Source organism: Pongo abelii, chromosome 20, assembly GCF_028885655.2.
Source record: "Pongo abelii isolate AG06213 chromosome 20, NHGRI_mPonAbe1-v2.0_pri, whole genome shotgun sequence".
NCBI classification, from domain to species: domain Eukaryota; kingdom Metazoa; phylum Chordata; class Mammalia; order Primates; family Hominidae; genus Pongo; species Pongo abelii.
Window position 1 is genome coordinate 52728545 of NC_072005.2, and position 138016 is coordinate 52866560.

Sequence of the window (138016 nt, forward strand, 5' to 3'; positions counted from 1 at the left end):
ATGTATGTTGAGTTAATGAATATAAAGGAGGCTGAAGAAGGGAGGCATTAGATGCCCCAAGTTGGAGGTGTAAGCACGACAGAAACGCTTTTTTTTTTTTTTTTTTTAGATGAAGTCTCGCTCTGTCGCCCAGGCTGGAGTGCAGTGGCATGATCTCGGCTCACTGCAACCTCTGCCTCCCGGGTTCAAGCGATTCTCCTGCCTCAGCCTCCCAAGTAGCTGGGAATCCAGGTGCCCGCCACCACGCCCAGCTAATTTTTGTATTTTTAGTAGAGATGGGATTTCACCATATTGGCCAGGTTGGTCTCAAACTCCTGACCTTGTGATCCGCCTGCATCAGCCTCCCAAAGTGCTGGGATTACAGGCATGAGCCACCGCACCTGGCCAGAAACCCTTCTCTTAACTTGGTTCCCTTTCTTCTAAACCTCAGGTCCCCGCTCAGCCATCCCCTCCTCCCAGAAGCCCTCCTGCCTAGACACCCTTCCACCCTGCTTCAGGCCCATTCTGAGGACAGGGCTGTCTCCCCCCGAACTGAGCTACGAGAGGGCAGGGCCAGGTCTATCTCTATCACTGCCATGTCACCAGCATCACAGGGACAAGCCCTGACATACAGTAGTCCCTCAACAAGACCCTGTGGAGCGGGTGAGCAGACACACGTCCTTGCCATGGCAGGCTGCAGCCAGTGCCATCGTGCAGCCGAAAAAGTGCTGAGGGCCCGTCGAGGGAGGAGTGGTTGCGTCTTCAAGGAGGAAAAATGTAAGAAAGAATTTGAAGGGCAAGGGTGTTTTTGACAGATGGAAAAGGGAAAAAACTGTTCCAGGAAGAGTGAGCTCAATAAGCAAAGATGTGGGGGCCCAAAATGTCACGGCCTCTTTGGGGAAACCGCAGCCCTCTGATGCGGCCTCAGCCAAGGCCTGCCGGGGAGTGGGAGCGCGGGGGCTGGCCAGGAGCCTCCAGGTGGCGCCTGAGCCCTGGGAGCTTTCCAAGGCTGGCAGTGACTGCCAGATAGAGCTCTCTGGACAGGACCCGGGCAGCTGGCAGAGAGGATGAACTTGGGCAGTCAGTGACCAGGATCCCAGCTAGGAGGAGTTTCCAAATCACCCCTGAGGGGCAAAGGGTGGATGGGGGGCATTGTCTGAAAACTTCTGCCTGTTAGACAGTGTAGACACCCAGGTCAGAGGTGGGGTGAGGGGAGGGGGTCTGCAGCAAACAGTGAGATGTCAGGCCTTGGATGGGGGTAAGAGCCCACAGAACCCCAGCTTCTATGTTGTATCCTCACTTCCCCTTAATCCTCATCTGAAAAATGGAAATGAGAGCAGCACCCACCGCAGGCAAGGATGCTGTGGTTCCAATGCTCAGCTCTACCTGGTACATAGTGAGCCCTCAGAGGTCAGACGGGCAGAACTGACCCACCTTCTGGGGTGACACAGAGAGAGGAGGTGAGCCTTCAATGCCCCTCTCCAGAACCCCCCATCCCTTCCTCACCATCCTCTGTTGGGGACAGGAGGGTTGGCCAAGGTTTGGCCAGGCTTGGTGACAAAGGCAGGTCCCAATCTGATGTTTGTCAACCTGTTGTGCTTTTGCTTTTAACAAGTGGCTTTTTTTTTTTTTTTTTCCTTTGAGGCAGAGTCTTGCTCTGTCACCCAGACTGGAGTAAACATCTCGGCTCACTGCAACCTCCGCCTCCCAGGTTCAAGCAATTCTCGTGCCTCAGCCGCCCGAGTAGCTGGGACTACATGTGTGTGCCACCACACGTGGCTAATTTTTGTATTTTTAGTAGAGATGGGGTTTCACCATGTTGGCCAGGCTGGTCTCAAACTCCTGACCTCAAGTGATCCTCCTGCCTCGGCCTCCCAAAGTGTTGGGATTACAGGTGTTAGCCACCACGACAGGCCAGCACCCAGCTAATTTTTTTTATTATTATTTGTAGAAACGGGGTCTTGATATGTTGCCCAGGCTGGTCTTGAACTCCTGGGCTCAGGGGATCCTCCCACCTCAGCCTCCCAAAATGCAGGGATTACAGATGGGAATCACCTTGCCCTGCCTACTTACTTTATTTTTTTAATTTATTTTTTAATCGCAGTAAGATACACATAACATAAAAGTTGCTATTTTAACCATTCAAAGTTACAATTCAGTGGCATTCAGTGCATTCACACTGTTGAGCAGCCCTCACTACTATCCAATTCCAGAACATTTTCATCACCCCAAAGGGGAACCCCAAGCTCATTCATGGGTGACCTTGACCTGTTTTTAACTCTCCCAGACACTCCTTGTTCTGCTTTATTGTGATTTGAAACATGGTTACCTGGTGGGGGGGAAAAGTCAAAACACCCGAGCCAGAGCCGGGAGGTGCTTTGCTTTTAAATTGTATCTGTCCAAATAACAATAGCAACAGCTACAGCAATGGCAATCATAGTGACATTTCTTACGGGCTTTATTCCAAGCCCTGAACTAACTTGCTTTTCAGAGGGAATTGCTTAATCCCCAAAGCCGCCATGTAAGCTAAGTGCTAGATTATGATCAAAAGGAAACCAAGGTGTCCCGGAGTGGATAGAGGGGTCTGCTCCACGCCCACACCCACTCGCTGTGTGAGCCGGGACAGGTGGATTATCATACCTGGACTCCATCGTCTGTAGAAAGGACTTATTGCTGGGCTCAGAGGCTCCCGCCTGTAATCCAAGCATTTTGGGAGGCTGAGGCGGGAGGATCACTTGAGGTCAGGAGTTCAAGACCAGCCTGGCCAACGTGATGAAACCCCGTCTCTACTAAAAATACAAAAAAATTAGCCAGAGGTGGTGGTGCACGCCTGTAATCCCAGCTACTCGGGAGGCTGAGGCAGGGGAATCACTTGAACCCGGGAGGCAGAGTTTGCAGCGAGCCAAGATGGTGCTATTGCACTCCAGCCTGGGCGACAGAGCGAGATTCCGTCTCAATAAAGAAAGAAAGAAAGAAAGGATTTATAATAGGTTGCCCTGTGGATGGAGTGGGAGGAAGCGCTGCCTACCCCTCGAGGAGTTGGTTGCTGTTGTCCTCATGGGAGCGCTCAGGCCTCACGTACCGCGCCTCTCCCCAAGCGTGGATTTTTTGTTTTAACAGAGGGGGAGAGTAGGAAAGGGGAACTGGGACTGGCAGTGCAATGGGGCTGGGTGGGGGGAGTTCCCACTCACCCTCCCCCACCATAAACGCCTACTCACTTCCTTCCACGCTCATCAGCTCACTCCTGAGCACCCTCCATCCTGGGCCTCTCTGAGGCAGGGAGTGGTCACGAGAAGCCGGTGGGGATGGCAGGCTGGAAATCACCCCGGCAGGGCCCAGGGTGGAGCAGAGGCTTGTCTGTGTCCTTAACACCAGGCAATCAGCACTGCTGAATTTCAGTGGAAGGTTGAGGGTTTTTTGGGTTTTGTTTTTGAGACAGTGTCACTCCGTCACCCAGTGGCACGATCTCAGCTCACTGCAGCCTCAACCTCCCACGCTCAGGTGATCCTCTTGTCTCAACCTTCCTAGGAGATAGGACTACAGGTGTGCACCACCACGCCCAGCTAATTTTTAAAATTTTTTTGTAGAGACAAGTTATCGATATATTGCCCGGGCTGGTCTCAAACTCCTGGGCTCAAGTGATCCTCCCACTTAAACCTCCCAAAGTGCTGGGATTACAGGCACGTGCTATGGTGCCCAGCCAAGTATCAGTTGAATGAATGAATGAATGAAATCTTGGTGAGGGCTCTAAGGACACATAACATGAGGTCAGGCTCTTCAAGGAGGCTTTTATTTATTCAGGACCCTGGGGACAGGCACAGGACTTAGGTTTGTGTTCTGGGGCAGTCCCTGGGATCCGCAGCCCCCACCCTTCATCTGCCAGCTTCTCCATCTGTCTCCCTGCCACCTGCACCCCCCCAGTTCTCATCTCGCAGCCAGTCAAGCTAGATGGAATATCTCAGGCCCTTTTTGTACCAAGCACATGTCCTGCGTTGTCACCCACGATGCAGCAGCCTCCCCTTCCTCCCATTGCCCCTTTGGGATGCCAGGGCTCCCAAGCCTGATGGGGGACCAGCGGCAAGGGAAGGCAGGGAGCTTTTCCAATAACCCTGGTTTTTGTGGAGCAGAGAGGGGCTGGCTCTGGAGTGGCTTGGTAGAGGGGAGGGCCATCCCCTGGGGACTTGGGGTGGGCAGCTGGGCCCCCTAAGTGGACGCAGATTGGAGCCAGCACCCAGACCAGAGCAGACCTGAGTGTACAGAAGCCGCTGGGAACTTCTCCGCCTTCTAAATATTTAGACAGTGAGATGGATGGGGAATCCAGGGCCAGAGCAGGTCGGCCAGGCCACTGGTTATTTTGAGAGAACCATTCTTTCTGCGCTCCAGGATAAACGTTTCCTCTGTCCCTCACTCTCTTCCCAGAGCCAGCAGCGACCGCCCTGCTGCAGGAGAAACAGCAGCCGATCGGCCCCAGAGTTTGGGGCCCAAGGTTCCAGCATCCGCAGCCATCAGCCATGTCCCTGATTTTCTGGCTCCTGTCACCCGAAGACAGGGCAGAGATCACAGGGTCAGCTCCAAATGTCAGCAGAGGGAACAGGCGACGCTGGCTTCTGCTTTGGACGACGTTCCCACGGCGCTGCCTCTGGACTGCTGTGTGAGAGGCAAGGGCGCCACCTGCCCCTCGCCCCAAGCCGACAAAGGCACCCAGCTCCCCTCTTTTCCCACAGGAGCAGAGGGGGCCCTTGGGTCCCTTCTCCCTGAGGCGAGCTGGGAAAGGGGTGTCTGCGAGTCGCCGTGGGCAGGCCCGAGGCACAGGCAGCAGACCCAGAGCTTGAGTCGCTGGAAGACAGCCTTGCGGAAAAGGATGAAGACCCAGGGGTCCAGGATGGGGTTGAAGGCGTAGAAGCGGAAGGCAAGGAGGTCCCCCATCTCACTGCTGCTGTCAGGGGCGACGGCCTGGGTGAAGCAGCGGATCTGAGGGCAGGGTGAGGGCGTCAAGGAGCACCCAGGAGTCCTCAGCCTCCCCACGCTGGCTCCCTCCTCCCACTTGCTTACCAGGGATGAGGTAGGGGTGACATGTCAGAGGGGAAGGAGATAAGATAAAAACTAAGTAACAAATGTATCTGGGGAACACAGGGAAAGAAAGCCCCAGGAAATTGCCAGGGATGCCTAAGGGGAGACGGATGGGGGTGAGGTAAGTGGGTCCCCCCACCCTTAGAAGCTGGGAGGACCCTTGAGCTCCACAGATTTTTGAGTATAACGTCCCTGCAAGAAGGTGGCGCCGCCCGGCTGGGCTCCCTGAAACTGCTGCAGAGCTGTGATGGTGCCTGCCTGTGTGTGTCTGTCCACAGCAACTGAGTAACTGAGTCAGAGTAACCCCCAAAAAAGATTTAAGGACCCCCCAATCCAGCCTGGCCTCTTGCATTTTACAGAAACAGAAACTGAGGCTCAGAAGGAAGGTGGCACAACCAGGTGTCACAGACACTGAGTAGGTACCGGGGTCTGTGCCACTCCCATTGGGGAGGGGCAGGACGGGAGTCCCCGCAGGAAACCGAGGTGCGGAGGCAAGGGTGGGGCCTGCTCTGAGGCAGAGGGGATCCAGGTAGGTGGGAGATCAGGCTCTACAATCGAAGGACCCAGGACCAGGACCTGGCTCTGTGTGACTGTGGGCGAGTGACACTGCCCCTCATGTGTAAAAACAGGGACGGGAGAGAATGTTCTCTTGGTTTCCTGCCAAATAGTGTGGAATGGGTGGCTATGATCATTTTGAAAATTATCTTAGGAAGTATCTGTAAGCCACTAAGCATGGGGCGGGCATAGAGAAGCGGTCAATGAGTGGTGGTCTTGTCATTACAGGGGTGGGGAAGGATGGGGGATGCATTTCATTATGGGGGGCTCAGGATGCCTAAGCTGGGAGACAAGGTATCAGAAGAAGTCAGATGCAGAAAGACTCCTCCAGAAAGCCAGGAGCTGTCTGACTGAGGACCAAGCCTCTGTCTGATTTGTTTTTGTTTTCTTTGTTTTTGTTTTGAGACAAGGTCTTGCTCTGTCAGCTAGGCTGGGATGCAGTGGTGTAATCACAGCTCACTGCAGCCTCAACCTCCCAGGCCGGAGCAATCCTGCCACTTCAGCCTCACAAGTAGCTGAGACCACAGGCACAGGCCATCATGCCGGGCTAATTTTTATGTTTCATAGAGATGGGGTTTCACCATGTTGCCCAGGCTGGTCTCAAACCTCTGGGCTCAAGTGATCCTCCCGCCTCACCTTTCTTTTCCTTTTTTTCTTTTCTTTTTTTTTTTTTTTTTGAGACGGAGTCTCACTCTGTCACCCAGGCTGTAGTGCAGTGGCGCGATCTCAGCTCACTGCAACCTCCGCCTCCCGGGTTCAAGAGATTCTCCTGCCTCAGCCTCCAAAGTAGCTGGGACTTCAGGCATGTGCCAGTACGTCCAGCTACTTTTTGTTTATTTATTTGTTGTATTTTTAGTAGAGACAAGGTTTCATCATGTTGGCCAGACTGGTCTCGAACTCCCGACCTCAAGTGATCCGCCTGCCTCGGCCTCCCAAAGTGCTGGGATTACAGGTGTGAGCCATCACATCTGGTCCTGCCTCGGTCTTTCTACATGCTGGGATTACAGGCGTCAGCCACCATGCCCACGATGTCTGACCTCTTTTGAGCCTCAGTTTCCCCATCTGTGACATGGGCACAACCCACAGAGCTGCCCTCCTCCTCTCCCCACTCCCCCCAGCTCCGGAAGGGACTCACCGTGAGAGGCAGGGAGCACACGGCCATGACCCCCGTCATGAGGGCCAGCAGGATCAGGTGGTCCACCTCGTCCTCTCCGGTGCGCGGGCGTGGACCCAGAGAGCCCTGGTGGCGCTTCTGCTGGCGGTACATGCGGCAGAGGCTGAGGGTGACCGAGCCGTTGCACAGGAAGATGGCAGCCACCAGCAGGGCCACCAGGCCAGCGTAGGCCAGAGAGAAGGCAGCGCCGCCCGGCTGGGCCCAGCGCATGCGGAGGAAGCACCAGCTGCCGGGGCAGTACTGCTGGTGTTGGCCCAGGCCCAGCAGGGGCAGCGCGCAGAAGAGGACGCAGAAGGCGTAGATGGCTGGCAGGGCCAGGCGGGCGCAGCGGGGCCCATCCAGTTGCGCGTAGAGGTAGGGGTGGCTCAGCGCCAGGCAGCGCTCCACGGCCATGGCGAAGAGGATGAGCATGGACGCCAGGCCGAAGAAGGTCATGGCGAAGGCGAAGGCATCGCACAGCGCGGGGCCGCCTCGGGCCAGGCCCAGCAGGGAGCTGTTGCGCGCATAGGCCACGAACACGGCCGGGCTCAGGAAGCTGGTGCCCAGCAGGTCGGTGGCCGCCAGCCCGGTGACCAGCACCGCGAAGGCCGAGGGACGTGCCGGTCGCCGCGCGCTCAGGATGCCCAGGGCCAGCCCGTTGCCCACCACGCCGGCCACGAACATCAGGGTGCTGGTGGCCGGCCCCACCGAGCCCCGCACGTAGGTGAGGTTCCTGCACGAATCCGCCATCCCAGGTCTAGGCTGGAGGGTTCCCAAGGTGGGGGGTCAGAGGGAGCCAGGGCTACCCCCACCACCCAGCCCACTCAGATGTCCCTGCTGGCCAGTCCTTGTGGCAGCTGGGGCCTCCCAGCCAACCCCCAGTTCTCCTGTGTATGCGGGTATGCAGTCCTCTCCCCTCTGGCTTCTCCAGTATCTCTCTCTCTCTGTCTCTCCCCACCTTCCTATTTCTCTTTCTCTCTTTCTTTTCTTTTGAGACAGAGTCTCACTCTGTTGTCCAGGATGGAGTGCAATGGCATGATCTCGGCTCACTGCAACCTCCACCTCCTGGGTTCCAGCTGGGTTTGAGCGATTTTCCTGCCCCAGCCTCTGGAGTAGATGAGATTATAGGCGTCCACTACCACGCCCAGCTAATTTTTGTATATTTAGTAGAGACGGGGTTCCACCATGTTGGTCAGGCTGGTCTCGAACTCCTGACCTCAGGTGATCCATCCACCTTGGCTTCCCAAAGTGCTGAGATTACAGGTGTGAGCCACCATGCCTGACACCCACCCGCCCCCCCCACCTCCTATTTCTTTCCTTCTCTAGCTGTTTCTGCCATTAAAGAGACAGAGAACATCCGGGCATTGCCAGTTCTTTCCCTCCTCGTCTCTCGGTCTCTTGCTGATATCTCCTGTCTCTGTCCCCTCCCTTGTCCTTGTCCTCCCCGTACCTTTCTTCCTCTAACCCCACCCCCTCCACCTGCTCCTGCTGTGTGTTGCTGCTTCCCCAGCCCCTCACCGCACCTCTCCAGTCTCGCCCAGGCTCTCCTGTCCCGCGCGTCTGTGCCTTCACTTGCTTTGCTCTGTGTGTCTCTCGCTGCCTGTGTCGGTCTGTGTGTCAGCTTCTCCTTCCCTCCTCCCTCCGTCCCTCCCTCCCTCCCACCCTCCTCAGCTTGCCTGCTCACCCCAGCTTTTTCATTTCCTCTCTCTGCCCCGCCCTCCCTCACTGTTCTCCAGAGGCCCCCCTGGCACACTCCCCACTCCCCGTCCACCCGCCCAATCCAGGACATCCATCTCCCATCGCTGCCTCCACTCTCCTCCCCACATCCTCTCTTGGTTCCCATCACTGAGCCACCTGCCACCTCCCCACACATAGGTCTCCTCCCTCCCCCAGTGTCTCCCTCTCTGGGCTGGGTGGGGAATTCCTGAGTCACCATCACTTAGTCTTGGAGCCTCCTGGGGTAGTAAGGGGCCTCTAGGAGGGACCTGAAGGGCACAGTTGACCAGGCTTCAATGGGGTGGTCTTGGCCTGGGCTGTCTCAGGTTGGCCTCTGGGATCTATTCTGGGCTCCCGGCCCCGGGGCTGAGGACATTGCCCAGGGATTGAGAAATGACCAGGAAATTCCTCTCTGATGTAGTGTTTTCCAGACACCACTGAGAGTTCTGGTCCCTGGACACAATTCACTCCTTCCAGAAAGCTGAGGAAGGAGGCTTGGCCAGAGAAAGACATGCCAGTCCCTCAAGCCTGTCCCTGGGCACCCAGCTCACCCTGCAGAGACCAGAGAAGGAAGCATGAAGGGGTGTATTTGGTGTGCAGTTGTCAGGGACAGGCTTGGGAGACTTCCACGGCCCATCATTGGAAAGGTAGCACTGGGCTACCGTCCGACTTCTCGCACAGCACCCCTAGGCCCCAGGCCAAGCTCTAGTGACCTTGACTTTCAGGAATCATATTTTGATCACAGGAAGCTGTCCACAGCTCTAACATCGCTGCCATGTGTCCCCCACCCTCCCCAAACACAGCCAAGCCACCGCCGCTGCAGCCTCGGGCCAGTGTGACAGACCCACACGTTCCTGCTGCCCACACAGCGTTCACAGGTCTCCCTTCCCACGGAGTCCGTGGCTTCCCAGGCAGCCTCCCAGCCCAAAAGGGCCAGATAAAAACCTCAGAGACCCTCTCTGAGCCCCACTGTTTCTCAGGGGGACGGTCTCAAATCCATTCGACTTGGCTTCCTGTTTCCATCTGACCACCTTTTTTCTTGCTGCGAGATGGTCCCAGGCGAGGAGAGGGAGCTGGTAGACTTCAGCCTCCTCCTCTGTGCGTGGGGTAACATGGGCCTCAGGGGCCTGGTAGCCAGCCTCGGCCTGCAGCGCATCCCAGATTGGTCTTTGTAACAAGGAGAGAGGCTGTGCGGATGTCTCTTGTCCAAGGCCAGGAGGGATGTGATGTGTCCAACCCAAGGACTGGACTGCAGGCAGCTGCCGTCTTGCCCTCTCTATACCCTGGTATGTGACCACAACCCCTTTGCCCCTTCCCCCCATCTCCCTATCACCCTTGCCCAGCTGGCATCCGCAGCTTCCAGCAGGATGGTCGCCCAAGTTCCAGCCCCACCATGGCTCCCTAAGGGACCCCACAGCCCTGCTCTGGGGGTGCCTGTACATGTGAGCTCCAGGTCCTGCCACGTTGTCCCGCCTCATGCTGTGTGGTCCCCAGACAGACCAGAGGGAACTCAGGAAGTTATATCATATTAATGAAGGATGATGCCTGGCAGGCGTGCGTCTTGTTTCGGCATCGGGGGGGCCTCTGGTTCCCGGAGACTCCCTCTCTCTCACTTCCTGTTACAAGGACGGTTAACATTCAGGAAGTCCCCTCTGCTCCCGTGCCCAGTGGGACCACAGTCAAACCCTCGTCCCTTCCAGGCCTCAGTTTCTTTTTTGTTGTTGTTTTTCTTTTTGCTTGTTTGTTTTTGTTTTGAGATGGAGTCTTGTTCTGTCACCCAGACTGGAGTACAGTGGCATGATCTCAGCTCACTGCAACCTCCACCTCCCGGGTTCAAGCGACTCTCGTGCCTCAGCCTCCCGAATAGCTGGGATTACAGGCATGTGCCACTGCGCCCAGTTTTTATATTTTTAGTAGAAGTGGGGTTTCACCATGTTGGCCAGTCTGGTTTTGAACTCCTGACCTCAGGGGATCCGCCCGCCTCGGCCTCCCATAGTGCTGGGATTACAGGCATGAACCACCACGCCTGGCTGTTCGTTTGTTTTTGAGACAGGGTCTTGCTCTGTCACCCAGGCTGGAGTGTAGTGCTGCAATCTCGGTTCACTGCAACCTCCACCTCTGGGGTTCAAGCGATCCTCCCACCTCAGCCTCCTGAGTAGCTGGGACTACAGGTACCCACTGCCATGCTAGCTAATTTTTGTATTTTTGTAAAGACAGGGTTTCACTATGTCACCCAGGCTTGTCTCAAACTCCTGGACTCAAGTGATCTGCCTACCTCGGCTTCCCAAAGTGCTGGGATTATGGGCCACCACGCCTGGCCTCAGGCCTCAGTTTCCCCACGATGCCACTAGGAGCCACGAGTCCTGGCAACCACTAGGAGCCACGAGCCCTGGCAACCCCAGCATCGGTTCTGTGTTCCTGCATCAGGAGCAGGTAGGGGTGGCAGTGACTGTGACTCCCTCCTAATGAGGGGACTGAGTTCCCCAGAGTCCATACTGGCGCCAGACATGCCTCAATCACCTTGCCCTGAAACCCAGCCTCCTGCTTGGCCATGGCCCCAGCTAGCCAGGCCAAGCCCACAGTGGGGTCCACATGGGGGTTCCACTCCCCAGCCAGGTGCCTTGGGGTGAGGAATCACCCACTGTGCGTTGTGCCAGGGGCAGCTTCCAGGGTGGGCGGAGCTATGGAAGGAACTGCCCTGGGGGCGTGAGTCAGTAGCCCTCCTCTCACACTCTCTCCACCCATGGCGAGGAACAGGACCAGGCCTCCCTGAGGGGGACCCCGAAGCAGCAGGGAAAAAGAGGAAGGACAGCTCTGAGACCACTGAGATTAGGGACGGACCTAAGGGACACACAGCACCCGGGAGGTGAGAGAGATCGAGGCTGGTGTGCTGGGGACTGTGGGTATATAACCCGATTGTGACTCTGTGTAGAGTTAGTGCGGCCCACGCGACCTAAGTGAGCATTTTTCTCAGCATTGTGATTGTGTTTGTGTGTGTGTGTATGTGTGTACTGTGAGCTCACAGGATTCTGTGTGTGCACATGGGCACACAGCTATGTTGTAGTTTTGTTTTGTTTTTGAGATGGAGTCTCGCTCTGCTGCCCAGGCTGGAGTGCAGTGGTGCGATCTTGGCTCACCACAACCTCCACTTCCCAGGTTCAAGTGATTCTCCTGCCTCAGCCTCCTGAGTAGCTGGGATTACAGGCACCCACCACCATGCCCAGCTAATTTTTATATTTTAGTAGAGATGGGATTTCACCATGTTGGCCAGGCTGGTCTCAAACTTCTGATCTCAGGTGATCCACTGGCCTCAGCCTCCCAAAGTTCTGGGATTACAGGTGTGAGCCACCATGCGCCACCTAGTTTTTGTGAGACAGGGTTTCACTCTGTCACCCAGGCTGGAGTGCAGTGGCACGATCTCAGCTCACTGTAACCTCTACCTCCCAGGCTTAAGCAATCTTCCCACCTCAGCCTCCCAAATAGCTGGGACCACAAGTGCTCACCACCATGCCCAGCTAATATTTTTATTGTTTTGTAGAGATAGGATCCTACTATGTTGTCCAGGCTGGTCTCAAACTCATGGGCTCAAGTGATCCTCTCACCTTGGCCTCCCAATGCGCTGGGATTACTGGCATGAGCTATGGCACCTGGCCGAGAATGGTTTTTGTTTTTTTTTTGTTTATTTGTTTGAAATGAAGTCTCGCTCTGTTGCCCAGGCTAGAGTGCAGTGGTGCCATCTCGGCTCACTGTAACCTCCGCCTCCCAGGTTCAAGTGATTCTCCTGCCTCAGTCTCCCAAGTTGCTGGGACTACAGGCGCAAGCCACCACGCTCGGCTAATTTTTGTATTTTTAGTAGAGATGGGATTTCGCCATGTTGGCCAAGCTGGTCTTGAACTCCTGACCTCAAGTGATCTGCCTGCCTTGGCCTCCCAAAGTGCTGAGATTACAGGCGTGAGCCACCGCGCCTGGCTGAGGATGGGTTTTGAAGTTCATCTCCACCACTCACCAGTCAGTCACCATGTGACCTGAGAAAATGACTTCCCCTAGCAAAGCTTTGATGTTCTTCGTCAAATGGCTGCCTTGACCTTGTTGGGGAGTTATGTGAAGATAAGAGACAATTCACCCTGCCTGCCTCTCAGGAAGCCCTCAAATAGCTGTTGATATTATTCATTCAACAAACCATAACCAGCAGTTTACTGTGTGCTAAGAGCTGGGGACACAGAGGGGCTCAGAGGGCACAACCCAGGAAGAGTGTTCTCAAACAGGTTTGTCCACCCAGTGTGGGGAGCCTGAGCAGGGGTGCCTGCATGTGGTTTTTGTTGTTGTTGTTGTTGTTGTTTTGAGATGGAATCTTGCTCTGTCGCCCAGGCTGGAGTGCAGTGGTGAGATCTCAGCTCACTGCAACCTCCACCTCCCGAGCTCAAGCGATGCTCCTGCCTCAGCCTCCTGAGTAGCTGGGACTTCAGGTGCCCGCCACCATGCCTGACTAATTTTTGTGTTTTTAATAGAGGTGGGATTTCGCCATGTTGGTCAGGCTGGTCTCGAACTCATGACCTCAAGTGATCCGCCCACCTCGTCCTCACAAAGTGCAGGGATTACAGGCTTGACCCATCACACCCAGCCCAGGCCTACATCTGGAAGTGCGGCAGACCTAAGATCCTGGCTTGCCCTGGGCCTGACCCTCTCCGGACTCCCTGGTTTCCGTCCTCCTGGCGCTGGCCCTGGGAGGAAGCGGGCGTTATCTCATGTTCTGCACACACGCACCACCAGCAGCTCGTGCCTGCCAGGCCTGCCGTCGGCCTGCTGTGCCCTCTCACTGCTTTGAGAAACTGCTATGTATGTCCCAGACCTGTCTCGCCTTGGCTGGTTCCAGCATCTAGAGCCAGAGGCCTCCTTTCTCTATCCACTCACTGCCCTCTACCGCAAATGGGCCCTGGCCTACCTTCTGGTGGCTGCACCTCACCTTGCTCCAGGGGGCATAACCCAGTCTCCTGCTTACCCTGCCTCTGAATGGGCCGTGCTCCTCACCTGGGGATCCCCTCATTTCCTAGCCTTCAAGGCCTCTTGGTCACCCACTGAGCCTCTCCTGAGTGGTCGTCCATCAGATCCTCCCACCAGTCTCAAACCCCAGCTGGTTACCTCTCCATGCCCATTTTTCTCTCTCTCTTTTTTTGAGACGGAGTCTTGCTCTGTCCTCAGGCTGGAGTGCACTGGTGCGATCTTGGCTCACTGCAACCTCTGCCTCCTGGGTTCAAGCGATTCTCGTGCCTCAGCCTCCCGAGTAGCTGAGATTACAGGTACACGCCACCATACCCAGCTAATTTTTGTATTTTTAGTAGAGACGGGGTTTCACCATGTTGTCCAGGCTGTCTTGAACTCCTGACCTCAAATGATCCGCCTGCCTTGGCCTTCCAAAGTGCTGGGATTACAGGCATGAGCTACTGCGCCTGGCCCCATGCCTGTTTTCCTTGTCTGTAAGATGGGGATAAACAGAGTCGCCTTGAGGGCTATCGTGAGCATTGAGCAAGACGGGACTGTTGAACCGTTCGCCTAAGGAAGTGATGGCCAAGATTGCAGCTCCTGCTGGCTCTAGGCTTTCCCTCCCCCGCTGTACCTCTTCGGCCAAGCCAAGCGCTGCTCTGAGCTCCTGGGTTGGGGTGCAGTGTGTGATGTGGGTGCAGAGGGAAGACAGCCTGAAATAGGGCAGCTGAGAGCCCTTGGGGTCTGGAGGAACAAGCACCTCGCCCTGCAGCCACCTCTACCTCTTGGCCTGTCTCTGACCCCAGCCTGGGCCTGGCCCCAGAGCTGACTTCACCCCTGGGGGGTGGCAGGAAGCAGCAGCTGGTGACCAGAATCTAATAAGATTATTCAGATCTGTTCTCATGGAGGCTGGGCACGCAGGGACCTGCCCTGTCCCTCCTGGATTATGACTCTTGGCTTCTCCTTTCCCCTAGCCTCAGTTCCCCATCCTCCTCCTCCTCCTCCAGAAAGACACCTCCTTCTGGTCCCCTCTGTGCCCCACTCCCACCAGCCCTCCCTTCCCCCAACCCAGGTCCCATTCAGCCGCTTACATCTCCATAGTTTCTGTCCCCCAAGACCAGGGATGTGAAGGAGGAAGGGTTTGCACTACGCAGCTTGAAGATTCCAGGGCTCGAAGGATCTAGCTCCCAAGAGCCTAGGCTCAGGAACTCCTTACACTTCTGAGATGCCGAGCTCTGGAATCGTAGGGTGCAGGACCCCAGGATCTTGGCCCCATAGGACTGAGAGATGCTGGAATTCCAGCCCTCAGAGGTCCTGGGATCCTAGATTCCTTTGCATTTCAGGTTCTGAGCTGTAAGGATGCAGGATCTGTGAATTCTGGAATCCTTCTAGCTCCTTCCTGCCCAGCTTCTCTCCCTGCTCCTCCTCCACACCCTAGCTCATCTCTGGCTCACTCCCTGTCCCCCATCTCCCCCGGGGCTCCCACAGACATGATGCAACCAGGCCGGAGCCAAGCCGGCTCAGAGGTGGGAAGCAGGAGGGAGATGTAATTACAGACGCTCCTGCCTGGATCCTACAGGAAACTCAGAGTAGGGGCCCGGGGGACCCTAATCCAATGTGAATAATGGAGCAGATCTGTGCACATTCCCCCTGTGGAGGGGAGGCCCAGCAAGCCACCTCCAGCCCGACTCAGGGTCCAGCCTCCACCAGTCCCAAGCTGGGGAGCCTGAGTATTAGACGAGATAAGAAGAGATGAGGGAGAGGAGAGGGAGTGATCCTCAGGCCCTTGGGCCAACCAGGTAAAATAATTGGCCAAACCCACAGCTTCCCTGGCCTGCATTCTTCCCATTTTCAATGGAGACACAGAACATTTCATTTTTCTTTTCTTTTCTTTTTTTTCTTTTGAAAGGGAGTCTTGCTCTATTGCCCAGGCTGCAGTGCAGTGGCGTGATCTTGGCTCACTGCAACCTCCACCTCCCAGGTTCAAGCGATTCTCCTGCCTCAGCCTCCTGAGTAGCTGAGTAGCACGTTCGTGCCACCATGCCCAGCTAATTTTTGTCGTCTTAGTAGAGGCGCGGTTTCACCATGTTGGCCAGGCTGATGTTGAACTCCTGACCTCAAGTGATTTGCCCACCTCAGCCTCTCAAAGTGCTGGATTTACAGGCGTGACCCACCATGCCCAGCCATTTTATTTCTCATTCCTCCATAAGAAGCCCCTGACACAGGCTTCAGGTTAAATGGCAACTGGTCCCCAGCTTCCTTGACCGGGAGACAATAGGGCATGGTGGGGACTTTGGTGAGCTGGAAAGCCCAGGCCCTGTCTCACAGCCTATGAGTCACCAGACCTTACAATTTCAAAGAAGACTTTGCAATTCCAGAGAAATATGGACTTTGATGTGAAATATCTGTGTTTTTCAATTTAAAGATGTTCAAGAACATCTTTAAACATCATGTAAAGCCACAAAAATATAACTGCGGCCGGGCGGGTGGGTCACGCTTCTAATCCCAGCACTTGGGAGGCCGAGGTGGGCGGATCACTTGAGGTCAGGAGTTCAAGACCAGCCTGGCCAACATGGTGAAACCCCATCTCTACTAAAAATACAAAAACTAGCTGGGCGTGATGGTGCATGCCTGTAATCCCAGCTACTTGGGAGGCTGAGGCAGGAGAATTCCTTGAACCTGGGAGGCGAAGGTTGCAGTGAGCCAAGACCATGCTGCTGCACTCCAGCCTGGGTGACAGAGCGAGATTCTGTCTCTCTCTCTCTCTTTCTCTCTCTCTCTCTCTAGATATAGATATAGATCTGCAAGCTACGTATGTCCTGCAGGCCAGCAGTATGTGAACTGGAAAACAGAGGGCAGGAACCAGAACTGTCAAAGTCATCCCTTTGTCTCCAGAAAAATGACAAAATAAAAGAAGAATGAAGGAATGTACTCATTATTTTCTTTCCTCTCCCTCCCTCTAGCCATGTTTCTCTCTTCTCTGGGTCCCCAAATTTTATTACCACCATGTTCCAGCTTAGGTGTCACCTCCTCCAGGAAGCCCTCCCTTACCTCCAAGCTGAGTCGGGAGTTCCCTCTTGCACTCCCCCACCCAGCACTGCACTCTTTGGGTTTTTACCATTTGGAGACAGGTCTTTCTCTCCCACTGGACTCTGAGCCCCAAGGGGGCAGGGCACAGCCAGGGCTGTCTTGGTCACAGCCATGTCCCTAGCATTGCCCAGCGCTGGTCAGAGAGTAGGTACTCAGGGAGTGTTTGGAAGAATGAATGAATGAATGAACAAGTGAGCAGAGAAAAAGTGCAGGGCTTTAGGACAGAAGCGGGCTTGCGGTAGAGGGGAACCAAGTGTGAAAACAGGACTCATTAAGGGGGTGAGAAGTGTGGGATGGGGACTGGGGACCCTAAGAATGTCCAAGCCAGTGGGGAGGAGAGGAGAGAGGATAGCGGAGGGGTTCAGGGAGCACTGGAGTATCCCCGTCAGCACCCTGTTACCTCCTAGCTTTGTGACTCTGAATAAAGGACTTCCTTTGGCTCAGTTTCCTCATGGGCATCATACAAGTAGTCAGCTGCCTTCTGGGGCTGTCGGGACCATTAAGTTCAGGATCGATCGTGGAGGAGAGAGCACCGAATCCTCATCTCCTCCGAGGCTTTGGTGGAGTCGTACTCCCTCCACGTCCACCCCTACCCCCAACACACACACTCAGAAGGAATGAGAACGGACACGGCTTCCCCTACGGTGGCCCCAAGCTCTGTGCGTGCCTCAGTCTCCCTGAAAGCACAGGCACCACCACAGTTACCAAGTTTATTGGATCCATACTTTGGCAGGGGAGGGTAAGCTGTCCGGAGGGCTCAGAGCAGAACACAAAAGAGGCGCTTGTCGCGGAAGGGGTTCTCCGCGGCGGGTACTGGCGTCACCAGCGGGTCATCTTTGGCATGCGTCTCGCAGAAAGCCAGGAGTTCGGCTGCTGCCTGCGACACCTGAGAGCACCCGGGTGGAGATGTCACCGCCCTGCCCGGCTCCTCGGAGCCGCCCACTTAAGCCCCGCCTCTTGCCCTGTCCCCTCCTCTCACCCTGCTCCTCCCCATACAGGCCCCTCCCCTTGTCCTACTCCGCCCCCTCGTCCTAGCCCCTCCCCTGTCCTACCCCTCCCCTCGTCCTAGCCCCTCCCCTGTCCTGCCCCGCCCCTCGTCCTAGCCCCTCCCCTGTCCTGCCCCGCCCCTCGTCCTAGCCCCTCCCCTGTCCTGCCCCCCCCTCGTCCTAGCCCCTCCCCTGTCCTACCCCGCCCCTCGTCCTAGCCCCTCCCCTGTCCTACCCCTCCCCTCGTCCTAGCCCCTCCCCTGTCCTGCCCCGCCCCTCGTCCTAGCCCCTCCCCTGTCCTACCCCTCCCCTCGTCTTGGCCCCTCCTCCTGCCCTGCCCCGCCCCTTGCCCAGCCCCTCCCCTGTCCTACCCCTCCCCTCGCCGTAGCCCCTCCCCTGTCCTACCCCTCCCCTCGTCCTAGCCCCTCCCCTGTCCTACCCCACCCCTCGTCCTGGCCCCTCCCCTGTCCTACCCCTCCCCTCCTCCTAGCCCCTCCCCTGTCCTACCCCGCCCCTCGTCCTAGCCCCTCCCCTGTCCTACCCCTCCCCTCACCGTAGCCCCTCCCCTGTCCTACCCCTCCCCTCGTCCTAGCCCCTCCCCTGTCCTACCCCGCCCCTCGTCCTGGCCCCTCCTCCTGCCCTGCCCCGCCCCTTGCCCAGCCCTGTTTCCAGGGGCATCCTTGCACTATGGCTCCGGGCCGACACAGCTCCGGACAGACCGCAGGCCCAGAACCCCCGCCCTATTCCCCACCCGACCCAGCACCTTCATGCGGTCGATGTTCACCTCCAGCTTCAGCTGTTCCACCGTCTTGCGGGCCTCGGCAATCTTGGCCATGTTGTTGGACATGGTTGCGGCGGGGAAGGGGTTAAAGACACGCGGGAGTGGGGGCTGTAGGGGTAGGTTAGGATACGTCTGGGTCCCGAAGTGGGGGCGAGGGAGCGAGCCCCGGTAACAGGTGCGAGGGTGGAAGGGCGCGTGAATGGGGTGGCCAGGGGCTGGTGGAGGGAGCGACAGATGAAGGGGACAGGAACAAGAGGAGCGATGGAGGGGTGCACGGATGGAGGTACCTAAGGCAGGTGGGGAGAGAGCAGGGAGGGGCAAGGGAGGGAAGGAGGGGCGCACAGATGGGAGGCTGAGACAGAAGGACAGGGCCACAGGTGCTGGATCAGAATCCAGGTGTCCTCACCCCCCGGGGGCAGAGCGAGAGCCAGGAAGGGGGCCCCTCCCCAGGCCAATTAGCGGTGGCTCCAGGGAGAACGGGGAATTAAGATCGCTGCGGGAGGGGCACAGAGGGGGCCTCATTAGAGCCTTGGCAGCAGCTGTCCCCTCCGCCACCCTCAGGGAGCCCCCCCACCCTAGCCCTGGCCACCTCAAAGGCTCCTCTGCTCATTAGCAGCCAGGGGAGAAGGTTGGGGGATCCCAACTCGGGCACCCGAGGAGAGGCCTACTGGATGGACAGAGGGACAACGGGACGCGCAGAGGCAGAGACAGAGAAGTGGAGGGAGAGACTGAGGCACGGGAGAAATGAAGAGACGGGGAGGAATAGAGAAAGGGAGAGACTGGGGGAGGAATGAAGTGATGGAGGAGAAAATAGAGGGACAGATGAAGGGGGGAGCAAGGAACAGGGTGATACAAGGAGACAGGCACCGAGGGGACAAAGGGACAGAGGGGACAGAGCAGGCGAGATGGAGGGAGGGGGTGTGGGGTGGGAGAGGATGGGGAGATGGAGGGAGGGGGTGTGGGGTGGGAGAGGATGGAGGAGATGGACGGATGGGATGGGAGAGGATGGGGTGATGGAGGGTGGGAGAAAGGAGACAGAAGGGGAAATGGAGGAAGGGGGGATGGAGGAACGAGCAGAGACACCAAGGGGATAAAGGGACAGAGACGGGGAGATAGAGGGACAGAGGAAAGAAGGGAAGGACAGAGAGAGAGATGGAGGGGTTGGGGAGAGATGGAAACAGAAAGTGGGAGAGAGGAACAAAGCGAGAGACAGGCCGATGGAGACGCAGAAGAATTCATTCACTCACTCATTCACTCATTCACTCATTCATTCCCAGGCGGAGAGACGGTGGCCACGGAGTAGGCAAAGGGACCAGCTGTGGGGCCGGGACCGGAGCTTCCTACCTGTTGCTGCTCTGGGCCGGACTGGCGGCGGTGACAGAGGCTGGGAGGCAGTGTCTAGGTCCCTCCGGCCCGCCCCGCCCCCTCCCCTGGGGCGCAGCCCCTACGGACCCGCCTCCTCCCGGAGCCACCGTCCCCGCAGCCCCGCCGCCCCGCCACCCCCGCCACCTTGGGGCTTCCTCTCTGGGCCCTATCTCTTGTCTGTCAGTCCTATCTTTGTCCCTCTCCCTGTGTCTCTGCCGCTGCTGTCCTCTTGTGTGACTCTCTCTGTGCCTCTCTCACACTCACTAGAAAACACAGTCTCTCTAGGTGGGCCCCGGGCTTCGCTACATTTAATCCACAGTCACAACAAACCTCTCCAGTGTGTCCCACAGAGCCTCTCACTCAGCCACACTCGCCACCTCAGTGTCACCCCCCCCCCCAGCCTCATGCTCACTGTCCCTCACACAAACTATCTTTCCCTGTCACACGGTAGCACCACACAACTTCACGAATGACCTTGCTCAACACATCCTCACACGGTCGCCCCAAATGCCACACACAGCCGCCACCAATGGCAGCTCCAAGGGCTACACAGTCAGATAAATTATCTCAGAGCACCAAACGTACCACAGTGTCACATATAATGTCTCCAAATGTCACACACATTTGCATGCCTTTTTTTCTTTTTTTTTTTGGAGACGGAATCTCGCTCTGTTGCCCAGGTTGGAGTGCAGTGGCCCAATCTCGGCTCACTGCAACCTCCACCTCCTGGGTCCAAGCCATTCTCCTGCCTCAGCCTCCTGAGTAGCTGGGATTACAGGTGCCTGATACCACGACCGTCTGATTTTTGTATTTTTCGTAGAGACAGGATCTCACAATGTTGGCCAGGCTGGTCTCGAACTCCTGACCTCAGGTCATCCACCCACCTCGGCCTCCCAAAGTGCTGGGATTACAGGCGTGAGCCACCGCGCCTGGCCTTGTATGCCATTTAAACTTCTCTTTCAATCTCACACCCAGTCCCAGTCTCACACTTTCTGTGTCTCACGGTGGCATGCAATCACCCAATACAACCTGTCAAGTACACAGTTTTATAGTACTTCATAGTAACACCCAGTCACCTGTCCAGTGACAACCATGGAAGGTCACATACATTCTCACACAGTCTCCTGGTGTCACACGCATCTGACACATTCCCTCCATCCACAGTCTGTCCCTGTCACACACACGCACGCACCCCATCTCTTGGTGTCATACCTAGCTACCCACGATGGCTCAGTGTCTCACAGAGTCCCACACAATCTCACAGTGTTTCACACACTCACTCCCGCCTCTCCATCATCTCTTGCCTTCTATACAAAAGGCCTCCCTCACACTCTCGCTTCCGAATGCCCTGCACAGCCGCACACTCTCCCATGCACTGTCACAACGCTGCCATCTCTCAGCAGCTCAGTGTCACACATAGTCACACAGTTTTGTTTTGTTTTTCGAGACAAGGTCTCTCTCTGTCACCCAGGCTGAAGTACAGTGGCGCGATCTTAGCTCACTGCAGCCTCCACCTCCCAGGTTCAAGCAATCCTCCCACCTCAGCCTCCGAGTAGCTGGGACCACAGAGGTACATAACTACACCTGGCTAATTTCTTTTACTTTTATTTTGGTAGAGACGGCGGCGGCGGGGAGGGGTCTCCCTATGTTGCCCAGGCTGGTCTCAAACTCCTGGCCCCAAGGGATCCTCCCGCCTCAGCCACCCAAAGTGCTGGGATTACAGCAATGTGCCCGGATCACGCACTTTCACAAGCCATACACAGTGTGGCCAACACAGACTGTCTGACACTCACTCCGTCTGTCCCACCCAGGCCCCCTATGTGTCTCTCATGACACCTGCCCACACCACCTCTCAGTATACATCAGTCATCAGTCTCACTCTCTCTCACACAGAATCTGCTTGTGTGACACACACAGCACCGTATGCTCACCATGTTGCACACAGCCACACACACTGCTCCCTCAAACGCACCGTCACACACGGTCTCTCACTCCCACATACGGTCTCTCAATGTCCCATACAAAGCCCCAAAGAGTGTCTCTCCCACACCCGATCACACACAACCTTTCATCAGCACACACAGTCACCCACAATCTCTCAGCATCACCAGTAATCTCAGTGTCACACACAGTCAGCGACTTGTCATCTCTGACATACGCAGTCCCACTCAGTTTCTCCTTGTCGCACATAATCTCACATCAATCAGTCACACACAGACTCCCAGCACCACACACCATCTCACCAGTACACCATCACGGCAGTACACACTCATGGTGTCCTGGTCCTGGCATCACACACCATCTCACAGCAGTACACACTCACGGATCTCCTGGAGTCACACACCATCACGGCAGTACACACTCACACACTCTCCAGACGTCGCACGCCGTCTCCCGGCAGTACACACTCACACAGCCTCCAGGTGTCACACGCCATTTCCCGGTGTCACCGCGAACACCAGCGTCCCCCGCTCCCCAGCACTCCCCTTTTGGCGCTCACACGCAGCGTCTGCCGGCCACATGAGGGCGCGCGCAGCACGCCCAGGCGCCCACCCTGCCCCGAGAGGCCACAGGGAGGAGGGCCCGGCGGGAGATGAAGGGGAGACTCGGGACCAGAGGAAGCACGGCAGGGAGCCAGGGACCGGAGGGAGAGGAGAGAAAATGGACGCAGAGAAATTCACAGACAGGGGAGGAAGATGCAGGGAGAGTCAGAGAGACGCAGGGGGCTATAGGGACACAGATTTAGAGAAGGAGCGAGCTAGGGACTCAGAGAGACAGAGACGGGGAGGGCGCTGCGGAGAGAGGGACATGAGAGGCAGAGACAGACGGGACACAGAGAGACGGGGGTAGGAGAGAGACACCCAAGCCGAAACGCAGAGTCAGAGACAGGGACGAAGACGCAGACACACAGAGATGGAGGCAGAGGCGGCCAGAGAGACAAAGAGATGCACAGAGGGCGCCTTCCAGTGGGGACCCGACGACGGAGGCGGGGCCTGCAGAGGGGCTACCGAAGGGGAGGGGTCCAGGGCGGGGTTTCTAAAGGGGGCGTGTCCCTCGGTGTACCTGGGGGCGTGTCCCGATGGACGGGGCTTGGGGTTCTTTCTGGACCTGGAGAAGGCGGGAGCCCTAGGAAGAGGCGGAGGTGGGGAGGAGCGTCTTTACCGCAGTCAGCCCACCCTAACTCGGTTTTCACCGCCTGGACAGGGAAGGGAGACCGGCGGGGAGGGGACCCCGACCCGAGTCCCTGGTGGAGATTTGGGTCTCGGATCCTGGCTCCCCTCCCCCCTCCCCTTGCGGGCTCAACGGGGCCAGATAAAGGAGGGAAACCAAGCCCACATCTGGAAAGCATCAGGCGCGCCGGACGTGCCAGGGCCCCAGGCCCGGCTGCGAAAGAGGGGAGGGGAGCCAAGGCTCTCCTCGCGCCCCCCCATCGGGGTCCGCCGGCGCCGAGGAGGGGCCTGGGCGTGTGCCGAGCCTCCGCGCCTCTCGCAGCTGGTTTCTATCAGCAGTCTGGCCTGGGCAGCCCCCGAGGAGGAAACTAGCTCAGAGAGGGGGAAGACAGGGTGACGATCCAGTCTTCCCTCCCGCTCCTCCACCGCGGCCAGAAGCTGGGGGATGGGGGAGACGGACAGACAGACACTGCCTGCCGCGAGCGCAGCCTCCGTTCCTCTCCGGAGCTGCAGACCGCAGCAGATGACCTCAGTTCCTGTCCTGTGCCCCAGCGTCATGACAGCCTAGCGCTGGAAGGCACTACAGTCCCCATTTTTTGGAAGAGGAAACTGAGGCCCTAGATTCGGATTCCGTTCTGACGTTAATTATTCAAGAAATCATCAACAAACGGCAAGAGTGAATTCCAGGATCAAATACCCAACCGCCTGGGTGTTTAGTGGGTCTCTCAAACTCAACGCATTCAATACTGAGCTGATTCCATCGACCAAATTCGCTCTTACTTCAGGTTTACCTATCTCAAGTGATGGTAAATCTTTGAGTTTTTGTTGTTGTTTTGAAACAGGGTCTTGCCTGTCGCCCAGGCTGGAGTGCAGTGGTGCAATCATAGTTCACTGCAGCCTGAACTCCTGGGCTCAAGTGATCCTCCTGCCTTAGCCTCCCCAGCAACTGGGACTACAGGCATGCACAACCATGAACAGGTTTTTTTTGTTTTGTTTTGTTTTTTTCACAGAATCTCACTCTGTCACCCATGCTGGTGTACAGTGGCACAATCTCGGCTTACTGCAACCTCCGCCTTCCAAGCTCAAGCAATTCTCATGCCTCAGCCTCCTGAGTAGCTGGGATTACAGGCATGCGCCACCAAACCCGGTTACTTTTTTTGTATTTTTAGTAGAGATGGGATTTCACCATGATGGCCAGGCTGGTCTCAAACTTTGGCCTCAAGTGATCCACCTGCCTCAGCCTCCCAAAGTACTGGGATTACAGGCGTGAGCCACTGTAACCAGCCTAACTTTTTATTTTTTTTTAGAGGCAGGGTCTGGCTATGTTGCTTAGGCTGGTCCTGAACTGTGAGCCACCACACCTGGGCTGGGGTCATCCTTGACTCCCCGCCTTCTCTCACACTCCACAGGTCACCCAGTAAGACATCCAGTAAGACAACCTGGCAGGCCGGGCGTGGAGGCTCATGCCTGTAATCCCAGCACTTTGGGAGGCTGAGGTGGGCAGATCACTTGAGGTCAGGAGTTCAAGAGCAGCCTGGGCAACATGGTGAAACCCCGTCTCTACTAAAAATACAAAAATTAGCCGAGCGTGGTGGTGCACGCCTGTAATCCCAGCTACTTGGGAGGCTGAGGCAGGAGAATCGCTTGAACCTGGCAGGTGAAGGTTGCAGTGAGCCAAGATCGCACCACTGCACTCCAGCCTGGGTAACAGAGTGAGACTCTATCTCAAAAAAAAAAAAAAAAACAAAAACCTGGCAGTTCCTCAAAAGGTTAAACATACAGTTAACATATGACCCAGCAATTCCACTCCTAGGTGTATATCCAAGAGCAATAAAAACATACAAACACATATATAAAAATGTTCACAGAGGAAATATTCATAATAGGCCAAAGTGGAAACAACACACGTTCATTAACTGATGGACAAATGAAATGTGGTCTATCCAGACAATGGACTATCAATCATTTGTCAATAAAAGGAAATGAAGTACTAATACCTGCTACAACATGGATGAAAGTTGAAAACAGTATGATGCTGGCTGGGCACGGTGGCTCACGCCTGTAACCCCAGCACTTTGGGAGGCCGAGGCAGGCAAGTTGCTTGAGCCCAGAAGTTCAAGACCAGCCTGAATAACATGCCAAGACCCTGTCTCTACAAAAAAATATTAAAAAATCAGCCAGGCATGGTGGCATGTACCTGCAGTCTCAGATTCCCAGGAGGCTGAGGTGGGAGGATCACCTGAACCCAGGAGGTAGAGGCTGCAGGAAGCCGTGATTGCACCACTACTCTCCAACCTGGGCTAAGTGAAAGAAATCAGTCACTAAAGGCCTATATTTTATGATTCCATTTATATTATATGTCCAGAACTAGCAAATCTATAGAAGGCAAAAGTAGATTACTGGTTGCCAGGGGCTGGGAAGGTTGGAGGATGGCAGCTGTGGTGCAGGGTTTCTTCAGGTGGTGATGGAAATGTTTTAGAATTCATTGTGGTGATATTTGCACAACTCTGTGAATATACTAAAATACTGTTTTTTTCTTTTTTTTGAGACTGAGTCTTGCTCTGTCGCCCAGGCTGAAGTTCAGTGGCGTGATCTCGGCTCACTGCAAGCTGCGCCTCTCAAGTTCAAGTGATTCTCCCACCTCAGCCTCCTGAGTAGCTGGGACTACAGGCATGCACCACCACACCCAGCTAATTTTTTTGTATTTTTAGTAGAGATGGGGTTTCACCATGTTGGCCAGGCTGGTCTTGAACTCCTGACCTCAGGTGATCTGCCCACCTCAGCCTCCTAAAGTGCTGGGATTACAGGCATGAGCCACCATGCCTGGCCACTAAAATACTGAATGTCTTTTATATTCAATATATTTAAAGCCATTGAACTGTATACTTTACATGGGTAAATTTTTTGGTAGGTGAATATATCTCAGTACAGCTATTAACCCTCCCCCCGACCAAAAAAAAAAAAAACTTTAAAAACTAAGTCTCTTTTATATGCTCAGAATTCTCCCATGGGTGCCAGGAAGTAAAAACCAAAATCCCCACCATAGCCCACGAGGCCCCCACGATGTGACAGTCCTTACCTCCCCTCCCTCTCACCTCCCCACTCCAGCTGGCCTCCTTGCTGTTTTGCCAACATGCCAGGCAGAGTTTTGCCTCAGGGCCTTTGCACTGGCTGTTTCCTCTGCCCGGGATATTCTTCCCCAAGATATTCATAAGTCTCACTCCTCCACCTCCTTCAGGTCTCTGTTCAAATGTCATCTTCTCAATTAGACCATTCTTTTTTTTTTTTAGATGGAGTCTTGCTCTGTCACCCAGGCTGGAGTGCAATGGTGCGATCTCGGTTCACTGCAACCTCTGCATCCCGGGTACAAGCGATTCTCCTGCCTCAGCCTCCTGAGTAGCTGGGACAATAGGCACATGCTACCACGCCTGGCTAACTTTTGTATTTTTAGTAGAGACGAGGTTTCACCATGTTGGCCAGGGTGGTCTCAAACTCCTGACCTCAGGTGATCCACCTGCCTCGGCCTCCCAAAGTGGGTGGGATTACAGGCATGAGCCACCATCTTCTCAATTAGACCATTCTTGATCACTCTACTTAAAATTACACACTCCCTTGGCCAGGCACACTGGCTCATGCCTGTAATCCCAACATTTTGGGAGGCTTAGGCAGGAGGATCACTTGAGACTAGGAGTTGGAGACCAGCCTGGGCAACATGGTGAGACCCTGTCTCTACAAAAAAAAAAAAAAATTAGCCATGCGTGGTGGTGTGTGCCTGTAGTCCAAGCTGCTGGGGAGGCTGAAGCAGAAGGATCCCTTTAGCCCAGGAGGCCAAGGTTGTAGTGATCCATGGTTAGGCCACTGCACTCCAGCCTGGGTGACAAAGTGAGACCCTATCTCAAAAAATAATAGATAAAATTACAAACTCCCCGCTTCACCACCCCACCCAATCCCCTCATATCTCTGGTCAGTTTTTCCCTATAGTCATCACCTTTAACAAGCTATAGAATGTATTTTTTATGGTACCACCACCACCACCCCCAGCTTCCCTCCCTGGGACCCATTCCTGGTATATCCTTTTTAAGATCATGGATCCAGCAAATAGACTGCGTAGGGCACTGACTAAGGCCATGAACTCTGAAAATAGTGTCTCTGAATTTGAATCCTGGCTTTGCCACCTATGAGCTTCAGATACATTTTTGTTTGTTTGTTGGTTTGTTTTTGAGATGGAGTCTCGCTCTGTCACCCAGGCTGGAGTTCAGTTGCGCGATCTCGGCTCACTACAACCTCCGCCTCCCAGGTTCAAGCAATTCTCCTGCCTCAGCCTCCCAAGTAGCTGCAATTACAGGCGCCTACCACCACACCCGGCTAATTTTTTTTTTTTTTTTTTTTGAGATGGAGTCTTGCTGTGTCGCCCAGGCTGGAGTGCAGTGGCTCGATCTCAGCTCACTGCAAGCTCCGCCTCCTGGGTTCACACCATTCTCCTGCCTCAGCCTCCCAAGTAGCTGGGACTACAGGTGCCCGCCACCACACCCGGCTAATTTTTGTATTTTTAGTAGAGATAGGGTTTCACTGTGTTAGCCAGGATGGTCTTGATCTCCTGACCTCATGATCCGCCCACCTCAGCCCCCCAAATTGCTGGGATTACAGGCGTGAGCCACTGCGCCCGGCCTCCACACCGGGCTAATTTTTAAATTATTAGTGGGGACGGGGTTTCACCATGTTGGCCAGGCTGGTCTCGAACTCCTGACCTCGTGAGACGTGCCTTTCACCTTCCACCATGATTGTGAGGCCCCCCAGCCACGTGGAACTGTGAGTCTATGAAAACTCTTTTTCTTTAAAAATTACCCAGTCTCAGGTTATGTCTTTATCAGCAGCATGAAAACAGACTAATACAGGTGGAGAGGATTAAATGGGTCAATATGTGTAAAGTGGTGAGAATAGAGTCGAGTATGTCATAAGTGCTCGAATAAGTGTTAGCTGTTATTTTTTGTAAGCACTAAAATCTTAAAAGAGAGACCCTTAAATATCCATCCATATTTACTTCAACCATTTTGGCCACTAAGTGACCTATGTAGCCCTAGATAAACAAATCTCTTCTCCTTTCTGACTTCAGTTGCCCCTTTTATGGAATGAAGTTGGAGTAATTGTTCCCAAGGGCCTGCCAAGCAATAGCTTTTCCTGGAAAACTTTTAAAAATAACTTTTATTCATTATTACTCTAAGTGAAACATAGGTTTATCTCTCACCCTACCCCCACCATAGAAACTCCGTAGGGCAGGGTTTTTTTTTTCCTGTTTTGTCCCCTGCTCTAATCCCAGTGCCTGGCTGGGCGCTGAAGACACAAGTGAACACAGCAGGCCTGGACCCTGCTCTTTCCGAGCTCAAAGGGAGGTAGATCTACCCATGCAGATTCAAAGGTCAAAGCAGCAACACACACCCATCCTTCTGACTGTGGATTCAGGTGGGGGCTGGGTCCTTGCCCTGGATCCCCCTTGCTATGTGACCAGGGCAAGTAATGGCTCCTCTCTAAGCCTCCATTTACCCACCTGAGAACTGAGCATAATTTTACATACCCAAAAGAAAAACAGGACGAGCACGGTGGTTCACGCCTGAAATCCTAACACTTTGGGTGGCCAAGGTGCAAGGATTGCTTTAGGCCAAGAATTCAAGGCCAGCCTGGGCAATATAGTGACAGTTCATCTCTACGAAAAATTGGAAAATTAGCCAGGCGTTGTGGTGCATGCCTGTTAGTCCCAGCTGCTCGGGGGGTTGAAGTGGGGGGACTGCTGAAGCCCAGGAGTTTGAGGCTGCAGTGAGCTATACCACTGCACTCCAGGCTGGGTGACAGAGCAACACCCTGTCTCAAAAGAAATAACAAAAAATAAGAAGGAAGGAAAGAAAGAAGGAAGGAAGGAAGGAAGGAAGGAAAAGAGTAAAAAGGCAATTCACATAAGAGGAAATACAAGAGCCAATAAGCATCCAAAACTATGTGTTACCTCAAGGAAAAGGGAGGAAACCTGCTAATTAAAACAAAACACAGTTTCTCCCCATAGGATTTGCAAAATGAAAATGATCAATAGCATCTATCGTTTGGTGAAGGGGTAGAAAACAGACATCTGAAAAACTGCTGTTAGAAATGTCAGCTGGGGGCAGTGCTAATGGATGGAAGTGTGGCAGTGTCCATTAAAAGTTCTTAAATTGGCATACTATTAATGACCAAGCAACTCTATTTCTAGGAATGGGTCCTACAAAAATACACACAGACATGCACAAAGAGGCAAATACAAGGACATTACTGTAGCAAGATTCATAATAGCAAAAGAATTGGAGGGCTGATAATAGGGTTAGATTATGAGAATACCCATAATGGAGTCTTTTTTTTTCTTTTTTGAGATGGAGTCTCACTTTGTTACCCAGGCTGGAGTGCAGTGCCACGATCTTGGCTCACTACAACCTACACCTCCCAGGTTCGAGTGATTCTCCTGCCTCAGCCTCCCGAGTAGCTGGGACTATAGGCACACGCCAGCATGCCTGGTTAATTTTTGTATTTTTAGTAGAGACAGGGTTTTGCCATATTGGCCAGGCTGGTCTCGAACTCCTGACCTCAGGTGATTCACCTGCCTCGGCCTCCCAGAGTGCTGGGATTACAGGTGTGAGCCACCTCACCTGGCCATAATGGAGTCTTATATGCACCTATCAATAATAATATAGTGATAGGAAAATATGTTACCTAAATTTAGATGAAATGGGCCAGACATGGTGGCTTACATCTGTAATCCTAACACTTTGGGAGGCCAAGGCAGGAGGATCACTTCAGCCTACGAGTTCAAGACCAGCCTGGGCAACATAAGGAGATCCCATCTCTACAAAAAGTTTAAAAATAGCTGGGCAGGGTGACGTGCACCTGTGGTCCCAGCTACTCAGGAGGCTGAAGTGGGAGGATTGTTGGAGCCTGAGGGGTTGATGCTGCAGTGAGTCATGATCACACCACTGCTCTCCAGCCTGGGTAATAGGGCAAGACCCCATCTCAAAAAATAAAAGAAAAAATAAGTAGATTTAGACGAAATGGACAAATTCTTAGATGAATAGGGCCTAGCAAAACTGACACAAGAAAAAATAGAAAACTTAAATAGTACTATAACTATCAAAGAAATCAATCCTTAATTTAAACCCTCCCCATAAAGAAATCTCCAGACACAGATGATTTCACACAAAAAAGTGATAAATACTGCATACATATAGTTCAATTTATGTAAATATATAATTTCACACATATATTACATATATAACTATATGTATATTCATACATATATATTTATATAGATATTTAGATTCATATATATATGCAAACACATAAAGAAACATGGGAGGATGCACATCGAACTGCTGATTATGATGACCATCAGAGAGGGGATTTAGGGACTGTCTGTTTCCTATGCTGTTCCCATTTTTGTGAAACCATATTTTTTGTTTGTTTTTTGAGACAGGGTCTTGCTTGTCATCCAGGCTGGTGTGCAGTGGCACAGTCATGGCTCACTGCAGCCTGGGCCTCCCAGACTCACGTGATTCTCCCACCTCAGCCTCCTGAGCAGCTGATAGTTCAGGAATGACCTACCATGCCCAGCTAATTTTTGTATTTTCTGTAGAGATGGGGTTTTACCATGTTGCCCAAGCTGGTCTTGAACTCCTGGGCTCAAGATATCCCCCTACCTCTGCCTCCCAAAGTGCTAGGATTACAGGCATGAGCCATCACATCCCGCCTGAAATCGTATTTATGACCAAACATAACCCAATCAAAGGTTAGATTCCTTGATGTAAAATAGCCAATGGTAGGAAGATGATGTTGAGATTCACCCTGGGACCTCCCTGGAAACTGCCATATCCACAGCAAACAGAAGTTGCTCAATAAATGTTAGTCCAAAGGAAAAAGAGCATTTCTCCCATTTAACCATTCAGTGAGAGTCTACCACGTATGTTACACTGTGCATTTATTTACAAAGAGGTTAGAGAAACACACAGAATCTGGCCCCCTTTGCACTGGGGAGTCACCATCGTCATAATAAATACAGTAATTTAAAAAAAGAAAAAAATACTAGATTGGAACAGCTGAGGGTCACCAGGCTTCCCCCATTCCCTCTCACAGTGAGTGGCGGGCATGAGATAGAAACCATCTTCCTTCCCCTCTTCTACCTCCGAATCCTCCATAATTGTCCAGGGATCGAGGTGAAAGAGTCCTTCTTTCCAGGTGTTACCAACCCCTACTTGACCCTCAAAACCCCCAAATCAGTGCTCCTTCCCTTCCCAGGGCACTCTGCAGGAACTACCTGAGTCAGACACAGAGTCTCTGACCAGGGTGCCAAGGGGATATCTTAAGGGTCCAGGGACATGGAGGGGGCACTTTGTGAATGAGAGGGGGCCACAGTTGGGCAAGGAAAGGAGAAATGAGAGGGCTCATCAGGAATGAGAGGGACAGCAGTGAAGGGGAACAAACAGACTAGGCTTCTAAACGAAAACGGGGAAATTCAAACCGAATTACCCCTTGTGCATACATGGACACTTACTGTACAGAGGAGGAAAGTGACGCCCAGAGAAGGGGAACTGTCCTGCCCAAGGGCTTCCAAGCTAGAAGCTGAACTGGGTCAAACAGGGCTCCTCCCCATTCCTCTAGGTGGCGGTGGGGGAGCCTTTTCAACCAAGACTGTTAGGAGTGGCGAGAGTGAGGGGGGTCTTTGGAAGCAGAGAAAACGATGGTCTTTGGAAGGTAGATGTGGAAGGGTCAGTGGTTGGGAGTGTGGAGGTGCAGAGGCCATGAAGGGGGAGCCCAAGCAAATCCCCAAACTCACACTGTAGTCATGACCTTGAGAGAACCCGAACGGAAACGCAGTATCTTTTTCTTGAGCGCGTGGGAAGCTTTGATCTTCACGAAGACTTTGGCGGGGCCCGCGGGCGCCCCTGCACCTGCTCCGCCCCCAGAGGCCGCGGTGGCCGCCACCAGCTGCTGCGGCCACACGAGGCCACCGCTGCCGTCTGAGTCGCTGGAGGCAGAGCTGAAGGCAGGCGATTCTCCCTCGCTGGCGCTCGATTCGCTCTCCCCGTAACCCCCGCCGACGCCTCCCGCAGGCCCCCGGCGTCCCAGGGGCCCCAGGCGCCCGGCCGAGCACTCGGAGTCGCTGCCCGCGCAGCCGTAGAGCAGACGACGCTGGGGAGCTGACGGGGACGGGCCGGGGCCGGGAACACGCGCCGCAGGGGCTCGGGGCCGCACGCGGCGCCCATCGGCAGCGTCGATCTCCGCAGTGGAGCGCCAGCGACGGCAGGACCCTGCGGCCTGGGCCGCCAGCGTGGGCGCTGGGCCGCGGCGTGGCCGTGGCGGCCGAGGCTCTTCCCGCTCCGCCGTGGGGTACTTGGGGGGCCCCGAAGGGACCGCGGAGGCGCGGCCCAGCAGGCTGGTCTCGGACTGGGAGCGCGAGGCCTTGCGGGCCCTGGGCGAGCCGCGGCGGCCCGAGGCCTCGGCCATGCGTCCACGGCGGCCGGCGGCCCGGGGACGCTCCCGGGGCGGTGACTGCTCCACGCTGCGGCCGCGGGTCAGTGGCGGCGGTTTGCGGCGGGCGGCGCGGCCAGGGAGGCCTCGGGTGGCCGCCTGCGCGCCCGGGATGTACTGCGCCTTCACCAAGCGGCCCTCGGCCGGGCTGTCGGGGGGCGAGGGGGCGGCGGGCGGCGCAGCGGGCTCGGGTGCCGCCTCCGACTCCCACGACGACGCCCAGGCGCGGCTCAAGGCGGCAGGGCTGGTGGGGTGGCCCCCGACGCGCTCCAACGAGGGCTCCCGCGCGGGCCGCGCGCTGCCGGGGGACGGAGACGCGTCGGGCGGCCGCTGGCGCACGCTGTTCTGGCGCCGCGGGCCGCCGTCCGCGCCCCCGGGACTGGTCCGGGGCTGGCCCGCCCCCCGGCGGCGGCGCCTGCGCAGGAGCGCCGAGATGTAGCCGTCCAGGGGCCGCCCTGCGCCCCCCGCGTCGGGCGAGTCGGTGGGAGGGCGGCCGCAGAGCCGCGGGCTGCGCATCGCCACAGCGTGCAGGGGGCTGGGCGTCAGAAAGGGCCCGGCGCGCGCCCGCCGCTCCGCCGAGGAGCAGGCCTCCGGGCCGGCGGACCCCCCTGCCGTCGGGTAGGGCGCTGAGAAGGACCGCGGCACCGCTGCCCGCGCGCCCACCACCTCCGGAGCGCTGGCACTGGCGTCTCCTAGGGAAGGAAGGCCAAAAAAAAAAAAAAAAAAGGAGAGGAGAGTGGAGGGGCTCTCAAAGTCCTTTCCCATTTCCCATCCAGCCTGGAAGGGTCGGGTTGCCTCCCTCCCTTTCATCCTCATCTCAGCAAAAACCCTGCTCTCACACCTTCCTTCTTGTAAAATTCATAATAAAATCTTTACAGGGTCCTACAAAACCCTGCGTGACTTGTCCTGCTTCTGCCTCTCCAACGCTCACAACATCTTACCCCCCACCTTCTTTTTTTTTTTTTTTTTTTGAGACGGAGTCTCGCTGTGTCGTCCAGGCTGGAGTGCAGTAGCCCGATCTCGGCTCACTGCAAGCTCCGCCTCCCGGGTTCATGCCATTCTCCTCCCGAGTAGCTGGGACTACAGGCGCCCGCCACCACGCCCGGCTAATTTTTTTGTATTTTTAGTAGAGACGGTGTTTCACCGTGTTCGCCAGGATGGTTTCAATCTCCTGACCTCGTGATCCTCCCGCCTCGGCCTCCCAAAGTGCTGGGATTACAGGTGTGAGCCACTGCGCCTGGCCTTTTTTTTTTTTTTTTAGACAGGTTCTTGCTTGCTCTGTCACCCAGGCTGGAGTGCAGTGGCACAATCATAGCTCACTGCAGTTTCCAGCTCCTGGGCTCAAGGGATCCTCTCGCCTTATCTTCCTGAACGGCTAGGACTACAGGAACACATCACCATGCCCTGCTGATTTTTTTATTTTTTGTAGGTATGGGGTCTCACTCTGTTGCCCAGTCTGGTCTCCAACTCCCAGGCTCAAATAATCCTCCCACCTCAGCCTCCTAAAGTGCTGGGATTACAGGCATGAACCACTGGGCTGACCCTTCTCCTCTATTTAGAGGACTCCAGCCACACTGGCCTCCTGAAAGCAGGCGCCAGTCACATTCTGACCTCAGAGCCTTTGTGCTTCCCATTCCAGATTCCAGATTCCCGGAATGCTCTTCCTCCTGGATATCTGCTAGGTCCACTCCCCCACTTAGTTCAGGGCACAACTCAAATGTTACAGTCTCAGTGAAGCCCTCCCTGGCCATATTTTCTAAAATTGCACTTCTCTCCCCAAACTCAAAGGGACACTTCTGAGTCCCTTTCCCCAGCTTATTTCTTGTCATAGCACATGGCATTATTTCGTACCCTAGATATTTTACTTATTTATCCTGGTTTGTTTATTTACTTATTTATTTATTTTTTAGATGAAGTCTCGCTCTGTCACCCAGGCTGGAGTGCAGTGGCATGATCTCAGCTCACTGCAATCTCTGCCACCCGGGTTCAAGCGATTCTCCTGCCTCAGCCTCCTGAGTAGCTGGGATTACAGGCATGTGCCACCACGCCCAGCTAATTTTTGTATTTTTTGTAGAGACGGGGTTTCACCATGTTGGTCAGGCTGGTCTGGAACTCCTGACCTCGTGATCTGCCCGCCTCGGCCTCCCAAAGTGCTGGGATTACAGGCATGAGCCACCGCGCCCGGCCATTTATACTGTATTTTATCTATTCCTCCAACTAGGCTGGCAGTTTCCTGAGGGCAGGGATTTGCCTGTTTTGTTCATTACTGTTCATTTGGTTCATTGCTCCCAGGTTACTGCTAGATAGCACATAGTGGGGGCTCAGAAATTTACTTGTATGAATGAATGACAGCAGTTCCTGTTTACCAGTGACTGCCATGCACCAAGTCCAATGCCTTAGAGCAGAGGCTCACTGAATATTCAAAAATATCCCCTTGGGGCGGGCACTGTTTGTGTGTGTGTGTGTGTGTGTGTGTGTGTGTGTGTGTGTGTGTGTGTGTGGTTGGTTTTTTCTTTTTATTTTTTTGAGGCAGAGTCTCACTCTGTCACGCATGCTGGAGTGCAGTGACACAATCTCAGCTTACTGCAACCTCTGCCTCCCAGGTTCAAGCAATTCTCCTGCCTCAGCCTCCCAAGTAGCTGGGATATAGGCATGCGCCACAATGCCTGGCTGTTGAGGCACTGTTATTATCCCATTTTATTTATTTATTTATTTATTTATTTATTTATTTATTTATTTATTGAGATGGAGTCTCGCTCTGTCACCCTGGCTAGAGTGCAGTGGCTCCATCTTGGCTCACTGCAACCTCCATCTCCAGGGTTCAAGCAAGTCTCCTGTTTCAGTCTTCAGAGTAGCTGGGTCTACAGGCACACGCCACCATGCCCAGCTAAGTTTTGTATTTTTAGTAGAGACAGGGTTTTACCACATTGGTCAGGCTGGTCTCAAACTCCTGATCTCAGGTGATCCACCTGCTTTGGCCTCCCAAAGTGTTGGGATTACAGGCATGAGCCACTGTGCCCAGCCTGTTTATTTATTTATTTTGAGACAGAGCCTTGCTCTGTCACCCAGACTGGAGGGCAGTGGCACAATCTTGGCTCACTGCAACCTCCACCTCCCAGGTTCAAGCAATCCTCCCACCTCAGCCTCCCGAGTAGCTGGAATTACAGGTGTTCGCTACCATGCCCAACTGATTTTTGTATAGACGGGGTTTCTCTATGTTGGCCAGGCTGGTCTCGATCTCCTGGCCTCAAGTGATCCACCCACCTCCCAAAGTGCTGGGATTACAGGCATGAGCCACTGCACCCAGCCATATTTCATTTCAACAGATGGAAAAACAGAGGCCCAGAAATAAGAGACCTATTCATAATCACGTGAAAAGGAAATGTCACAGCTGGAATTGGAATCAAGGCCCGATTCAGAAGTCTGTGCCCACAACCATCCTCTTACTGTCCTTTCCCTGGCCCCAGGGCCCCACCCTCACCCACCTTACCTAGGGACTTGGGCCTCTCACTGGCATAGATGCCCCGGGGCTCAGAGGGACCCAGGCGACCATAGGAGCTGGATCCAGAGAAGCCACTGTCCCCACAGAAGGTTGAGGGTGGTGAATCTGGACCTCCTGTAGAGCTGGGATCTTCATAGAAGCCTGAATTTCCGGGAGAAGCAGAGAGACTTCAGGATGTTTGGGTGGGAAAACCAGAGCTGGGGAAAGGAGGAGATGGCGTGGGGAGAGACATGGGGGTCTGAGAAATAGGGATACGGGGAACATGGAGGCGTCCCAGGCAAACCCTACCCCTCCATCCATGCTCACCCGAGCTACGCCCGCTCTCCTGTTCCAGGCCCCCAGACTCCAGGCTCAGGTCTCCCAGCTGCTGGCCCAGGTCCCAGACGAGACCAGGCAGGGCCTCCTGAAGGCATAGGGAGAGAAGGATGGTCAGAAGGCCCCCAGTCCTCTGCCGACTGGTCCCCTATTCCACAAGCTCATGGGCAGAGTTTCACTTTGACAATGAGCTCTCGATTCAAAGGATAAAAGCAGTAGCTGAGTCCCACGACCCCCTCAAGATCTGTGTCCCTTCATCCCCATTAGAAAGTCCTTCTGACATTCTAACTCCAGTCCTTCATGCTGCAGCCCCATCTCATTCCCTCTTAGGTGTGATGAGGCCTCAGAAAACCCCCATCTCTTGCCCCGCCTTTATCAGTTGCTACCCCAAATCTGTGCTCAGAGCCCCTCAACCCTGATTAGAATGTCCCTCCTTGAGTCTAACTTCAGGGATTGCTGTAAGGACAGTTTACTGCTAAAAGGTGGTGTCCAGGACCCCCAGATCCCTTAGTCATAGGTCTGCCTTCTCCAAGTTTTTCTTTTTTAATTTTTATTTATTTATTTATTTATTTTGAGACAGGGTCTCACTCTGTCACCTAGGCTGGAGAGCAGTGGTGTGATCCCAGCTCACCGCAGCCTCTACCTCTCGGGATCAGGCAATTCACCCACCTCAGCCTCCTGAGTAGCTGGGATTACAGGCGCCCGCCACCACGCCCAGATAATTTTTGTGTTTTCAGTAGAGGCAGGGTTTCACCATGTTGCCCAGGCTGATCTTGAACTCCTGACCTCAGGTGATCCACCTGCCTCGGCCTCCCAAAGTGCTGGGATTACAGGCATGAGCCACTGCGCCCAGCCTCTCCCCGTCTTTGACCTTCTTTCTCAGATACGCCCATTGCCCCTTATCACCAACAGAAGGTCTTTTGTGAGTCTTCCTTAAGTTCTTCCTGCTGCAGATTGCCTCTTTCCCCCATATGGGTAAAATAGGCTGACCACGACTGGTATACTTCTTTGCTCTCCCTTCAGAAAGAACCTCCCAAGCCTCCTAGACAGTCCTGTGAGTCTAGACAGTCCTGTGAGTCTAGCCTTACTGGTGCTGCAGCAGCCATCCCAGCAGGTTCCTTTGCCCTAGAGACCACATCCTCCTTCTGCCTTTGGTCCACTCCCACCAGGAAGCTCCAGTGGGTCTACCGTTCCTCATTGCCATAAGAAATTTCCGGGAGTCAGGCCGGGCGCAGTGGCTCACGCCTGTAATCCCAGCACTTTGGGAGGCCGAGGAGGGTGGATCACATGAGGTCAGGAGTTGGAACCAGCCTGGCCAATATGGTGAAACCTCTTCTCCATTAAAAATACAAAAACTAGCGGGGCGTGGTGGTTTGTGCCTGTAGTCCCAGCTACTAGAGAGGCTGAGGCGGGAGGATTGCTTGAGCCCAGGAGGCAGAGGTTGCAGTGAGCCGAGATCACACCATTGCACTCCAGCCTAGGCAACACAGCAAGACTCTGTCAAAAAAAAAAAAAAGGAAAAAAGAAAAAAATTTCCTGAGTCTACCCTGGATCCTTCTTGCTGCAGGAAAAGAGCACTTCTCACAGATGGGGTCTGCAAGACATTAGGACTTAATCTCATTTTAGAAAAGACAGGGTCAGAGCCAGAAAAAGTCTCACATGGGTCTGAGTGAGGCCGGGTAGCAGCAGGCAGCCTTGGGCTGACGGTTGACCCTCAGACAAAAGCGACTTGTCTGGACGGCAGGAGGGAGGGAAGTGGGGAGGAGGGTTTGGGAGGGCAGGCACCCAGCCCTGCCTATTTAGGGCAGAAGGACTGGCTGGCTCTCCGGCAGCCACAACCGCCCCCCACCCCCCCCATCCTAGTCTCTCCAGGGCCCAGTCTCTCCCATCCCCCTAGAACAGAAGCCCCCATCCGGGCCTGTTTATTCGAGGAAGGTCAACAAATCCTTCCACTCTGGGCTCCTGCCCTGGGTATATTGAGATGCTCACAGTGAAGTCATCTTTGAGCAGAACTCAAAAAAGCAGCTGAATTGTGCAGCATCAGGAAGTAGCTAAAAAAATCTCTCGGACCTACCATGTACCCCATGTCATGTCCCCCACAAATCACTGACATGCTCACTCCCCTCTAGCCACACCTGGCCTTGCCAGCGTCCCTCGAACATACCATGTATGCTCCTACCTCGGGAGAATGTTTCCCCCACATACCTTCCTTGCTTCATTCAGATCTTTGGTGACCTGATCTCTTCTCTGGCACCTTTCCAAAATAGCTCCCCTGTCATTGTGCACCCCGTTGCCCTGCTTTTCGGTTTTTTTCTACATATCAGTAATGACCTCTTGATTTAAAATTATACATCAGGCCGGGCTCGGTGGCTCACGCCTGTAATCCCAGCGCCTTGGGAGGCCAAGGCAGTGAGGATCACTTGAGGTCAGGAGTTCAAGATCAGCCTGGCCAACATGGTGAAACCCCGTCTCTACTAGAAATACAAAAAGTAGCCAGGTGTGGTGGTGCGTCCCTGTAATCCCAGCTACCCAAGAGGCTGAAGCAGGAGAATTGCTTGAACCAGGGAGGCGGAGTTGCAGTAAGCCGAGATCACGCCACTGCACTCCAGCCTGGGCAACAGTAAGATTTCGTCTCCAAAAACAACTAAAATAAAATAAAATTATACATGAAGGTGTCATTTGTTTGTTGAATCTCTCACTAGAATGTCAGCCCTAGGAACGCAGAGATTTCTGTCTGTTTATCTCACAGGTGCTCCCCCACCCAGTGCCTAGAACAGTGCCTGGCACAAAGTGGGTGCTCAGGAAATATTTAATGGGCTGGGTGTAGTGGCTTATGCCTATCATCCCAGCACTCTGGAAGTGCCAAGGCGGGAGGATCGCTTGAGGCTGAGAGTTCAAGACCAGCCTAGGCGACATAGTGAGACCCAGTCTCTCTCTCTCTCTCTCTCTCTCTCTCTATATATATATATACACAAACATATATATGTATATATATGAAATTTGTTTATTTATTTATTTGTTTGTTTGTTTGTTTTTGAGATGGAATCTAGCTCTGCCGCTCAGCCTGGAGTGCAGTGGTGCAGCCTCCACCTCCCAGGTTCAAGTGATTTCTTTTTGCCTCAGCCTCCCAAGCAGCTGGGATTACAAGCATGTCCCACCACACTTGGCTGATTTTTGTGTTTTTAGTAGAGACAGGGTTTCATCATGTTGGCCAGGTTGGTCTCGAACTCCTGACCACAAGTCATCCGCCCACCTCAGCCTCCCAAAGTGCTGGGATTACATGCGTGAGCCACGGTGCCTGGTCTTTTTTATTTTATTTTTGAGACAAGGTCTCACTGTCTCACCAGGCTGGACTGCAGTGGCATAATCACGGCTCACTGCAGCCTTCACCTCCTGGGCTCAGGTGATCCTACCACCTCAGCCTCCCAAGTAGCTGGGACTACAGGCGCATGCCACCACGCCCCGCTAATTTTTGTATTTTTTTGTAGAGACAGGGTCTCCCTGTGTTGCATAGGCTTGTCTCGAACTCCTAGGCTCGAGCAGCCCTCCTGCCTCGGTCTCTTAAAGTGCTAGGATTGCAAGCATGAGCCACTGCACCCAGCTGTCTATTTTTTAAAAAGAAATATTAGATGAAGGGATGAATGTATACAATGGAATACTATACAGCTGTTAAAATGGAATGGGTCAAATTTCTATATAGAATCATTACCAAGATATAGCATTGAGCAGAAAGAGAAAAGTACAGAATATATATAGTATGAGTGACTCAGAATTACCTGGAGGGCTTGTGAAAGCCCAAATGACTGAGTCCCATTCCCAGGGCTTTTGATTCCAGCCTGCAGTCGGGCCCAAGTAGTTGTATGGCTAACAAGTTCCATGTGATGTGGTGCTGCTGGCTAGGAGGCCACACTTTGACTGGCATAGTCTCTAGGACCTCACCCAAGAAACTAGAATTTGTAAAAAGCAAAGCTTTGACAAAAGCTCTACGTTTTTTGGTACATAAACAGTTTCTGTTAGGAGATATGTTGGAAGAGGTCTGGGAGGTGACACTAAGGTGACAATGATGGTGACCTCAGGGGATAGGTTGGATTTAGGGGCTCCAGGGAGGAATGAGGGGACTGGATGGTGGAAGGAAGTGTTTAAGGAGGCATGACTTGGCATCACATTAAGCTCTGCTGCTCCCCAGCTGTGTGACCTTGGGTGGGTGACTTTACCTCTCTGGGCTTCAGTTTCCTTATCTATAACTGGGCATCATAGGACACCATCTCCTGGAGGTTATTGTGAGGATTAAATGAGTTTCTTTTTTTTTTTTTTTTTTGAGACGGAGTCTCGCTCTGTCGCCCAGGCCAGTGTGCAGTGGCACAATCTCAGCTCACTGCAAGTTCCGCCTCCCAGGTTCACGCCATTCTCCTGCCTCAGCCTCCCGAGTAGCTGGGACTACAGGCACCCGCCACCACGCCTAGCTAATTTTTTGTATTTTTAGTAGAGACGGGGTTTCACCACGTTAGCCAGGATGGTCTCGATCTCCTGACCTCATGATCCGCCTGCCTCGGCCTCCCAAAGTGCTGGAATTACAGGCGTGAGCCACCGCGCCCGGCCAATGAGTTTCTTTTGACACATAATAAATGCCAGTCTGTATGATTACAGGAAAGCTATGAATTTCTTACAAGGAAAATAGAAAATGTTTCCATTGTTTAATTAAAAATAAATGTAGGTGTCGGGCACAGTGGCTCACACCTGTAATCCCAACAACTTTGGGAGGCCGAGGCAGGAGGATCACTTGAGGCCAGGAATTCAAGACCAGCCTGGCCAACATGGTGAAAGCTCATCTCTACTAAAAATATAAAAATTAGGCAGGGGTGATGGTGCATGCCTGTAATTCCAGCTACTCAGGAGGCTGAGGCAGGAGAATCGCTTGAATCCAGGAGGTGGAGGTTGCAGTGAGCCGAGAATCACTTGAACCTAGGAGGTGGAGGTTGCAGTGAGCAGAGATTGTGCCATTGCACTCCGGCCTGGGTGACAGAGCAAGATTCTGTCTCAGTGAGTAAATAAATAAAGGCCAGGTACAGTAGCCCACACCTGCAATCCCAGTGCTTTGAGAGGCTGAGGCAGAAGGATTGCTTGAGCCCAGGAGTTGGAGACCAACCTGAACAACATAGCAAGACCTCATATCTTTAAAAAAAAAAAAAAAATTAGCCAAGTGTGGTGGCATGCACCTGTAGTCCTAGCTTCTTGGGAGGCTGAGGCAGGAGGATTGCTTGAGGCCAAGTTAGAGGCTGCAGTGAGCTATGATCACGCCACTGCACTTCAGCCTGAGAGACTTTGTCTCCAAAAATAAATGAATAAATAAATATATCATTTAAAAATACATAAATAAACGTGAAAGGAGGGACTTTTTGGTAAGTTCTGCCAAGTCTAATTCCGGTTCTTCCATTACAAGGAAGAGCAGAAATTAAGGAGACAGACAGGAGATGCCTCCTCCTCTCCAGCGCCTAGATGCCTCCCAAAAATATTCCAAGTCTACACCCCTCTATTTGCAAGTCTGGCCTCATTCCTTCCAGTTGCAAAAGGGTGAATCTTTAAAAGATTAGAAAGTCCTTGGCCTGAGTCTGGCTCCCTGCCTCCTCATGGTGCCCCTCATCCTTTCTCTGCAGGCTTAATAAGAGTGTGGTTAGGACCCCTGGAGACCCCTTTGCCCAAACTTCCCTTACCTTGGTTTCTTCCCTCACATGCCCCTCGTTGGTATCCAATGCCCATTTATCTCTATTAGGAAGTCCTTCTGCAAGTCTAACTTAAGTTCTTCTTGCTGAAAGGAACCTTTTTCCTTCTTGAGAGCAAGCAGGACCCAGGGAGCTCCTGCCCTCACCCAGGATTCCTGCCTCTCTTCTCTGTAACACCCCTGATCTTTACCTGGTATCCCCATCATTCCTATTAGGAAGTAATCAAGTCTGGCTTCAGTCTTTCTTGCCTTGAAGGAAGTGTATTCCTGGCAGGGGCTGGGGTTGGGGGGATAAGTCATAAGACAAGGGCTGCGGGATCAGAGGAAGCCCTCACCCGCTCTTCAGAGGGACCCAGGAACCCCCAGCACTAGAGAAGTTTATATTTAGCGCTTCTCTGCTCCTCCTCCTCCCCCCGCCTGCCACCGCCTCCTCCCTGATGCTGGGACAAGCTTTGCCTAGAGACTGGGGGGTGGGGGGGACAGGCCTCTCCACTATCAGCTCATGCCGGGAGGACAGAGGGCTGGCGGGGAGGAGGGGACAGAGGGACCGAGGAGAGGGAGACTGAAGGGCAGAGATGGGGAAGGTGAAGGGTGAAAAGGGGAGAGACCGAGGGCAGAGGGGGAGAGGACACAGCTATCCACAGCTACTCCATCCTCATGCCTAGCCTTCTCCTTGTCAGGATGGAAGGCGCCTTCCAAGCCGAGCCAGCTTGGGGTGGGGGGAGCTAGCGAAGGCCCCCACAATCCGTCTCTAACTTTGGGAGGGGGTGGGGCCTCCCACAGCTGTTTCTGTTTCCAGAAAAGAATGTGCAGGGGGGGGTCCCACTCCTGAGAGGGGGAGGGGCCAGGCGTGCAGCCCCTGGAGTCTGGCTTCAGTCTTCCTCCCCAGTCCCCATCTGGGGAGGGGGCGGTCGAGGTCAGCGGCGGGGAGAGCCCCCTCCACTGCCACCTCGGCTCAGGTTTCCCGAAACGGGAAGCTCTGGCCACACACAGGCTTGGGGATGGGGATCTGCCGTGGAGCCAGGGTGTGCGGGCTGGGGGGAGGGGAAGACAGACTGAGCCTGGGACGTCGGGCAAGAAGAAGAGAGCGAGGTGCAGACAGGCAGGAAGAGAAGGCCAAGGAGGCAGATGCAGAGGGACACAGAGACAGAGAGACAGACAGGATGAAGAAAAGGAAGCAGACACAGAAAGTCACAGGGATGTGGCAGGACAGAGAGAGTGACAGAACCCCAGGACGAGATCGGGAGACTCAAGGAATGACATAGAAAGGGGAGAGGCATGGGGCCTCCTCAAGTCATTCCGGAGACCTCTGCCCATCTTCCACCATGAGAACACCCAGAGTCCAGAAGTCTCCCCCAGGCGCTGCCTCGACCTGCCTCCCCTTGGGTGAAGGAGAGCTGGGGCCAGGTAGGAAGCAGGGGAAGTGTCACCAAAGGGTCAAGATCCCAGTGGGGGGTCCTCAGGCACTGTGAGCTCCCTCTCGGCAGTGGTCCCTCCCTCTGGAGGCCCTGAGATTCCCGTCCTTCCACCCCGCCCCCTCCAGAGATCTCCAAGCACACCAGGACTTAGGGAAGATGGAGCCCTGGTGGCGGGGCCCAGAGAAGGGCATGTTTGGAGCCTGGCTGTGTGACCTTGGGTGAGTCGCTTGCTCTCTCTGAGCCTCAATTTGTCTCTCTGTTAAATGGGGACTATCACCCCCTGTTTCCCAAGCCGCAAGAAGACAACGCCTGCAAAGTACCCGGTCTCAGGTTTGACACATACTTGGCGCCCACAGGGATTTTCTTTGGGGAAGGGGTGTAAGAGATAGGGCCTGTGTTTCTCACGAAGCCCCAGTGGGGGCGATGCAGTTCCCCCTCCCCCGATTTGGGGGCGGGGAGGCCAGGTCCGGCCCGCCGCCGGAACTCCGGGGTCGCCAGCCCCACCCCCTGTCCTTTCTCACTCCCTGACTACCCGGGTCCCCAACCCCCGCCCGGGTGTCTGAGCATCCAACCGAGACAGACAGACACAGACGGGGGTGGAGGGACGGACGGACAGGCAGCCCCTTACCAGCTGCTCCTCCAGGGCCGCTGCGGCCCGGCGCGCCGCCGCCGCATCTTCATCCTCATCGGCGTCCTCCTCGTCCTCGGCCTCGGCGCCCCCCATTCCGGGCTGGGCCAGCCGCAGCGCCTGCTGCACGCGGTACTCCTGCCTCTCCCGGAGCCAGTGTAACTCGCAGAGCCCGGCCAGGCTACCCTCCAGCCAGCCCCGCAGCCGGCCCCGCTCAGGGCTCACCGGGAACGAGAAGGCCCGGATCATGGCTGCGGCCCCCCGCCCCAGCCCGGCCGGGCCCCGCGGCCACCCCTCTCCCGGTCCCACCTCCCCGCCCCAGCAGCCTGCCCGCCCGCCCGCTGGCCGGGCTGTCACCGTCTCATCTGCATAGGCGCCCGCCCATTGGGCCGCCCACCCGCGCCTTATCTGCATGGCCACGCCCCCGGCGACAGAGCAACAGCCGCCTATTGGCGAATAACCTTCCTGACGAAGACTCTCGGCCGTGCAACCGCACCGCCCAACACGACGCATGCTCGCAACTGCCTACTCGCTCCGCTCGCCACGCCCCCTCCGTGCAACTGCCTCGGGGCCCTGGCCTCGCCCCCCACGCGTCACAATGAAACAAGTCCGCCCTTGCTTCAATGCCATTGGTCTGTGCCTGGGCGGTCCTGCAGCAGGTTCCACCCTCTTGCGGGCGAGCTCTGGCTACCATTGGACTGTCCGGCGCGAGGGGAAGGGTGATCTATAAATAGGGAATGGGTCCACGTGACAGTTTGGCAGCTGCTCCTACCCCTCCACCCCGCCCAACCTTCAGCTTCTGAGGCTGCGCAGGGGGAGAAAAGGGTTAGGGGGTCGAGCCCTGACTTCGCCTCCTCTTCCAAGAAGCCTTCCCACTCAGCTGTAAAACCAGACGGACGTCCTCCGATAAAATTGTTTCTACGTAGGGCCGGCTTCACCGGCTTGGAATCCACTTAGAAGGGTCTTCGCGCTTGGTTGAATGTTCTGCAATTTCTGTCTTGAAATTTTTAGTTTTTGAGCAAGGGGCCCCTTATTTTCACTTTGCACTAGGCCAAATATGTAGCCGGTCTTGCTGCTAAGAGTGTAAGATCGATTGCATTCCAAATTCTGGAATTATAAGACCCTGGGTGGAAGATTCTATGGTTTGACCAGAAGAGAGTCTAAGCAGCTTTTGTCTCCCAGGTACTAGGAGGCTGTGTGCTCATCATTCTTGCATTCCAGGGGCCTTTGTTCTACGTTCTAAGGGGCTTTGTTCTCTGTCTTCTATGATGCTCTATTCTCAACGTTCTCTGGTCCTAGGAGTCTGAGCCTGACATTCGTTTCCAAGGCTTCCTGCTGTCTCTCCAGGCTCCGCAAGCAGGGCTGGGGCACCCTCAGGTGGCCAACCTGTGTCACTACGCCGAGCCGGCCTCTACCGACTTCCAAGACCTAGCTCTAATATTCATACTCATCTCTCAGACAGACGTTGGCTCCCTAAAAGCCAAGGCCCAGAAGATCATACGAGAAATTCCCTCTTTTATGATTCCCCGTGCACGAAGTGACCTTCTGGTGGTGAGATGGAGAGAAATTGATAGTGGCGATAGACAGCAAAGTCTCCAGGAGCCAGACTTCCTCGGGGTGAGTCACAGAACTGTCACTTTCCAGCTGTGTGACCTTGGAAAACTTACTTAACCTCTCTGTGCCACCGTTTCTTCATCTGATCACAGGATCATAATACTGGCTGCCTCATAGAGTTGTTCTGAGGATTCAATGAAATGTATCAGGTACTTGGAGCAGTGTCTTCCATGGATCAAGAGCCACAGAAGGGTTTGATAAATAAGTTTAAAAACTAATCTAGTAAGTTTCAGAGGGGAAATGTCTTGAAATTTATTAGAGACAACCTTCATTCAGTCTTTCTCTTGTTCAAAATAGACTTAGAAAATTAGTCGGGTGTGGTGGTGCACACCTGTAGCCCCAGCTACTTGGGAGGCTGAGGCGGGAGGATCACTTGATTTCCTTTTTGACTTCTTGATGCTTTTATTAATGATGATGCCAAAAGATTTCTGGAGAATCAGCCAGGCATGGTGGCTCACCTCTGTAATCCCAGCACTTTGGGAGGCTGAGGCGGGCAGATCAGCTGAGGTCAGGAGTTGAGATCAGCCTGGCCAACATGGCGAAACCCCATCTGTACTAAAAATACAAAAATTAGCTGGGCATGATGGCACACACCGAGATTGTGCCACTGCACTCCAGCCTAGGTGACAGAGGGAGACTCCATCTCAAAAAAAAAAAAAAAAAAGAAAGAAAAAGAAAAGAAAGAAAGAAATATCTCTGGAGAATCAACAAGGAACAGTTGCTTCCAAACATGGCACACAAACTGGATATGGTGGCATGTACCTGTAGTGCGAGCTACTCAGGAGGCTGAGGCAGGAGGATCACTTGAGCCTGCGAGGCTGAGGCTGCAGTGAGCCATGATTGCACCATTGCACTCCAGCCTGGGTGACAGAGCAAGACCCAATCTTTAAAAAAAAAAAAAAGTTGTGATTACAGAGACTGAGTCCCATGCAGGGGCTGTTAATGAAGTTGCAGAAGCTCATAGACCTTGATTTATAGATGGTAGGGATAGGAAGAGGTTCCCATAAAAATCGAGTGGTGCGTTGGGAGAGGCCTTTGAGGAAGGCATGTAGGGCACAGTGCTCCATCCAAAGGCTTTGGTGATGCGAGTGAAGGGGATGGGGCCCTGGGAGTAGTGATTTGTGTTGAGAAAGGGGAACGAAACTGACAATCCTAATTGCAGTTGTAAGACTGAGTAAACACTTTTGCAAAAGTAAGCCAGGGGCATTGTGGATCTTGCAGGCTGGAAGGTAGAATAGGGAGGGGAGATGTGTCATTTGGGAAGAGACAGAAGTTAAAGCTGGAGAATTGTGATCTGAGAAGCATGTAATCAAAGATCAGTTAAAGAGAATGCAAATGAGGCCGGGTGGGGTGGCTCATGCCTGTAATCCCAGCACTTTGGGATGCAGAGCCAGGCAGATCATTTGAGGTCAGGAGTTCAAGACCAGCCTGGCCAACATGGCGAAACCCCGTCTCTACTAAAAATATAAAAATTAGCTGGGTGTGGTGGTGTATGCCTGTAATCCCAGCTACTTGGGAGGCTGAGGCAGGAGAATCGCTTGAACCTGGGAGGTGGAGGTTGCAGTGAGCCGAGATCACGCCACTGCACTCCAACCTGGGCAACAGAGGGAGGCTCTGTCTCAAAATAAATAAATAAATAAAGAGAGAGAGAATGCAAATGAAAGGCAAAAGTCACATGATGAGAAGCAGGCACGGGAGGACCAGAGTGGGTATTAAAATGGGGAATCCTAGCCAGGCTCTGTGACATGCACCTGTAGTACCAGCTACCCAGAAGACAGAGGCAGGAGGATTGTGTGAGCTCAGGAGTTCAAGGCCAACCTGGGCAACATGGTGAGACCCTGTCTCTAAAATTGTGTGTGTGGGAGGGAATCCTGGATTTTCTGATTCCAGGAGCAGGCTGTCTCATGATGTCATCTGCTTGACCCAAGGTTCTTGGGAGAGCTGTCTACAATTGCAACCTCGTCTGCTTCCAGGGCTCTTGAAAGAGCCTCCCTCTGAGGTCTCCAACGGGAGTGGATTCCCATTCAGCACAGGTCTTATATCTCTTCATCTCTGAGATATGAACCCAAGGCAGGACAGTCTGGTGTTTGCAATAGTGTAGGGTCCATCCCATCTGAGTTCAAGGTTAGTCTTCCTGCGATGTCTTTTCCAGAGGACTAAATTCCCTGTTTGGAAATTATGAAGAGGCTGTGATGGAGTATTTGGAGGGAAGGCAGCTTGCACCTGTTAGTGACAAGCATGAGTGTACTTAGTCCTTGATAATATCTGAGAATGTCGATTGTAATAGAATCCTCAAGGGCCCAATAGGAGTAGAATCCTTGTGAGTCTTTGAGTGATTATTTCATAAGAAGATTATTGATGTGTGCTCTGGTAGGAAGAGTAATGGCCCCCCCTAAGATGTCTACCTCTTTATCCCTGGAACCTGTGAATATAGCACCTTTTATGGAAAAAGGAACTTTTTGTGATTAAGAATCTTGAGATAGGGAGATTTATCTTGGATTATCCCGGTGGATCCAATATCATCACAAGATTCCTTATAAGATGGAGGCAGGAACGTTAGAGTCAGAGAAATATGTAAATATAGAAGCAGAGGCCGGGCCAGGCACAGTGGCTCACACCTGTAATCCCAAAGCTTTGGGAGGCCGAGGCGGGGAGGATTGCTTGAGGCCAGGACTTTGAGACCAGCCTGGGCAACACGTTTCTACCAAAAAAAAAAAAATCAAAATATTAGCCAGCCGTCATGGCGCACATCTGTGGCCCCAGTTATCTAGGAGGAGGATTGCTTGAGGCCACCAGTCTGATGCTGCAGTGAGCTGTGATTGTGCCAGTGCATTCCAGCCTGGGGCGACAGGGAAAGACCTTGTCTCAAAAAATAAAATAAAATAAATCTGTGTTGTTTTAAGCCACCACATTCACGGTGATTTGTTCCAGCAGTGTATTTGTTTGCTAAGGTGGCCATAACAAAACACTACAGACATAGCTTAAACGACGGAAATTTATTTTCTCACCATTCTAGAAGCCAAGAAGTCCAAGATCAAGGCGTCAGCAGGGCTGGTTTCCTCCGAGACCTCTCTCCTCGGCTTGCACATGGTCACCTTCTCACTGTGTCCACACATGGTTTCCTGTCTGTGTGCACACATCCCTTTGCCTCTCTCCTTGTCTCTCTTTTTTTTTTTTCCAAGACAGAATCTTGCTCTGTCGCCCAGACTGGAGTGCAGTGGCGTGATCTCGGCTCACTGCAACCTCGGCTTCTCAGATTACAGTGATTCTCCTGCCTCAGCCTCCCAAGTAGCTGGGATTACAGGCATGAGTCAACTCACCCAGCTAATTTTTGTATTTTTAGTAAAGACGGGATCTCACCATGTTGGTCACGCTGGTCTCAAACTTCTGACCTCAAGTGATCTGCCTGCCTTGGCCTCCCAAAGTGCTGGAATTATAGGTGTGAGCCACCGCACTCGGCCCGAAAAACTTTTTAATTAGCTGGGCGTGGTGGTGCATGCCTGTAGTCCTGGCTACTGGGGAGGCTGGGGAGGAAGGATCACTTGAGCCCAGGTGGTTGAGGCTGCAGTGAGCCACGATTGCACCACTGTGCTCCAGCCTGGGCGACAGAGCAAGACTCTGTCTCAAAAAAAAAAAAAAAAAAAGAAAAGAAAAAGGAAAATAAGCTAATGTTTGTGGTTATGGGGAAGTCAAGGGACAACAGTGGGCAAGGGTAAGTTCAATTCTTCAGTTAGTTTGGCAAGTTTAAGTTTGACAAGACTGAATCGGCGTGTTCAATTTGTCCTGATGATCATGGGCCATAGGGCTGAGGGATTTCTGTGAAATGGGAGTACCCACTGTTGTCTGGATTACCCTGCTTGATATGGGTAGGCTTTGTGACTCCACCCAAATCTCATCTTGAACTGTAATCCCCAGGTGTTTAAGGAAAGACCTGGTGGGAAATGATTGGATCATGGGGGATCATGGATCATTGTTTGAGTTCTCACGAGATCTGATGGTTTTATAAATGGTAGTTTTTCCTGCATTTACACACACGCACTGTCTTGCCTACTGCCATGCGAGACGTGCCTCTTCACCTTCCGCCATGATTGTAAGTTTCCTGAGGCCTCCCCAGCCATGTGGAACTGACAGTCAATTAAACCTCTTTGCTTTATAAATTACCCAGTCTCGGCCAGGCGCAGCGGCTCAAACCTGTAATCCCAGCACTTTGGGAGGCCGAGGTGGGCAGATTACTTGAGGTCAGGAGTTCAAGACCAGCCTGGCCAACATGGTGAAACCCCATCTCTACTGAAATACAAAAAATCAGCCGGGTGTGGTGGAGTGCACCTATAATCCCAGCTACTCAGGAGGCTGAGGCAGGAGAATCGCTTGAATCCAGGAGGCGGAGGTTGCAGTGAACCGAGATTGCACCACTGCACTCCAGCCTGGGTGAGAGAAAAAGACCCTGTCTCAATTATTAACTGTGGTCACTGTGCAGTGCAATGGGCCGCTAAAATGTATTCCTCCAGTCTGGCTGAAACTTTGTACCTTTGATCAACATCTTTCCTGGGCCAGGCGCAGTGGCTCATGCCTGTAATCCCAGCACTTTGGGAGGCCGAGGTGGGAGGATCGCTTGAGCCCGAGAGTTCAAGACCAGCCTAGGCAACACAGTGAAACCCTGTCTCTACAAAAAAAATTGAAATATTCCTTTACCTCATCCCCTCTCTGGCCCTGAGTGTGCTGTTTGGGCTGACTTGGGTTCAGGGAGGCATGGAAACACTATGAGCTTGTTGAAAGTCAGAAGACAGCCTACTGCTTAGAAATTTCCTGCTGAGTGTTTAAGGTGAAGGGCCATCCACAAAGAGGGTGACACAAGATTGTCACATGGAGGCTCTGCAAGGTCAGGACAAGAAAGAATAAGAATCTGGGGCTGGGGGGCCGGGCGCGGTGGCTCACGCCTGTAATCCCAGCACTTTGGGAGACCCAGGCGAGTGGATCACAAGGTCAGGAGATCGAGACCATCCTGACTAACACGGTGAAACCCTGCCTCTACTTAAAATACAAAAAATTAGCCAGGCATGGTGGCGGGCGCCTGTAGTCCCAGCTACTCAGGACGCTGAGGCAGGAGAATAGCGTGAACCCGGGAGGCAGAGGTTGCAGTGAGCTGAGATCATGCCACTGCACTCCAGCCTGGGCAACAGAGCGAGACTCCATCTCAAAAAAAAAAAAAAAAAAGAAGAATCTGGGTCTGGGCCCGGTGGCTCATGCCTGTAAATCCCAGCACTTTGGGAGGCCGAGGTGCAAGGATCGCTTGAGGCCAGGAGTTGGGAACCAGCCTGGGCCACATAGTGAGACCCCATCTCCAAAAAATTTAAAAACTTAGCCAGGTGTAGTGGTGCATGCCTGTAGTTCCAGCTAGTAGGGAGGCTGAAGCGAGAGGATTGTTTGAGCCTGGGAGTTTGAGGCTGCAGTGAGCTATGATCGTGCTACTACACTCCAGCCTGAGTGAGAGAGCAAGATCCTGTCTCAAAAAAAAAAAAAAAAAAAAAAAATATGTTAGGGAGCTCCAATTCCCCAGGCAATCCTTCCTTGCCTCTTCCCAGCTTCTGGTGGCTCATGGCAATCTCTAACATTATTTGGCTTGTGGCTGCGTCATTCCAAGCTCTGCCTTCATCCTCACATGCTTCTCCCTGTGTCTTACTCAGCCACCTTCTCATAAAGACACCACTCGGCCAGGCGCGGTGGCTCACACCTGTAATCCCAGCACTTTGGGAGGCCGAGGTGAGCGGATCACCTGAGGTCGGGAGTTTGAGACCAGCCTGACCAACATGGAGAAAACCCCACCTCTACTAAAAATACAAAATTAGCCAGGCGTGGTGGCGCATGCCTGTAACCCAGCTACTCGGGAGCCTGAGGCAGGAGAATCGCTTGAACCCGGGAGGCAGGGTTTGCGGTGAGCCGAGATCGCGCCATTGCACTCCAGCCTGGGCAACAAGAGCGAAACTCCATCTCAAAAAACAACAAAAAAAGACACCAGTCATGTTGCATTAGGGGCCCACCCTACTCCAGTATGACCTCCTTTTAACTGATTACATCTGCAATGACCCTATTTCCAAGTAGGGTCATATTCTGAGGTACTAGGGAGACAAAATTCAACCCATGACCAGCCCAGAAACCATTAGAGTTGCCTTTTAATTTTGGATAAAACCAAATTAATAATGGTATAAATGCATGCTGTATGGATAAGGTTTTGCCTTCAAGGGCAAGGTCATGCCCTAATCTTGTACTTATGAATTACATAGTTATAATTTGTCCTAGACACCCTTTTTTTTTTTTTTTTTTTGAGACAGGGTCTTGCTCTGTTGCCCAGGTGGAGTGCTGTGGTGCAATCTCGGCTCACTGCAGCCTCAACCTGTCAGGCTCAAGCAATCCTCCCACCTCAGCCTCCTGAGTAGCTGGGACTAGAAGCATGCATCACCACACTCAGCTAATTTTTTTATTTTTTATTTTTGTAGAAATGGGGTCTCCCTATGTTACCCAGGTTAGTCTCGAACTCCTGGGCTCAAGTGATCCTCCCACCTTGGCCTCCCAAAGTGCTGGGATTACAGACATGAGCCTATCCTTTATGAGCAAGGGCTTGGGGCAGATTTTTATTTGTTTCTCCTACTTCCTATATAATTGCAGAAACTTGGGGCACGTGTGGAGTGTGAGTGAGTGAGTGAGCTGCTGGAATGAACTGACCAGACAGGACATCATCTGTGTATGGGATTAGAATGGAATTACAGGAGAAAACCAAATCCCTCAAATTAGCGTTCAGGATTGGGAAAAAAAGTAAGTAGGGGTTTCAACGAACCACTGAGGCATAGCAGTCTATGTATGTTTACTGTTGACTTTCCAGGGGAAAGGGAAACGGGGCTGTGGATCATCAGGTGTGTGAAAGAAGGCAGAGGGAGTGTTAGTACAATCAAGTGGGTGGTGTTGGCTGGTCTAGAATAGAGGCCAGTATAATGTTTGGATTGGAAATAGCAGGAACTATTTTTACAGCCTTGAGGTCTTGGACTTGCTGGTATCCTTTATCATTGAGACTCTTACTGGGATTTTTTTTTCTTTCTTTTTTTTTTTTTTTTTTTGATACAGAGTCTCGCTCTGTCACCCAGGCTGGAGTGCAATGGCGCGATCTCGGCTCAGTGCAACTTCTGCCTCTTGGGTCCAAGCAATTCTTTTACCTTAGCCTCCTGAGTAGCTGGGATTACAGGTACCTGCCACCATGGCTGGCTAATTTTTTTATTTTTATTTTTTAGTAGAGACAGGGTTTCACCATGTTGGCCAGGCTAGTCTAGAACTCCTGACCTCAGGTGATCTGCCCTCCTCAGCCTCCCAAATTACAGGTGTTATCATTGAGATTCTTGGCAGACAAGAGTGTTGTAGGGAATGGAAGTGGATAGTAGGAGGCTCTGAATAATGGGTTAGGGGCCCTAGTGCTCTGGTGTCAGAGCACATTAAGGCAGCTTCAAGAAGGGCATGAAAAGATCTAATTCTATTCCACAACTTGGGGTAATTGGTTAAAAAAAAAAAAAAAGGAGCCAGGTGCAGTGGCTCACACCTGTAATCTCAACACTCTGGGAAACCGAGGCAGGAGGATCGCTTGAGGCCAGGACTTTGAGACCAGCCTGGACGACATAGCAAGACCTTGTCTCTATTTAAACAAAATTTTTTTTAATTCTAAAAAAGAAAGGGTCTACTTCTACCTTAAGAGGTTCAGCCTCCCAGATGCACCCTATGTTTGTTGAGTTGGGGGCTCAAAGAGAATCAGGAATGCAAGTCACAGATCTTGGATATGTGGGTCTGAGGGAGAGGTGGATGTTTCGGGAAGGGGGGTGGTTGGAGTGGTGGGAAGTTTAGTGGACTGAGATGAACAAGGGCAGAATTAGGGACTGGGAGACATAAGCCCTCTTGTGAATATGAAATGTTATGGCTTTGGCTGGGCACGGTGGCTCACACCTGTAATCCCAACACTTTGGGAGGCCAAGGTAGGTGGATCACTTGAGGTCAGGAGTTTGAGACCAGCCTGTCCAACATGGTGAAACCCCGCCTCTACTAAAAATACAAAAATTAGCTGGTTGTGATGGTGTGCACCTGTGATCCCAGTTGCTTGGGAGGATGAAGCAGGAGAATTGCTTGATCCTGGGAGGTAGAAGTTGCAGTGAGGCGAGATCGCACCACTGCACTCCAGCCTGGGTGACAGAGCGAGACTCCGTCTCAAAAACAAACAAACAAACAAACAAAAAAGAAATATTATTGTTCTACATTGACAGAATATCCATTTCTAAAGGGATTATTGGAATAATCTGAATAAGAAACTGTGCTGGGTAGTAGAGAGCCCAATGAGCCCAAGAGTGGCTTAGACAGGCATAAACCATGTGGCTAATTGTGGTCTCATCACCATTATTGTTGTGTACTGAGGTAGGAAGCAGGGACTGAGGTATTTATGGCAGAGCATGTGGCCCCTGTGTCTACAAAAACCCTGGCAGGATGCTCATTAAGGGGGTTGATGGTCATTTCCCCCTGAAGGTTGAGGAATGCTTATAGATACAGAGGAGAAAGTTGGCTGGAAGTGAGTCACTGGGAGACGGAATCTTAGACTCAAATTCCTTTTGCATTTCAAAGCTAAATAGTGTCAAGTCCAATGTCCCTTTTCTTTACAGTATATACAAATGTCTCTATCAAGATTAGGTTATGAAGCTGAGTGCAGTGTCCCACACCTGTAATCCCAGCACTTTTGAGAGGTGGAGGATCTCTCAACCCCAGGAGTTCAAGACCAGCCTGGGCAACATAGTGAGACCCCCATCTCTATAACAAATAAAAAACATGCCCGGGCATGGTGGTTCATGCCTGCAATCCCAGCACTTTGGGAGGCTGAGATGGGCAGATCACTTGAGGTCAGGAGTTCCAGACCAGCCTGGCCAACATGGCAAAACCCCTTCTCTACTAAAAATACAAAAATTAGCTGGGCGTGGTGGCACGTGCCTGTAGTCTCAGCTACTCGGGAGGCTGAGGTGGGAAGATCACTTGAGCCCAGGAGGTTGAGGCTGCAGTGATCTGTGATCATGCCATTGCACTTTGGCCTGGGCAACAGAGCGAGATTCCATCTCAAAAAAAAATAATAAAAAAATAAAAAACTACATAAAAAACAAAAAAATTAGCCAGGTGTGGTGGCTCATGCCTGTAGTCCCAGCTACTCAAGAGGCTGAGGGGGAGGATGGCTTGAACCCAGTAGTTTGAGGCTGCAGTGAGCTATGATCACACCACTGCACGGAAGCCTGGGTGATAGAGCAAGACCCTGTCTCTAACAAACAAAATTAGGTTTTGTGGTTCCAGTGGTCCTGATAGGATAAACTTGTCTCTAATGATTTAAGTTGTAGGGCCCTAAGTTTTCGTTGTATGATTTTTCATTTCTTTTTTTTTTTTTTTTTTTTGAGACAAAGAGTTTCGCTCTTGTTGCCCAGGCTGGAGTGCAGTGGCACGATCTCAGCTCACCGCAACCTCTGCCTCCCAGGTTCAAGCAATTCTCCTGCCTCAACTTCCCAAGTAGCTGGGATTACAGGCATGCGCCACCATGCCTGGCTAATTTTGTATTTTTAGTAGAGACGGGGTTTCTCCATGTTGATCAGGCTGGTCTCGAACTCCTGACCTCAGATGATCCACCCACCTCAGCACCCAAAGTGCTGAGATTACAGGCATAAGCCACCGTGCCCGACCTTGATTTTATCTTTCATGCCATCCTCATGATATACGCTATCTCCTGGAATTCTAAAATTGAGGAATTTCAATGTTTTTGAATCATGTCTCTGATTTCTGGTCTCCGGATATTAACTAGTGGCCAAGACAGAAGCAGATCAGGGCTGATAGTCTTTTCCATACATTTTCTAGCCTGGGTCTGTCACGGGAGATGGATTCATCTCCACGTTGCTTACACTTCTGGACCTTAGACTAAATAGAGGGATAGGCACTGGGGATAGAGTCTAAGAGCCTTTCCCCAATAGTCTTAGCAACTATGCCTCAGAGGTATACTGCTCATTTGGATACCTTCATTTACTGAGGCTCATTTAGCATTTTCAAATCAAAGAGCTGCATTTTGGCCAGGTGCAGTGGGTCATGCATGTAATCCCAGCACTTTGGGAGGCCTAGGCAGGCAGATCGCTTGAACCCAGGAGTCTGAGACCAGCCTGGGCAACATGGTAAAACCTCTGCAAAAAATACAAAAAATTAGCTGGGCATGGTGGCATGTGCCTGTAGTTCCAGCTACTCAGGAGGCTGAGGTAGGAGGATCACTTGAGCCCAGGAGGTCAAGGCTGCAGTGAGCTGTGTTCATGCCACTGCACTCCAGCCTGGGCAACAGAGACCCTGCCTCAGAAAAAAAAAAAAAAAAAAAAAAAAAAAGCTGCAGCTCTGGAACCATCAGATGGACAAGGTGATACAAATCAAATTGGAAAATCCCAGAGTAAGCTCCCAGTATTCGCCTAAATTGGCTGCTAAATTCTTTCCTGTTTTCCTGGATTTTTTTAGGCTATGTTGCCCAAACTGGACTCGAACTCCTGGACTCCAGCGATCCTCCCACCTCAGCCTCTTAAGTAGCTGGGAATACAGTCACCTGCCACCATGCCCAGCTTTCAGGTAGGTCTTTGCGGCATGTAAGTCAGAGCGTTCTGAAAGTCTGAAGAAAACTTGTTCAGGTCCATGCTCGGATCGTTCACCTTCAGCTGTGGAAGGTGGAGGACCCTGTGTTAGGGTGTTATTGGAGAACTGGGGAGCTGGAGGGCTGGAGTCAAAGGTAGAGAGCGGTGGATACGTGTTCCCTCTGGTTCATTCCCTCTGCCTTCAGTCTTTCAAGGCCAAGATGAAGCCTAAGAGGTCCCCTCCGACTCCCCACCCTCTCTGACCCCTGAGCTCATTCTAGGCTGCCCAAGCCTCCCAAACTCCCCCAGTCCAGCCCTTCCCATCCTGGGTCATCACTGTCCGGGGGCAGGTATGTCTCTCCACTGGAAGGGCAGTCCTTGGCTGTCTCAGTCACCGCTGTGTCCCCAGCATCACCCAGCTCAGTGACACAAAGGAATGAGTGAATATATACTTCTCTATATATTTCATGTATAGAGGTCATCACATCAACATAAAATAAAATACTGAATGTTACATATCAGTTTTCTAGTATGGATCAGACTTGGGCTAACTGCATTTTATTATTTGATTTTTGAGACAGGGTCTCACTCTCTTGCCCAGGCTAGAGTGCAGTGGTGTGATCTTGGCTCACTGCAATCTCTGCTTCCTGGGCTCAAGCGATCCTCTAGCCTCAACCTCCAAGTAGCTGGGACCACAGGTGCAAGCCACCACACCTGGCTAATTTTTGAACTTTTTGTAGAAAGGGAGTTTCACCATGTTGGCCAGGCTGCTCTCAAACTCCTGAGATCTAAGGGATCTGCCTGCCTCGGCCTCCCAAAGTGCTGGGATTATAGGCGTGAGCCACCATGCCCAGCCTGAATTAATAGTTGTGATTAGTAGTAGCACCACCAAATAAAAAAATCAGTCATCACAAACCATGAGATTACTTTCTTTTCTCCAAGTTCTCTACCCTCCAGTCACATTCCTTTCATCTCTCCCCAATTTCCAACTCCTCCTCCATTACTCCTCCCTCTCCCTTCTCATCTTCTCTCCTGGCAATCCTCGTCTATATTTTCTACCCCAGCTCATCCTCCTTCCAAGACTCCTCTCCCATCAGTCCTCTCTCCCCACCCCTTCCATCCTTCCTCTTTTCAGGCAGTCCTCCTTCCAGATGAACTCCATGTTGGTACAACAGAGTAATGATTCGAGAGTGCCGTGTGCTGAGACCAAGGCCATGGGGCCAGAGATGAGTCCGTTTTAATTGCTGGGGAAACAGGGAGGGGCCTTGGAAATAGCTCCCCCCACCCCACTCCCCACGTGTCCCATCCAGTTTGGGCAGGAAGCCACTTTCCCTAGAACAGTTCACTGCTGGGATCCTGTGAAGAACGGCCGTGGAGGGCAGCAGCTGGACGAGGGCACAGAACCTCAGAGAACACTGATGCGCTCCGCCAGCCCCTGCATGTCGTGGTCCTGTGGTGGACGGGCCCCACCGAGATCCCTGTCCGTGGGCAGCCCAGACCCAGGCAGCGGATGCTCTGCCACAAACTGCTCCCAGCGTGCGTCGTCACTCTCGTGCGTGATGTATCGCTCTCCCATCTTCCCCTCCAGCTCTCGGAGGTCCAGCCACGTCTGGTACTCCTGGGCCCGAGAGAAGTGGGGTTAGCTTGGGGTCTGCATTGGAGCAGTGCCTGGATGTCCTCTGCTTTGCCACTGAGAGCCGGGTACCAATGAAGGTGAAGCCACACCCTCTGCAACCCGCCCAGCCAGCGGACATTAAGCTCCACCCCCTCTTCCTGCACCCAGTCAATGGGAGGCCTAGCCACATTCCAGACCCAAGGAAACCTACATCCTTCACTACCTGCCTAGCCAATAAGCGATCTAGTTCCACCCCTTCCTCCAATCCAGCCAATGGGCCAGCCCTGCCCCCTGCATCACCTGTAACCAGGGGTGGCTGAGAGATTTGTCCACGCTGTAGCGTTTGCGCATCTTCACCTGCAGCAGGTTGTTGATGAGGTCAATGGCTGCACAGGAAAGAGAAACAGGTCAAGCCCTACAGGTCAAGGGTCACTCCTCCTCCAATAGGCACCCCCTAGCCTACCTGCCTGCCATCAACACCTTCCTTCTGCACCAGCTCAGGTGGCTCAGAAGCCTCACCTGTGCCAATCACTCACCCACCCATTTCCTCATTACATTACAAATTTGTCTCCTCCTGCCCACGCATGTTCACACCAGCTCCCTCTCTTCACCTGTTCTCTACTTCGATTTCCCCATTCCCCTATGTCACCTTTTTTTTTTTCTTTTTGTCATACACAGGTACATACAATTACACTTGTACTATTCTTTTTATTTTTATTTATTTACTTATAGAGTCTCGCTCTGTCGCCCAGGCTGGAGTGCAGTGGCACGATCTTGGCTCACTGCAACCTCCGCCTCCCAGGTTCATGTGATTCTCCTGCCTCAGCCTCCCAAGTAGCTAGGAATACAGGTGTGTGTCACCATGTCCTGCTAACTTTTTGTATTTTTAGTAGAGACAGGGTTTCACCATATTGGCCAGCTGGTCTCTAACTCCTGACCTCAAGCAATCCACCTACCTTGGCCTCCCAAATTGTTGGGATTACAGGCATGAGCCACTGCGCCCGGCCTAAATGGATTTTCAACTTACAATACTTCCTTTTTTTTTGAGACAGGGTCTCATTGTTACCCAAGCTGAAGTGCAGTGGCATGATCAATGCTTACTGAAGCCTCCACCTCCCCAGCTTAATTGATTCTCCTGCCTTAGCCTCCCGAGCAGCCAGCTGGGACTACAAGCACCTGTCACTATGGTTGGCTAATTTTTGTATTTTTTGTAGAGATACATTGCCCAGGCTGGTCTTGAATTCCTGGGCTCAAGCAATCTGCCTATCTTGGCCTCCCAAGGTGCTGGGATTATGGGCCTCAGCCACTGCGCCTGACCAACTTATGATATTTTCAATTTACAATGGGCAATGGGTTTATCAGGTTTATCTAACCCCAGTGTAAATCAGGGAGCATCTATGTCATCAGGCTGGGCGCGGTGGCTCATGCCTGTAATCCCAACACTTTGGGAGGCCGAGGAGGGCGGATCACCCGAGGTCAGGAGTTCGAGACAAGCCTGGCCAACATGGAGAAACCCCGTCTCTACTAAAAATACAAAAAATTAGCTGGGCATGGTAGCGCATGCCTGTAGTCCCAGCTACTCAGGAGGCTGAGGCAGAATCACTTGAACTCAGGAGGCAGAGGTTGCAGTGAGCCAAGATCGTGCCACTGCACTCCAGCCCGGGTGACAAGAGCGAAACCCCATCTCAAAAACAAAAACAAAAACAAAACAAAACAACGTCATCAGATGGTAGTTAGTCACCATTGCCTGCAGAAGGCTCAGAGATAGGCCTGTTTATTGTGAAAAGAGGACTAGTGAATGTCAAGCTTCAAGAGAAGCCAGCACTCATCCGAGGCTCTCTCCTTGATGGGAAGCTGTGAAGGACAAGGCTTGACTGTGTGAACCCATCCGAGGAGAGGCCTGGTGCACACAGGCACCCTGCTCCCATCAACACCCACAGGATTCTGTGATCCTCACACAGGTGCAACCACACTTAAATTCACTTGTGCACACTCGATGCACTTTTACTGAGGGACTTCTGAGTGGGTCTCAAAAGACAATGTTGGCGGGGTGTGATGGCTTATGCCTGCAACTCCAGCACTTTGGGAGGCTGAGGCGGGCAAATAACTTGAGGTCAGGAGTTCAAGACCAGCCTGGCTAACATGGTGAAACCCTGTCTCTACTAAAAATATAAAAAATTAGCCAGGCATGGTGCTGTGTGCCTGTAATCCCAGTTACTCGGGAGGCTGAGGCAGGAGAATCCCTTGAACCCAAGAGGTGGAGGTTGCAGTGAGCCGAGATCACGCCACTGCACTCCAGCCTGGGCGAAAGAGCGAGACTCCATCTCAAAAAAAAAAAAAAGCCAGTGTTGAGCACCCCCAATATTACTCCAGGACTCAAGTCAATCCACATGCTCACTGCTTAGGGCCTATGCTCTTAGACCACCACCAAGACCTTGTCTTGTCCTGCACTGAGCAACCTCCGCGTCACCCTGCTCCATCTGCTCCATGAAGCCGCACCCTCCAGAGAGGACCCTTCCCCCTTCCACCCTTCGCAGACCACTCAATGAGCTCCCCTGCACCTGACCCCTTCTGTCCAAGTCATCACAGTATTCCCAGAACTGGAAGAGTTAATGCCTGGCACATCGTAGGCACCTGACATGTCGAATCAATGGTTACAAATACATGAATGTATTTGTTGAATAAATGGTTATAAATAAATGAATGAATGATCCCCCCCTTCCCATAGTCCATCTGTCTTCCTGAGCTCCCTGGCTCCAAGACAGGTCCCCTGTTCTCCTGGTTTCTGACACACCCCAGTATCTTAGCCCTGCCTCTGGACCTCTAAACATGCCATCCCACACCCAGCCTCAAAGCTTCAGGCCTTAGGACTTAACTTTTCCAAGCAGGGAAAGTTACAGACCCATTCCCAAGTAGGTTCAAGTCACCAGGCCCGGTGCCACTTCATCAGGCCCAGCCACAACACCAAAGCCCCAGAATGCAGACTGCAATGTCTGCCTCAGTCCTGGCTCCCTTCTCCTCCCCGCTCCCATCCACTCCCAGCTTCCAGGACTCAGGGTCAGCCCTGTTCCTGGACCTCTTCGGAAACCCTCCATGGCCATGTCCCTAGACTGGCCCCCTTGGTCACTGAACCCACCCCAGGCTTCAAGCCCATCTTCACCCAAGTCATGGCCCCAGTACACAGCAAAGTAGCCATGCCCTTGTTTCTCAGCCCTACCCACTGGTGTCTCCTTTTTTGCAGGGCTGACCCTTTTGGGGTCATAAACCCAAAGGCTCCAGGTCCCAGCCAATGTCTTGGGAGGCTCAGCCCCTTCTCCTGGTCACCGCAGCCCTTTGGCACCCTCAAGTCCAGTCCCTTTCCTGGTCCCACCCTAGACAAGCCAAGTCTCACTCAGCCCCCCTAAGGTTCCAAGTGTCCTCCTTAGTGATTCTGGGGCACTTGGTTTCCAGCCCAAGTAACCTAGTCTAGGCCTGAGTCCCAGCCCACAGTTTACAGGACGGCTCCTCCTGTGGCCACACCCCTCCGGTTGGCCTGCCCCAGCACTGGGCTCCACCCCCAAGGTGCCAGGCGGTTTCCGGGTCCACCCCCTCTCGTGGCTCCGCCCACTTCTCCAACCCCACCCCACAACCCACCCTCCCATGGGGTAGGCGGGCCCCAGGCACCTCCAGCTGAGATGTGGCTCCAGGGGCTGGCCGGGTACATGAAGGCAGCATTCTGGATCTGGTCATTGATGTCCTCGTCCTCGTTGAAAGGGAACGTGCCGCTGAGGCTGACATACATGATCACGCCCACCGACCACATATCGAGCGAGCGGTTGTAGCCCTGGTTGAGCAGCACCTCGGGCGCCAGGTAGGCCGGCGTGCCCACCACTGAGCGGCGGAACGACTTCTCACCAATGATGCGCGCAAAGCCAAAGTCACACAGTTTCACCTGCAGAGGGTGAGGGATGGAGGCTCTACCAGGTGATGGAGCCGCACCCGCCCCAGCATCCCCACCACGCTACTCTCCGTGGTATTCCAGAGAAAGCTGAATGCTGGTTTGAATCCAGGCTCCTTGGCTCACTAGCTGAGCAACCCTGGGCAAGTAACTTCCCCCCCTCTGTGCCTCAGTTTCCCCATCTATAGGAAGAAGATGAGCAGAAGAGTGCCTATCTCAGAGGACTGCCATGATGGTTAGTGAGTTAAACCATCCAAAGCCCACAGGACAAGATATGGCATGCAGTTGGTGCACAATAAATGCTAGCTGCTGCTATACCTCTGCCACCTCCAATGGGTCTCTCTGTTTCCTCTTTTGAATAATGCAGATTTTTTTTTAGTAGCCTCAAAATATACATATTTGGGGCGTGGTGGCTCACACCTGCAATCCCAGCACTTTGGGAGGCCGAGGAAGATGGATCATTTGAGGTCAGGAGTTCGAGACCAGCCTGGCCAACATGGTGAAACCCTGTCTCTACTAAAAATACAAAAATTAGACAGGCATGGTGGCACACGCCTGTGGCCCCAGCTACTCGGGAGGCTGAGGCAGGAGAATCGCCTGACCCTGGGAGGCAGAGGCTGCAGTGAGCCGAGATCGCGCCACTGCACTCCAGCCTGGCAACAGAGCAAGACTCCGTCTCAAAAAACAAACAAAAAAACATGAAACATAATGGAGCTCTTAACAGTCCCTACCTTAAAGGGTGCTTGTTTAGATTGAAAGAGAAATATATGCAACGTGTTAGGAGCAGTGTCTAGCACAGAATGAGCCTCAGTGATCTCAGGTCACGGACCCAATTTCTCCAGGCCTTGATTTTGTCATCTGTATTGGGGGGTTGTTAATAGCAGCCTCCTCTCAGGCTTTCCCGGGGATTAGGTAGGAGTGGGTGCTGACTGTGGTAGCTGACAGACAGTACGGTGTCTTTCCCTCATTGTTTTATTTATTTATTTATTTTTGAGATGGAGTCTCGCTGTGTCGCCCAGGCTGGAGTGCAGTAGCGTGATCTTGACTCACTGTAACCTTTGCCTCCCGGGTTCAAGCAGTTCTCCTGCCTCAGCCTCCCAGATAGCTGGGATCACAGGGGCCCGTCACCATGCTTGGCTAATTTTTGTATTTTTAGTAGAGACAACGTTTCGCCATGTCAGCCAGGCTGGTCTCAAACTCCTGACCTCAGGTGTTCCGCCCGCCTCAGCCTCCCAAAGTGCTGGGATTACAGGCATGAACCACCGCGCCTGGCCCCTTTCCCTCATTGTTAATGGCTGCAGTCTAAGGTCATGGACAGGCTTTGGAGCCAGCAAGACCTGGGTTCAAGGTCTTGCTCTGCTGCCTACCAGTCTCAGCCTCAGTTCCCTGCTCTGTTCATGTATTGTCCCTTCCCTGTTTAAAACCCTTCCTCAGCTCACTGTTGCTTGCAGGATAGAGCCCCAAATCCTTGAAGCCTGAAGCCTCTGTCACCTTTGAAACCAGCCGCGCCCCAACCCCTGAGCTGAATCTCAATGTGACAGCCACCCTTTCCTGAGGTCCTCTGCCCTTTCTACAGATCTTATAGATCTTTCCCTTTTCCAAGATCTACCCTTTCCTATGGATCTTTTTTAAAATTTTTATTTATTAATTATTATTATTATTATTATTTTGAGACCGAGTCTTGCTCTGTCGCCCAGGCTAGAGTGCAGTGGTGTGATCTGGGCTCAATGCAACCTCTACCTCCTGGGTTCAAGCAATTGAACCTGGGATTACAGGTGCCCACCGCCATGCCTGGCTAATTTTTGTATTTTTAGTAGAGACGGGGTTTCGCCATCTTAGCCAGGCTGGTCTCAAACTCCTGACCTCAAGTGATCTGCCTGCCTCAGCCTCCCAAAGTGTTGGGATTACAGGCGTGAGCCACTGCGCCCGACCAGAAAACTTTTAAATATGTTTGGAACAACTTGGGCATGTCAATCTATCTCCCCAACTGTTATACACACCAGATTTTGAAGACATAGTATGAAAAACAAGCAGAATATTTCATTGAGTTTTGTTTTTCTTTTAAGAGACAGGGTCTTGCTCTGTTACCCTAGCTGGAGTGCAGTGGCACAATCATAGCTCACTGCAGACTTGAACTCCTGGTCTCAAGCCATCCTCCCATCTTGGCCTCCCAAAGTGCTGGGATTATAGGCATGAGACACCTCCCCTGGCCTTAATAATTTTTATGTTGACTACATGTTGAATAAAGTGCTATATGTTGGGATAAACTGTATTATTAAAATTAATTTTGGCTGGGCACGGTGGCTCATGCCTGTAATCCCAGCACTTTGGGAGGCTGAGGTGGGCGGATCACGAGGTCAGGAGATCGAGACCATCCTGGCTAACATGGTGAAACCCCATCTCTATTAGAAAAATACAAAAAAAAAAAAAAAAAAAAAATTAGCCGAGCGTCGTGGCGGGCACCTGTAGTCCCAGCTACTCGGGAGGCTGAGGGAGAAGAATGGTATGAACCTGGGAGGTGGAGCTTGCAGTGAACCGAGATCGCGCCACTGCACTCCAGCCTGGGCGACAGAGAGAGACCCCGTCTCAAAAAAAAAAAAAAAAAATTAATTTCATCTGTTTCTTCTTACTTTTTTTTTTTCCCCCCCGAGATGGAGTTTCGCTCTTGTTGCCCAGGCTGGAGTGCAATGGCACGATCTCGGCTCACTGCAAAACCTCTGCCTCCTGGGTTCAAGCGATTCTCCTGCCTCATCCTCCGGAGTAGCTGGGATTACAGGCATGCACCACCACGCCCAGCTAATTTTTTGTATTTTTAGTAGAGATGGGGTTTCTCCATGTTGGTCAGGCTGGTTTTGAACTCTCAACCTCAGATGATCTGTCCACCTTGGCCTCCCAAATTGCTGGGATTACAGGCGTGAGCCACCGCATCCAGTCTTTTTTTTTTTTCTTAAGAGCTAGATCTCACTCTGTCACTCAGGCTGGAGTGCAGTGGCACGATCATAGCTCACTGCAGCCACCAACTCCTGAGCTCAAGCAATCCTCCCATCTCAGCCTCCTAAGCAGCTGGGACTATAGGCGCATGCCACCATTCTCGGCTAATTTTTTTCATTTTTTTTTACAGGTGAGGTCTTGCTATGTTGCCCAGGCTGGTCTCAAACTCTTGGGCTCAAGTGATCCTCCTGCTTCAGCCTCCCAAAATGCTGATCACAGGTAAGAGCCACTGTGCCTGGCCCCCCCATCTTGATTAGTATAATCCCCTTCCCCACCTCCACCCCGGCCATCAGTGTTGCCTGGATTTCCCCAAATCAGGAGGGGACATAACTGACCTGAGGAAATGGGTCCGCTGATGCCAGCAACACGTTTTCTGGTTTCAAGTCACAGTGGACAATGTTCTTGAAGTGAAGGTGTCTCAAAGCCACCAGGATCTGAGGGGAGCAGATGGAGCCAGTAAGAAAGGTAGACAGGTACGCAGCCAAATCCCAACCTCAGCAGCCAGCCCTCCAAACCCATCCGTACCTTTTTTTATTTTTTGAGACAGTCTCGCTCTGTAGCCCAGGCTGGAAGTGCAGTGGCATGATCTCAGCTCACTGCAACCCCTGCCTCCCGGGTTCAAGTGATTCTCCTGCCTCAGCCTCCCAAGTAGCTGGGACTACAGGCATGCACCACCACGCCCAGCTAATTTTTTTTTTTTTCCTTTTTGAGGCGGAGTCTCACTCTGTCGCCTGGGCTGGAGTGCAGTGGTGCGATCTCGGCTCACTGCAACCTCTACCTCCAGGGCTCAAGTGATTCTCCTGCCTCAGCCTCCTGAGTAGCTGAGATTACAGGCGCTAGCCACTATGCCCAGCTAATTTTTTCTATTTTTAGTAGAAATGGGGTTTCACCATGTTGGCCAGGCTGGTCTCAAACTCCTGACCTTGTGATTCCCCCACCTCAGCCTCCCAAAGTGCTGGGATTACAGGCGTGAGCCACCAGGCCCAGACTTGCCCTGATAATTTTTTTTTATTTTTAGTAGAGACAGGGTTTCACCATGTTGACCAGGCTGGTCTCAAACTCCTGGCCTCAAGTGATCCGCCCACCTCGACCTCCCAAAATGCTGGGATTACAGGCATGAGTGAGCCACTGCGCCTGGCCCCATCCATGCCTTCCTACACACCCCTGCAGACACCCCAGCCAGGGAAACTGGAGGCACTGCAGCACCAAAGAATCTCAGAATCATAGAACCATTTACACCTGAGAGATAAGAGTTAAATGTAAACTACAAAGTCTGGGCTAGATGAGAGGGGCTGTGAAGATCCCAAGATCTTCTAGCATGTGGTAAACTCCTGAATGCTACTCACAGAGCAGGCATTTCCAAGATCCAACTATGTGATTCTATTTTTTTTTTTTTTTTTTGAGACAGAGTCTTGCTCTGTCACTCAGGCCAGAGCACAGAGGCAGGATCACAGCTCACTGCACCCTCAACCTCCCAGGCTAAATCCATCCTCCCACCTCAACCTCCCTAGTAACTGGAATTATAGGCACACACCATCACACCTGACTAATTTTTGTACTTGTAGAGACAGTGTCTCACCATGTTGCCCAGGCTGGTCTCAAACTCCGGCACTCAAGTGATCCACCCACCTCAGCCTCCCAAAGTGCTGGGATAACAGGCGTGAGCCACCCCACCTCACCCATTTTTTTTTTTTTTTTAAGAGATGGAGTCTCCCTCTGTCACCCAGGCTGAAGTGCAGTATCATTCACTACAGCCTCAAACTCCTGGGGTTAAGTGATCCTCCAGCCTCAGTCTCCCAAATAGCTGGGACTACAGGCATACAGGCACGTGCCACTGCCACCATGTCGGGCTTTGATCTTTGATTCCTTTTTTTTTTTTTTTTTTTTTGAGAAGGCCTCCTGATTCTCCTGCCTCAGCCTCCTGAGCAGCGGGGACTACAGGCACACACCACCATGCCCGGCTAAATTTTTGTATTTTTAGTAGAGACGGGGGTTTCACCATGTTGGTCAGGCTGGTCTCGAACTCCTGACCTCGTGTGATCCACCAATCTTGGCCTCCCAAAGTGCTGGGATTACAGGCATGAGCCACCGCGCCCGGCCTGATTCCATTTTTTAAAAAAATATTTTTCATCCTTACAAAAAACTTTGGCTGGGCACAGTGACTCATGCCTGTAATCTCAGCACTTTGGAAGGCTGAGGCAGGTGGATCACCTGAGGTCAGGAGTTAGACACCATCCTGGCCAACACAGCGAAACCCTGCCTCTATTAAAAATACAAAAATTAGCTGGGCGTGGTGGCAGGCGCCTGTAGTTCCAGCTACTCGGGAGGCTGAGGCAGGAGAATCACTTGAACTGGAGAGGCAGAGGTTGCAGTGAGCTGAGATCGCGCCATTGCACTCCAGCCTAGGCAACAAGAGCGAAACTCTGTCTTAAAAAAAAAAAATTTTTTTTTGGCCAGGCGCTGTGGCTCACACCTGTAATCCCAGCACTTTGGGAGACCGAGGAGGGTGGATCATGAGGTCAGGAGATCGAGACCATCCTGGCCAACATGGTGAAACCCTGGTTCTACTAGAAATACAAAAATTAGCTGGACGTGGTGGCACATGCTTGTAATCCCAGCTACTCAGGAGGCTGAGGCAGGAGAATCACTTGAACTGGGGAGTCGGAGGTTGCAGTGAGCTGAGATCACGCCACTGCACTCCAGCCTGGCGACAGAGAGAGACTCTGTCTCAAAAAAAAAAAAAAAAAAAGCTTTGAAGTTGGGCCTGGTGGTGCACACCTGTAATCCCAGCACTTTGAGAGGCCGAGGAGGGTGGATCGCCTGAGCTCAAGGGTTCGAGACCAGCCTGGCCAACATGGTGAAACCCGTCTCTACTAAAACTACAAAAAATTAGCCGGGCATGATGGTGCATGCCTGTAATCCCAGCTACTCAGGAGGCTGAGGCAGGAGAATCGGTTGAACCTGGGAGGTGGAGGTTGCAGTGAGCCAAGATCATGCTATTGCACTCCAGCCTGGGCAACAGAGTGAGAATTTGTCCCCCCCCCCCAAAAAAAAAAGCGGAGGGGAGATTCTGGAGCCAGTCTGCCCAGGTGGAGAACCTGGCTCCACGCTTACGAACTTACGGCCTTGGGCAAGTCTCTTCACCTCTCTGGCTCTCAGTTTCCTCATTTGTAAAATGGGGGTGATAATAGTACCCACCCACCAGCCTGGCTAACATGGTGAAACCCCATCTCTACTAAAAATACAAAAATAAGCTGGGCACGGTGGCACAAGCCTGTAATCCCAGCTACCTGGGAGGCTGAGGCAGGAGAATCGCTTGAACCCGTAGGCGGAGGTTGCAGTGAGTTGACATCGCACCATTGCACTCCAGCCTGGGCGACAGAGCAAGATGCCATCTCAGAAAAAAAAAGAGTACCGACCTTACAGGTTGCTATAAGGTTTAAAGCGTATCTAAAGATGCATGTAAAGCACTTAGAATAGCTAACCACTGTATGTTAGCTGTTACTGTTGTTTATTAGTTATTATTTTTGTGATGGCCTGTTGGTAAATATATTTGTGTGTGTCTCTTAAATAAAGCTTCTCCTGCTATATCTGTTCCTATGATGACAAGATGAGCTGATTGAAAAAAAAAAAAATTACAATTTGTAACCATTCATCTGTGAGAATCCTATTTCTTGATTCTCTGTAACTCAAAATGCCAAGTACACCAGAAGCATAGAGTGTTGTACTACTGCAATTATTGTCTGTGTCTCAGAATTTAAATACTTGTGTTTATTCTGATTGTTTTCTTTTTTAAAAAAATTTTTTTGTAGAGATGGCATCTCGCTATATTGCCCAGGCTGGTCTTAAACTCCTGGCCTCAAATGATCTTCCCACCTCAGCTACCCAAACCTTGAGATTACAGGCATGACACCATGCCTGGCCAACCTCCTCATTCTACAGACTGGGACACCAAGCTGGAAAGATGTATGTGTTGTATATGTCATCTCCAGATTGTTTTTTTGAGATGGAGTCTCATTCTATTGCCCATGCTGGAGTGCAATGGCATGACCTCGGCTCACCACAAATTCCGCCTCCCACGTTCAAGCAATTCTTGTGCCTCAGCCTCCTCAGTAGCTGGGATTACAGGTGGACGCCACCACACCTGGCTAATTTTTGTATTATTAGTAAAGATGGGATTTCACCATGTTGGCCAGGCTGGTCTCAAAACTCCTGACCTCAGGTGATCCATCTGCCTTGGCCTCCCAAAGTTCTAGGATGACAGGCGTGAGCCACCTCGCCCCGCCCATTTCCAGATTTTGTCAGTTGATTTTCTCCCAGTTCATGTGAACAAAGAGGGCAGGTTAGGCCGGGCACGGTGGCTCACGCCTGTAATCCCAGCACTTTGGGAGGCTGAGGCGGGCAGATCACGAGATCAAAAGTTCAAGACCAGCCTGATCGACATGGTGAAACTCCATCTCTACTAAAAATACAAAATACTAAAAATACTAAAAATACAAAAATCAGCTAGGAATGGTGGCGTGTGCCTGTATTCCCAGCTACTCAGGAGACTGAGGCAGGAGAATCATTTGAACCTGGGAGGCAGAGGTTGCAGTGAGCTGAGATAGCGCCACTGCACTCCAGCCTGGGCAACAGAGCGAGACTCCATCTCAAAAAAAAAAAAAAAAAAAAAAAAAAAAAAACATTGGCAGGATATGGTGGCTCACGCCTGTAATCCCAGCATTTTAGGAGGCCGAGGCGGGTGGATCACGAGGTCAGAAGTTCAAGACTAGCCTGGCCAACATAGTGAAACCCTGTCTCTACTAAAAATACAAAAATTAGCCGGGTGTGCTAGCACACGCCTGTAGTCCCAGCTACTCAGGAGGCTGAGGTGGGACAATCGTTTGAACCTGGGAGGCGGAGGTTGCAGTGAGCTGAGACTGTGCTATTGCACTCCAGCCTGGGTGACAGAGTGACACTTCATCTCAGAAAAAAAAAAAAGAGGGCAGGTTGGAAGCTAGATAGATCCAGACAAATCTTGGCTGGAAAGTTACTTGGCTGTGACCTCGAGGGAGACTGCTATCTCCCTGAGCCTCAGTTTCCTCATCTATACAATGGGGTTTATAACAATACCTACCTCATAGGATGGTGGTGAGGCCTACATAAGCTCATGAGGTAAAGGGCTTAGCACAGGGCTTGGGTGGGGGGCAGGCAAGAGCCCAGAAAGCAGAAATCTGCAGAGAGAGAGAGAGAAAGAAGAGCGAGCAGGCAAAAAGAGAGGAAGAGATGAAGGCCAGAAAGAGAAACCCCCTCAGCTGCTGAAAGCAGCCACCTGTGAGAACCATGATTCCTTTCCACACCTGAAGTCTGGATGTGGCCGGGCACGATGGTTCATGCCTGTAATCCCAGCACTTTAGGAGGCTGAGGCGGGCAGATGACTTGAGGTCAGGAGTTTGAGACTGGCCTGGGCAACATGATGAAACCCCATCTCTACTAAAATTACAAAACTTAGCCAGGCATGGTGGCACACACCTATAATCCCAGCTATTCGGGAGGCTGAGGTAGGAGAATCGCCTGAACCCAGGAGGCAGAGGGTGCAGTGAGCTGAGATCATGCCACTGTGCTCCAGCCTGGGCAACAAAGCGAGACTCTGTCTCAAAAATAAATAAATATTATAAAGTCTGGATTAGGGTGCATCAGTGGGTTTCTGTCCCCACCCCATAAGCCAGCCTGACAAACACAGGCACACTGCCTGAGAGGATAAGGGTGCTGGGCCAGGGTAAAGGAAACACAGCAACGATGACTCTGAGACCCACAGAGACGTCTCAGAAGAAGGCAAGGCACCAACCAGAGGGAAGCCTTTCTAGGAAGGATGTGAAACACAGAAACCACAAAAGGGGATATTTAACATTGTAAAAGTTCAACTCTATGGCCAGTTGGATGCAGTGGCTCATGCCTGTAACCCAGAACTTTGGGAGGCTGCAGCAAGGGGACCACTTAAGCCCAGGAGTTCGAGACCAGCCTAGGCAACATGGCAAGACCCTGTCACTACAAAAACATTAAAAAAAAATTAGCCAGGTCTAATGGCTCATGTCTGTGGTTCCAGCTAACTCAGGAGACTGAGATGGGAGGATCGCTCGAGCCCAGGAGTTCAAGACCAGCCTGGGCAACACGGCGAGACCTTGTCTCTACAAAAACATTAAAAAAAAAAAAAAGTAGCTGGATGTGGTGGCTCATGCCTGTGGTTGCAGTTAACTCAGGAGGCTGAGATAGGAGAATCGCTTCAGCCTAGGAGTTTGAGGCTGCAGTGAGCTATGATTACACCACTGCACTCCAGCCTGGGTGACAGAACGAGACCCTGTCTCAAAAAAAAAATAAAACAGGCCGGGCGCGGTGGCTCACGCCTATAATCCCAGCACTTTGGGAGGCCGAAGAGGGTGGATCACGAGGTCAGGAGATCGAGACCATCCTGGTTGACACAGTGAGACCCTGTCTCTACTGAAAATACAAAAAATTAGCCGGGCATGGTGGTGGGCACCTGTAGTCCCAGCTACTTGGGAGGCTGAGGCAGGAGAATGGTGTGAACCGGGGAGGTGGAGCTTGCAGTGAGCCGAGATGGCGCCACTGCACTCCAGCCTGGGCAATAGAGCAAGACTCCGTCTCAAAAAAAATAAAAAATAAAATAAATAAAACCCTATGGTAAATAAAAACTAAATATAAAATAAAGAGGCAAACACTGGGATAAAACCATTGAACAATATAAGTGATAAGAATCTAATGTGCACCCCCACCAAAAAAAAAGAAATGCAGAACAGAGGCCGAGCACAGTGGCTCATGCCTGTAATCCCAGCACTTTGGGAGGCTGAGGCTGAGTCAGGAGGATCACTTGAGCCCAGGAGCTGAAGACCCGCCTGGGCAACATAGCAAGACCCTGTCTTTATAAAAATTAGCCGGGCGTGATGGCTGATGCCTGTTGTCTCAGCTACTCAGGAGGCTGAGGCAGGAGAATCGCTTGAACCCGGGAGGCGGAGGTTACAGTGAGCCATGACTGTACCACTGCACTCCAGCTCAGGTGACGGAGCGAGACCCTGTCTCAAAAAAACAAGCAAAAAGCACAGACACACAAGGAAAATCTGTTTGAATATAACACAAATGAGTTTGACATCACTAGTTAAAAGCAAAGATCCTAGGTTCAAATCCCACCAGCTATGTGACTCTGGACAAGATATTTGTTGTCTCTGACCCTCAGTTTCTTCAACCATAAAAGGGGAATGATAATAACAGCACCTACTACATAGGTTACTATCAAGATTAAATGAGTTTGAAGAGTGCCTGGCACATAGTAAGTGCTCAATAAACGTTAGTGACCACATTATTTATCATCACTATTATCAGCCTCCCTTGTCCTAGCCCTGCTCACCTGAGCGATCACTGTCTAAGAATGGGGCTGTATTGGTCATCCCTGTGTCCTCAACACTGCCCAGCAAGGGACCAAGCACAGAGCAGGGACTAGGGAGTGTTTGTTGACCAACTGAATGAATGAATGAGAGAAAAAGGGCTGCTTGCCCCTTTTTTCTATTGTTTGGTTTTGAGACAGGGTCTCGCTCTGTCACCCAGGCTGGAGTGCAGTGGCACGGTCATAGCTCACTGCAGCCTTGACCACCTAGGTTCAAGAGATCCTCTCCACTCCCCTCCTCCCAAGCAGCTAGGACTACAGACATGTGCTACCAGGCACCACAACCAGCTAGGTTTTCTTTCTTTTTTTTTTTTTTTTCTTTTTGTAGAGATGGGATCTCACTATGTCACCCAGGCTGGTCTCCAACTCCTGGCTTCAAGCGATCCTCTTGCCTTGGCCTCTCAAAGTGCTGGGATTATGGGTATGAGCCAGCCTGTTTTTGAGATGGGCTCTTGCTATGTTGCCCAGGCTGGCTCAAACTCCTGGGCTCAAGCAATCCTCTGGCCTTAGCTTCCTAAGTAGCTGGGATTACAGGTGTACCCCACCATGCCTGACTCCCCTTTTTTCTAGATAAGTCAAATCAGGTCCAGGGAGCCTGACTGATCATTTATTTTTTATAATAAAAATAGCTATCATTACTGCTAATCTATTATTTTTCTATTATTATGATTACTCTTTATTATTATTATTATTATTTTTTGAGACGAAGTTTCACTCTTGTCCCCCAGGCTGGAGTGCAATGGCACGATCTCAGCTCACTGTAACCTCCACCTCCTGGGTTCAAGGGATTCTCCTGCCTCAGCCTCCCAAGTAGCTGTGATTACAGATGCCTGCCACCACGCTCAGCTAATTTTTGTATTTTTAGTAGAGACAGGGTTTCACCATGTTGGCCATGGTTCAAGGCTGGTCTCGAACTCCTGACCTCAGGTGATCCACCCACCTTGGCCTCCCAAAGTGTTGGGATTACAGGTGTGAGCCACTGCACCTGGCCTACTCTTTATTATTTTTAATTGTTACTGTCACTATTATTTTGCTTTTTTCTTTCTTTCTTTTTAGAGGCAGGGTCTCGCTATGTTGCCCAGGCTGGAGTGCAGTGCCTCTTCACAGATGTGATCCCCCTACTGATCAGCACAAGAGCTTTGACCTGCTCTGTTTCCAACCTGGGCTGCTTTGCAACCTGGTGGTCCCCCGCTCCTGGGAGGTCACCACGTGGATGCCAAACTTAATGAGGACATCTGATTAGCACAGAACTCCTGGGATCAAGTGATCCTCCTGCCTCAGCCTCCTGAGTAGCTGAGATCACAGACACGTGCTACCATGCCCGGCTTATTTTTTCTATTATGGTTATTATTACTTCTGTACGATTATGGTTCCTTTTTTTTTTTTCTTGAGATGGAGTCTGGCTCTGTCGCCCAGGCTGGAGTGCAGTGGTGCAATCTCGGCCCACTGCAAGCTCCATCTCCCAGGTTCACACCATTCTCCTGCCTCAGCCTCCCGAGTAGCTGGGACTACAGGCGCCCGCCACCACGCCCGGCTAATTTTTTGTATTTCTAGGAGAGACAGGGTTTCACCGTGTTAGCCAGGATAGTTTCGATCTCCTGACCTTGTGGGCCTCCCAAAGTGCTGGGATTACAGGTGTGAGCCACTGTGCCCAGCCTGATTATGGTTTCTATTATCTGCTATTGTGACTCCCACAGTGTCTGCTTGACCCCCTAGGCATACAGGGCCTCTCCAAGCCGACACCTGATGGGGAGGGGCGGGTGGCAGCGGGCAGGGCAGGCACACCTGGGTGATGAGGAACTTGGTGAGGCGCTCAGGCAGCCGGCCCTTCTCACTGGACAGGATCATCTCCAACATGTCCCCATGCAGCTTCTCCATCACCACAAACACTTTCTCAGGCGTCTCAAACATGCACTCCAGGTTCACGATCCCGGGGTGCCGCAGGCTCTGCAGGGTGGGGAGCGGGGTCAGGGCCCAGGTCACCCACAAACTCAGACCCCAAAGGGTCAGGTATAGGAGCAGGAGGATGACAAACAAGGAGAAGGATGTCCCTGGGGTATTGGCACTCGGGGAGGGAAGGGGGCTTCCCACAGGCCAAGACAGAACAGGCCCACCTCCACCTCACCTGCCAGCTGCCCAAAAGGATCTTTTTTTTCTTTCTATTTAAATATAGAGATGGGGTTTCGCCATGTTGGCCAGGCTGGTCTCAAACTTCTGGCCTCAAGTGATCCTCCCACCTCGGCCTCCCAAAGTGCTGGGATTACAGATGTGAGCCACCATGCCCAGCCCAGAAGGATCTTTACATCCTGAAATTCTGGTGGAGGCCCAGGGTTGCAGGAGGGAGGAGGGGAAGCTTGGAGAAATGGGGAGAGCTCTGCACATCTGTATCTTTTAAATCCACACCCCCTCTCACATTCTCCAGTCCTATCCTGGCCTAACCCCTCTCTCCCACCCAGATCCCCAACTCAGCCTCCTGGCTACAGTCACTTCCCTTTCCACCCACCCTCCAGATGGCAGCCCGAGGGACTTTCCTAAAGTACACACCTGATCCTGCCCCTCCCTTGCTCAAAAGCCTTCTGTGGCTCCCCAGTACCCTCAGGAGAAAGTCCAAAGGGTCTGGCTCCACCATCCTCCCTGGCCTCATCTCCCAGTACCTCCTTTCTGGAAAACCTCATGCTCCCTCTCACCAGGCCTTTGTACAGGCTGGTCCCTCTGCTAAGAACACCTTCTCCTCCCCTTCAGTCTCAACATGCATATGCCCTCCTCCAGGAAGCCTTCCCTGACCACGCCTACACTGGGTCAGCTGGCCCATGAAAGGAAGAAGCAGAAAGGGAAGGCGGCCTGGTGGTTACCTGCAGAATGGCCACTTCGTTCCGGAGCTGGCTCTCCTGCTTGGTAGGGAAGCGCAGTTTGTCAATGACCTTAACTGCCACGTCCCGGCCTGTCTTCCGGTGCTTTCCTGCACAGGGAGTAGGAGAGATGGGGGATGAGAGAGCAAGACCACCCAGTCCTGGCAGGAGTATCTCCAGCTCTGCCAACCTCTGCCCCCCACCATGGAGACAGCCAGAGTTGGGCAGAGTTGGAAGGCCCCAGGAGATATGTGAAAAGGCCAGCTGAGGTGTACCTTGGGAGTAAAGGCAGAAAGAAGGAAAGCAAAAAACAAACAGAAAGCTCCAAAGAAGAGAATGTATAACATGAGAAACTGGATTTATAACCAGTCAGAATCTAGCATCTAGTTTTGTGTGGCCCATAAGAGTCCTGGGGACAGGAGAGAGACACCAGCACCAGGGGAGGCAGACTGACCTTATTATACAGAGAAGGAAACTGAGTCTTGGAGTTTAGAGTGTAGAAGTTACCCTCCCTGTCCTATTGAACTCTAGGATCTAGCTCTGTGGCAAATCAAAGTGTAAAATTTACCCCCCTCCATACAATCAGAATCTAGGATTTAGGCTGTGGCCAATCAGAATGTAGAATCTACCCTCCTAGCCAATCAGAATCTAGGATCTAGCCCTGCGGCCAATCAGAATGCAGAATCTACCCTCCTATTCAATCAGAATCCAGGATCTAGCTCTGTGGCCAGAGTGCAGAATCTACCCTCCTATCCAATCAGAATCTAGGAACTAGTTCTGTGGCCAATATGAATACAGAATCTACTCTCCTATCCAATCAGAATCTAGGTTCTAGCTCTGTGGCCATTCAGAGTGCAGAATCTACCTTCCCTATCCAATCAAAATCTACCTCTGTGACCAATCAGAGTGCCGAATTTACCCTTCCTATTAATAACAGGAGGAAAGTCCATTGGTTTTTCCCAACGAGAAAAGGAGAACCTGCAACCAGTCCACCCAGGATCTAGCTTTCTAAGCCAATCAACATGGGAGGTGAGCATGTGACCAATCAGAAAGGAAGGGTTGGAGCCAGAAAGAAAGGTTTGGAGCCACGGCAGCTTCCCCCAGCCCCAGGCTCCCTCTGGGTTAGCTCTGAAGTGTCCTCACCTCCATAGACCACTCCAAACTGCCCTGAGCCCAGCACTTCATCAGGGAAGATCTGGTAGACAGTGGCAATGTCCTACAGGGTGAAGACAGGGCAGGTCAGGGGTGCAAATGGAAATGGGGGAGGGGGAGTCAAGGAGACGAGAGAGCTGGGGAGGGTTTGTGGGAGGGGAGGGCATCAGGTGGGGGCAGGAGTCTCACCACATTCTCTTGGATCTGACTGTTGGACACAGAGATGCTCAGAGAAGCTTGTCCTAGGGAGAGGGGAGAGACAGAGGTGAGGGGACTCCAGGCTCAGGATTATCACCACCCATACCTGCAAAAGCAGACTTGGGAGTCAGGCCACCCAGATTTGAATCCAATGTTCAATACAACGTGCAACTTTAAGTTAGTGACTTGTCCACTATGAACCTCAGTTTCCTCATCTAGAAAATGGGAATAATAAAAAGACCTCCCTCATAGGGCCACCGGGAGGAGTAAATGAGATGTGCTGAGTGGCTAAAGGAGTGATGTTACGGATGATTTTGCTGAGCATTTTACCCCAGGATCTCAGCACCAGGGGAGGCAGACTGACCCCATTATACAGAGAAGGAAACTGAGTCTTGGAGGGAAAGCCCAGACTGACTCCTGCATCTTCCCTTGAACTTGTCCCCCTACAAACCCAACCAGAGCCAGACATTTCTAAAGTCCGATCCTTCTGCCATTTGAATGTCTCTCTCTTCCACCAGTCTAGGCCCCTGCTCGCCCCCCAACTCTGGGTCCTCACCCCACAGCCCCTTCCCTGGTCTCTTTGCCCCAATACTGCCCCTTCCTACTCACCTCCCACAGAGAAGCCAGAGGGATCTTACTGAGGCACAAGACCGATCCTGTCCCTCCTCTGCTCACAACTCTGCCATGGCTCCCCAGTGCCCTCAGGAAGAAGCCTGAGCCCCTTAAATGCCCTAAAAGGCATGGCCTAGACCCTCATCTACCTCTGACTTCAACCGCCAACATGCTATTCCTGACACACTGGCCTCCTTGCTGGGCCTCAAATACAGCAAGCTCTCTTCTACCTTCTGGTCTCTGCATATGCTGTTTCCCCTGCTAGGAATACTCTTTCCTTCATCCTAGACTTAGCTAAATCTTCCTCATCCTCAAGTGTCAGCTCAAATGTCACTCCTAGGACCAAGCTGGATTACTCTTGCAAATGTTCTGCATCACACTCATTGCTTTTATGGGTTAATGATCAATGTCTGTCACCCACACTGGATTATAAGCTCCAGAGGGTGGGAACCTGGTACTCTCTCATCACTTTTTGCCTCTGCCTAAAATGACCTCCCATTTTCTTTCCCACATCTCACCCTGCCTCGGTCTCCAGGTCTCAGTTCAGATGTCACCTCCTCCAGGAAGCCCCCCTATACACCCAGATTGGGTCAGGTACCCCTCTGGGCTCCTCCAGCTCCCTGGCTCCCTTGTCCCAACCCTGCCCACCCTGGACTGTCACTCTCTGAAGATGGGTATTCTGCGCTACTGGACTCTGAGCCCCATGAGGGCAGGTCTTGGGCTGTCCTGGCCACCACTGGGTCCCCAGCACTGTCCCGCACAGAGGAGGCACTCAGTAAGTGCCTGAGGACTTATCAGCACCTGGGACAAGGCTCATGGAGGGGAAGTGACATGCCCAAGGCCACACATCAGGCCAGGAGCTTAACAGAGCTTTGTTGTGGATTTTTATTGTTGCTGTTTTTTCTGTTTTGGAGACAGAGTCTTGCTCTGTCACCCAGACTGGAGTGCAGTGATGCGATCATGACTCACTACTCCCAGGCTCAAGCAATTCTCCTGCCTCAGCCTCCCAAGTACCTGGAACTACAGGTGTGCGCCACCACACCTGGCTAATTGTTTTTATTTTTTTGTAGAGATGGAATCTCGTTATGTTGCCCAGGCTGGTCATGAACTCCTGGCCTCAAGTGATCCTCCCTCCTTGACTTCCCAAAGCACTGGGATTAACAGGAGTGATTAACAGAGTTTGAACCCAGGCCTGCTGAATCCAGAAGCTGCGTTCTCAACCCCACCATTGCCCACCTTCCTCTTTGGCCCTTCCATTCCCGGGAACCCTGCCCCACCCATCTAGACCTATTCTCTCAAGGGCCCGGGGTGGGAGGACTTACTGTGGGGCGCGTGGCCTGGGGCGCTGGGTGCGTCCTGAAGGATGACGGGCATCAGGGCCTGGCGGATAGCTGTCTCCCAGCCCCGGGCGGCCTCAGCCCCCTGCCCACTTGGCCCACCCGGAGCCCCGCCAGGCATCTCGCCCACGAAGTAGGTGGCGTTGGCAGTGACAATCTCAAAGCAGTGTGGGTTGGTGCCCGGCGGCACAAGGCTGAAGTTCTGGGCAGACTCCACCGTGAGGATTTCTGACAGCGGAATTTCCTGCAGGACGTGGAACCAGCACAGGTGAGGACGCCAGGCAGACCTTGGAATTCTAGTGCTTACCCAGAAGGATACACAGGATCCATGTTGATGGGGATGGGCCTGGTTTGCACAGTGGTCAGACAAGTTCCCAGTAATTCTAAGCGTGTTCTCACTGTTCTTTTATAATTACTGGCAGAGGCCAGGTGCGGTGGCTCACGCCTGTAATCCCAACACTTTGGAAGGCCGAGGTGGGCAGCTCACTTGAGGTCAGGAGTTCGAGACCAGCCTGGCCAACATGGCAAAATCCCGTCTCTACTGAAAATACAAAAATTAGCCAGGCGTGGTGGTGTGCGCCTGTAATCCCAGCTACTCGGGAGGCTGAGGCAGGAAAACCGCTTGCACCTGGGAGGCGGTGGTTGTAATGAGCCAAGATCACACCACTGCACTCCAGCCTGGGCGACAGAGTGAGACTCTGTCTCAAAAATAATATTAATAATACTAATTACTGGCAGAACTGATATTGAAGCAGAGACCAGAAAGGTAAGAAGAAGCCAGCTGGCAAGGAGTAGGGGAACAGCATGTGCAAAGGGCCTGAGGAAAGGCTGTGCTCAAAAGCCAAGCTGTATCCCCATCACATGGCAGTGCCTGGACACAGTAAAAGCTTGATAAATATTTGATGGCCGGATGTGGTGGCTCATGCCTGTACTCCCAGCACTTTGGGAGGCCAAGGTGGGCAGATGGCCCAGGAGTTCAAGACCAGCCTGGGCAACATAGTGAGACCCTGGCTCTACAAAAAATTTAAAAATTAGGCATGGTGCCACAAGCCTGTAATCCCAGCACTTTGGGAGGCCAAGGTGGGCAGATCGCTGAAGCCCAGGAGTTTGAGACCAGCCAGAGCAACACAATGAGACCCCCATCTCTATAAAAAATACAAGAACTAGCCAGGTGTGGTGGTGCGCACCTGTAATCCCAGCTACTGGGGAGGTGGGAGAATCATTTGAGCCAGGGAGGCAGAGGTTACAGTGAGCCATGATCATGCCACTGCACCTGGGAGACAGGGCAAGAGCCTGTCTCAAAATAAATAAATGGGCCAGGTGTGGTGGCTCCCGCCTGTAATCTCAACACTTTGGGAGGCCAAGGCGGGTGGATCACAAAGTCAGGAGTTCAAGACCAGCCTGACCAACATGGTGAAAGCCCATCTCTACTAAAAATACAAAAATTAGCCAGATGTGATGGCACACCTATAATCCTAGCTACTCGGGGGGCTGAGGCAGAAGAATCACTTGAACCCCGGAGGCGGAGGTTGCAGTGAGCCAAGATCGCGCCACTGCACTCCAGCCTGGGTGACACAGGGAGACTCCGTCTCAAAAATAAATAAACGTTTGATAATAAATGGAGGAAATGAGGCCACACAGGGCTTCGCAGGCCACAAGGAAGAGCCTGGGCTTTGTCCAAGGGCCCTAGGAAGCCACTGAAGGCTTTTGAGCATCATCTGCTTGTGTGCGGAGGGCAGATGGAATAGAATGAGATGGAGACAGAGAACCAGGGAGGAGGCTGAGGGGACCCAGGCGGGACAGAAGGCACAGGGACCATGGGGTGGGAAATGTGTCAAAAGAGGAAGGAGGGAGGTAAGAGAGAGGAAGGAATGAATGACTTAGGCAGCCCATAAAACTAGGTGATGACATGGACACATGGCGGGAGGGTGAGGACAGCATTTTATTTTACTTTATTTTTTTGAGATGGAGTCTTTTTGCCCAGGCAGGAGTGCAGTGATGCGATCTCAGCTCACTGCAACCTCCACCTCCCAGGTTCAAGCAATTCTCCTGCCTCAGCCTCCCAAGTAGCTGGGGTTATAGGCACCCGCCACCATGCTCAGCTAATTTTTGTATTTTTAGGACAGACAGGGTTTCACCATGTTGGCCAGGCTGGTTTCGAACTCGTGATCTCAAGTGATCTGCCCGCCTCGGCCTCTGAAAGCGCTGAGATTACAGGTGTGAGCCACCATGCCTGGTCAAGGACAGCATTTTAGATGGTGTGGTCTGAGTAAAATGGGAAGATGATAAGGAACCAGCCATTGAAAGTTCAAGGAAGATGCTCCAGGGCAGGTAACAGCTGGAGTCCAGGTTTTATTACTCTAAGACAATGGGAGCCACTGGGGGGTTTTGACGGTTTTAGTAAGACTCCCCTGGCTGCTATGGGGGAAATGACAGCGGCTAGCGGCTGTGAGGTCAGAAGCAAGGACCCTGCAAGGAGAAGGCTGAAACCATCCAGGTGGAAGACAGTGGCTGGGACACAGTGTGGGTATGGGAGGTGGTGACGAATACGCATACATAATGCAATACATTAATTATAAAGGAATAGTGAGGCCAGGCGCAGTGGCTCATGCCTGTAATCTCAGCACTTTGGGAGGCCGAGGGGGGCAGATCATGAGGTCAAGAGATCAAGACCATCCTGGCCAACATGGTGAAACCCCGTCTCTACTAAAAATACAAAAATTAGCTGGGTGTGGTGGCGTTCACCTGTAGTCCTAGGGCGGGAGGCTGAGGCAGGAGAATCGCTTGAACCCGGGAAGTGGAGGCTGCAGTGAGCCGAGATCGCGCCACTGCACTCCAGCTGGGCGACAGAGTGAGACTCTGTCTCAAAAAATAAATAAATAATAAAAAATAAAGGAATAGTGAGAACAGCCTTAGACTTACTGGGAGCTTAATGTATACCACGCCTTAAGCCGATTGGTATAGTGGATTGGCTCTTTGAGTTCTGGCACCAGCCCTGAGGTGAGTATTAGCATTTGAGGCATTTTACAGGTGAGAAGCGTGAGGCACTGAGAAGTAAGGGAACCTGCCCGGAGTCCCCCTCGCTGGAAAGTGGTGGGGCCAGAATCGGATGGGCAGCACTTGCTGATGAGCTGGAAGCTGGGACGCTGGGGGTGGGCAGAGGGTGTGATTTGCAGGATCTGTCTGGAGTAACTGGGGGTAGTAGGAGGTATGGGGAAGTTTGTGGGCACAGCGGGAAGTCCGGGGGAGCTGAAAGCCCCGGGGCTTACCTTATAGTATCTGTTGGTCGTGTTGTTCTGGAAGAGCGTGATGCACTTGCAGTCCAGGCGCCAATAGTGCCGCTTTCTCTGCAGAGATGTTTGAAGAGTCACGTGAACCGCCAGACTTTCCTGCCCAGTCCCTATCCCGTGGCGCTGCTTGGGGCTCCAGGTGCCTGGAGCACCACGTGCACGCCCTAACCCTAGCACCTACCCCACGCCGTAACCCCACCCCACCCACACGCCCTAACCTTAGCCCAGCCCCCCACGCCCTAACTCCAGACCCGCCCCCACTTAGCCCTCTTCCTCCAGCCAAGCTCCGCCCCTAACTCTAGCCCCGCCCCTGACCTTGCCCTGATCCCCGGGTCTTCCCTAACTCCTGCCCCTAGTCCCACCCTTATAACCCACACTTCTAATTCTAGCCCCGCCTCCAGCACGGCCCAGCCCACTACTGGCCCCGCTCGCGCCTAGCTCCAGCCCCACCCACCTAGCCCCGCCTACTCAAGCTGAGCCGCCCCTCTTCCAGCCTTCGCTCCGCCGTACCGGGCCCCGCCCCGGCCACTCACCAGCGTGTCCTTGTTGCTGTAATGAACCACCCAACCCTCCCGCAGCGTGGTGCTGGATTTCCGCGTCGTGTGTCGCACCGATTGCACCACCCTCATTAGGGGGATGTACCCCAGGGAGCTGCGGGGGAAGAGGAAGGGGTGAGAAGTCACATGCAGAAAATGACCATGCTGCTTGGGAACGCAGGGGGCATCTCTGGGAAACTAGGGCGTTGGGGACTGTTTTTGTTTGTTTGGTTTTTGTTTTGACCTTTTTCCCCCAACACCCGGGAGTTGCTTTTTGTTTCTTTTTAAGAGGCTGGCTCTGTCACCCAGGCTGGAATGCAGTGGTGCGATCTCGGCTCACTGCAACCTCTGCCTCTCGGGTTCAAGCGATTCTCGTGCCTCAGCCTCCTGAGTGGCTGGGACAATCACGGTGACCATTAGGTGCACGCCACCACCCCTGGCTAATTTTTGTATTTTTAGTAGTGATGAGGTTTCACCATGTTGGCCAGGCTGGTCTTGAACTCTTGGCCTCAACTCCTTCCCTAACTCCTGCCCCTAGTCCCATCCTTATAACCCACCCTTATAATCCATTCAAGAGATCCATCTGCCTCAGCCTCCCAAAGTGCTTACAGGTGTGAGCCACCACACTGGCCCAGGAGATTCTTGAGAGAGCTTCTGTAGTAGGCCTTTCTGAAGTCAGGCTGCCTAGCGAATTACCTAACCTCTTCTTGCCTCAGTTTGTCCACCCAAAGGGGATGCTATGAGGAGTGGAAACCTTTCTACGGAGCTTAGTACAGTGCCTGGCATACAGAGGACCTCCAGTAGGTGCTAATTGGTATTTAGTCCAGCAATTGTGGAGCCAGCTGTGTGACACTGGGTGATTCAACCTCTCTGGGCCTCACCTCCCTCATTTGTGCAGATGCTGTTAGTACAGTAAGGAAGGTCTAGAGAGATTAAGTGGCCTGCTGGGCGTGGTGGCTCATGCCTGTAATCCCAACACTTCGGGAGGCAGAAGTGGGGGGATCACTTGAGGTCAGGAGTTCGAGATTTGAGAGATTAAGTGACTTGCTCAACTCTGGAACCAACAATCTCTGGATCCCTGTGCTAGATCAGAACCCGGGTGGCCTTGATCACATCCCTTTGTCTGAGACTCAGTTTCCCCATCTGTGAAATAGGCTGCCTCTCCCCACACCTGCCACCCCCAATCCCTCAAGGTCCAACTCTGACAGAGTATGATTGTGTTACTAGACATTCCCAGGAAAGACGTGGGAGAAAGGGAACCTGCGGCTTCAGGCTGCTTGGGTTGGGAGGCACCATAGGAAACACTCTGTCGTCACTGTGACCGGCTTACCCATCCCCTTCCCCTCGCCCTCCCTGCTGCAGCTACGTGGGTCTCTTTGCTGTCCCTGGAACAAGGTGCCTCTACCCAAGGGCCTTTGCACTCGCTGTTGCCTCTGCCTGGAAGCCTCTTCCCCCAGAGCCCCACAAGGCTCCTTCCCTCCCCTCCCTTCAACTGCCACTTCCTCAGCAAGGTCTCCTTGAATGACCCATGAGAGCATGTCCCCCGTTCTCCATCTCCTCTTGTTTTTATCACCATTACCAATACCCGATGCTATGGATGCATTTACTAGCTGTCTCCCCACTGAGGCAGTCAGCTTCAGAAGGGCTGACTTTTACCTCTTTTGTTCATAGCTGTGTGCTTGGAGTCAGAACACAGCAGGTGCTCATTAAATATTTTCCATTGCACCTGTGAGGGTGCCCCCTTACCCCTACCCCAGGTTTATCACCCCGTGGGGTAGGTACCTCATCGCCCCAGGAGGAAACCGTGGCACACAGGGAAGCACCTAGCAAGTGAAGTGGTAGAGCTGGGATCTGGGCTGTCATCCTCCAGCGCCTGTGTGAACTGTGCTTTCTCAATAAACATTCATGCCACACCCATATAGGAAGTGCCTGATCTGAGCCAATCCTGTCCTAGGCACCTGGGAGGGCAGAAAATATCCTTGCCCTCATGCACCTGAGCTCACATTCCAGTGGAGCTGAATAAGCATGAACTCCGTTATAGTTTAAAAATGTGTAGGCTGGGGACACGGTGGCGCACATCTGTAATCCCAGAACTTTGGGAGGCTGAAGTGGGAGGATTGCTTGAACCCAGAAGTTCAACACCACCCTGGGCAACATAGCAAGACCCCATCTCTAAAAAAAAATAAATAAATAAAAAGAGGAATATAGGTCAGGCGCAGTGGCTCACGCCTGTAATCCCAGCACTTTGGGAGGCCGAGGCAGGTGGATCACCTGAGGTCAGGAGTTCAAGACCAGCCTGACCAACATGGCAAAACCCTGTCTCTACTAAAAATACAAAAAAAGTAGCCGGGCATGGTGGCGGGTGCCTGTAGTCCCAGCTACTTGGGAGGCTGAGGCAGGAGAATCGCTTGAACCCAGGAGGCAGAGGTTGCAATGAACTGAAATTGCATCACTGCACTCCAGGCTGGGCAACAAGAGCGAAACGCCATCTAAAATTAGCCAGGGATAGCAGTGCGTCCCTGTAGTCCCAGATACTCGGGAGGCTGAGGCAGGAGGATCACCTGAGCCCAGGAGTTTGAGGTTACAGTGAGCCACAATCACACCACCGCACTCCAGTGGGCAACAAAGCAAGACCCTTTGGGAGGCTGAGGCGGGTGGATCACTTGAGCTCAGGAGTCAGGAGTTCAAGACCAGCCTGGGCAACATAGGGTAGACCCTGTCTCTACAGAAATACAAAAATTAGCTGGGTGTGGTGGACGAGCCTGTGGTCCCAGCTACTTGAGAGGCTAAGGTGGCAGGATCGCTTGAGCCCAGGTGGTCGAGGCTGCAGTGAGTCAAGACTGCACCACTGCACCAGCCTGGGTGACAGACCGAGACCCTGTCTCAAACAAAAAATTATTTTAAAAAAATTGTAGTGCTTTAAAAGGTTTGCCTCAGGAACTGGGAAAATTTACAAATATAAGGTGATGTCAGCCCATTGTAGAGAAAAAGAAATTGAGGTTCACTGTGCAGGAGGGTCTTCCCCCAGGGTCTCTCGGAGGGTTCTGTGTATACCTCTGGGCCTTGCCTCCCTCGCCTTCCTCCTCCTCACTGGCGTGGAGCGCATTCTCCGAGTGGGAGCCAGGGATGACACCGGAGTCCTCTGACTCATCCATGAGGGCGCTCTTGTCAGCCTCGCTGAAATCGGTGGCCTCCTCCATCGGCACATCTGTGGGGATGGAGGCATCAGAGGGGCCTCCACCCAGTCCTGCCCCTTCCCCTTTCTCCCCAGCATCCCCCCAGCCTCTCACCTCCATTGATAAGGGCCTCCCCCAGGCAGTCATTAGGGACGCGGGTGGCGCAGCGTTTGTGACAGTTAAACTTGCAGTCTGGTAGGACAGGGAACAAGGGGACAGGTGAGAAGGGGAAGAGAGGTTACCTGGAAGGCTTGAACCTTGACCCTAAGCTTCAGGCTCAAAAGAGTCTACTCTTGCTGTCTGGGTAAGAACACTGGCTGCTGCTGCCCTGGTCATTTTCCCACTTTCAGCCACAGTTTCCCCAACTATCCGGGGGTCTTGATTAAGTGGGAGGGCTAGACTCAAAATCCCGATGACTGCCAGGTGCGGTGGCTCCTGCCTGTAATCTCAGTACTTTGGGAGACCGGGGAGAGCAGATCATTTGAGGTCAGGAGTTCGAAACCAGCCTGCCCTACATGGTGAAACCTCGTCTCTACTAAAAATACAAATATTAGCTGGGCGTGGGACTACAGGTGCCCACCACCACGCCCAGCTAATTTTTTTGTGTTTTTAGTAGACGGGGTTTCGCCATGTTGGTCAGGCTGGTTTCGAGCTCCTGAGCTCAAGTGATCCACCTGCCTCGGCCTCCTAAAAGTCCTGGGATTCCAAGCGTGAGCCACCGCGCCCGACTTGTGTGTGTGTGTGTGTGTTGTTGGTTCTAATGTGCTGTGACTCTAGACTCTGAACACCCTAGGGCTGGGTTCCTCAACCCGTGACACTAACACAATGCCCAGGATAATTCCTTGTTTTAGGGCACTTGTTCTGTGTATTGTAGGATGTTTAGCTGCATCTCTGACTTCTACCTACTGGATGCCAGTAGCACTATCCCAGTGTACCAAACAAAACCATCTCCAACCCTTGCCAAACATCCCCTAGGAGCGAAACTGCCCCTGGTCAAGAATCATTGCTGTAGAGTTCAGTGTTTCCACGGTTCTAGGGACACTATACATCGAAGATTCTAGAGTTTGCTAAAAACCTATTTTATGAAGGTTCTATGATTCTGTATTTTTTTTTTTTTTTAGAAACAGTCTGGCTCTGTCACCCAGACTAGAGTGTGCAATGGCACAATCTCGGCTCACTGCAACCTCTGCCTCCCAGGCTCAAGCGATCTTCCCACCTCAGCCTCCTGAGTAGCTGAAACTACAGGGACGCACTACCATGCCCGGCTAATTTTTCGTATTTTTTGTAGAGATGGGGTCTTTCCATGTTGTACAAGCTGGTCTTGAACTCCTGGGCTCAAGCAATCCACCCACCTAAGCCTCCCAAAGTGCTGGAATTACAGGTGTGAGCTACTGCCCCTGGCCTGATTCCGTATTTCTAAGGCTTCAGAGTTTGATGTCCAAGTTTCTAGAACTCTAGACATCTATGAATCGACACTTCTAAGACTCTTTAATGTCCAAGATTTTAGGGTATTATATATCTAAACTCTAAAATTTGACAGTTCTAGGGTTCTACAATTCTAGGCTTCTCTGCCTCCAGAATCTGCAGATTCCAAGGTTCTAGGATTCTATACATACAAGATTCTAGAATTTGATGTTTCTATGCTTCTTTAGCTCTAGGCTTCTAAGATTCTAGAATTCGATTGTTCCAGTAAATTCTTGAACTGGATGTTTCTAAGTTTATATAGATCTAGACTTCTGAGGTTCTAGAATTTTTTTTTCTTTTTTTGAGACAAGTTCTTGCTCTGTCACCCAGGCTGGAATGCAGCGGCACAATCACGGCTCACTGCAGCGTCAACCTCCTGGGCTCAAGCAATCCTCCCTCCTCAGAGTCCCAAGTAGCTGGGACCACAGATGCATGCTGCCATGCCTGGCTAATTTTTAAATTTTTTTATAGAGACAGGGTTTCGCCATGTTGCCCAGGCTGGTCTTAAACTCCTGGGCTCAAGTGATCCACCTACCTTGGCCTCCCAAAGTGCTGAGATTTTACATGCATGAGCCACCACACCTGGCTGGATTCTAGAATTTGATTGTTCAAAGTTCTGGGAGTCTAGAATTTCCAGGATTCTAGGTTACGATGGTTTCAAGCTTATATGATTCTAGACGTCTAAGACTCTCAAATTTGATGCACCTATGTTTCTAATACCCTCAAATCCCATGGTTCCAAAATTCTCATGTTCTGAGAATCTATAACTTGGGAGATCTAAGATGTGTAATCTAAAGTTCTGTTGTTATTTTAGCTGAATTATATCATTCGGAATTCTTCAATGTTATTGTTCTGATTCTAGAATTCTCAGGTTCTACAGTTTTAGAATTCCATGCTAAGCACGTTATAAAGCTAGGATTCCAAGGTTCTAAAGACTGAGGTTCAGCTGGGCGCGGTGGCTCACACCTGTAATCCCAGCACTTTGGGAGGCCGAGGTAGGAGGATTGCTTGAGCCCAGGAGTTCAAGACCAGCCTGAACAATACAGTAATACCTTCTCTCTACAAACAATTTAAAAATTAGCTGGGTGTGGCCAGGCGCAGTGGCTCACGCCTGTAATCCCAGCACTTTGGGAGGCCGAGGCAGGTGGATCACAAGGTCAGGAGATCGAGACCATCCTGGCTAACATGGTGAAACCCCGTCTCTACTAAAAATACAAAAAAAATTAGCCAGGCGTGGTGGCGGGCATCTGTAGTCGCAGCTACTCAGGAGGCTGAGGCAGGAGAATGTCATGAACCCAGGAGGCAGAGCTTGCAACGAGCCGAGATCATACCACTGCACTCCAGCCTGGGCGACAGAGTGAGACTCCGTCTCAAAAAAAAAAAAAAAAAGAAAGAAAATTAGCTGGGTGTGGTGGCACCACCCGTAGTCCTAGCTACAGTCCTAGCTACCCTACTTGGGAGGCTGAGGCAGGAGGATCACTTGAACCCAGGAGGTTGAAGCTGCAGTGAGCCGTGATTGCGCCACTGCACTCCAGCCTGGGTGATAGAGTGACACCCTGTCTCCAAAAAAAACAACACACACACACACACACACAACTGAGGCTCTAGGATTCCAGAATTCCAAAGGTCCCAGAACACTAGGATTCAGGGCCCTCCCCTTCTGAGGCCCTGCGCTCCCAAGGTTCAGAATACCTGTGCTGAGATCCTTGTGTCCTGCCACAAGACCAGGTTGGGGCGGGAAGGAGGTTCTGACCCTGTCTGTCCTCCCCGATGGGCCCAGCTAACCTTTGCATTGCAGGCCCTGCCGGAAGAGGCCCTTGAGGAGTTTCTTGCAAGCCTGGCAAACGGTGGGCCGTGTATAGCTGTGGATGAGGAAGGTGTGCGGCACCTTGACCTTGGAGAGCAGCATCTTGTCCAGCTCAATGGGGCGGCCCGTATACGATGAGGCAGAAGAGGAGGAAGAGGATGACGGGGGACGGCGAGGCAGGAGTTCGGTGGTGCTACGGCTCTGTCGTTGGCAAGAATGGAAGGGACACATCAGTGCGTTGGCCCCATGCCTGGGCCAAGTCACCCCCCTAGCCACCAACCCGTCCCATCCCCCATCTCCTCACCAGCTCATCAGCCGTGCAGGGCAGGGACTCGGAGGTGCCGAGGCGCAGCGAGTGGCCGCTGGCCAGAGACGTGGATGACAGGCGCCGTTTGCGGGCCCCACTACAGTTGTTGGGGATGCTGAAGGCACAGCGCTTGTGGTAGTTCAGCCCGCAGCCTGCAGGGGGCGCCAGAGAGTAAGAGACATGGCGTCTGCCCCTCCTAGGTCTCTTCTTGAGAAATTGTGCCCTTTCCACCCAATCTCCCACCTGGTCCTGTCCCCTCACCCCCGAGCACGATCTCCTCCAAAAGGCACTACTACCCGTAAGTGTATCAGCCCCTTCAGGCCCGCCCCTCAGAGTTCCGCCCCAGGTTCCAGCTTGTAGCCCCACCATCACCCCATCTGTCCCCTAGACCCTGAACACACCCACACCCCTTTTCTCACTCCAACAAGGGACATCTCAGAGGTTCCCCCCAAAGCTCCGTCCCCAGTTTCAGCTTGTAGCCCTGCCATCACCCCATCTGTCCCCCAGACCCTGAACACGCCTCACACCCAAAATTTTCCCACTCCAACAAGGGATACCTCAAAGGTTCCCTCCAAAGCTCCGCCCCTAGTTCCAGCTTGTAGCCCCGACATCACCCCATCTGCCCCCCAGGCCCTGAACACGCCTCACACCCCACCTTTTCCCACTGCAACAAGGGATGCCTCAAAAGTCTCCTCCAAAGCTCTGACCCAGCCCCAATCCTCTATGGTAAGCACCTCCTTCTAGTCCTCCCCAAAACTCCTGTCCATCTCCCTAGAGACACCTGTTCCCCCTTCTAACCCTGACCTTCCTTTTTCTGAGGCCCCTTTGGTTCCCCCTGTTTCCCCAGCCCCAACTTTCCAAAAGAAAATGCCTCTCCTCACCCCGACCCCTAAGGTCACTATCACTCCCTCCAGGTCTGCTCACCCCCCGTACCCCACTTTCTCTTTTCTGTAGACCTGGAATCCAGGCAATCCCTAAGTAGTGTGATTAAATCTTAGTAGTGTGGGCCACGCATGGTGGCTCACGCCTGTAATCCCAGCACTTTGGGAGGCCAAGGCAGGCAGATCACTTGAGGTCAGGAGTTCGAGACCACACTGGCCAACATAGCAAAACCCCATCTCTACTAAAAACACAAAACTTAGCTGGGTGTAGTGGCACACGCCTGTAATCCCGCCTACTCCAGAGGCTGAGGCAGGAGAATCACTTGAACCCAGGAGGCAGAGGTTGTAGTGAGCTGAGATCACACCACTGCACTCCAGCCTGGGCAATACAGCGAGACTCAGTCTCAAAAAAAAAAGAGTTCTCAGTTGTACTCAAGTTCATTGTACCATACTAGGCAGAAGTATGACTTCTTATTGTCTTTATTTTATTTTGTAGAGATAGGATCTCCCTGTACCCCAGGCTGGAGCACAATAGCACAATCATAGCTAACTGCAGCCTTCAACTCCTGGGCTCAAGTAATCCTCCTGCCTCAGCCTCCTGAGTAGCTGGAACCACAGACGTACGCTACCATGCCCAGATAATTTTTTTATTTTTATTTTTTTGTAGAGATGGGGTCTCGCTACGTTGCCCAGGCTGGTCTCGAACTCCTGGGCTCAAGTGATCCTCCCACCTCAGCCTCCCAAAGTGTTGGGATTACAGGTGTGAGCCACTGTGCCCTGCCTATTTTATCTTTTAAAATCCTCATCCATGGAGAAATCAGCTCAACTCCGTTTCCCACTGGACGTCCTGTACGCGTGCTCTAATACATCTCCAGTGATGCCAAATGATTCCAGGATCGCTTTCTATTCTGGAGTGAAGAATGTTCCTCCAGCCTTTGGGAGTCCTTCTGGTACCCGCCTGCTCCAGGCTTTCCAGTTCCACACCTCCTCACTGTAGGCACTGTCTTGGCTGCATGCTGTAATCACGGAGGCAAGCTTTTTGGAAAACGGTGTTGGCCCTGCAAGAAGAGCTTCAGCAGGGCAAATGGTCTTTGCACACAGGAACCATTTCCCAGTGTTGGCCTTGAATCACTCATATGCTTTCCAGAATTTCAGAGTCTTATCTATAACTCTCAGAATGAGTCTCAGGATAGAGTTAAACTCCTGTCGGAATGTAGTCATTTGGGGTTCTCTTGCCACCATAGGAACTGGGACCATCACCTGTGATGCTGCGCCAGTGAAGTCTGTGCTGATAACCCATTAGGACTTGATGACACCAGGGCTGTACCATGACGAAGGCTGCATATGCTGAGACCTTGAGAGTTGGATATGGTGTGTGGACGATGGCAATATTTATAAGAGCTTTGAATGCACTGAATCAGTATCTGCAGGCCTAGAGTCCTTAAATAATACAAGTATACTTAGGACTCCATGATGATCTGGAGAAACTGGATTCCTTTCTTTCTTTTTTTTTTTTTTTTTTTTGAGACAGAGTCTCACCCTGTCACCCAGGCTGGAGTGCAATGGTATGATCTCGGCTCACTGCAACCTCCACCTCCCAGTTCAAATGATTCTCCTGCCTCAGCTTCCCAAGTAGCTGGGATTATAGGCACCTGCCACCACACCCAGCTAATTTTTGTAGTTTTAGTAGAGACAGGGTTTCACCATGTTGGCCAAGCTGGTCTCTAACTCCTGACCTCATGAGCCGCCCGCCTTGGCCTCCCAAAGTGCTGGGATTACAGGCGTGAGCCACAGTGCCCGGCCCAGAATCAGGATTTCTGTACAAGCGTGGCACCCACGGAGCTAGAGATGCTGTTTCAGACCTAATACCCAATGGAACATCCAAGAATATGGCTCTAATCGCAGGGCATGCTGTAGAAAAATGGAGGCGCATGGGGCCCAGCGCAGTGGCTCATGTCTGTAATCCCAGCACTTGGGGAGGCTGAGGTGGGTGGATTACTTGAGACCAGCCTGGCCAACATGGTGAAACCCCGTCTACTAAAAATACAAAAATTAGCCAGGAGTGGTGGTGCACACCTGTAATCCCAGCTATTTGGGAGGCTGAAGCAGGAGAATTGCTTGAATCCGGGAGGCAGAGGTTGCAGTGAGCCAAGACCACGCCACTGCACTCCATCCTGGGCAATGGAGCAAGACTCTGTCTCACACACACACAAAAATGGAGCCACAGGGTCTCATCACAGAATGGATGGTTCTCACCTGTCATCTGTCCTCATAGCCAATGCAGGTACATGGCCTTCATCTGTAGGCAGAGCCCCGATTTCAGCATTCTCACTCAGAAGCATGAATAACAGGGACAGAGGACCTATATAGATCTTGACACTTGGGCCAAACCTTGAGACATCTTGGCTTAAAGAACCGTATGTTTTGGACAGGCGTGGTGGCTCATGCCTGTAATCCCAGCACTGTGGGAGGGCAAGGCGGGTGGATCATTTGAGGTCAGGAACTCAAGACCAGCCTGGCCAATGTGGTGAAACCCTGTCTCTACTAGAAATACAAAAATTAGCCGGGCAGTAGTGGCGCGCGCCTGTAATCCCAGCTACTCGGTAGACTGAGGCAGGAAAATCGCTTGAGCCTGGGAAGTGGAGGTTGCGGTGAGCTGAGATCGCGCCACCGCACTCCAGCCTGGGTGACAGACTGAGACGCTGTCTCCAAAAAACAAAACCTGTATATTTTTAAACTATGACTTAAGGAGATATGTATGGGTGCTGTTATGGACTAAATGTCTGTGTCTCCCCCAAAATTCTTACATTGAAACCCTAACCTCCAATGCAACTATATCTGGAGATGGTGCCTTTATGGAGGTAATTAAGGTTAATTGAGGCCGAAAGAGTGTGGCTGTAATCCAATGGGACTGGTGACCTTTTTTTTTTTTTCTGAGACAGAATCGTGTTCTATCACCTAGGCTGGAGTGCAGTGGCGTGATCACAGCTCACCGCAGCCTCAACCTCCCAGGCCCAGGTGATCCTCCCACCTCAGCCTCTTGAGTAGCTAGGACTAGAGGTATGCACCACCATGCCTGGCCAATTTGTTGTATTTTTTAGAGACGGGGTTTCACCATGTTGCCTATGCTGGTCTCGAACTCCTGGACTCAAGCGATCCACCCACCTTATCCTCCCAAAGTGCTGGGATTATAGGCATAAGCCACCATGCCCGGCCTTCCTTATAAAGGGAAGAGATACCAGGGACTTCTCTCTCCGTGTCCCATGTGAGCACTGCCCTCTGCAAGGCAGGAAAGCAGGCTACACCAGAAACAGAACCCTGCCAGAATCTGGATCTTTGTCTTTCCAGCCTCTCACAATTCCAGGGATTGTGAGAAGTAAATGTCTGTCATTTAAGCCACGCAGGGTGGTATTCTGTTATGGCAGCCCTGACAAACTAAGACAGGTGCCAGGTTGACAAGAGGTGGACCCTGATAGTCATGTTTATGTGTCAGCTTGGCTAGGCGAGATCCAGTTATTCAGACACTAATCTAGATGTGGCCATGAAGGTTTGTTTGTTTTTTGTTTTTTTTTTGAGACGGAGTCTCGCTCTGTTGCCAGGCTGGAATGCAGTGGCACGATCTCGGCTCACTGCAACCTCTGTCTCCTGGATTCAAGTGATTCTCCTACCTCAGCCTCCCAAGTAGCTGAGACTACAGGCACGTACCACCACACCTGCTAATTTTTGTATTTTTAGGAGAGATGGGGTTTCACCATGTTGGCCAGGATGGTCTCGATCTCTTGACCTCATGATCCGCCTGCCTCAGCCTCCAAAGTGCTGGGATTACAGGCGTGAAACACTGTGCCCAGTCAAGGTTTGTTTTTTCTTTTCACCTTCTCAACCCAGCTTTTCCCTGAGTCCAGGAAGAACTGGGAAGAGAAGGCCCCATGGAGGTATTTTCTTTTCTTTTCATTTTTTTGAGACAGAGTTTTGCTCTTGTTGCCCAGGCTGGAGCGCAATGGTGCGATCTCCACTCACTGCAACCTCTGCCTCCCGGGTTCAAGAGATTCTCCTGACTCAGCCTCCCGAGTAGCTGGAATTACAGGCATCCACCACCACGCCGGCTTTTTTGTATTTTTAGTATAGACAGGGTTTCACCATGTTGGCCAGGCTGGTCTCGAACTCCTGACCTCAGGTGATTCACCTGTCTCGGCCTCCCAGAGTGCTGGGATTACAGGCGTGAGCCACCGCACTCGGCCCAGTGGAGGTATTTTCTGGATGTGATGAAAATCCATAATCAGCTGACTGTAAGTGGGAGAGGTGATCCTGCTTGTTCTGGGTGGGTCTCATTCAATCAGCTGAATGTTTTAAAAAGCAGATCAGAGACTTCTGGGATGAAGAAATTCCACCTGTGGACGTCAGCTTCCGCTTGTGCCTGAGAGTTCCCACTTGCCCTTCCTGATAGGATGGATTTTTTTTTCTTTTTCTTTTTTTTGTTTTGTTTTTGTTTCTGTTTTCAGAAGGAGTCTCACTCTGTCACCAGGCTGGAGTGCAGTGGCACGATCTCGGCTCACTGCAACCTCCGCCTCTCGGGTTCAAGCAATTCTCCTGCCTCAGCCTCCCAAGTAGCTGGGACTACAGGCGTGTGCCACCACGTCCGGCTAATTCTTTGTATTTGTAGTAGAGACAGGGTTTCACCATGTTAGCCAGGATGGTCTCAATCTCCTGACCTTGTGATCCACCCACCTCGGCCTCCCAAAGTGCTGGGATTACAGGCGTGAGCCACCGTGCCCGGCCTTTTTCCTGTTTTTGAACCAGGGTCTTGCTCTGTCACCCAGGCTGGTGTGCAGTGGTGCAATCAGGGCTCACTACAGCGTCGAACTCCCAGGCTCAAGTGATCCTCCTGCCTCAGCCTCCCAAGTGGCTGGGACCACAAGTGTCTGTCAGCATGCTTGGCTAATTATTTTTTGTACAGGCAGAGTCTTGCTATGTTGCCCAGGCTGGTCTTGAACTCCTGGCCTCAAGTGATCCCCCCACCTTTGCCTCCCAAAGTGCTGGGATTACTGGCCTCCCCCACTGTGCCCAGCCGGATTTGAGTTGCCTAGCCAGCCCACACAATTCTGTAAGCTGATTCCTCGCATATAAATATCTTAATATATATCTCCTACTGGATCTGTTTCTTTGCTTGATCCCTGACTGATACAGGCCCCACCCTCTTCCCCAGCCACCCTTCTGCTCCCCTAGGCTCTGTTCTTAGGCCCCTACTTGTCCCTCCCAGCTCCACCTCCTAGGCTCCGCCCCTAGACCTGAGCCCCGGCCCAGCCCCACCACTCCTTCCCCAAGCTCTGCTTCTGGGCCCATCCTTCTTCCCATTATTACTTCCTAGGCTGCGCCCCCAGCTCTGAGACCCGCTCCTCCTTCGCACGCTGGACCCATGCCAGGGCCATTACGCTCCGCCCCCGGTGCAGAGCCCCGCCCCAGGCCCCGCCCCCAACCCCTTAGCTCTCACCATCGCACTTGAGGCCCTGGCGCACTAGGCCGAAGAGCATCTCCCCGCAGTGATCACAGAAGGCAGGCGCCCGATAGGAGTGCACCGTGAGGGCGTGCGGGCGGATCTGGAAGTCCTCGAAGGTGGCCGAGGCTGTAGGCGGAAAATAGGGGTGGATGCTTGAGGCGGGGTAGGCCAAAGCTTTTCCAGACCCCACGTTCCCTGATTTCTCACAGTCCTCCCAGCCGCAAGGTTTGATCTTTCCTTCCTTCCTTCATTTGCTCTCATACTACATTCTGCCTGGGTTCAAATCCCAGCTCCACCCCTGAACAAAACACATATATCCCTACGCCCCGGGCAGGGACAGAGCGGGAATTGGAGAGTTGTTTAATGGGCAAGGAGCTTCCGTTTTGCAAGATGACAACAGTTCTGGAGATTGGCTGCACAACAGTGTGCATGAACTTAAAATTACTGAACTGTATGCTTAAAAGTGCTTAAAATGTTGTGGGTTTTTGTGTTTGTGTTTGTTTGAGAGTTTCACTCTGTCACCCAGGCTGGAGTACAGTAGTGAGATCTCGGCTCACCACAAGTCCGCCTCCCGGGTTCAAGCAATTCTCCTGCCTCAGCCTCCCAAGTAGCTGGGATTACAGGCATGCCCCACCACACCCGACTAATTTTTGTATTTTTAGTAGAGACGGAGTTTCACCATGTTGGCCAGGATGGTCTCAAACTCCCGACCTCAGGTGATCTGCCCGCCTCGGTCTCTCAAAGTGTTGGGATTACAGGTGTGAGCCACCGCACCCGGCCTAAAATAGTAATTTTTATGTTATGTATATTTTACCAAATTAAAAAATTTTTAATTAAAAATACCACCACCACCAACAAAAAAGAACATGGATAGGCGGTGCCCGGTGGCTCACATCTGTAATCCCAGCACTTTGGGAGGCCCAGGTGGGCAGATCACTTGAGGTCAGAAGTTCAAAACCAGCCTGGCCAACATGATGAAACCCTGTCTCTACTAAAAATACAAAAATTAGCCAGGCCTGGTGCCGCATGCCTGTAATCCCAGCTACTCAGGAGGCTGAGGCAGGAGAATTGCTTGAACCCGGGAGGCAGAGGTTGCAGTGAGCCAAGATCATGCCACGGCACTCCAGCCTGGGTGACAGAGCAAGATTCTGTCTAAAAAAAAAAAAAAAAAAAAAAGCCCAGTGTGGTGTGCATGCCTGTAATGCCTGTAGTCGAGCCACCTCAGGAGGCTGAGGCGGGATGATTGCTTCAGTCTGGGAGGTAGAGGCTGCAGTGAGTGGTGGTCATGCCACTGCATTCCAGCCTGGGTGACAGAACAAGACCCTGCCTCAAAACAAAATAACAGGCCGGGAGCAGTGGCTCACACCTGTAATCGCAGCAGTTTGGGAGGCTGAGGTGGGCAGATCACTTGAGATCAGGAGTTCGAGACCAGCCTGGCCAACAAGGTGAAATCTCGTCTCTACTAAAAATACAAAAATTAGCCACACGTGGTAGCAGGCGCCTGTAATCCCAGCTACTTGGAAGGCCGAGGCAGGAGAATCGCTTGAACCCAGGAGGCAGAGGTTGCAGCAAGCTGAGTTTGCGCCACTGCACTCCAGCCTGGGTGACAGAGCGAGACTCTGTCTAAAAAAACAAAAAATAATAAAAATGACAAAAACAAAACAAAACTCAGGTTTAGGGGAGAGACAAGGATGAAGATAAAAATTCAAGTGAGGTCAGCTTATGATATGAAAGAGTACTTAAAGCCTGAACAAGGTCACTAAAGGTGTAAATCCAGACTTCTGTCATTCATTCATTGAGCCGGTTTCATTGAGCACTGCAGTATGCAGGAGCAGCAGAGAAGACAGCCATGAAAAAGGCAGCTGCCCCCACCCTCAAGAGGGACCAAGGGCCACAGACTGCTCTAAGGTGCTGAGAGCATGCCCATCTATACTACTGGAATAGTGAGTGGGTGAACTGGCTTCTGGCTGTGTCTTAGAAAATCACCTGGGGGCTTTTAAAAATACCGATGTGCAGATCCCATCTCACTTTGCAGAGATTCTGATTTAATTTGGCATTTTTGTGGGAGGAGCCATGGACATCATTACTTTTTTTTTTCTTTTTCTACTTTTTTTCTTTTTTAGAGATGGGGTCTCTCTCTGTTGCCCAGGCTGGAGTGCAGTGACATGATCGTGGCTCACTGCAGCCTCAAACTCCTAAGCTCAAGAAATCCTCCCACCTCAGCCTCCCAAGTAGCTGGGACTACAGACGTGTGCCACCTTGCCCGGCTAACTTTTTTTTTTTCTTTTTCCTTTTTTTAGAGATGGGATCTCCTTATGTTGCCCAGGCTGGTCTCAAACTCCTGGGCTCCAGCGATCCTCCCACCTCAGCCTCCCAAACTGCTGGGATTACAGGTGTGAGCCACTGCAGCTGGCCTATTTTTTACCTTTATATTAAAGTATAACACAGTCAGTTACAGATCGAACTCCTTCTTCTCCTCTTTCCCCCCTTCTCACTACTGCACTTGACTAGTCTTATAAATAAATAAGTATAACATATGTTCAGGAAAGGCCGCACATCACAAGTGCACAGCTCAATGAATTTTCAAGCTGTACAAAGCGTGTCACTAGCATCCTAATCCATAAATGAAAGTTTAGACCAGTCCCTAAAAAGCCCCTTCATGACCCCACTCTATAACCATCCTCCGGAAGCCCCCAACTCTCTCTTTTTTTTTTTTTTTCCAGAGGGAGAGAGAGGGGGAGAGATGGAGTCTCACTATGTTGCCCAGGCTGATCTCGAACTCCTGGGCTCAAGCGATCCCCCCAGCTCCAGCTCAGCCTCCCAAAGTGCTGGGATCACAGGCATGAGCCACTACGCCCGGTCTCTCCGGACTTCTAACTTCTGCTACCCTCTCCTCCCCCAGATGCCCCGCCCCCGCCCGAGGCCCCGCCCCCAGGCCGGCCATCTCCTCTCACCCGACAGCACCACCTCCACCAGGTCGCCCTCCTGGATGTCTCCGGCCGAGCGCACCAGCTGCAGGAGGTTGGCCGACGTGGGGTCATGTTTGAAAAGCAGGATCTTGTCGTAAAGGCCGTAGAAGCCACACTCAGGGAACTGAGGGGCGGGAGAGGGATGTGGCGACGGAAAAGCTCAGAGCCGCCTTCAGCAGCGGGCGGACTGTGACCCTCCCAGGGCAGGGCCGGCTGTTTCCCCCGGAAACGCAGAGACCCCGCAGGCCCTCGCTTCCTGCCTGCCCCCTCCCAACCACAGCGCGAGCCGGGCAGGATGCCAGCGCCCCAAGTGTGTGGGGAGGGGGCGCCGGCGTGGGTTTGGTGGCTGGAAGGGGGAGCTGGGGTGGGAGGGAGAGTGGCTCCGGGAGCGTGGACACCTCGAATTTTCCGGAACCTGGCGGAGGTGGGAGGGGATGCTGAATGAACACTCCCTCCCCTGTGCCCCCTCCCCAGGCTCACACACCCGCCCCCCAGCTTCCTTCCTGGATCTGTCTATTGTCCCAGTTACCTGGCTCCAGGCCCAGCACTGGGGTGGGGCGAGCTGGAAGGAGGACTTTTCGGGGCTCCTGGGAAAGTGGGGGGGGGGCGGGGGACTTGGACTCGAGGGGGCTGGAGATAAGGAGGGCGCCTGCCACCCAGTGCTCAAAGGACCCAGGTGTCTGGGTCCTCAGCTTGGGGGGCCTGGGGGCAGGAAATGAAACCTAGTAGAACAGAAAGTGAAACTGCCCCGGTGGGGCCTCGGGAAGGAAGGTACGGGGCCCTAACACACCTGGACCTGGCAGAAAAATAAAACTGGGGTGAAGCCTGAGCGGGGCAGGCTGGGGACTTGAGCACTGGACAAAGAAGTTCACCCAAGGGACAATCTGCCCCCATACCCCCACTGCCACCAGCTTCCCATGAAGTGGGCTGAGTTGGGGTGGGGAGCTGGGCCTGCTGGATTCAGGCATTTGGTGGGCAAAACCCTATCAGTTATCACTGCTAAGAGAGAGTCCACAGAAGACCAGGACTGGCTTGGCCCTGACCCCTTGGGAAGTTTTTCTCTAAGCTTCAGTTTCCTTGTCTGTAGAATGGGGGAGCTGGCCCAGTTCCCCACGTTTCTCTGACGCCCAAAGGATTCATTTCCAGGAGTCTGAAAAGATTCTGGAATTTGGATATTTTGGGACTCCAACATGCTCACATTATAGAATTATACATTCTAGATTCCAACCTGGTATCACTATACATTTTAGGATTTCAATAACCTAAATAAGCGGTAATCTAATATTTTAATATTCTAGGAGTCTGACAAGCTAGGACTGTGCTGTTTGAATTCTTTAGCATTCAAGGACCTCATCCATCCAGCATTCCAAAATTCTAACATTTTAACTTTCTAGGATTCAACAATCTAGGAATCTAATATTCCAACATTTTAATGTTTTACTGTTTCACAAACCTAGAATTCTAATATTTGAAAACTAACATGGGGGCAATTTAATTGCCTAGGATGCATATTCCAACAAGTTATGATTCTACTATTCTAACATTTCTACAGTCCAGTACTCCAACACAGAAGCCCACTATTCTTTTAACATTTTACGGTTTAGACGTGGAGTTCCACCTGGTTCCCTCTTGCCATAACACCCAGCTGCCCACCCTGGGGACCCTGGTGTCCAAAATTAAGAGTAGGCTAACAGCACTGTGACTAGGAAAGGGAATAGAGTCCCCAGGGTCTGTAGGGGTGCCTGCCCCTCCACACATATCTCAGGCTTAGGGGAGGGCAGAATTGGGCTCCGAGACCTCACTTGCCCCTGGCAGCTAACTCAAGCACCTGCACCCACACATGTCACCGGATCACCATGGCCAGCCCGGGTTCAATTTCTCCTGTTTCCACCAAATGGGAGGCCCGGGATGGGCCTGGACGTGGAGGTCCGCCGACATCTGCTGCCCCTTCCTCCCCTCTCTACACCTGGCTGGTCCCTCCCTTCCTCCCTGTTTGCTGCAGAAAACAACGACATGCAGGGACATGAAATTTGGGGAGGCCTCTGGGGCACCCCACCCCTGCCCAGTCCTCTCTCAAAGGGATGGTGGGGAGAGGGGCAATGGAGGGGGGCAATGCCCCCTATCCCTCCATCACCCAAAGCTCAGGTCTCCTTCCTCCCTCTTCCGCACACCAGGCCCCAGACCCCTCTGCCAGCGCCCTCTCCTTCAACCTCTCCCCGAGCTGGATCCAGGGAGCCCGCGCCCTCACCTTCTGGTCCACGATGGAACAGGCCAGCTGCTTCACATGAGCCAGCTCGGAGGCGGCGGGCAACAGCACGAACTCGCGGGTCAGCCCGATCTGGATGTGAAAGGAGACCCCGGAGCCCGGGGCCGGGATCTGGGGCAGTAGCGGTGGTGGCGACTGCAGCTCTAGGCCGCCGGGGGGCGGAGGAGACCCCGGCCCGGGAGAGCCAGGGAGCCCGGCGGGATAAGAGGGGGCGGCGGCCATGGGGGGAGGCCTGGGACCGGCTGCCTGGAGCCCACCCGGGACCCGGCCGAGGGGCCCCGGGGGACCCTGGGTTCTAGATCCGCGGGATCTCGTGAGCAGGTGGTGGGAGAGCGGGGATCCGAGAAAAGATCTGGCAGGCGGAGGGGACCTGAGGATGGCGGGGTCCTGGGAAGGAGAGAAAGGCACTGTAAGATCAGAAAGGAGAAAAGTAGTGGTTTGGAGGTCCCAGCGATTGAGAGATTCCAAGAAGCCCGAGAGGAAATCTAGTAGGTCGGGGTCACAGGGATCAGGGGAGCCCGCGATTCAAAGGCCTCTTCCCTAGAGGAGGGATTGAGAAGGGGGCAGAGGGAAATCCCAGGATCCAGTGCTCCAAAAAGAGGATCCCACTCAGAAGGCGGCCCGGGGGAATTCACCTTGGGGGTGGAGGGCAGGAGTCTCTGAGTCGGGGACCGAGTGGATTCCAGAGATAAAGGGGTTCGCAGGGACCCGACCGGCCCGGGGATGGGCAGAGGGGACCCGAGGGCCGGAGTGGGTAGAAGGGAATCTCACGAGTCGCAGAAGTTGGAGAAAAGTTCGGTCGGGAGCCGTGAGGAAGGGGGCGTTGCCGGAGCGGGGTTGGGTGGGGACAGGGAGGGTCGCCAGGCGTCAGTAGCTCTTTTTCCCCCTCCAAAGTTTAAGTCAGCGGCGGCGGCCCGGGAGGAAGTGTCCGGAGCGACAGCGCAGTCGACCAATCGGCGCGGGCCTCGGTGACGTCGAGAGGGGGCGGAGCCTGCCTAGGGGCCGGGGGCGGAAGAGGAGGGCGGGCCCGGTGCCTCCGAGTTGGGGGCTGGACCTCCGCCTCCAGGGTCCGGGACCAGGGATGGTGTGAGAGATGGAGGGCAGGCAGGCGAGACCAGTTCCTTCCCTGAACACAGCCAAGCCTGGAAAGTTAACTTTTCCCTCGGCCGGACAGGGAGGGGAAACACTATCACCCACCGCCGGTCCCGGGCGTCGGGCTTGGAGGCCACTGGCCCTTTAAAGGAGGGGAGCCCTCTCCGGCAGGCGTCCGGCGCCCATGGCAGGGGACGGGTGGGAAATCGGTTTCAGGTCCCGGCCCGCTCCCTGAGTTCGGCCTCTCTGTTCTCCGAGCGTCGCCCCTGCCCTCCCCGCCGCGTCCCAGCCCAGGGAAGGGGGTGCTGCAGAGCGTCCCCCCGCCCCAGCCCATTTAACACATGGAAAGACCGAGGCCTCCAGATGGGTAGGAAGGGCTTGCCTTAGGTCTGTCTCCAGCTATGCTGGGCAAGGTGCATGGCTCTAACTGGGTGGGTGGGGAGGGTCCATCCCCCCGCCCACCCCAACCCCGCCTTAGGACAGTGTGGGGCTGCCCGGAGGGAGGACAGCACACCCATACCACTTCATAGATGCAGAGTGTGTCTCCTGGGGATGTGGAGTACGTGTGCATGTCTTTCTCCCCATGTGACTTTAGGTGAGTGGCTTCTCTGTGAGCCTCAGTCCCTCCATCTGTTGGGACTGTAATAGGACTGACCCCACATGGGATGGTGGGAGCCGATGCCATGGTATACAGGTGCCTGGAAACGCAGCAATTCAGTAAGTGGTGGTTGTCTCTGATAATATGCGGAAAGGGGTGGCCACCTCCAGCACTCAGGCTTTGATGGGTGGGCACGCCCATTCAGTCACCCAGCAAGTATCTGTGAGGACCTACTGGGTGCTGGGTGGGCCCTGCTGTAAAACTCCAGCCGCTACAGGGGTCAGGCTTGATCTCTCCTCCCCAGCTAATAATCAAATAGTGGCTACCATTTAGTTTACACAGAGTAAGCTGAAGCCTCAGAGAAGCAAAACGTCTTGCCCAAGATCCCAGAGTGAAGTTGCTTGAGGGAAGCTGCCCCACCCACCCCTTTGATTGACAAGTCAAGGCCTAGGTTTGAGCTCTAAGAGAAGGGCCACCTGTCTGGCTGGGATGCTGGCAGGACTGGAAATGGCAGGGCTGGCTGGGGATGGGGGCTGCCAGAAGAGCCCCTCTTCCTGGTGTACGGCCGTTGGGGGTAGCTGAGGTCGGTACAGTATCGATTCTGTCACCACATCCGGGGGCTGGGGCTGAGGAAGGAAGTCTGAGGCTGGAGTGAAAACCCAAACCACCACCTGGGGAACTGCATCGAGCCCAGAGGGATGGGCAGGGAGCACACCACGTGGAGCCCACGCAGGCTCCTGTTGGCGTCACCTAAGGGCCTCCTGCCCACCTGCACCCTTTCTCCTGAGGGGCAGATGACTGTCCCAGCAAAACGCTGCCACGTCCCGAATGTCCAGACAGCGGCCTCCATCCTTTCTCGTATGTTCACTGGGGCCTGCTGGGGGACTGGGGGCACAGCCCTTTACAACCCAGGAAGTGGGCATTAGTGGCCTGTGGCAGAGGTGCTAGGATTACCAAGGACGCCTGGCTGGTAGGTGGTGGAAGCCTCCTCCTGGAGACAGGAGCGGCGGTCCCCTCCGTCTCATCTGGAGCATGTGGACACCTGCTCCCTCTTTTTAAGGCTGTGGACCCAGTGAAATGCCATGTAAAGCACTCAGTACAGTAGACATGGACCACCGAGAAGGGAAAGGAGGGACGCATCAGGACATGAGCCACGAGGGCTCGGGCACCTGCGGCACCTCCTCTCAGCATGGAGGAGCCTGCAGCTTGTGCCCCAAAGCCATCATCCTCCACTGGCAGGTGCAGCCTTTCCCTCCCTGCTCCTTGTGGGCCTGGGATGGGAACAGGAAGGGGGTTTACGTCCTCTGGGCACCAGCCCTTTGGCCTCGCCACCACCCTCACACATCCCAGGCGGGGCTGAGGCTTCAGCTGGACTGTCATCACAGTATCTGCTCCTCAGAGCTCTACCCCTGGGGAGGGAGCACTTAGGGACAGAAAGAAAGGGCACAAGGAGATTCGGTCCACTGCCTCCACTTCTGTTCTCCACCCACACCCCACCCAAGCTCTGGGCCCCTCTCCGGCCCCTGCTGCCCTACCACAAAACCCCAACCCATCATATTCCCTCTCTCCAAACTCCACCCAACCCAGGCAGAGCCAGTCACTCCTCCCCCAAAGTCCCCAGTACCCTCAACAGATGGCACTGTCACCCATCTTACTCCAAAGGGTTTATTGAGACAAGTTTTCACATACAAGATGGGGGCAGAGGGGTTGGGGCTTATAAACAGGAACCTGGAAGGGGACCGAGGGTGCAGGGTAGAACCAAACAAGAGAGTGAAATAAATAGAGGGAAAGAGTGGAGACAGGGAGGAGACTGACTGAGACCATCACACAGTGATAACATGGGTGGGGCGGCGCCATGAAAATCCCGTTATTTATACAGATATACAGGGAGTTCAGGGGGACCTGAGGCCCACTCCACCCTCCATGCCCCAGGGAGGGGCACAAGAAAGCCGTCTCTACCCATGGGCGACGCCATGGGACGCTGGGAAGGCTGCCCTAGGAGTCTTGGGCAATCCCTGGCCTGGAGGCCTTGGTTAGTGTCTGGAAAGCAGTGGAGAGGGCCGGAGGGGAGGGACAGCCAGGCCGGGGCTCAGCTCTGAGGCTCCCAGCTGCCACCCTTTCTCCCAGCACAGCTCCCGCCCAGATCTGGGAGGATGGGGGATGGGGGAGCAGGAGCTCAAGGGGAGAACCTGGCACCTTCTGGAGTCTTGGAAAAACTGATCCCTAAAGACACCCGGCCCTGGCTGTGCTGCCCTCTGGAAGGCAGCTCTGATACCAGGAGCGGCTGTCAGGGCACAGGGGGAAACCCCGAGGCCATCCTCGGGGGTGATTCCTGAAAGGGGCCCATCCCCAGGCTGGATGCTTGGGGAAGGCAGCCGTCGGGGAGGGATTCCTGGGGAAAGGGCCGTTAGCACCACCAGGCTCCACGGCAGACAGAGGCCAGGCCTCTGCACCTCCAGTGAGGCTGGGAGTCCCCTGCGGGAGAGAGAAGGGAGGAGAGACTGAGCCGCCGCCTCTAGGGCGCCTCTGAGGCCTCAACCCCTCCCCTGCATGCCCGGGGCTCCCCCAGGGATCCTCACAGGACGCCCTGACTGCACCGCGGGGCTCAGCACACCCGGGACGCCCCTGACTGCACTGCGGGGCTCAGCACACCCAGGAGTACTAGGCATGGGCATGCAGAGACCAGAATGCGGGGGTTTATGCCCTCACCTCAGCCCCACCTGCCCGGCCCCGCACCCCAGCCAGCGTGACGGCCAGGGCAGGGCCAGGTGGGTATCATACGAAGACCTTGGCCAGGGCGTCGGCGCCAGCACTGGCAATGAGGGCCTTGCTGGGGTGGCAGGCGACAGCGTGGATGGCCTCCTCGTGCTTCTTGCGGTGGGCCGTGATCTCCTGCACGCACGTTTTGTTGTCCAGGCTCCAGAGACGCAGGGAGCAGTCATGGCCTGCGCAGGTGTCGGGGACAGAAGGGGTGGTCACTGGGCTCCTCGCTCAGACACAGCCCTGGAACCCCTCACCTGGACTTGTCCAAAGGCCTCAGGGGAAGTGGGGCTCAACTCTCCTCTCTCACCCTCTTCACCCTCTGCTCATCACCTCCTGTGGCCTGCTCAAAGGAGAACCCCGGTCCCCTCCTGTCCACAGTCCATCTTATCCCCCAGCATTTCCTGAGCAGCTACTGCACACTGAGCCCCAGGGCGGCGGGGGGCAGTGAACAAAACAGGCAACTCTCCCTGCCCCGCAGCACTGACGCTGCAGCTGGGCAACAGGAAGAGAAAGAAGAAAGCAACCCAGCTGGTCAGTGTGAGGACAGAATGGCCCCAGGAGGAATGCAGGGAGCCTTCCGGGCAGAAGGACAGGCGGGAAAGGTCCCGAGGCAGGAGGCGGGGGTGGCCACAAGAGCCTTAGCAGGGGCTTGGGGAGAAGAAGGGAGAGGACGGCAGGCTGCGCAGGGCCCTGGCAAGAAGTTTAATTTAGAGTCAAGAGGATCAGGCAGGGCAAAGGCTCAGCTCCCTCCACTGTCTAGTGGCCCCCAGAATAGAGCCCTGTCTGGGCACTGGGCTGGAGCTCACTGACCAGCCCCTCACCCACCAGAGGCTGCCAGCACAGGCCCAGAGGCAGAGCCCAGCCACAGCCTCCAACACCACGGCCCGCACCTCTGTGCTCACACATACTCACTGCTGCACTCACTGCAGGCCTCACCCTTCACCCCCACAGCGACCTCCAGTCTCCTCCACCCACCCACGTCACACTCCATCCCTTCTAAGCACAGCCACGTTGCTGACCTCAATGCCCTTATCCAGAGACAACAGGGTGGGAGCACAGAAGTCCCACGGGTACCCCCAGGTAGACCTGGACTGATGTTACAGAGCTTCAATGGCCAAGTTACAAAGCGTCTGGGCATCAGGGCCCACATCTGTAAACTGGGGATCAAAGTACCAACCGCACAGGCTGCTTAGAGGCCGAATGAGACGATGCAGCTCCAGTGCCCCAGAGTAGGGCCCCAGCGGACTGTGCTGCCCCCTATGGTCACCAGGGTCATTCCCGCCCAGACCAGCTTCCCCCAGCCCTGGCCCCCGGGCCCCCTGAGCACTCGCCTGGAGCCAGTGCCCAGGCCTCTTCCTCCCCTTCTCCCCAACCCTGGTGGGACTAGTGTGCCCAACTTACTTCCTGACATCAGGAATGCACCGTTGGGGTCCACAGCTAGGCAGGTGACTGCGTCCAGGTGTGCAACCATGGAGTGCACCGGCTTACCTGAGGCGAGAGGGGCGGGTGGCAGGTTCCCCTCCCACTCTGGGCCTCGCTCGAGAGAGTGAAAGGACTGGAGGAGACACTCCCACAGGGACGCAAGCATCTCTGCTGCCTGCCTGTGGCCCTCCCCACCCACCACGAGCACAAGGGGCTAGGCCTCACCTGTCCGATTGTCCAGGAAGCGGATGCCCCTGTCGTCGTGGGCGGTGATGGTGAGAGGCTGGTTTGGATGACTCACCACTTGGTTGATCTGGGTTGGACCTGAAGGAAAACGCAGGAAGAGGGCAGGATGTCAAGGAGAAAATCAGGAAGACCGGAACAGAGGCACGAGGGCAGCGTGACAGCCCCTATACCAGCCTCTGCCTGGATGTCGAGGGGGGCTGGGTGAGGGCACTCCGGTCCCTGACCGCAGTGCTGGTTCTGCACAAGCAGCCTCTGGGCCCTGTTTTGGGGCTGGGGGAAGAGGAATAACAAACCTGAACACATTCCGCCACTCTACCAAGAGGGCCCGACGGGGCGGCCCTGATACGCCCTCCCCACTCAGCCCCGCCAGTGCCCTGGCTGTGAGGGCGGGGGGCCCTCCACTGGGACCCGACTTCCTTCCTGCTCAGGGCCCGAGGGTGCAGGGGAGTCATCTGAGCTGACTGGCAAGGGGTCACCAAAGCCCCAAGAGGAAGTGGGGCCCAGAAGACACTGAGACCAATTCCATGAGCTGATGTCAGCCCCCTTACCGCTGCTGCCCCGGGACTCCAGCGTGAGGAGGGCGCTACCAGCCTCCATGTCATACAAGACGGTGTCGCCAGAGCGGAAGGAGGCCACCACGTGGGCAGGCTCGGTGCTGGTGAAGGCCACTGAGGTGGGGACCCCGTGCTCTGAGGGCGCAGGGAAGAGAAGGCTGCTGAATGGACCCTCAGACCCAGCCCTGCCCCAGGGTGGGGGACAGTGGGTGGGAGGCCTGGGGCCTCAGCAGGAACCACTCTGATAGCCTCCAGACCCCGCACAGCTCCAGAGTGAGGCGCCGGGGCCCCCACTCACCGCTGGCTGTGGGGAAGGTGCAGAGGCAGGCCGGGCTGCTGCTGCTGGGGTCCCAGATGCGGACGGTGCCATCGGCGGAGCAGGAGGCCAGGCGCTGGGAGGTGGGACTGAAGGCCAGGCCCCACACAGCGTCCCCGTGGCCCTCCAGGACGTGGCTCAGCACACTTGGGTCTGTACCCACCGCAGGGAGGAAATGGGCTGTGTCAGGGCTGCCAGCTCCTCCCTGGACAGCCCAGAGCTCCAGCTCTGCTAAGCTCCAGGCAGCTGGGCTCCAATCACCCACGCACCCGCTTCACACCTGGTGCCCCTCGGAACTGTCCACCACCAGGACAGCCCGGCAGCTGCTCACACTGCCCACTAGCTCTCCAAGGAAGGTTCTAGGGCTCCAGAAGGCAGGGATTTCCCTCTATTCATGGCTGTCTCCCCAAGCAGGGCCCAGAAACTGGGAGCTCAATACAGAATTTTTTGGGCTCCATTAAGGAAGAAGGAACAGCATGGTTCTGTGGCTCCAGGAGCGGCACGCGGCCTTTGCTGGCCAAGGGTTGGTCCCAACCCTGGCCCAAGCAGTCTTTTCAGCCCATGGCCAAGTGCATGAACTTTGCCTGGTCTCTCCAAAGCCCCCTGGTCATTCAGAGGTCCAATCACTGCTTCCCTGGTTGCTGGAGTCCACACCAGCAGCTCTGGCCTGCTGACACCGAAAGTGTGGTGGCTAATGTAGCTGGGACTGATCCTGACCTTGTGCAGGTGAGCCTGTTCTCTAAAGTCTGTCCTCCCCTTAAGAGGAGACAAAGACCTCTGAACTCTGCCTGGACAAGGTGGAGCGCAGGGCCAGGTGCATGATCAAGAGGACGCAGAGCCGGGTGCAGTGGCTCCCGCCTGCAATCCCAGCACTTTGGAAGGCCAAGGTGTGTGGATCACCTGAGGTCAGGAGTTCAAGACCAGCCTGGTCAACGTGGTGAAACCCCGTCTCTACCAAAAATACAAAAAATAGCTGGATATGGTGGTGCATGCCTGTAATCCCAGCTACTCGGGAGGCTGAGGCACGAGAATCACTTGAACCCAGGAGGTAGAGGTTGCAGTAAGCCAAGATCACGCCACTGCATTCCAGCCTGGGTGACAGAGTAAGACTCTTTGTCTCTAAAAAAAAAAAAAAAGGTGGCAGAGAACATGGGGACAGATGTTGAACAGAAGTGACAATCTGGTCACTTCCCTACTTAGGTCATAGATGCTCCAAAGAGAAAGCCCCAACTCCCTCCAGCCTGGCCCAGCTAACTCCACCTTCTCTGCTTTCTCTGGACATGCCCTCCCCTCAACTGCGCAGAGACCCTGGTGGATCCCCACACACAGAGTACACAGCATGGCAGAGCAGAGGCTGCCAGGGCCAGCCACGCCTGTGCATGGGCTGCTCCCAGCCTGGGCGGCCCCAGCTCTGCCTTCTGGACGCCGGCTCACATGGACTCTCAGGCAGCTTCACCACCTCCTCCCACAGCCATCATTCCCATCCCGGCTGGCTCGTCCCTTGGCCACACGCTACATCGTGCTGCTCACAACAGAGCAGACGGGGGAGCCATCACACGCACTGCTGAGGCCTGCAGTGTTGGCAAGAGGTGGACGCAACGTGTGCATGCGTGGAGGGGACGGCCAGGCCCCAGTGGATGTGACGGGAAGGCGGGAGGCGTTGTCCTCACCATAGCCATCGTAGGGATCCATGCTGAGGTCTGGAATCTTCCAACTGTGGATGCAGGCATCTGCCCCGCCACTGTAGCAGTATTCACTGTTGCTACCCATAGCCACAGCCAACACTGGGCCCCTGGAAGGGACAAAGATGCGGAAAGGGGGATGAAACCAGCTCAGGACCTCCCCTGGCCACAGGACCTAAGTTCCCTACTAGCATTCTTCAAGGATGGCCAAAAGGAATTCAGCGACTGGGGCTCTGGCCATGCTACCTGGACAAGCTGCCTGTCCCCTGCCCTCCCCCACCCCACCTCCATCTCCTCCCCCGAAGGGCTGTGCTGAGTACCAGCTGCCAGGGCATGTGAAAGTCAGCACGGAGCCCCAGGAGCCAGGGCTGTGTATATCATGAAGGGGGTGGGCACTCAGAGCCCCCTGCTGTCCTGCCTCCTGCCATAGGCCTCCTGCGATGGCAGTGAGCAGGTCAGGAGTCAGGCTGCATTTAGGACGAAGTTTCTAGCAGGCTCAGGGGCACCTCTCTACCTGTGAGCCCGGAAAGCATGGATAGGTTCCACATCTAGCGCCGCATTCCTGTGGGATGACAGAGGAGCCTGATGTCACTGAGACCCTGTCACCCCCGTCCCCAGATGCCCCTGCCCCCGGCTCTGAGCTTGCTGCCCTCACTTCTTGGCCGTGACCGCCTTCTGCAGGTTCCAGAGCTTGAGTGTGCCATCCTCGGAGGCGGTGAGCAGAGCCGACTGGCTGTGGTGGAAGGCCAGGGAACGAATGCCGTCATAGTGCGAGCGCAGGGTGAACTTGGGGTTCCACGTCTTTTTAAAAGCATCTTTGCTGTCAGACAGCTGGGGTTGGGGGGAGCTACCTCAGTGTCTTCGCATCCATCCCAGCAGTCATGCAGACACTGACACCCAGGGCTTGAGGCCCCCTGTCTTCCACCCAGATGACCCTGGCAGGAATGCCCTCAGAGCCTGGGCTCCAGCCGGGACCTCTCCCCTTCCTCTGCTGGGCAGAGTCTCCACGCTCGCCCAAGTCCCCACACTGTGCTGGGTTCTGGAGAGACAAAGGTGAGCCTGACCCCTTGGGGTCTTGCAGTTGAGAGGAAGGGGAATGGGGGACACAACTGGACCATCCCACAAGTGTGCAGGATCATCAGCCACGAGCAGGGCAATGAATTAAAGATGCACAGAGAGACATCAGGCAGCCTGCCCTCCTCCCTGGGGGCCACTGAGGCTTTCCTGAGGGAGCACGAGCGAGCAGGACTTCACCAGATAAGGAGAGGGCCCTGGAGAGGGAAAGGGCCCGTGCAGAGGCCCTGAGGCAGCAAGGGCAGGCCCAGGCCTGAGAGGTCAGTGGTACAGGCTGCAGGAGGCAAGGGGAGTGGCAGGGGATGAGGCAGGCGCTGGGTAGTGAGCCCCGGAGGAATGCGCGTTTCATCCTGAGAAAAAGCCTCAGAGAAACAAGGAGCCGGGGAACTGTGTAGAGCAGGGGAACGACATGGCTTGTTCCTGCCACCCCTGAGAGGCTCAGATTAGGGGCAGGTAAAAGTAGCCACAGACTGGGCATGGTGGCTCATGCCTGTAATCCCAGAACTTTGGGAGGCCAAGGCAGGACGATCATTTGACCCCAGAAGTTGGAGACCAGCCTGGGTAACATAGGGAGATCCTCTCTTGAGAAGCAAAAAAAAAAAAAAGTAGCCTCAGAGAAAGAGGCTGAGAGGCCAGAAAGTCCCAGGGGAGATGACGGCATGGAGACCAGACAAGTGACCATGAAGCGGGAGGCAGTGCACAAGTGGGAGAGGTGTGGGGGCCTCTGTCCACCACACTGCATGCGCCCTGGTGCCGCTCACCCAGCAGGGGACCCAGAGAGGGCCAGGTTCAGGAGAGATGACGAGCAGAGTACCAGGCAAGCCTCAGTGCCATGCCCCAAGATGGGCTCCCAGCTGACGTCCCTGCCTCAGCTGTCCCTTCTGCCACAGTTCCTTAGGGTCAGAGGATCTGCTACAGTGTGGTTCACTCACCCCCTCCCCTAGCGGGGCTCAGAACATTGTACTTCCCCAAGATGGAGTGACATCTCGGGGCGTGCAGAGGGACCCCATGGCACACTCCACTTCTCAGGCCTCTGTGGCCCCACTTCCTGAATCTCACAGCAGTCCCCACCCAGCCTCGCTAGGGTCACCAACACTGGAAATCCCATTCTGTCACAGTAAAATGTGCACATGCACCCACACCAAAAGCTCCCAGCTGGCCAAAGGCTCCCAGATGGCCAGACGCCTGTCCACGTATCTGAGGCCCGGAACATTTCATTTCAGCCCAGCTGCCCATTCACACTAGATTGGCCTGACCTGGCAGAGCAGGGGGTGGCTACAGGTCATCTTCCTGCATCCCAAATCACCAGGGTGGGAGGGGCACTGAGTGGAGGAGCCATGGAACTGTGATTAAGACACAGGCTCCAGAGTCTTCCAGACCCTGTGCCTTGGCGACCGCAGTCAAGTCCCTCCACCGTCTACATCTGCACCCCTCTGTGAAACACGATGAACAGGGCATGGGCGGCACCCAGTCAGAGCTTGCAGGGGCTGGCCCTGGGCGCAATGCCCAATGGGGACAGCGTGGGGGGCACCCGGAGAACTTACATCGCAGCTGAGGTCGTTGTCGTTGGTGACGGTGAGATCTGCCAAGTCCCCCAGGCTCACCTCCCCGCCCCCGATAGTGTCCATGATGAAGACGTCTGAGGAGAAGCCAAAGGAACCTGGTAGGGGGAGGGGAGGGAGGGGCAGAGAGGGCCAGGGAGAGAGAGCATGACAGAGAGAGGCAGAGAAAGAGATAGAGCGAGAGAGAGAGACAGGGAGAGGACAAGATGAAGAATCACAGCTGGAAAGAGACAGAGAGACAGACAGGGCAGGACAGACAAAAAGAGAGGGAGACAGACAGACAGACGAACTTTTGGGGCAGGGAGGCTGCAGACTGGAGGCTGGGCCTCGACCCTGAGGACACAGAAGCCCTGGGCTCAGCTCTGCAGCCTCCCTCTGCCATGGGCCCGCAGGACTGGGACCAGGTAGGGGGTGCCTCTTACCTTCGTGTGGCCGGGGCTGGGGTGTGCCAGGAGGCGGGCCAGTCACTTTTGGGGGCAGCCCATCCACATCCCGCAGGTCAGCCAGAATGCCTTGGAGTTTGACCCGACGGCTTTCTGCAGGGTCGAGGCATAGGGCCGGAGTCGCCCAGCAGTTCCAACCCAGTCTGGCATAGGTAACGCTTTCCCCACACTGAGGGCCCCCTGCCACTCTGTGGGGCTGTGAAGCTCTGGCCCCGCGTCGGGGAGGGAATGGGCAGAGGAGAGGAGGTTGATTGGGCCCCTCCGTGGGGCAGTGGGCAGGTCACTGCCTTGCCTAGGCCTCAGGCCCCAGCCACCCATCCCACGTGATCTGAGAGCCCTCCTAACTTGGGAGTCACAGGGCAGAGAGGAAGATGCGGCCCTCCCACCTGCCTCTCCCCGACTGGGTCCTCATCCTGTTCCCTCCTTGAGGCCAGCCAGAGCTGGACGCCCGCCCTGGAGGGCTGGCGGCCTCACTTCAGGAAAAGCCAGGCCCGCCTGCGTCTCCATGGGGATTTTCCAGGGAAGGGGTGAGGGGCCGGCGGCCATGGCCTGGGCCTCCTGCTCTCCTTGGCTACCCTCCTCTCAGGAAACATATCCGTCCGGTAGAGAGACCCTGCACAGGAAGCAGCTGCGGGCAGCTGAGCCTGCTCCCACCCCCTCGGTGGGGAAGGCAAGTGGGGGCTGGCCAGAAAACGTCAGCTCACCCAGCTCGTGGGGGCTCCCATCCACAGTGCACCGCCGAGGGTCTGGAGCCCCTTCCCCATCCTCTCCTGAGCCCAGGAAATCAAACTCATTGATAGCATCCTCGGAGTCGTCTTCCTCGTCCTCGTCTTCCATTTCAGGCACCAGGGCCTTGGATGGGAGCTGGCGCATGGAGAAAGCCAGACAAGTCAGGGGGCCTCTTGTCCAGAGACTAAGCCACCTCCGTCCTAGGAACAGATAAGCCAGGGCTCTGGGCCTGTCTCTGCTCATGGAGATGCCTCAGCCGCCAGCCAGCTGCCCTGGAGCACCCCCTGCTGGGCCTTGGACAGCTGCTACCACTAGGGCCGGTTGGCCTGACCCCACCCTCACGCAGTCCTTGGCCTAGCCAGGGCTCAGCCTGCTCCAGTCCCCCAGCAAGGTGCCTCGGATGAAGAAAAGTCAGATAATGCAACAATCTGCCCGCAGGGAGGGCAGATATGCACTGGTGTCCGTGTGTGAATATATGGAGGTGCAAACAAGTGAGGACAAATGGACCACAGCATTGCAGCGATAAACACAGCACCGGCCGCCGTGCTGGCACAAGAGCAAATTCCACTCACTGAACGACCACTGACTACCCCTCACAGACACGACTTCACTTAACCCCCAACCCTGCGAACAGCTACCGTGAACACTGTCATTATCATTCCCACGTTACAGGCCAGGAGACAGGCTGAGCAGCAGGAACCCACTTGCCCTAGGTCGCCAAGCCAAGCTCTGCCCACTGTGAACTCCTCCAGGGCGCGGCTGGCCCCTTCCACATGTCAGCCCCCCAGGCTGAGTTTGGCGACACCTCTCGGGCCCCAGCGAGGGACCAGCCTCTGACCTGCATGGGGGGGACCAGAGGGAAGGGGCATGGAGAAGACTTAGGGCCAAGGTTTATTCAACACTTGTGCAAAGAATGGGGAAGGGGAGGGTTTAGACAGCATGCCCAGAAAGGCAGCGGCCGGGCTCAGGACTCCAGAGGAGGGAACCACCACAGGTGCTCTGAGAGGCACACGAGTGGCAATTGTGCTCCACCAACAGTGCCTGGAACTATCAGGGCTCCACCACTACCAAGTGCCACCAGCGCCACCGACTAACACCTAATGAGCACTTGGGGGACAGCCACCGTGCAGCTGAGGGCTTCCTGGGCACCAGCTCATTCTAATTAAATCCTCAACAACCCAGACAGAGGGACTCAGCCCCATCTAAAGGGTGAGGAGACTGAAGCCAAGACAAAGAAGTGTGGGCCCGAACTCACGCAGCTGGGCCAGGGCCGCCTGGGAGCCACGGGCAGTCCCCTGGGTTCCCAGCTGTGCCTCGCTGGAGGGCTACTGCGTGGAGACAGAGAGCCCTACCCAACCAGCCAGCCCAAGGGTGCAGGCCTGCAGGGGTGCAAACACCACAGATGATTCCTGATGGAATGGGTGGAGGGGTGGAAAATGACTAGAAATTCTCAGAGGGGTGGGAAGGACCAAGCGTCTGGACCAGGGGCTAGCATTTGAGACCCTGGACTTAGCCCTCCTGCTCTTCCTCTAGGCCTCCTGCAGTGCTGCGGCTCCGTGCACGCCACTCTACTTGGGGTGCGACTCTGTGCTGAGCCACACTGGGGTTACTGGAGATGGAGTGGAGGCCCACACAGGCCCAGTCCCTCCCAGGGAGGGGTCAGGAGGAATACAGACCAGACAGGGAGGACCCCAGAGTGGCCAGGGCCAGGGAAGGGAGCCCAGGGTGAGTCAGAGAAGGCTTCCTGGAGGAGGGGGTGTCTGAGCTGAGTCTAAAGGAGAAAAGAAAGGGGACCCAGGCAAAGGAACCCGCTAATGGGAAGCCCAGGGCTCAGGGAAAGCTCCGAGGCCATCTCCCACAGATCCCTCCTTCACGGGCACATGCCCCTGCCTCCACCACAACGCGTCCTTCTGCACATGACTATTTACAAGGCCGCTGCTGGCCACAAGCTCCTCGAGGCCAGGGCCTGTGTGTCTCCATATCCCTGCTGCCAGCACACACCGCAGCCCCTGAAGGCCCAGGCTGACTCTGGGAAGGGCCTCGATCAGGTCACACCCAGGCCAGGCTGTGCAGGGCGTGGAGGAAGGGCTCACCTTCACACGCTGCTTCTTGTGCTGCACACTGTCCAGCTCATCGTCCTCGTCACTGTCTTCGTCCTCGCAGTTCTGCAGGAAGGGGATCTGCCCCAGCACTGAGCCGCCCAAGCGCTCTTTGCCATCTTTGCCTGCCGCGTTCCTGCCGAAGACAGCAGAGCAGAGGAGGCATGAGTCCTGCCAGGTGTCAAATCTCAGATAGGAAGGTGCCCTCCCAGGCTTGGTGGCCAGAGCCCAGACCCAGCTAACCCCCTAAGCCCTGAACAGCCTTGACTCTGGTCACACACAGAACCCCAACCCCAGCCTCTGCCCAACAAATGCTCATTCCAACTGGAAGCCTCATTCAGACCACAAACGGAACCCAGCTCTCAATGACCGCCGACCTGAGTTTCAGAGGGCCAGCCCCCAACCCTGGTCACAAATCTCCATCGTGCTGAGTCAGAAGGAAAGCTGGATGAGAAAATGCCACTGACTCAGCAGTCCCCATTCCCACAACCCAGTCAGACCACAAGGGCAGGTCAGGCAGGAGGCAAACACGCCCTGCAGGAAAGAGGAAACAGCCATTCTACAAATGCTCGGCGAGGCACCGAAAGCCAGCCAGCCTCGCGCAAGCAGGGGCGCCAGCGATCCCTGCTACCCAGGAGCCTGCACTATCCCCAGCAACAGATGGCACTCCTCCTTCCACCTCCTGGCTTCCAACTTCATGACAAGTTATAGCAGAGGAGGTATTGACCCAACCTGACTGCGGGAGAAGGCAGGGTGGAATTCGAAGTGCAGATCGACGCAAACATCCCCCCTTTCTGCCATCAGGTTGATGCCCTGGAGGTCTTGTCAACTGCCAGTTACCAACGGGTGCGGAGGTCACTGCAGATGTACCCTCTCGCCTCACGGCTGCCATCCCCAGAGCTCCACTCCATCCTCAGAACACTCGCTGCACTTGCAGTGGGACACAGGACTCCATTCTCACGGGCCTTCCTCCCACAACGACACTGACACGCTGCACAGGCTCAGCCTCTTTCTCAGCTTCCTCCTCCTGTTCCTCCCTCCAGCCTCTAAGTGGGAGAGCACCTGGGCAGTCCCCAGATCTCCTCTCTGCGTCATGTACACTCACTCCTGCAGGCACTGCAGACGGCCATGGCTTTCCAAAGAATGCCCATGTGCTTGTTCAACTAGAGCTATGTTTAGGGGCCAAATGCCCCCGAGCTCCAGACGAGCTCTGCTTCTCCACGTGGGGGTAAACAGGCCCCTCACACTTCACACACAACCTCGGCAGCCCCCAGAACTTCCACTCCCAGGCTTCCCTGTCTCAGGGGATGCTGCTCCAGTGGCTCACACCAAACCCTGGGGTCGCTCGTTTCTTTTCCTCTCCCCTTAGCTGCAGTCCTCTAGTGTCGACTGCCTGAAAGCCTCTGGGGAAGCTGACACCTCTCGCCTCACCACCGCTGAAGTCCGTCAGCTGTGTCCCGGACATCGAGCCATCTCCGAACTGGTCCCCCTGCCTCCTCTGTGACGCTCCCACACCTCTCCTTCTCAGAGTGGATCAGGTACGTCAGATTATGTCACTCCGCTGCTCGAAAGCACTGGCTTCCCACAACCCTGAGTCAAACTCAGACTCCATCCCAGCCCAAGGCCCTGAGTGGCTGACTCCTGAGACCACAACCTCCCCGCAGCCCACACCTCACTGCCTGCGGCCACGCCGGCCTTGTGCTGCTTCTGTGCAGGCTGCGTCTCTCCTGCCTCTGGACCTCGGGGTTCACTGTGCCCTCTGCCTAGAACATTCTCCTCCCAGCCACTCGTGTGGCTTACCCTCCATTTAATGCCCACAGAGGCCCTCCCTGCCCACCCCCCACAGAGGAGCACATATTGGCCCTCGTGGTCTCCATCGTGCTTAGCATCACCTACGTGGCCTCACTTGTTCTGCTTAACTCACAATTGCTGATGAGAGTGAACAAGCCAGAGCTTCCTGAGGGTGGTGACCACGTGTGCTCCACTCCCTGCTGGCGAGGCACCCAGGGTCTGCCTTCGGTAAGCACCCCACGTGACCGACAAGCAGGCAGGCCTGAGTATCAGGACGGGAGCAGGGCTGGAGATGAGGCCATGGGGAAGCATGTGGAGGGAACCCAGAACAGAATCCAGGGGATCCCAGCAGTGAAGGGACTGAGGGTTTCAGAACAAGGGAGCCCACGGCATACTCCAGGAGAAGGGGCCACCAGGGCACCCAGCACCATCAGCTGACACTCTGACCCTGGCCTTCACCAGCAGTCAGGAGGAACAGAGAGACACACCTGCCAGGCCCACGGGCTCACCTCTTTATCTGCTCCTCGATCTGTTTCACCAGCAGCGACTCCCCGCCACTGAGCCCCGCAGGGCCTGGTGGAGCCCTGGGGGCCCCTTCACTCGGCTCCACTGCCCCGTTGAGCTCCAGCGAGCGGCCCAGCAGGGAACGGACGCGCTTGGACCGCATGTCGAGGATGGTGTCTGTGTAGCCCACCTCTTCCAGGTACCTGCAGGGGTGCACAGCCACGTGGGTCAGACATCCCCTGGGCTTCTTCATGTACTGCAGGGGCCAATGCAAACTGAGACAACCTCGTAAGGGGCCACTTAAGAGCATACACCAAAATCTGACATAAGCACACCCTCGCTCCAGCTGTTCCCCGTCAAGGCTATTTCCAGTGGAAGCCCTTGTACACACACACAATGCTATGTGTGAGGGTGCTCCCTGCACTGCTGTATGGGGAAGCTGAAGCACAGGGACCAGCCTCAGCACCCACCGACAGGGGCTATGTCAACAAATGACTCATAGCGCTGCGAGGCAGAAGATCAACAGGGCAGAGCCTTAAGGGAAGCTGGCCACGGTAAACAGCAGAACGAAAACGCTAAGTTCTATGATCCACATGATGCCAATGTTTGTAGAAAAAAACAAAAAGGCGTTAATGTGCATAAAGCTTACACCACACGCAAACACACGTTTGTATTATGTCCCCCAAGAGGCCTAGAAAGATCCATAGAAAACATAACAGCAGCGACCTCTGGAGAATGGGATTAGGGGAGTAAAAGAGGAACTTTTGCAACTTACTCTACTTACTTCTACAAATGAGCACTTATTACTTCTGCAATTTAAAAACTGAAGCCAGCTGGGACTGGACTAAAAGTAAAAAAAGAAGAAGGAAAAAAGAACAAAAATCAATTTGGGGTATCTGTGGCTTCAAAATACAGAGACAACAGTCCCTTGCTAGTCCTCAGGACGCTTCCTGGCCAGGAGGCCTTTGCCGTTCCCTGTCCCTTCGCAGCCCTGACCCTGTCTCTTGAATGTTAGGCTGCACACACCCGCATGTACGTCTCATCCTGTGCGCCTGTGTGTGTCTGAGGCTCCTATCTCCCCACCAAAAGAGAGACAGGGAAGCATGGGGCTTTAAAACTGGGCACTGGGGGAGGATTGCCCAAGATCCCACAAATTAACCATGCAACGTTGTGTAAACAGATCACCTCACCGCATGCCAGTTTTCTCATGAGGGGAACACCCTCTGTAGCATTACACCACACAGAGATCTCAGTGAGGAGCCAACAGGTGGAAAATGTTTAGCACAGTGCCAGGCACATAATAGGTACTTTGGTAAGTGTAGCCTGTTAGTATTACTATTATTGTTTTAGGGTTATTGTTTGCACACACTTTAAGCTAGCAACCCCACTTCCAGATATCAACTTGAGGAAATCAAGGGTACGCACAAATACCTTCCTGATTTTTATCACATTGTCTATAATACAAAAAAATTAAAAGCAACCTCGACAAAATACAAGGAACTGGCCATGGAGAGTTATGGTCATCTATATGACACACATTGTATGTTGGTTTTTTTTTTTCTCCATAGGACCAAAGGAAGGAAATTATAAGGTCTTCAAAGTGATGCAACATAACTAATTCATATGGAGAGATGTTCGTAACTTTTTTTTGTTTGTTTGTTATTGAGACGGAGTCTCGCTCTGTCGCCCAGGCTGGAGTGCAGTGGCGCGATCTTGGCTCACTGCAAGCTCCACCTGCCAAGTTCAAGCGATTCTCCCGCCTCAGCCTCCCGAGTAGCTGGGACTACAGGCGCCCACCACCACGCCCGGCTAATTTTTTGTATTTTTAGTAGAGACAGGGTTTCATCGTGTTAGCCAGGATGGTCTCGATCTCCTGACCTCGTGATCTGCCCGCCTCGGCCTCCCAAAGTGCTGGGATTACAGGTGTGAGCCACTGCGCCCAGCCGATGTTTGCAACTCTTAACAGTGAAAACAAATCCCAGCTTTTATAAAATATATAAGCTGGGCTGGGCGCGGTGGCTCACACCTGTAATCCCAGCACTTTGGGAGGACAAGGCAGGTGGATCACTTGAGCTCAGGTGTTCAAGACCAGCTTGGCCAACATGGTAAAACCCTGTCTTTACTAAAAATACAAAAATTAGCCAGGTGTGGTGGCACACACCTGTAATCCCAGCTACTTGAGAGGCTGAAGCACGAGAATCACTTGAACCCGGGAGGCAGAGGTTGCAGTGAGCTGAGATTGTGCCACTGCACTCCACTCTGGGTGAAAGAGCAAGACTCTGTCTCAAAACATTAAAAAATAAATAAATAAATAAGTAAATGAAATACATTAACTGAGCAGTGTGGCTCATGCCTGTTGTCCCAGCTACTCAGGAGGCTGAGGCAGGAGATCACTTGAGCTCAGATCAAGCCTGCTGTGGGCTGCGACTGCACCACTGTACTTCAGCCTGGGCGACAGAGTGAGTTTATTTATTTATTAAAATAACAGAGGCAAAAATACACAGCCATGGAAGAAACTGAGACCATATATGGCAAAATGTTTATAGGAGTATGAAATTTCTTGGGTGGAGGAATTATGAGTGATTTTTCTCTCTGCTCTCCTATACTTTCTAAGTTTTCTAAAATGCACAAATCTCTTCAGCAATTAAAAAATAATAATTTGAGGCTAGGTGCGGTGGCTCACACCTATAATCCCAGCACTTTGGGAGGCCAAGGCAGGCGGATCACCTGAGGTCAGGAGTTCAAGACCAGCATGGCCAACATGGTGAAACCCTGTCTTTACTAAAAATACAAAATTAGCTAGGCATGGTGGTGCGTGCCTGTAATCCCAGCTACTAGGGAGGCTGAGGCAGGAGAATCGCTTGAACCCGGGAGGCAGAGGTTGCAGTGAGCCGAGATCGTGCCACTGCACTCCAGCCTGGGCAACAAGAGCGAAACTCTGTCTCAAATAATAATGATAATAATTTGGCCAGGCAAGTGGCTCATGCCTATAATCCCAGCACTCTGGGAGGCCGAGGCAGGCAGATCACTTGAGCTCAGGAGTTTGAGACCAGCCTGGCCAACATGCTGAAACCCCATCTCTACTAAAAAATACAAAAATTAGCCGGGTGTGATGGCACCTGCCTGTAATCCCAGCTACTCAGGAGGCTGAGGCAGGAGAATCGTCTGAGGTGGATGGAGGCAGAGGTTGCAGTGAGCTGAGATCGTGCCACTGCACTGCAGCCTGGGCGACAGAGCAGAAACTGTCTCAAAAAATAATAATAAACAATAATAACATTAAGAATTTGCTGGTCCAAACATGGTGAGTTACTGTGATCATTCACAGTCAATTACAGACCTACTTACAGATCTGCCTTCTCCCCACTTCCCACTACTGTATTTGATTAGTCTTTAAATAAATAATTAACAAATAAAAAATAATTTAATATTACCCTTGGGGAATAAAAAGCCACGCTTCATAAATCTTCACAAGGTATTAAAAAAAAAAAAAAAAAAAGCCGCACAGGGCTCCTATGGCCACTGAGACAAAAAAAAAAAAAGAAGCCACAGAGGCATTCAGGGACACATTCCAACGGGGGCACCCCCATGTCTGCCTCCTGCAGCGGGTTTCCCTCCCTCTCCCCAGGCCAGGCTCCGCCCACAGGGTGAAAGCCATTCCAGCCATGGCCGGCTAAGATCCTGACAGTTCAGCGTCCCCAGTGGGGACGGAAAAGGACTGTGGAGTCTTTGGACTTATCTCTCAAGCCAAATGTGTCACGTGTCCCCAGCCCCCTTCCCCGAGCACACTCACTGTCGGAGAAGCTGCCGCCCCTCCTTCCACACCAACGGGCTGTTCTCCAGGGTGACCGATTCCACGGGGCCATTGGAGACTGGCGGGTGAGAGAACGGAGGCTGTCTTAGTCAGGCCACTGCCACCTACCCATCACCTCCTCCATCTTCCTCACCCCTCCAACCCAAATCGGTCACTGTCACGGGTCCTGTGGCGTCACTTCCTGAGTGTTGAAACCCTACTCTCTTCCCTTACTTGGGGATTCCTCCGCCTTGAAGCGGTCCTCATCTCTAGGTCTCCTGACTGGTGGTTCCCCAAACTGACCCCCAATAAGATAAGGGTTTTATCTCAAAACTCTGGGCGAGCTGTCATTTTCCTTCACAGAAAGCTGGCCTGGTTCTGAGAGAAGGGCCGACTGGGTTCAAGCCCGGCTCTGCCCCATCCCAGCTGTGTGACCCTGAGTTAGTGTAAGCGGTGTCTAGTTTCGTCCTCTGAGAAATAAGCTTAATGATAACAGCATCTCCCTCTTGGGAGTGCTGAGAGGATGCAATGAGATAATTTGCTTAGTATTTTATTCAAGTCTTTCCTGGCATCTACGTTGTGCCTGGCCAGGGGCCTGGGCTACACGGGTAAACAAAGACCTGCCCTTTTGGAACTTCCGTTCCAGTGAGAGGAGCTGGCAGCAGGTAATGACCATCACTATCAGCTAAGCACACAAGGTCTTCTCAGCTTGCCTCGGCCAAGCTTCCCCCTCACCCAGCCCGCCCTCCCACATCCTCTGCCCTACACCGTTTGCCCAGTCACACTGACCAACTCTCTGTCCCCTAACTCTTTCAGCGTGCGTCTCTGTATCTGTGCTCTCTCCCTGACTCTCCTGCTGGGGAATGGAGTCATCTTTCAAGGAGCTTAGACTCTAAGGGACCAGAGGGTAGGGACCATGTCTCCCATGCTCTCTGCTGTATTCCTGATCTGTGATACAAAGCCTGTACCCTACAAATAAAGTCTTTTTTGGATGAACAACTGAATGGCAATCCTGTTCAAACGCCACCTCCTCAGTGACGTCTTCCCTGGCTTTCCCGCACCATCCCCAGCGCTCTATAAATAGCCCTGGCACTCATTCCTCGCAAAGAGATCCCGTGAGCTGCTCGTGTGTCTGCCTCTGTTGCACAGGAGGACCCAAGCAGGACTGGCCCCCAGGGTTCAGCACAGGACCTGGCAGCCCATGGGGAGGGCTCTGAGAGTGAGATTCCGCCCCTCCCCAGCCCCGGGGCCGATTCTGCCTTCTAAGGAGCAAAGTGAGGCACCCCATCTTCCTGCTTCTCCAGCACACTCAGCTTCCAAGGGAGGGTGCCGACAGTGCGAGCATCAGAGGGTGGGTACCTTGTTCTGACACATCTGCTTTCTTCTCCCCCTGGTTCAGGTCTGTCCCAAACTTCAGTTTATGATATTTGGCCCTAAAAGAGCAAATGATTAATGAATAAGAGATGCGGGAGAGTAGACAGGGTCAGTAGTTACCTAAGGAATCCGGAATCCCAAACCCCAAATCACAGGGCCTCCCCAAACTGGTCTCCTACCACTGAGGCTGAAGCATCCCCCTACACCCCTGGCCTGGTGGAAGAAACCACTCGCTGGAGTAAGGCAACCTAGGTTGCTCTCAGGGGTCCTTGAAGAAACCATCAGCCCTTGAAACCCCAGTTCCTTATCTGAAACAGGGCTAACAATACCCGTTAGGCTATTGGAAGGGATAAGGGATAACAGAGGTAATGACTATATGAACTTGGCACACAGCAGGCCACTAGCGTCGTGAATATTGTTCCTGGTGTCTAGCCCAAATCCCACCTACTCTGTCTCGTTTCTCCCCTAGAATCTTATGGTACTGGAATGATGGAAAAGAATGTTGACCCCAAATCTCCCTTAGCTGGAAGGAGGCGTGGCTGGTGGCCTCCTGACGCTGTGCTTGAGATGGACCCAGAAGGCAGGCCCAGGGCAGGAGGAAGGCTCACCTTTCCTGCTTCAGCGCATACTCTAGCATCTTGATCCGCCGCACCAGGTCCGTCTTTAGATTCTCCTGCCCTTTCCTTTCTCCCTGAAGGAAGGCCACCTGAGCCTGGGAGGGCAGACAGGAGGCAAAGGGAGACAACGGCGCTTAGGCTCACTGCCAGTGTGTCCGTCACTCACCCAGGTATAGTGCCAGCCCACAGCCACCCCACAGTAATGGGCGGCAGCCACTTCCTCAGGCACAAAGACCCCGAGCCAGGGTTTGGGGAGCACTGAGAGGACAGGCTGGATCTGTTTCCAGGGCCCCCTGCCACGTCACCCACAATGAGGGCCAAAGGGGGGCCCTTAACCCCTGAGATGACAATGGGGCCAGCCTGGGCCTCACCTGGTGGCTGCCTTTGGGGGGAAGTCGGGCCAGGGATGGCAGTGGAGAGGAAGGTGGGCATTCACCGCCCTGGACTACCCCCGATGCCCTCTGGCAGGTGCTGTCCCTAAGGCTGCTGGTGGAGGTGGCGTCCCACTATTCTTACCAGAGCATCTGTCTCTGGGAGGCGTGGGAAGCTACTTCTGGAGCTTAGGGACAAGAGTGGGTGGCTCGACTCAGCTCCTGCTCCAATAGAAAAGCTTTACAAGCCAAGCCCGCTGTGAGGACCAGCCGTCTCACTGCATTCGAGGGTGTGAGAGAAATGTGCCACAGACACGACCCCGGGTTCCTGCCAAGCACTTCACACCGTCTGCTGGCTTGAGGTGCCCCGTCTGCTCCAGTCTGTCAACAGGTCATTTGGAGACACTGGGCCCACTGCCTTCCAGGCAGGATCCTGGCCCCTGACCATGGTCCAGAAGCCCTTCTGCCAAAGCCCTGGCTCAGGGCTCATCTCTGGCTTCTCCCCAAGCACCCCACCGTTCCAGCCCAGAACAGCCAGAGCTCCAGGCCCAACTTCGACACTTACTCGCTACATGATCTTAGGCAGGTCATCGACCTTCTCTGAGCCTCCATTTGCCCCTCTAGAAAATGAGAGTCCTAAGAGTGCCCTCCCCTCCTATGCTAGGTTCTGCTCAGTCAAGGCCTGGCACAGAATTAAGGCTAACAAATGCCAGCTTCTACTTCTCTCATCATTTTTATTCTCCCTGTCCATTGTTTGCAACTCCGAAATGGGCCCAGTTCCTTACGGGAGGTAGGATCCCTTGGAGACCCCAGATCAACTAGAAATGTCTGTGGATTGGTCAGGCACAGTGGCTCACGCCTGTAATCCCAGCCCTTTGGGAGGCTGAGGTGGGCAGATGACTTGAGGTCAGGAGTTCAAGACCAGCCTGGCCAACATGGTGAAACCCCATCTCTACTAAAAATACAAAAAACTTAGCCAGGCGTGGTGGTACACACCTGTAGTCCCAGCTACTCGGGAGGCTGAGGCAGGAGAATCACTTGAAAGGAGAATCACTTGAACCTGGGAAGTGAAGGTTGCAGTGAGCCAAGATCGTGCCACTGCACTCCAGCCTGGGCGACAAGAGCGAGACTTCGTCTCAAAAAAAAAGAAATACATGTCACCAGTTACCTTATAGAAAAGAAAACTCATCTGTCCGCTTCGAGAATGGGAAATTTTTTTCCTTTTTAACACTTTTTACCAACACATATGTATATAAACATCCAAGGCCAGACAGGGAAACTACTTATATGACATCAACATCTCTGAAGCATGAGTTTCTGTCCTTTGTGTATCTTCTCGGTCCCCCAAATCTATTCTCTGAATCACTAGAGAAGGTGTGAGGAGAGGCGGACCGATCACCAAAGACAAGTCCTGACTTTCCTCCTCACTCTCCTCCCTGCCCTCCTGGGCTTTGGTGATTGATCCCTCAACCTCCCAGGGGCAGTTCAGCCTGCCGGGAACCTACACCTTGGTCAATACCTGCCACTGTTTGGTGACTGCCCACACGCATCAGGTGCCCCAGTAAGGCGCTGGGGAATAACAGAGGAGCCACGTGGTTCCTGCACCCCCAGGGCTCAGTCCCGTGCAAAAGACAGGCATGAGCAGCAACTCACACGCAATGTGACTAGGACCCCGTTGCGGGAGTGAAGGACGCTATGGGAGGAGGGACAAGAGGCGACAATTCAGCTAAGGCCTGAAGCTGAAGAGAAGTTAGCCAGGGGAGGGAAGGGCCCTGCTGGCAGAGGACGGAGACAAGAGCTGCATGGTGGGCTTAAAGAACTCTAAAAAGGCCAGGATGGCTGCTTCAGAACGTGTAAAAGGCTCAGTGAAGCCATGGAAGGGTTTTAAGTACAGAGAGGTAACCAATTCGCATGTTACAAAGGCAGCCCCAGCTAAAACATGGAGAACTGACTGGAGGGAGTTCTGGAGGGAGACTGGAGCGGGGGAGCAGGAGAGCGGCAGAGCCGGACACAGAGACCCCCGTCACTGATGAGGGCAGTCCCAGAAATCCCAGGACAGAACGGTAGTGGCCTGGACTAGGAAGGGGGCAGTGGACACAGTAGTGGTCTATCTGTGGGGGCAGGAGGTGGAGTTGGGCATCCCAACCAGACCTGTCACTGGCTGGGTTCCCCCTTCATCCCTCTGCTGCCTCATCGAGCTGTGGTCTCCCTCCTCCTAATGAGGATGTGAGGGTCTCAGCTGCCCACTCTGCTTTGATGTCCCTTTCCCAGTGCCTCTGGAAAGAGAACCAGAAAGATGTGGTTGGAGCATCTCAGGGAGATGGAAACCCACTAAAAACGGGAAGCGTCAGTGGCTAGTCTCTCCCTCGCTGCAAACGCCAGCAGTCCCCACAGGCTGTCTGGTCTGCGAGGGCCAAGGTAGGCCTGAGGGTCGGTCGGGGATCTGGAAGTGCCGCTCACCACTGCTCACCACATCCACCCACTGCCACTCCCTCTGGCCAGAGCCGCAGAGCAAGCGCCCCCAAAACCTTCTGATACCTGGCAGCTACTGCCTCTCCGCCCCTCCAGCTATTCCCAGCAAGGCGACATCTAAAGGCTTCAGAGGAGTCCCAGCAATGCAGTCCTCCCAAGAGCTGATGCCTCTCTGAATTCGCTGCTTCCTGTCCCAGCTAGCTGGGAGGAGTCCCCATCTCGTGCCATCTAGCCCTGCATCTCCTAAGGGCCTCCTTCCCAAGCTTCAGCAGCTGCTGGCAGGGATGAGCCCCCAGGAAGCTGGAGTGGGGAGGGGACAGCTCCGCACATTCTCTGCTGGCACCGCACTCACTGCAGCTCCCTGTCGCTGCTCCTATACAAATCTCCAGTTCAGATCCCTCATTAAAAGGTCCCTCCCATCCTCAAAAAGCTTCCCCTCTCAGAGTTGCCACAGAACAGGGGCATAGCCACACAATCAACTGCGCATGAACATCTACAGCTCTGCGGTCCCGAGCGAACAAGCTTCCTCTGCCAGCCTGGAAGTTTTGGATGGGCAGAAACCGCATCACTTACTTCTCAGAATCCCCCACCCAGCAAATGCCTGCTCATTATCAGACTGCAGCTCCGCCACCTTCCTGCTCCAAACTTACAGTGCCTACTGGCAGGACCTCCCGAGGGGCTGCCTTCTCTGCCATTCAACACACATGTACCAAGCAGGGTCGCACAGCAGGTCTTCTGCTAGGAGCAGCTGTATTAAGCTCTTCAGAGAAAAGTTATTCAGAGTCCATCAGGAAAATCTGACACTGCTCAGCTCTTAAGGGATCTCACAGGGGAAGTCACACCGTCTGTTAGCGCTAAGTGTTCAAGTAAAGGTGTGCAAAAGAGGTGCCGCTGATGGGAGAGTAAACTGGTGGGTCAACGTGGCAGAGTCAATCACTGTTTCTTTTTTTATTTTTATTTTTTTTGAGATGGCATCTCGCTCTGTCACCCAGGCTGGAGTGCAGTGGTGTGATCTCGGCTCACTGCAACTTCCGCTTCCCAGGTACAAGCGATTCTCCTGCCTCAGCCTCCCGAGTAGCTGGGACTACAGTGCCCACCACCACGCCCAACTAATTTCTGTATTTTTAGTAGAGACGGGGTTTCACCATATTGGCCACACTGGTCTTGAACTCCAGACCTTGTGATCCACCTGCCTCGGCCTCCCAAAGTGCTGCGATTACAGGTGCGAGCCACCGCGCCCAGCCCAATCACTGTTTCATAAACACATCCATTCTACTATTCCACTCATCTGTTCTGCTTCATTCTTGCACAGGAATAAGGGGTTCTCACTGCAGCCATGTCTGATGGGGGAAAAACTAGAAAAAATCTAAAAGTCCACCAACCAGGGTCAAACTCAATCAGCTATGATGCAAACATCCCGTGGGACGCTATGCAGCTATCAAAAAGAATATGAAAGAGTTATCTGTGTTGATATGAAAGGAAAACCAAAACACATTATTATGTCACAAAATGACACCAACAGCAGTAGTTCATCTATTACACAAGCACAATAACTCTTCTCTCTCAGGAGAGAAGAGCAGGAAAGGGACGAAGAGAAGGAACTTTCCTTTTTCACTTACATATATATGTGTATACACACACACAGGCACACACCCCTCTGAGATGTCTGAATTTTTACTAATGTAACAGATAAAAGAAAACAAAAGTACAAAGTGACAGTGCTGGTACCATGCCAGATACAAGTTCCTCTCAAACTCCAAGAAGGCTCAGTAAGTGAGGGGATAAACATCTTTTCTCTCATCAGCCTCCAGGATGAGAAGATGGTGTGGTGGGTGCTGTGCGGTGCACTGGTGCAAAGTCTCAGAGGCCAAGATTCAGTCCAAGCTCTGCTATGACTGCTTGGGTGACCCTGGGGAGGCCACTATGCTTGCCTGAACCAGTTTTCTCAACTGTACTGGGTAGCAGAGAGGTACAGAACATGGGCTTAAAAGTCTACCGACGGTTGGGCATGGTGGCTTATGCCTGTAATCCCAGCACTTTGGGAGGCCAAGGCAGGTGGCTCTCTTGAGGCCAGGAGTTCGAAACCAGCCTGACCAACGTGGCAAAACCCCGTCTCTACTAAAAATACAAAAATCAGCCAGGCGTAGTGGTGATGCACACCTGTAATCCCAGCTACTTGCGAGGCTGAGGCAGGAGAATCGCTTGAACCTGGGAGGCAGTGGTTGCAATGAGCCAAGATCATGCCACTGCACTCCAGCCTGGGTGACAGGGTGAGACTCTGTCTCAAAAAATAAATAAATAAATAAATAAATAAATAAATAAATAAATAAAAGGTCCGCCACAGACCAGCCCTTCTGCTCATCTGCTGGGATCCTAGATAAATCACCCTCTCAAAACCTCCATTTCCTCTCCTGATTTTTTTTAAAGGCAGAGGGAATATCCTTTATCCTCCCAGAATGCTGCAAGAATTAAATGACAGCTCGTATCTTTAGTACTTGCTTGATACAGCGCCCCAGACATGGTATGTGCTCACTAAATTGCAGCTGGTACCGTTATTGCTGAGTGAGGTAATGACACTGCCTCTGCCTACATCACAGGGCATTGTGAAGATCTGATGAGATGTATGCCGGGAAAGAGCTTGGGAAGTAGAGAGTGGGACAGAAGTGAGAGCAGTTACATAAGGATTCTGCTCCCACCCCAGCCCCAAGCCTCAGCCACCACAAGTGAGGGCAGGGGGAGAGTTACTGGAGGGTCTTTACTCATTCTGTGAACAAAACGCTTTTTTTTGAGACAGGCTCTCATTCTTTCGCCCAGGCTGGAGTGCAGTGGTGCAATCATGGCTCACTGCAGCCTCAACCTCCGGGGTTTAAGCAATCCTTCCACCTCAGCCTCCTGAGTAGCTGGGACTACAGGCGCATGTCACCACACCCGGCTAATTTTTGTACTTTTTTGTAGAGATGAGGTCTTGCTATGTTGGCCAGGCTGGCCTCGAACTCCTGGGCTCAAGGGATTCTCCCACCTCAGCCTCCCCAAGTGTTGGGATTACGGGCGTGAGCCACCGCACCCCATCCCTACCGACAAAATTCTCATCAGCTATTTATTTGGGTACCAGCTCCCACTAGATAGAAAACGGCAAATCGGACGGGGAAAGGTGGGCTGCTACAAGCAAGTACTGACAATTTCTGCTAATACTAACTCAGTCCAAGAATCTTCAGACTTTTAGCGGGCCATTCCTGATCCCTTCAAATCCGGACATCTCCATGGTCCTCCAGTCACTGCCAATGGACCTGACGCTCCACGAGGTCACAAACCCTAGCCCAACTCCTCAGACTCTTCCATACAACATCCCTGTCCCAAGCTACCCCACAGACCATGGGGTCTTTTCCCAAGACTTCCACAAACATATCTCCTTTCCCCCCACCCCCGCCTATCCCCGTTCCCTCTGAGATGCCTCCTCATGTTGCCTTCGGGCTCTACAAAATTCTCCCCCCTAAAGCATCACCCCAGGGTAACCCCTAACTCGTCCTCATTGGCACCATCCCAGGACCCTCACCTCCATACTAGACATGCCCAACACCCCCACACTCCAGTTCAGGGCTCTCTACCTACATCCTACAACACACGTCCCATCTCAGTGCCATCGCACCCACTCCTGCACACCCCCAAAGTGGAACTTCCACTCTTAAGCTCACCCATCCAGGCTCCTAGGGTACATTCCCTGCTCTGTTCACACTTCCACTCCAAAGAGCCCTTCCCTGCACTGTGTAGCCACACATGCCCGGGATCCCCAAAGTTTCTCCTCAGAGGGGAAGGCACACATCTTCATCCTGGACCCCTTGAAACCCTCCCCCCACCCGTCGGGTCCTTACACAGCCATCTTTCCGTGCCCACCGTCCAGTCGCCCCGAAACACACCCATCCCAGGTTCCCGACTTCCTCTCCCTAAATCCTCCCGGTTCCCCATCTGGACCCGCTCTTTCCCAGCGGGTCCCAAGTTCCCCCTTTGGACGCTCCCACCTCCAACAAGCACCTGGCTAGGGCCAGGGTCGGGGTCGGGGTCGGGAGTCCCTCGGCGCCCGGCAAGCTTCTGCTCACTCCCACAGGAGACCACTCAGGTCTTTGCCAGACCCCTCCAGCTCCTCTCCACACCCTTTCCCGAGTTCTCTTAGCCTCCCCTCCAGGGCCCGAGTCGCCTCTCTCAGGAGCCCCGCGGCCAGCGTGCTCAGTCCCAGTCCCACTCCAAGCCGGTTGTGGTCCCTCAGCCCCTTTCTCTCGGCCGGTCCCGGTGATCCCTCCCACCCCCGGTCCGTCCACTCCACCTCCGGCCGTCCCGGTCGCGTCCCACCCCGGAGTGCCCTCAGGACACCCCTCGGACGGCCCCTCACTCGCCCTCCGGGACCGTCGCGGTCCCCTCCCGCCCCCCCTCGGCCGTCCCGGCGGCCATTGCTCCAAGATGGCGGCGGCGGCGGCAGCGGGTGAGGCCGGGCTGGGCCGGGCCGGGTGGGGGGTCGGGGGTCCCGGGACGGCGCTCACCTGTAACTCGGCGCGCTCGGCCTCCCAGCGGGCTTTCTCGGCTTCGAAGCGCGCCCACTCGTGCTGGATAAAGTGCAGGATCCCCGGCAGGCTCAGGGGCTCCGGGCCCGCCGTGGGCCCGGGGCTGCCTCCGCCACCGCCTCCCTTACCTGCCGGGCCCGGCCCGGGGGCAGGGGTGGAGACCGGGGCTGCCCCAGTGGGGCCAGGGCCCGCGCCTGAGCCGAGCGGACGGCAGGAGGAGGCGGCGGCGGCGACCGCGGCGGCCGCTCGCTCCTCCATCATGGAGGCCCCGGGGCCGGCCCGCGCGCCCGCTGTGCCTCGCGCGCCTGCGCGGCCGCGCCAACCCCCCCCTCCCCCCGCCCTCCGGCAACCACCGCGCGCGCGCCCGACGGGGGACAGTGGGAAGGGGGGCCGGCGGCGAGCGCGAGGCCAGGCGCGAGCCTCGCCCACCCGGGTCGACACCGAAGGGTAGCGTGCCCGCGCGGGGGGCGGCGGGAGGGAGATCGCGCCCCGAGGAGGGCGAGGGAGACCCAGGCTCCGCGCGACGGTCCCCCTCGCTGGAGTGAGACTGAGGAAGGGGCCGCTTTTTGCCCCCTCCTCCCACTTCGCCCCAGAGAAAGAGCCTTACCCCTTCCACACCCAAACACCACTCTCCTGGACAATTATTTTACTCTGAGAGAAAGGGCGACCAGCAGTAGCCCCATCCTCTCTGATTGCTGGCCAGGTTGGTTGTCATGGTAACCCTTCCCCAGCGGTGGGGGCGAGGTGGTGGGGGGCAGCCTTCCCCTCACTTCCACCTTTGTGGTTATGGAGCCCCAAACCTCTTAGGACTCTGCACCAGGAGAAGGTTGCTAAGGTAACCTAAGTGTCCCTGGTGGTCCTTCTGCTCCTAGCCTCATTGGTTACTATGGCAACCCCCCCCCCCCACCTAGCATTCAGGTAGAAAGGACCCCAGCCCCAAGGACACTGATCTCTAAGAGAAGCACCTCTTCCCCAGCCCCTCCCCCATAGCCACCTAGTTGGCATTACCATGGTAACCGTCTTCCCCCTCCCATCATGGGAGGCCCATGCACCAAACCAACCAGGTGTTTTTATTTAGAGGAGGAGATGCTCTGCTGAGGGGCAGTTGCTATGGTTACAGGGCCTGGACCGTCCTCCGACGGTGAGAAACAGGCAAGTTCAAAGCCTGATTACTATGATAATAGAGCAGCACCCTTCGAGTGACCCTAGGAACCAAGCCTAACCAAAGAGGGGATTTTTTTTTTTTTTTTTTTTTTTTGAGACAGAGTGTCACTCTTGTTGCCCAGGCTGGGATGCAATGGCCCAATCTCGGCTCACCGCAACCTCCGCCTCCCCAGTTCAAGCCGTTCTCCTGCCTCACCCTCCCAAGTAGCTGGGATTACAGGCATGCACCACCACGCCTGGCTAATTTTTTTTTATTTTTAGTAGAGACGGGGTTTCTCCATGTTGGTCACGCTGGTCTTGAACTCCCGACCTCAGGTGATCTGCCTCAGGCCCGCCTGGGCCTCCCAAAGTGCTGGGATTACAGGCGTGAGCCATTGCGCCCGGCCAGGGGATGTTTTAAGAATGTCTCTCAGAGGTGGAGTGTGTCTAGGGAAGGGGTTGTCATGGTAACAGCTTCTGTTGGCTTCTAGCCCTACCTTTTCTGGACACATTCATGCTAGAGGGATGGTTATAGGTTGCTATAATAACTGACATCCCTCCCATTCACCCCACCCCACTCCTGAGACACCCCAGGTGGTGCCCGAGATTATGGGACTTCAAGAGAAAGGATTCCCTGACCTTTCTCTTGCCACTTTTGTGGATAAGATGAAATTGTGCTCTGTTGAACGGAAATGGCTGATTTGGGATTTTCTGATTCTCCTCCTCTCAGGAGCGCAGCTCAGCTGGGCTGGAACTGCCCTCCTGGAACTCCCCCAGCCTGCAACCTAGGAGGTAAGAAGTCCCTCAGTGTCACCTGCACTCTCATGGAAACTGCCCTTCCCTCATTCCCTAAGGCTTTCCCATGTCCCTCATTTTTTTCTTTTTCTTTCTTTCTTTTTTTTTTTTTTTTTTTTGCGACAGAGTGTCGCTCTGTTGCCCGGGCTGAAATGCAGTGGCATGGTCACGGCTCACTGCGACCTCCACCTCCCTGGTTCAAGCGATTCTCCTGCCTCAACCTCCTGAGTAGCTGGGATTACAGGCACCTGCCACCACACCCGGCTAATTTTTTGTATTTTTAATAAAGACAGGGTTTCACCTTGTTGGCCAGGCTGGTCTCGAACTTCTGACCTCGTGATCCGCCCGCCTCGGCCTCCCAGAGTGCTAGAATTACAGGCGTGAGCCACCGCGCCCAACCCTCTCATTTTTTTCTAACAGTCACATTCCCATTCCACAGGTGCAGGGACTGAGGCTCAGGCCAAATCACAACTCAGACCTGGTGAACCCAAGGCCTGAAGAGAATTTGGATTCATTTACATTGTTTTGTGGGGACTGGAGAGACAAGTAAACTCTCAGCTTAACTGTCCCCTCCCGCTCTGACTACCATTTCTAAGGCAAGCCCCCTGTTTCTACTCTTGCGCCCCCTGCTGGTTTCCTGCCCTATCTGTAAGTTGCATGGCTTTTGTCCGTCTTTTTTTTTTTTTTTTTTTTTTTTGAGACAGGGTCTCACCCAGGCTGGAGTGAAATGAAGCAATCTCGGCTCACTGCAACCTCCGCCTCCCGAGTTCAAGCGATTCTCACACCTCAGCCTCCCCAATAGCTGGGATTACAGGTGTGCACCACCATGCCCAGCTAATCTTTGTATTTTTTGGTAGAGAGGGGGTTTCACCATATTGCCCACACTGGTCTCTAACTCCTGACCTCAGGTGATCCGACTGCCTGGGCCTCCCAAAGTACTGAGATTACAGGTGTGAGCCACCACACGTGGCCCTGTCAGTCTTCTTTCTGTCTTCTGGAGGGCTGACCTAATGAGTACCTCGTTCATTCTGTATCCTCAAAACACAGGGTCCACCACAAAGAATACTTGAGTTTGTTGAGTTACTGAGTTGAATTAATTTATTAATGTGCCATAGCCAAGCTTTGAAAGCACCTGTCAGGTTAGGGCTGGGGAAGGCTCACCAAAGATGAGCTGAGAGTCCGGGCTTCAGAAAGAACCCAAGAGAGAAGGCAAAGTTTATTGGTTTAAAGTACGACTCTGTAGCCAGCTTCTTGGATCAACTCTTGGGTCCACTACTTCACATTGTGTGACCTTGAATAAGAGACTTTAACTCTTTAACTCTCTGCCTTTGTTTCCTTTTTTTTTTGAGATAAGGTCTCGCGGCCGGGCACAGTGGCTCACGCCTATAATCCCAGCACTTTGGGAGGCCGAGGCGGGTGGATCACGAGGTCAGGAGATCTAGACCATCCTGGCCAACATAGTGAAACCCCATCTCTACTAAAAATACAAAAATTAGCCGGGCATGGTGGCGCATGCCTGTAATCCCAGCTGCTCGGGAGGCGGAGGCAGGGGAATCCCTTGAACCAGGGAGTTGGAGGTTGCAGTGAGCGGAGATCGCGCCACAGCACTCTAGCCTGGCGACAGAGCGAGACTGTGTCTCAAAAAAAAAAAAAAAGTCTCACTGTGTCACCCAGGCTGGAGTGCAGTGGCACAATCTCAACTCACTGCAACCTCTGCCTCCTAGACTCAAGTAATCCTACCACTTCAGCCACCAGAATAGCTGGGACTACAGGCGCACACCACCATGCCTGGCTAATTTTTAATTTTTTTGTAGAGACGGGGTCTTACCAGTCCATGCTGGTCTCAAACTCCCAGGCTCAAGCAATCTCCCCCAGCCTCATCCTCCCAAAGCGCTGGGATCACAGGCGTGAGCCACCATGTCGGCTGGTTTCCATTTTTAAATGTGATCATAACACGAGGATTAAACAAGTGAATATGCATAAAGTGCTTAGAACAGGGCCTGGCACATGGTGAGCTGCTAGAATTGTTATTATTATCCTCTCGATTCAGAAAAATGTAGAACATTCAGACCTTCAAAATCATCATTGTATCCACTTTGCCCCAGCGAAGGGATTTGTAGCCCTTAGAGGTGGTGAAGTCTGCATGGCTTTGTCAGGGTACTAGATGATTCCTTTCCCCGCCTCGGGTTCCCTCACACCCTCACCAGCAGGTGGCACCTCCTCATCTGGCCATCAAATCTGCTGGTGTCTGGTCTGCGAGGGCCAAGGGTTGTGCTGGGCCTGAGGGTAGCCAGGACCTGGCTGCTGTCCTCTGCCCTACTGGGCACCTCCTGCCTGGCCCAGAGTCAGTCAGACAGTGTGGCAAGAGCCAGGGCCTCAGAAGCGGAGACCTCGGTTCTCGACCCTGCATCCTTCTCATCTCTCTGAGCCAGAGGTTCCTGTCTTTCTTTTTTGAGACTGGGTCTCGCTCTGTCGCCCAGGCTGTAGTGCAGTGGCTGGATCACAGCTCACTGCAGCCCCCACCTCCTGGGCTCAAGGGACCCTCCCGCCTCAGCCTCCCTCCTAAGTAGCTGAGACCACAGGTAGGCACCACCACACCTGGCTGATTTTTGTATTTTTTGTAGAGACAGAGTTTTGCTATATTGCCCAGGCTAGTCTTGAACTCCTGAGCTCAAGCAATCCTCCTGCCTCAGCTTCCCATAGTGCTAGGATTACAGGAGTGAGCCCCCATACCCAGCCCACGTTCCCTATCTTAATAATTCAAGTCACTCATTCATTCAACACATATTTATTGAGCACCTGCTATGCGCCAAGCACTGAGCTGTGCTCTGGGGATACAGTAGGGAAGAAAACAGATTCCCTGCCTTCCATGGAGATTCTGACAACAAACAAGCTAAGTAAAATCCACGTGATAACTACTAGGGGAGCAAAATAAAGCAGGAATAGGGGATAGGAAGTGCATGGGTGATAGGGAGATGCTTTTTTTTTTTTTTTTTTTTTTTTTTTAAAGAGACACAGGGTCTCACTCTATTGCCCAGGCTGGAGTGCAGTGGCGCCATCACAGCTCACTGCACCCTTGACTTCCCCAGCTCAAGTGATCCTCCTACCTCAGCCTCCTAAGTAACTGGGACTACAGGTGCAAGCCATCACATTCAGCTAGTTTTGTTTATTTTTTGTAGAGATGGCATCTCACTCTGTTACCCAGGCTGATCTCAAACTCCCGGTCTCAAGCTATCTGCCTACCTCAACCTCCCAAAGTGCTGGAATTATAGGTGTGAGCCACCACACCTGGCCAAGATGCATTTTTGTTTATTTACTTATTTTGAGACAGAGTTTTGTTCTTGTTGTCCAGGCTGGAGTACAATGGCATGGTCTCAGCTCACTGCAGCCTCTACCTCCTGGGTTCAAGCAATTCTCCTGCCTCAGCCTCCCAAGTAGCTGGGATTACAGGCGCCTGTCACCATGCCCAGCTAATTTTTTTGTATTTTTAATAGAGATGGGGTTTCACCATGTTGGCCAGGCTGGTCTTGAACTCCTGACCTCAGGCGATCTGCCCGCCTTGGCCTCCCAAAGTGCTGGGATTACAGGCATGAGCCCCCATGCCCAGCCCACCAAGATGCATTTTTAAATAGGATGGCCAGAGGAAGGGGTCATGGGAAGGTGACATTGGAGCGATGGGGGTGGGGGGCGGCGCGGTGGGGTGGATCCCATGTGGATATCTGGGATAAGAACACTCAGACAGAGGCAACAGGCAGTTCTGCAGCTGGAGTGTCCCAGGTGTGTTTGAAAGATGGCGTTGGCGGCCAATGTTCCTAGAGCTGAGAGAGTGAGTAGGAAAGGACAGAAGATCACACGAGGCCTTATGGGCCACATTGAGGACCTTGGTTTTTCCTGCGAGGTGCGAGCCACGGAAGGGCCTGAGCAGAGCCAGGACAGGATGAAATGTGAGTTGTAACAGGATCTCTCGAGGTGCTGAATGAGGAACAGACCACAGGAACAGAAGCAGGAAGACAGTCTCTTGCTGTGACCTTCAAGTATATGCAGACTAACCATCTAATATGTGTTCGGAGCTCCTATGTACCTAAACTCTAAGATTTTGAAAGGCTTGAGGTTCTGTGGTTGCAAAGGTTCCTGCCCCTGCACTAATGGGAGCTCCACAAGGGCAGGAATGTTGTCTGTCTCTGAGCATCTGTTGCTCTCTCTCCAGTGCCTAGAACAGTGCCTGGCATGTTGTAGGAGTTCAAAAAATAGATGTTGAAGGATTGAAGGAAGGAAGAATCAATCTAAGGTCCAGAAGGCAATTCCAGGATTCTAAAGATTAGAAAGATAGAAAGGACATGGTAACTCACACCTGTAATCCTGGCACTTTGGGAGGCCGAGACGGGAGGATCACTTGAGGTCGGGAGTTCGAGACCAGCCTGGGCAATATAGTGGGAGCCAGTCTCCACAAAAATGTGTTTGAAAAATTAGCCAGGCACAGTATTGCATGCCTGTAGTCCCAGGTACTCGGGAGGCTGAGGCAGGAGGATGGCTTGAACACAGGAATTCAAGGCTGCAGTGAGCCGTGATTGCACCACTGCATTCAAGCTTGGGCAGCAGAGCAAGACGCTGTCCCTTTAAAAAAAAAAATTATTTTGGCTGGGTGTGGTGGCTCACTCCTGTAATCCCAACATTTTGGGAAGCCAAGGCGGGCGGATCATGAGGTCAAGGGATTGAGACCATCCTGGCCAACATGGTGAAAACCTGTTTCTACTAAAAATACAAAAATTAGCCGGGCATGGTGGCACGCGCCTGTAGTCCCAGCTACTCAGGAGGCTGAGGCAGGAGAATCGCTTGAACCCTGGAGGCAGAGGTTGCAGTGAGCCGAGATCGCACCACTGCACTCCAGCCTGGCAACAGAGCGAGACTCCATCTCAAAAAAAAAATTGTTTTTCACTGGGCGCGGTGGTTCATGCCTATAATCCCAGCACTTTGGGAGGCCAGGGCGGGTGGATCACCTGAGGTCAGGAGTTCGAGACCAGCCTGACCAACATGGAGAAACCCCATCTCTATTAAAAATACAAAATTAGCCTGGTGTGGTGGCGCATGCCTGTAATCCCAGCTACTCAGGAGGCTGAGGCAGGAGAATCGCTTGAACCTAGGAGGCGGAGGTTGCGGTGAGCCTAGATGGCGCCATTGCACTTCACCCTGGGCAACGAGAGTGAAATTTTGTATTAAAAGAAAAAAAAAAAAAAATATATATATATATATATATATACACATATATATATAATTAGCCGGGTGTGGTGGTGGGCGCCTGTAGTCCCAGCTACTCGGGAGGCTGAGGCAGGAGAATTGCTTGAACGCGGGAGGCAGAGATTGCAGTGAGATGAGATCGCCCCCACTGCACTCCAGCCTGGGCAACAGAGGGAGACTCCATCTCAAAAAAAAAAAAAAGAAAAGAAATAAAAGCAGTTTGAGAAAATGTTCAGGGTGAC

General features: G+C 53.5%; 6 protein-coding genes and 1 long non-coding RNA gene across 29 annotated transcripts in view; 2 read left to right on the top strand and 5 right to left on the bottom strand.

The window, feature by feature from the left end:
- Nucleotides 1-3747: 3747 nt before the first annotated feature.
- Nucleotides 3748-8468, bottom strand: PTGIR (prostaglandin I2 receptor). Its single transcript, XM_002829445.5, has 3 exons — nucleotides 8281-8468; nucleotides 6740-7519; nucleotides 3748-4950 (listed from the first exon to the last, which is right to left on the bottom strand). The coding sequence occupies exons 2-3, from the start codon at nucleotides 7505-7507 to the stop codon at nucleotides 4558-4560; spliced, it is 1161 nt and encodes a 386-aa protein (XP_002829491.1). The 5' UTR covers nucleotides 7508-7519; nucleotides 8281-8468; the 3' UTR covers nucleotides 3748-4557.
- An 8771-nt stretch (nucleotides 8469-17239) lies between these two features.
- Nucleotides 17240-27191, bottom strand: GNG8 (G protein subunit gamma 8). Of its 5 annotated transcripts, XM_054540749.2 has the most exons (4): nucleotides 24843-27191; nucleotides 22739-22801; nucleotides 18293-18418; nucleotides 17240-17429 (listed from the first exon to the last, which is right to left on the bottom strand). In XM_054540749.2, the coding sequence occupies exons 3-4, from the start codon at nucleotides 18374-18376 to the stop codon at nucleotides 17301-17303; spliced, it is 213 nt and encodes a 70-aa protein (XP_054396724.2). In that variant the 5' UTR covers nucleotides 18377-18418; nucleotides 22739-22801; nucleotides 24843-27191; the 3' UTR covers nucleotides 17240-17300. The 5 variants fall into 5 exon arrangements, with proteins under 5 accessions (XP_054396724.2, XP_054396726.1, XP_054396727.1 ...); XM_054540751.1 differs by lacking the exons at nucleotides 22739-22801; nucleotides 24843-27191 and adding an exon at nucleotides 19558-19747; XM_054540752.1 differs by lacking the exons at nucleotides 22739-22801; nucleotides 24843-27191 and adding an exon at nucleotides 19655-19742.
- Nucleotides 27192-30767: 3576 nt separating this feature from the next.
- On the bottom strand, nucleotides 30768-44588 carry DACT3 (dishevelled binding antagonist of beta catenin 3). 2 transcript variants are annotated; one of them, XM_054540748.2, is made up of 5 exons: nucleotides 43965-44588; nucleotides 39976-40146; nucleotides 36191-36287; nucleotides 35873-36025; nucleotides 30768-33074 (listed from the first exon to the last, which is right to left on the bottom strand). In XM_054540748.2, exons 2-5 carry the CDS (start codon nucleotides 40075-40077, stop codon nucleotides 31684-31686), a joined length of 1743 nt encoding a protein of 580 aa, XP_054396723.2. In that variant the 5' UTR covers nucleotides 40078-40146; nucleotides 43965-44588; the 3' UTR covers nucleotides 30768-31683. The 2 variants fall into 2 exon arrangements, with proteins under 2 accessions (XP_054396723.2, XP_024092835.3); XM_024237067.3 differs by lacking the exon at nucleotides 39976-40146.
- A 322-nt stretch (nucleotides 44589-44910) lies between these two features.
- LOC112130105 (uncharacterized) lies at nucleotides 44911-62111 on the top strand. 4 transcript variants are annotated; one of them, XR_008516647.2, is made up of 5 exons: nucleotides 44911-45146; nucleotides 45264-45581; nucleotides 52242-52388; nucleotides 56124-56231; nucleotides 61090-62111. It is a non-coding gene; the product is annotated as an uncharacterized LOC112130105 (long non-coding RNA). The 4 variants fall into 4 exon arrangements; XR_008516645.2 differs by having other exon boundaries at nucleotides 44917-45146; nucleotides 45423-45581; XR_010138634.1 differs by having other exon boundaries at nucleotides 44917-45146; nucleotides 45423-45581; nucleotides 61602-62111.
- Nucleotides 57432-101517, bottom strand: PRKD2 (protein kinase D2). 4 transcript variants are annotated; one of them, XM_024237066.3, is made up of 19 exons: nucleotides 101321-101517; nucleotides 100532-100936; nucleotides 98269-98407; nucleotides 95309-95440; nucleotides 88937-89091; nucleotides 88611-88833; nucleotides 85476-85553; nucleotides 85240-85393; nucleotides 82183-82300; nucleotides 81629-81706; nucleotides 78345-78603; nucleotides 76402-76454; nucleotides 76204-76276; nucleotides 75064-75170; nucleotides 73997-74158; nucleotides 65112-65210; nucleotides 61512-61779; nucleotides 58149-58234; nucleotides 57432-57851 (listed from the first exon to the last, which is right to left on the bottom strand). In XM_024237066.3, exons 2-19 carry the CDS (start codon nucleotides 100769-100771, stop codon nucleotides 57639-57641), a joined length of 2637 nt encoding a protein of 878 aa, XP_024092834.1. In that variant the 5' UTR covers nucleotides 100772-100936; nucleotides 101321-101517; the 3' UTR covers nucleotides 57432-57638. The 4 variants fall into 4 exon arrangements, with proteins under 4 accessions (XP_024092834.1, XP_054396721.1, XP_024092832.1 ...); XM_054540746.2 differs by lacking the exon at nucleotides 101321-101517 and adding an exon at nucleotides 101185-101314 and having other exon boundaries at nucleotides 100532-100621; XM_024237064.3 differs by lacking the exon at nucleotides 101321-101517 and adding an exon at nucleotides 101185-101314.
- A 2373-nt stretch (nucleotides 101518-103890) lies between these two features.
- STRN4 (striatin 4) lies at nucleotides 103891-130891 on the bottom strand. 4 transcript variants are annotated; one of them, XM_024238409.3, is made up of 18 exons: nucleotides 130581-130891; nucleotides 123197-123300; nucleotides 122574-122647; nucleotides 121215-121293; nucleotides 117430-117627; nucleotides 115124-115265; nucleotides 113006-113165; nucleotides 112281-112394; nucleotides 111841-111935; nucleotides 109878-110053; nucleotides 109737-109784; nucleotides 109211-109332; nucleotides 107523-107693; nucleotides 107219-107359; nucleotides 106650-106748; nucleotides 106404-106490; nucleotides 104949-105184; nucleotides 103891-104714 (listed from the first exon to the last, which is right to left on the bottom strand). In XM_024238409.3, the coding sequence occupies exons 1-17, from the start codon at nucleotides 130860-130862 to the stop codon at nucleotides 105015-105017; spliced, it is 2262 nt and encodes a 753-aa protein (XP_024094177.1). In that variant the 5' UTR covers nucleotides 130863-130891; the 3' UTR covers nucleotides 103891-104714; nucleotides 104949-105014. The 4 variants fall into 4 exon arrangements, with proteins under 4 accessions (XP_024094177.1, XP_024094176.1, XP_054396729.1 ...); XM_024238408.3 differs by having other exon boundaries at nucleotides 111841-111956; XM_054540754.2 differs by lacking the exon at nucleotides 130581-130891 and adding an exon at nucleotides 123722-124561.
- Nucleotides 130049-138016, top strand: part of FKRP (fukutin related protein) — a 12928-nt gene continuing 4960 nt past the window's right edge. Inside the window, exons 1-3 of one of the 9 annotated variants that reach the window (XM_063720145.1) lie at nucleotides 130049-130522; nucleotides 132475-132536; nucleotides 132979-133353. The gene's annotated coding sequence lies outside the window, so the exon portion shown is untranslated. Of the gene's footprint in view, nucleotides 130523-130948; nucleotides 131049-131072; nucleotides 131305-132474; nucleotides 132537-132978; nucleotides 133354-138016 lie in introns of those variants that run through there. The other 8 variants (XM_024238411.3, XM_024238410.3, XM_054540760.2 and 5 more) reach the window with 8 other exon arrangements.

Excerpts from the sequence above, each read along its gene's own strand:
- STRN4 (XM_024238408.3), bottom strand. The coding sequence starts at position 130,862 with ATGATGGAGGAGCGAGCGGCCGCCGCGGTCGCCGCCGCCGCCTCCTCC. Across the intron at positions 107,694-109,210 it reads GGATCCCTACGATGGCTATG|ACCCAAGTGTGCTGAGCCAC; the intron begins GTGAGGACAACG and ends CGGTGGGTACAG. Across the intron at positions 106,749-107,218 it reads GGAGTCCCGGGGCAGCAGCG|GTCCAACCCAGATCAACCAA; the intron begins GTAAGGGGGCTG and ends GTTTTCCTTCAG.
- DACT3 (XM_024237067.3), bottom strand. The coding sequence starts at position 44,477 with ATGCGTCGTGTTGGGCGGTGCGGTTGCACGGCCGAGAGTCTTCGTCAG. Across the intron at positions 36,288-43,964 it reads CGGCCCTGGAGGAGCAGCTG|GAGGCCCTGCCTGGTCTCGT; the intron begins GTAAGGGGCTGC and ends CTATGCCTTCAG. Across the intron at positions 36,026-36,190 it reads GGAGAGCGGGCGTAGCTCGG|GCTTCTATGAAGATCCCAGC; the intron begins GTGAGCATGGAT and ends CCGGAAATTCAG.
- PRKD2 (XM_024237066.3), bottom strand. The coding sequence starts at position 100,771 with ATGGCCGCCGCCCCCTCTTATCCCGCCGGGCTCCCTGGCTCTCCCGGG. Across the intron at positions 76,455-78,344 it reads CCCAGGCCACGCGCCCCACA|GACAAGCTTCTCTGAGCATC; the intron begins GTAAGTCCTCCC and ends CCCTCTCCCTAG. Across the intron at positions 76,277-76,401 it reads GTCAGATCCAAGAGAATGTG|GACATTGCCACTGTCTACCA; the intron begins GTGAGACTCCTG and ends TTCACCCTGTAG.
- GNG8 (XM_054540749.2), bottom strand. The coding sequence starts at position 18,376 with ATGTCCAACAACATGGCCAAGATTGCCGAGGCCCGCAAGACGGTGGAA. Across the intron at positions 17,430-18,292 it reads TGAACATCGACCGCATGAAG|GTGTCGCAGGCAGCAGCCGA; the intron begins GTGCTGGGTCGG and ends GGGTGCTCTCAG.
- PTGIR (XM_002829445.5), bottom strand. The coding sequence starts at position 7,507 with ATGGCGGATTCGTGCAGGAACCTCACCTACGTGCGGGGCTCGGTGGGG. Across the intron at positions 4,951-6,739 it reads TGTGCTCCCTGCCTCTCACG|ATCCGCTGCTTCACCCAGGC; the intron begins GTGAGTCCCTTC and ends CCCTGCCCTCAG.